The sequence below is a fragment of the Pleuronectes platessa genome, chromosome 2 (assembly GCF_947347685.1).
Source record: "Pleuronectes platessa chromosome 2, fPlePla1.1, whole genome shotgun sequence".
Classification (NCBI taxonomy): domain Eukaryota; kingdom Metazoa; phylum Chordata; class Actinopteri; order Pleuronectiformes; family Pleuronectidae; genus Pleuronectes; species Pleuronectes platessa.
Window position 1 is genome coordinate 16,408,524 of NC_070627.1, and position 144,179 is coordinate 16,552,702.

At 42.2% G+C, this 144,179-nt stretch overlaps 5 protein-coding genes across 10 annotated transcripts in view; 2 read left to right on the forward strand and 3 right to left on the reverse strand.

Annotated features, from left to right (window-relative positions):
• The window catches only part of LOC128462373 (low-density lipoprotein receptor-related protein 1-like), a 92,240-nt gene extending 41,924 nt beyond the window's left edge, over nt 1–50,316 (reverse strand). The window contains 8 exon segments of the mRNA XM_053410649.1: nt 719–941; nt 2,372–2,534; nt 11,659–11,922; nt 12,019–12,147; nt 12,845–12,964; nt 16,596–16,733; nt 31,514–31,636; nt 49,701–50,316. Coding sequence (XP_053266624.1) covers nt 719–941; nt 2,372–2,534; nt 11,659–11,922; nt 12,019–12,147; nt 12,845–12,964; nt 16,596–16,733; nt 31,514–31,636; nt 49,701–49,776 — 1,236 coding nt within the window. The 5' untranslated portion in view covers nt 49,777–50,316.
• Nucleotides 50,317–64,340: 14,024 nt separating this feature from the next.
• LOC128450086 (RNA-binding motif, single-stranded-interacting protein 2) lies at nt 64,341–95,677 on the forward strand. 2 transcript variants are annotated; one of them, XM_053433543.1, is made up of 14 exons: nt 64,341–64,493; nt 74,725–74,888; nt 81,810–81,868; nt 82,944–83,035; nt 86,346–86,503; nt 86,655–86,734; nt 86,844–86,953; nt 87,209–87,252; nt 87,453–87,546; nt 87,802–87,852; nt 88,542–88,652; nt 88,785–88,865; nt 89,557–89,644; nt 91,148–95,677. In XM_053433543.1, the coding sequence occupies exons 1-13, from the start codon at nt 64,422–64,424 to the stop codon at nt 89,635–89,637; spliced, it is 1,197 nt and encodes a 398-aa protein (XP_053289518.1). In that variant the 5' UTR covers nt 64,341–64,421; the 3' UTR covers nt 89,638–89,644; nt 91,148–95,677. The 2 variants fall into 2 exon arrangements, with proteins under 2 accessions (XP_053289518.1, XP_053289512.1); XM_053433537.1 differs by having other exon boundaries at nt 89,557–89,643; nt 91,144–95,677.
• A 1,133-nt stretch (nt 95,678–96,810) lies between these two features.
• faim2b (Fas apoptotic inhibitory molecule 2b) lies at nt 96,811–101,405 on the reverse strand. 2 transcript variants are annotated; one of them, XM_053441710.1, is made up of 12 exons: nt 101,147–101,405; nt 100,393–100,438; nt 100,058–100,125; nt 99,907–99,971; nt 99,740–99,793; nt 99,581–99,631; nt 99,447–99,486; nt 99,315–99,352; nt 99,097–99,184; nt 98,882–98,977; nt 98,598–98,651; nt 96,811–98,175 (listed from the first exon to the last, which is right to left on the reverse strand). In XM_053441710.1, exons 1-12 carry the CDS (start codon nt 101,159–101,161, stop codon nt 98,026–98,028), a joined length of 765 nt encoding a protein of 254 aa, XP_053297685.1. In that variant the 5' UTR covers nt 101,162–101,405; the 3' UTR covers nt 96,811–98,025. The 2 variants fall into 2 exon arrangements, with proteins under 2 accessions (XP_053297685.1, XP_053297677.1); XM_053441702.1 differs by having other exon boundaries at nt 100,393–100,441.
• A 3,963-nt stretch (nt 101,406–105,368) lies between these two features.
• On the reverse strand, nt 105,369–115,565 carry LOC128460075 (nuclear receptor subfamily 1 group D member 1). 2 transcript variants are annotated; one of them, XM_053445109.1, is made up of 8 exons: nt 114,859–115,565; nt 109,786–110,097; nt 109,592–109,680; nt 109,312–109,456; nt 107,402–107,946; nt 107,120–107,305; nt 106,805–107,015; nt 105,369–106,706 (listed from the first exon to the last, which is right to left on the reverse strand). In XM_053445109.1, the coding sequence occupies exons 1-8, from the start codon at nt 114,875–114,877 to the stop codon at nt 106,510–106,512; spliced, it is 1,704 nt and encodes a 567-aa protein (XP_053301084.1). In that variant the 5' UTR covers nt 114,878–115,565; the 3' UTR covers nt 105,369–106,509. The 2 variants fall into 2 exon arrangements, with proteins under 2 accessions (XP_053301084.1, XP_053301092.1); XM_053445117.1 differs by lacking the exon at nt 114,859–115,565 and adding an exon at nt 110,730–110,920.
• A 13,343-nt stretch (nt 115,566–128,908) lies between these two features.
• LOC128456851 (retinoic acid receptor gamma-A) overlaps nt 128,909–144,179 on the forward strand; it is a 35,674-nt gene continuing 20,403 nt past the window's right edge. Inside the window, exons 1-2 of one of the 3 annotated variants that reach the window (XM_053441271.1) lie at nt 128,909–129,522; nt 141,970–142,370. In XM_053441271.1, coding sequence (XP_053297246.1) covers nt 142,202–142,370 — 169 coding nt within the window. In that variant the 5' untranslated portion in view covers nt 128,909–129,522; nt 141,970–142,201. The remainder of the gene's footprint in view (nt 129,523–141,969; nt 142,371–144,179) is intronic. The other 2 variants (XM_053441235.1, XM_053441252.1) reach the window with 2 other exon arrangements.

Genomic DNA, 144,179 nt, shown 5'->3' on the forward strand with positions numbered 1-144,179 from the left:
TCTAAGTTTCCCCTGCAGCTTAAAGAGACCAGTTAGAAGGAGAGACAAATGCTGCAGATAAACCAGCCCGAAAAGCAGCATCATCAATAACCACCCTGCTTTATAACCTCTGCCTGAAGGCCTTACTGATGCCCTATTACAGGTGGACACACACACACACACACACACACACACACACACACACACACACACACACACACACACACACACACACACACACACACACACACACACACACACACACACACACACACACACACACACACACACACACACACACACACACACACACACACACACACTGAGCTGTGGAGATATTGGTTTGTGTGTGTGTCCTTAGGCTCGGTGAGTAAATAGAAGCCATTACTTCTCCACAGATCACAGTAATAGGTTTAAGAGCCACTGTGCTTCAGCAGCAGCGCAACATTAACAGCCTCGTTATTAGACACTATTCATCAGCAGCTTCAATGAAAAACCAAATGTCGAGCATCTTCCCCCCCGCTCGTAACTCACCGGCCAAGAGCACATAACAGCAGCTCACAGGAGAAACATAAGGTGCGTTATAGATATATAGGGAACTTTACAGCCCAACAGACTGTGCTTCAGAGCATTATGAAGCGCAGACAGAAGGGCCGTAAATTAAAGCCAGATTATCTCCCGGCTGATGGAAGGTGAATTGTTGGAGTGTGGCGGGTGTGCAGTACAGCTGCGTTCTCACCAGTAGGCCTTGGATGATGGTGTGTCGGTTCTTGCCTTCGTAGTCCACCACCTCGATGTAGTCCAGATAGGCATCGGCCCAGTACACGAGCCTGCTGACCAGGTCCAGCGTGATGCCGTGCGGGAACACGATCTTACTGTCCACCAGCTTGGTGCGGTTCTGACCGTCCATGTCGCAGCGCTCCACCTTCGGGATCTGACCGTAGTCGGTGAAGAACACCTTCCTGAGGAGACAAAGTGATCAGACCTGAGCCATGATGGATAGTTTGATCCTTTTGTTACAGCTGAATGACCACCCTGACACAAGGAGATCATTTTAATTTAGCTTTTCAGCAAGCAAAAGGAGAAAGGTGAGAAAAATCTCTGGCGCCTGACAGCAAGTAAGATTAATGCAATTTCTTTCAAGAAGTACGGATAATTTCTTTAGGTTTGGGTTGTTATGTCCCCCCCCCCCCCGATCTTTATTCAAAAGCAGATGAGAAATTCATGAGCATTACTCAGCTGCCTCTATACGCATAAGGAGGAGAGTCAAAGCAGGAGTGCAGGAAATCTGTCCAAGCGACAAGATCTCTGAGTGCAAGTGTACAGTTTGAGCACAAGCAGAGCAAATCTAAGAACAAGCAATGGTTATTTGGGTGCAGGATTTTGAGTAAAAGCATTACAAATAGATACCTGAGGTGTACAATAGATATCTGAGGTCTCAGATACTAATAGCATTTTCAGGGCCGAAAATCACACGATGAATATTTGCAGTTTAATATTTATAGACGAGCAACATTCTGAAAAAAACACAGTTCCTCTGTGAACCTGCAAATAGCATATCATGCTCACAGTATATATATTACTACATCTTTTTATAATTGGCTATAAAGCTTGGAAACAACAGTCTCATCACTATCCCAGTAACCAGGAGAGGAAGCCAAACAGAAATATAACAATCCTCCTCTTTGTCTTTGTTTAACTTACGGTGAACACAGAAGTGTCATTGTGTGAAGGGTTTGTGTTCACTAATTTAACAGAACTACAAAAGATGATTTTCGCTGTCATGGTGTTATCATTGCCGTTTCTCTCTCCCTGTAATGAAACTGCAGAGTACGACAAAAAAAAAAAAATTATATACAAAAAACAGCCACGTCGAATCCCTCTGACCTTGTTACTGGAAGAACCAATTACAGCAGAGAAAAATTGCCTGGAATGAAAAGGATTCATGTAGCTCAAAGCAAATGTGAGCACACGTTCTCACATTGGAGCAGTCAGGTTTTTTTTTTCCCTTTCTTTCCAAACACAGCCTTTCGAACACACACACACACACACACACACACACACACACACACACACACACACACACACACACACACACACACACACACACACACACACACACACACACACACACACACACACACACACACACACACACACACACACAATAAACAAAGGAGCCAAAAAAATGTTTACACTCTGGCCCCATGGACCTCCATTCAGCCCCCACCCCCCCGCCTCCTATTCCAATTCCAAAGTTGGGTAACAATGACAGACGACAGGAGTCTGACTTCACTTGTGAAACATTAGTTTGCACGAAGGACTTGGATCTTTATGCATTCAGTGTGTGTGTGTGTGTTTGTGTGTCAATAAGTGTGCTTTTTAAACTAACCCCATGGTGGGGTCCAGGGCGATGCCTTTAGGGTTGTACAGCTCCTGGTCCAGGAGGGTGACACATGTCTGCCCGTCCTTGTCACACACGAAGATCCTGTCGTCCACGTCATCCACAAAGTAGAAGTTTCCGGTAAGCCAGTCGATGGCCATCTGCTCCACATCTGGATGGAGGAGGTGGGGGTGGGGGAAGAGGCATGACACGGGAGGAGCAAGGGGGGGGGGGGGGGAGCAGAAACAGTGTTTTCAGTACTAGAATGGATTCATTTCGACTGGAGCAGACCTCGAGCGTGTGATGTTGTTGTGCTTGTTGCAGATGGTTGAGAGTTTAACTCATCGTCATGTGATGAAGTAAATTAGTCAGCAACACTGTGCAGCAGCTTCCTCAACAGCTTCCACACACACACACACACACACACACACACACACACACACACACACACACACACACACACACACACACACACACACACACACACACACACACACACACACACACACACACACACACACACACACACACACACACACACACACAGTAAAAACGTTTAGGTTATTCCTGACTGAAAAACTAGATGACAGCCAACTACAATAAACAAGTGTCCAGGTAATGTGTCTGTCATTCAAAGTCACTCAGACGGACAGAATATGAGACGGGCTGTTTGTTGCTTCGAGTTGTGCGACGTTGCCGTAGCTGAAACCAAGCGACGGCGAATGGCCTGTGGTTTCCGCGGGTTTATTTCTCCGAGGCTGAGCTCGCGCCAAAGGCTAGCACCCACCCCCACCCCCACCCCCCCCACCCCCCCCCCCCCCGTCGTCGCCGTCGAAAAATCAAACACCCGGACGCATGCACCTGGTACCACACAGGCACTTAGTGGAACATAAACAGCCTGCAGAAGTTCTACATAGACCAGGGCGGGGAACAAGAACAGTGGAATGCCACTGAACTAACTGTGCTGGATCTGTTGCAAGACCACATGAGGTTGGTTGGGTGGGGGGATCTGAAGGAGGAGAAAAAATTGTCAAACAGAATAACATGAGACATTAATATATCCCTCGCTCTGGTTCTCGTTTTCCCACCTCTTCCTTCCTGTCCTCAAACACCAGCTCAGCCGCACAAGTCTGAGCCAAGGACCAGAGAAAGAAAGCTATTGTGAGGGCTGAAGGAAAGAAGATGGCGGGAGATCATATGTCCAGAATTGTGAATTTTCTTTAACCACAGTCCTTGAATATAATACTGTTTCTACTTGTACTACATGTATCATTAGAGGAAATTATTTTCTTTCTATTCCATGTTATTTTCTTTGCGTACTGACATCTTAAAACTCTACAATGAGCAAATACATGATGCTGATGATGCCTGGCCATACATGCATTACTAATCAGAATATTCAACTATCCAGCATTATGTAAAAAGGTAGCAATCAGCTCCATCTTGACCAGCTACAGTTGCTATATTCTGCAATCAGAATATAGCAACTGTATTTTAACTTTTGATAATATATATATTTTTTTGCTAATAACACGATAAACCTCTAAGAAGGGATTTCTTTCTGGCCACTAGGGGGCAGTGTCAAGATATACCTTTAAGTTTTTAAGTTGTTGTTAGCAAACATATGCAACAACATATAGCAACATTAGCATTCAATCAAAGTTGCGTTTCGAGTCTACATGAAAAAATTAAGTTCAATATAAATTAATTGATTGATTCCAAAGTGAAATGTCATAAATTGCAGCTGAGACTCACGATTGGCCGAGAATGTGTTTTGACAAAACCACGCTACCATGGCTACACTACCTCATCACTACTGTGCAAGGTAGCAGCGATGGTATCTGGGATATTATTGCTTCATTTCTAGATGGTGGGAGGATTTCCATCTTTATATTCAGCCTATGGTTTCACACAGTCATCATGAGCATTACTTAAATAATAATAATTATAAATGATTTAACATTTTAAATGCAAGATTTTTACTGAATAGAGTATTTGTATTCAGCGATTTTGCTAATTTTACATATGTAAAGAATCTGAATACTGCCATATTCCAAAACGGAACATATCCCCTATAAATATTGATCTTTACATGGACAGTGAAAACTATACCTCTGTAAATGAGCTAGAGAGAGAAAGTGTGAGTGTGGAGGAGGGACGGGCCCTTCACAAACCACACGACTTGTATTTTCACAGCTGCCATGAGCTTTGCTCTGCACAGGCCTGTCCTACAACACCTCAGATAAATAGGAATAAAGTGGTGCTGCAGGAGTCCTGGATCAATGATCATGCTGTGCTCAGCGCTAAGGGTGGAGGTCTAATGTTGGGGTGTGTTTACCCGGGTGATCGGGTCACTGTGCCGATTTGGGGGAAAGCAGGGGATCGATTTCTACAGAGAGAGAAGAAAATGGGGTGAGGGAAATGACAAAGCAGATTCCTCAGAATAAGAACACAATAAAAGTGTGCATAGTGAAAGCCAAGCAGCTCTGGACCAATAAATCTGACAGTAATTCCAGAGCAGCTCTTTGTGTTTACAATAAATGACACATTTCTCTGGGGGCCAAATGGAGGGAAATGGCACACTCTCAAATATTTGGGCTTTACGTAAAAGTGAAAAGTTGAAAAATGCGACAGATGAAGAGCAAAGGAAGAAAAAGTGAGAGAAAAAGACAGAAGACACGAGAAAGACGAAGAGAGAGCGAGCGAGACACAGAGACACAGAGACACAGAGAGAGAGAGAGAGAGAGAGAGAGAGAGATGTGATTTCCACTAGGGAAACTTGGCCATTGTGCAGCCGCATTTCTGAGGTTTATGGGAATCAGGGGCCGTGTTCCCAAAGGTGCTCTTACTTTTTAACACACAGTTCTCTGTTTAAACGCTTCCAGCTGTTCAACAACACACTGGTTCACTGATTAAGCAATGGATAAACAACTGAGGGGGGGGGGGGGGGGGGGGGAGAGGAGATTGTGCAACATACAACGAGTGTGCCGAAAACCCCAGCAAAAAAGAAAAACAAATGGCCGTCCCCTTGCTCTCTGACACCTCCTGCTCTCCATTTCACTCCACTCCTGCTAAACAGAAATGCCAGAGACTTTTCTATCTCCTCCCATTCTCTTTCCCGCTCTCTCCTCCTCCGTGCATCATCCCTGCATCCCTCCCTTTTCCGTCTGCTCCCAAGAGGTGGGAAAACAGTCTGGATTCATTAACTGCAGCTCTGACTGTCTGAAACTATGCTATTAAAAAAACAAAACAACACAGAGTAATTGAAAAAACAGAAACGGCTGCCTTCTTCCATTTTCCCCCTCCTCCCCTCTCAACAACATGTTTTCTGCGTGTTTTCTTATTCCACCCTCCCTTAGCGGTTGCCTTGATTTGTTAAATGAAGCAATTCTAGGCAGAGTTTCACTCCAGTAACTATATGAAGGAGCTGAAGTGTCGGGCATACATCTTCACAGGCGCCCGCTGCTGGAACTACGCTGCTCACCCCGGGGATCGATAGTCTTGTAAAATCCCTACAATTCCTTTTAATGGAGTTAATGCAGCCCTGGTACCTCTGCACTGTCACATTACAGCTCTGTCAATTCATCATGATCAACTACTATATTAACTCTGTGTCATTATATTCATATGTCTACATTTTTTTGTTATACCTTTTGCTAGTTTTATATATGTATCCTAAGTCTTTGTAATATTGCTAACGTGTATTATTGCTAAGGTCTTCTAATGGATCTATCTTAATTCATGTCATTGATTTTATTGTAAAGCAGTTTGAGCTGCATTTTATGTATGAAAGGTGCTTAATAACTAAAATGTATTGTTATTATTATTATATTACATTTTATCGCATGTGACTTTTGCATGGTACATAATAATTTACGATTTACCACATGTATTGCTTTTAGAACATCCTGTTTTCTGTGAAAGAAGAGCTGGGTTATGTTAAACAGAGTGCACTACGAGATGTTGCTTAGTCATGAGCGATTATGTAGCCCCCCCCCCCCCCCTCTGAGCTTAACAGTTGTGATGGCGTTTGCTTCTGATGCATTAAGAACCACAAAGACGAGTTAGACTGACTGAGAATCATTTCATTCCTCACCTAAGAAAAAAACCTTCCACAACAACTACAACTGTGATTGAAGCTTTAACACATGCTCATGCACTAACCCAACCCCCACTCGCTTTCTATGCCAACACTCCCCATCTGGAGAAAGCATCACATTGGGAAACAAACAAACATGAACCTTTTGGGCTCCAAAAGTGTTTTATGTTGAGGTCGGCCCCAGCAACAGGACTACAGGAAATAAAGTGGATAAACTAGTTCAGTCTTAGACTTAAAGAAAACATGTCATTAATAGTTCAGGGTTAATGTGTGTGAGGGGTAATGAGGAGGAGGAGGAGGAGGAGGAGCGGGTTTAAAGCTGAACGAGAGCATGTGCTGGATGTAGAGACGATTTGAAAAAGTGCTGACTGGCTTGCCTTTTAACAGCACATGACCTCTTAAGTAGATTTCATGCCAGTGTCTGTGTTAAGCAGCACACTGTGCAAGCTCACTGTGCGGGGGGGGAGGGGGGGTACAGGTACTGTAGCTCTTGCAGTACAAGCAGGGAGGAAGAGGGGCTTAGTGACAGGGAGAGAGGGATCAGTCCTCTTTTGCATGTGGGGCATCAGCGTCGACTTTTCACTGAATGAAAAGTGAAGTTAAACGATTTTCCTCCCAGGGAGAGCTCTGCAGCTCAGCACCCCTACAGCAGAACTGACTTCCCCCAGGGACATATGTGTTAAAAGGTTGTTTGGTTCCTGCGTCAATAAATCATTTGTCACCACATGTTACAATGAAGCCATTTTCAGACAGGAACTCTTGAAAATCAGGACTGGACATTTCCCACAGTTTTCGTTTCTCGTATGAGGAATGCAGCAGGAGAATGTCCAGGTCAGTCGGTTCACAACAACCAGAAAATGTCTGGAACATGCAGGAGGCAGGACAAGACGTTTACATTCTATTTGCAGCCGTTATCACCAACAGCTCTCTTTCCAGATTTACATCTTCATCTATGCTTTCCTCTTTTTCATTCTGAAATATTTGTATTGTCTGTTTTTTCCGTTTTGCATATATCGCGTGTCAGAAACGTTATCAACACGCCAACTTGTCTATTGTAATTATCTTGCTGTATTGTCACATGCACTCTCTTGGACCTTCTCCGGACATTTTCCCAAGGGATTGGCAGGAAAATGTCTTTGTTGCAATTCACTTCACAAAATTCAGGGAAATGTCTTGACTTCAGTGAATGTCTGAAGGCAGCTGCAATGATGTCTGAGAAGCACAGCACAGTGAGAATGATCTGTTCTTTAAAAATAATAATGAGATTTTAAAATAAAAGCTAAAATGAGTGGATGGAAACCTAAATTACATTATTGGTATAATTAGCAACACTGAGAACCCGGCCATGTCAACGAGTGAAGGTGTCTGAATCATGAACTCTGAAAGCTGAAGCTAAGTGAGAGAGTGAGAGTGCAAGAGTGAGCGAGGGGGGGGAGCGAGACACATCTGGACAACTCATCTGTAGCATACTGAGGTCATGAGTCACCCCAACCGCACACACATCATTTCCTGTATGTTCACCACCCCTCGCCATTGGCTGCTGCCTCGCTCCCTCCATGTTGACTGTAATCATAAAGCTGCTCCTCCCATTCTGTCAAACTCACACGCCAGCAGACTGTCCAAAAAGATCAAGCCCGCTGTCTGCGTCTGGAAAGCCACTCCAGATTATGGACTGGAACAGATGTGAAAAAACTGCACTTTGAGATACATGTATAAATTTGTTTTGTGCTGACGCTCGGCATGCTGTTGGGCTTTGGCTGAGTGGTCAAAGATGCACATATTCCTGACAAATCAGAGTCCAAATAAATATGAAAATGAATCCACTGTTTACAGCATATCCAGCCCCCGTTTGACTCCAATATGGTGGTTTTTACCATAACACATTACAGGAAGTGGTGTGCCCTTTAATTGTCTCCGTTATTTCACCAATAAAGCTCAAATTCTACATGCAAATCCTGTGCTTGCTCCTAAATACTGCCGGTTCTTCTTTTTGTGTGCGTGCACAAAGATGCATCTACCAGTGTGTGTCTACGCATGAGCACCACACTGTATGTATGGGTGTGCATGTGTGTGTGTGGGGGAGCAGGCGTGGAGAACCCAGCTGAAGCTGCTGGAATTTCCTGCAAATTCTTCTGCTCCCTAAATTGCAGAGTCCAAAGTGAGCCGAGTTACAGTTGCACGATTGTATAGTCAGTGATTTTACATTACTCTCATCACACTCATTAAGCACAAATGCATGTTTCCTAAGGTGAAATATGTATATCTTTTTTGTAATTTGGAAATGGTGTTATAACGGCATGTCCCCCCCCCCCCCCCCCCCCCATCAGCCTGATTGATTAAAAGAAGTACCGTGTAATTTAACATTAACACATCTGGTGTTTTCGAGGCTTTAAATACACCGAGATGTGCATCAGGCTCCTTCGTCTTATTACCGCGAAGGATGCCAAAATGCCTCATGCATAATTTCCATTGTTCAGAGCTTGTCTGGTATCATCTGGACTGAAATGAACATATTTCCGAATGTCTGCTGCACAACATTGTGCGTGCATGCGGAAGACAGAGCCGCTCGACTGTCATCATTCGGCCTTTTCATTTTCTCTGCTGGTCTGCGTGGAAGAAGTCATTTCTGTCACGTCCATGGGAAAAAGATGCGAATGGAGACGGGCTGCTGCACATTGAGTGAATGTGTTCAGTCACAATGTCCGCAGGCAAAGAACAGATTCATTTTTTTTTATATTCGATACAATGACTGTATGTCTGCATTCATCTTGTGTAGAGATTAGAGGTTGAATTAAGTGATTTTGGTGACAAGTGGGGAAGGACAGGGCAGAAATATAATATAAAAATAAGTGAGTGCGTGAGTGCAATGCAGTTTTCATTCGAAGCAGAGTCCTTTAATTGCAGATAAGAATGATACTGCAGCGAGAACAAACCATCTGTCAAGCACTTCCCTATAAGATGGTAAAATGAAGCACCTCTGTTGACGCTGTGAGGATGAGCTTGTTGTTTCCGTTGCTGCTCTACTTCTGACTCACTGAAAACAAGCAGGCCAAACAAATCCAGCCGTGACTTGGCGAGGAGCATGCAGAGTTTGGGTGTGGCAGCTTTAAGCGTATAGGTGATCACGCATTCGCTGCAAACACATCTGCATTTAATACCACTTCCTACATCTGCACCGTCTCGCGCACTCAGCTTCATTTTTTTTGTTTTTTTCAGGACAGAAAGTGTCTTCATTTACTTCTGCAAACAAAATTTAGGTCATGGAAAATCCCAGCTGCTTTTAATGTCTTACCGTCATGTATGACTCACAGGCTCTGTATGAGCAAAGAGAAGCTAAGGACACGTCTATTCCACAGGGATTGATGGATCGGTTCTGGCCAATATTCTGGGCTTTTATTGTCCACCTGTTATCATTTAAATTTAAAACTGAAACTTATTTAAAACATCCCACAGACACATAGGAAAATAAATATGTCCATTCTAGTTAGGAGAGTTTGGCCAATTTCTGCCCTTTAGATGAATGAGGTGTATGAAGTGCAAATCTCATCCCCATCGCTTTTTAAAAGGATAGTTTGTTAAAAATGTTGAGGGAAAGCAGTTCACCTTTGTTAGTGTGACAAAGTTCATTGGGTCTTTTGGGAAGTAGATCTCCCTCAAGTGTGGGTGAAGGGTACCTCTGTGTTATGGCTTGAATTTGAATGAGTCATGGTTAGTTGAACTTGACTCATGAACTGTGATGTCAAAAAAAGGTTTGCAGCATCACTGTTGAAGTTATGCCTGTTTCTATTCCATCCATCCAGCATATTCAAAGTTAGTTCTGAATGGCAGGAGGCTAAGCAGGGTATTCCAGATGTCTATCTCCCCAGAAATGCTTTGCAACTCCCCTTGGTGAACTCCAAGGAGTTCTCGGGGCACATAGGATTTATTTAATCCCTCCAGTGAGTTTTGAACCTTCCGATTGAGGCCGCCCAGGAGGCATCCTAATCAGATACCTTGACCCTCAACTGGCGATCGATGCAATGGGGCAGCAAGTCTGCTACATCTGGATGTCCTTAATCTTCACCCCATCTTTAAGGCTGAGCAGAGCCACCCTGAGGAACCAAGTAGTCGCTTGTATTCACAAACCTTTTTCATTCGGTCACTGCCCCAGACTTGACTCAGACTTGTCACAGTTGGATGAAGCAAACAGAGACACATCGTCTGCAAAGAGCAGGAACACGATCCTGTGGTTCCCATACCAGACACGATGACCTTTGTGTGGAGGATATGGACAAGGCACAACTTCGGTCAAACAAAGATGGCTACTAACACGGGCTGTGGTTTCCTGTACCCTCGCATTTACCCACAGGGTCCCTCTGGGATACGGTCATAGCTCAAGTCCACAAAACACATGCGGACTATAACTTTCTGCAAACAGTGACTGTGATACTGGCGTAGTTTGATCGACAGGGGGTTGCACGCAAAAATGGATGAGTTATTTATGTGGCCAATATTGTTGGGCAGTTTATGCTGAATGTTTTTATATACTTGACCTTGTGGAACCCTGAGTCATCACCTTACCTCATACTACTGCCCACATTGTATTGTCTGAAATATCATATGTTGAAAACCCCCTTGGTGTGTGTAAAGTTGTCTGCAAAGCAAATGCGTAGCCAACTTATTGAAAAGTTTCAGCTCCAGCTGCTGCAGGTGTAGAGTATCTCATGATCCTGCTGTACACATCACTTCTATACTCCACTTAATCCAGAGCTGCATGAACAATAGAAGAGTGGAATATTCTTTTCTGAGTGACAAGATGTGTTACTTGCTTGTCACACACAATTCATTGTGAGTTATGTACAAATTAAAATTCAATATACGTTCTATGAAGTGGGGTGCAGGTCAGAGATGTGCACATAAACAGCCTCACAACCAGAAATTGGAGGATTCAGCCTGAAATAATGATGAGATGTTTGACATATTGCTGTGTGGCCACCAGTGATGGAGGGTGCCTCTGGCCTTTGTCCCATTAGATAATCCTGAAAACTTGTACACACAAACACACGCATGGTGTGTGTTATTATGCATTATGTGTAGAGTATTGAACTGTGTATTATTGGCCCGTGCAGATCACACATGTGCTGACTTCTGTGCTGCTGCTCACTGAATGCCGGTTGGAACATTACAGTGTGATTTAGAAACGCTATGGTGTACTCACGGTGCAGGCTGAGGGAGATGTTGATGACCCTCTCCTCTGCAAAGCTCTTCAGATTGGGGATCTTAGCACATTTGAGGTATGTGGACGAGGGGGAGTCCCCGACGTGGATCCAGCAGACTGTCTCCTGGGCATAGAGGAAATCCATGGCGGTGGTTTGTTTGGTGCTGGTGGACAGCAGGCTGTGGAGTGTGGTGCCACTCAGGGAGGTGGCTTGGATGTTCTGGGAGTTGGCAATCAACAGTACAGGCAGACGATCTACTGGTTCTAGAAAGGTGACACAAAGGACAGAGCTAAGTGTAAACACGAGGAGCATGGACAGAGATCGGTCCATCAGTCCTGCGGGTGTGTGTTGGTACTCACCATTCTTGGCCTTGCACGAGCGGTTGTCTGGCTGAGACAAGTAGCCCTCCACACAGGAGCAGGCGTAGGAGCCTTCAGTGTTCGTACAGGACTGACTGCAGGTCCCGTACACTGTGCACTCATCAAAATCTGAAGCACAAAAACCACAGATTGTGTTATTGCTCAGTCAAAATATAAAAACAAAATCAGTTCACAAAGCACAGAGGATTAATATAAAAACATAGACCTGTCCCAAATATTATATAAAAGTGTTGATAAAAAAATACTCACTCTGCTTAGCAAAGCAGAATTCTGTGTTTCATGTGTCATGTGTTTTTGCCAGGTTGAGTCTGTGATTCATTTACTGTGTGATAATTCACTGGCTTGGCTTACATAAGTATCGCTCATGGCTGCCAGTCAGTCCTCTGTGAACCCAAATGACTACTGAGATTTCAGTGTTTCTAAACAGGCTTTTGTGGTAAATGCCCCACACTCCCACGCCCCCTGAACTACCCACTGAGTGCTCTGCACGTGGCTGAGTTTCTCAAAAAACCTAAATAAACAGTGGCGCTGCAGCTTTGGGGGATGAAATAACTGCAGCACTGATGTGGAGTTACTGGACAGATAAGCGTGTAAGCCACGTAAGCTTATGTTTGCTGCTGATGCTGCACAGTGAACAACATTTAGCACATATCCAGTTGGTTTCTCATACTGTCAATGCTGCGGTTTCCTTTTCATAAATATATTTAAATAGAAAGATGAATCGTCTGGTATTTTTCTATTGCGACTTATTGATTACAGTTTATTCAAAAAGGCAAGCATCACTGAGGTGCTGACAAGAACTCACCTTTACACATCTTTCCATCTGCGTTGATCTCATAACCACCTTTACAGTAACACACGGGCCCTCCAGGAGTCACGGCACAGTGTTCCTGACATCCCATGAGCGTGCAGTTGGATATGAACTCTGAAGATAGACACAGAAGAGGGGGAGAGAGAGAGAGGATGGTGAGGCAATAAATGCAGGAACAAGGGGGGAGTGTTTATTCATGTTTCTTTCCTGTCGCCCCCATTGTATCGGCCTGCAAACACTGACGACCGCGGTTCTAAAGGGAAGTGGATTTGCGGGTAATTACGTAATAATCCATTTAACATTCCGCTATAAACCCCAAAATTATACTGTGATCTCTTAATTTTCATTCATCCCACTTGGTGCTATCTGGCAGACACAGAGCTTACGACATGCCTGTAGGTATCAGGAGCAGGTGCCGCTGAAGCTGCCATTGTTCCCTTTTTGGAGAACATTTAGAGCTCAGCTGGGAGCGGAGGTGCATTAATTGTTGACGTGTACGGCTAAATGTGAACAATGCTCCCCGCGACCTCCTCCTCCTCCCCCCCCGACACTGAGGCTCATGTTGAAATATTGGGCTCACTTACTAATCAATTTAGCATCAGAAGGGAAATGAAATGTCATCAACTGCTGTTGAATGTATCATTCAGAAACATATCATTCAGAAACTTTAGGGCTCGTAGATATAGTGTCTCAATCCGGCACAATTGACCAGAGTCCAACATTGTTGAGAGCAAATCCCTCGAGACACACAAACCCTGTCCTCCATCATCTACACTGCTTTTCCTTCGAGGGTCACGGGGGGGGGGGGGGGGCTGGAGCCAATCCAAGCTAACAATATAGGCGAGAAGTGGGAACTTCCATGGAAGGGTCAGCAGTATATGGGAGGAAGGAAATAGACTACATCCATACTATTATATGTAATTTTCAAATGGTGCTCTAAAACCACACGTATATATCCACAGTTGAGTTGTAACTGAGAAGGACCAATCAGTTAGCGAATGTGGGAGAGTTCACCATCAATTCAAATCGTTTGTTTTCGCCTGTCCAGACTATAATGCAGCACCGGAGTCTTTAAAATAAAACAGGGCCAGCAGCGTTTCCAAACTTCATTTTTATGAATCAAATCATAGAATATTAAGAATATTGTATGGACGACAAGAGTGACATGTTTTAAAATAAAGACGTAGTGTGGACGCAGCCATTTAGAGACAAACAATCGTTCACACTCACATTCACACCCAATTGACCTAAACCGCATGTCTTGGGATGGTGGGAGGAAATCATGTAAGAACATCCAAACTCAGATCAGGTTCAAACCCAGAACCTTTCTGCTGTGAGGCGTCAGTGCTAACCACTGCACCACTGTGCCTCCCAGTACAATAAATATTAGATATCTAACCCGGGAATGGAAAGCAAACAAATACTTCAGGCCTGATTTGACAATCAATAACTCCCTGCTAACCCCAACCATCTCCACTGCTACCTACTCCACATCAAACACAGGAGGGCACAAACCCAGCACGCTCAAATCACACCTTCCAGTCAGCTGAGTGACTGCGTAATGGAACCTCAGCAGAGTTTTCAGAGCTCTGCACATCCTGTGAGATACAAATAAAGACACAGTGAGTCATAGTCAAACAGACACAGCCATGTCAAACCGGCCGGAGATCTATCAGTCACCAATGATTCACTTTGCCCAGAAACGCTGGCAGACGAGTCGCACTAACACAACATCTCCGGGGAGAGAGGAATGACCCAGGATCAACAAACTCTTCCTCAAGACGCCACACCTTCAAAGGGAAACCAAAGCACAACAGTTCTGGTGCTGTACTGTACATAACTTAGAGCTACTGACCAGATGAATTTCCTATGTCAGTGATAAAGTATTATAGTGGTAATGAATATTACAGAGAGGCAGCACGTACACAAGTTTCCCATCTGCACTCCGGAGGCTTGCTGAGACAACCGCAGCTCAAATTACAGACGTGCCCGGAATTTTCCAAAACAAGTCTGAGCACCAAACAACCGAGATGTGTTTAGAAAACCAACATGGGCAACAATGTAAACAACCGACCATGACACACACCACTAAATATTTATTCTGGAGCAAAAGAAATGACCATGAATGTTCTGTTTGGGTTCAGAATGCAAACCGCTCATATCTGTCAGATGACCCCTGACTGGGGCACTTAACACCTCGCTGGAAAACAGAAGATGTCACGGATGTCACGAACTTAACCCCTAAAACCAAGTCCGAGCCTTAAAATAACTGGTCACCTCTGTGGGAGTTGCATGTTTTTCCCCAGAAAGCTGCTCAGGTCCCATATGAGGTGATCACTCACACATGCACAAAGAGAGAAGTCCATTCTGACCTCAAAGTCCAGGCAGCCTGAAAGGGCATGAAAATTTGATGCGCTTTCCAATCCCTCTCTCCATGTTTCTTTAATAAATATTTCATCCCAGCTCATCTCTTTAAACCCAAAGTGTAGAGGAGAGGATGGAAAAAGCAGGTCTCCACCTCAGTGGAGGAGAAGAATTACAGGTTGAACCCCAGGAGAGCAAGAAACGATAAGGTTTGTACTCTGATTCTTAGAAAGAAAGAAATTCAGAGTTGTGGAATAACTAATCATTAAATCTTTGGTTTTGGCTCCATGTCTTAAGCTGCTGGTATCTTTGCAGGTTGGAGATGAGAAAGAAAATCTACTATTAACACAAATCAAGGTCATCGATGTGTAGCATACACTCTAGGGTATGTATTAATGATGTAGTGCTAATGATGCCGGCTGCTCTGACATGTGTCAGGATTTAGTCTAATCTGAGACACAAAGCTGCTGGACGGACGCGTTTGATGTCTGATCGTCAGTTGTGCTCGTCTGTTAACCTTTTGACAGACGTGCCTACAAAGATAAAAAGAGGTGATCATCAGATTTTACAACTCATGCTTCAAGCTGCAGAATTAAAATCATTAAAAAATCAAGCTGTGAAACGAGTATCCCAGGATAGAGCCCGGGTAAAATGGATTTTTAAGGGCAGATGCCAATGCCAATATTAAGGAGTAACCATTTTCAGTACTAATATATCAGCCGATACATATTTTAACTGAAATATATGTATGAGCAAACTTAAAAAAATGTTTATCAGTCGATTCAATTCTGAATCTCCAGATATACAATTCTAATACAGAAACGCTGAACCTTAAATTTGCAAACAGAGGAATTTCCCTGTAGACCTCCACCCAGACCCAGTGAAGACATTTAGCTTTGTTGCTCAATAAAGGTTTTTTCTTTTTTTCTTGGGATGTGGTTTGGATCATCTGACTGGATCATAACAGCTATTAACAGCTATAACAGGGTCATCATAATTTACTTCCTGGTTTCTGGTTTGAAAATGACACTCTCTCATTTTAATGTGTATTTAACGGACGGAATTTACGACTGTCCTGCTTTATATATACACTGTAAAGATTCTTAGTGTCAACCCTCCAGCTGGTTGTGTCTCCATGTAGCGTACAGACTGTGGTTTGATGGAAAACACATACACAGCGTGTTTCAACAAAGAGCACAAGTCAATATCACATGATGTTCCTGGGACGATTTCAGGAGCGAGAACTATAAAATAGAAGGATTCCAAGACCTCCGCCTTTCACATTCACACAGGAGGCACAAGCACAATGATATCATTTTTAACCCCTTTTTACACTCATGTTTACAGAGTCTCTGAGAATGGATGTGTGGGACAGTGGTACCTCGGCAGTGAGGCCCCTCGTCCCAGCCGTCGGTGCAGTCGGGAACACCGTTGCACAGTTTGGCCATGTGGATGCAGAGCTCCGTCCCTCCACACTGGTATTCATTGGGAGGGCACCGGGACACAGTGCTGTGTGGACCTGAGAGAAAGGAAAAATACAAAACACGGTAAAATGAAACGACCAAAGTAGGAAGTTGAGTTTCATTTTATGACTAAGAGCCTAAAGTTGTGCTGTTTTCAAGTTCTCTCAATTCTTTGTTCTGTAACATTTCTTCACATGACTAATATCAGATGTGCAATTCAATGTTGTCAAAGTTTTGCCAATTCCAAATTTATGGAATTCCTGGAAACTATTGCCTCTTTTAAAGCTTCACATTAACTTTTTAGTGTAAACAGATGATCCCACTAAAACTTTGTTTGTTGTAAGAAAGATTACGCAAACACAACTGCACAGACTTCCATGAAACTTGGTGGAAGGATGGGTTATGGGTCAGGAAAAAACACTTCAACTTTTGGTGTGGATCCAGATTGTTTTCACATTCTTTAACATTGTGAGTCATTTTCTATGTTTTCCGGTTCTAACAGGGAACAATATTTGCAAAATCAATCAATCAATCAATCAATCTTTTTGGATGAATTACAATAAACATAACCAATCAATTCATTGATAAATAATTTCAGCTCTACAATAAAGCCAATTATGCAACCTAAGTAGTGCTTCTTTAGTTAAATATATTAATATTATGTGGTGTTTATTTAATGTGTATATATATCAAAATAAAGGAAGCCTTCCCAAAAATGTCCAGTGAGTTTTAGAGAGGTCTGTCTGCCCCTCTGTCGACTTAAGTTACTAAAACAATTCTTTCTGCTTGTGTTTGCAACAGGAGCATCTCTCAGCAGGTAGAGACACAAGCACAATGTCGTTGCCACATGGATAACACTGCAAACCCTTCTCCGGGAGCACAGCTCCAGCTGGGACACTCAAACACCCTGTTGCAAGCAGATTGGTTTGGAGCCATGGAGGCACATATATTACAGTACCATGTATCTGTGCGTTTTTTTTTAAAGATTGATTTTAGCCTCGGCTGTTTGTTATCTGCCTTCTCGATTTGTCTCTTTCATCTATTCTGCCCCAAGTATAAACTGCTCAGTAAAGCAGAAACACTTTAAAATCAATCTTAGTAAAATACTGCCCTTCCATTCTACCAGTGGATGACAGACCTTCTGACGACCGGGCGGCCGGTGTGTGTGGCTCACGACACATTTACCAGATTGCAACAACACAGAAATGATTTTCTACTATCTCACCAAGTGATTGCATGTCAGTGGGTGGTACTGCTGTGGTGGGTCTCGTCACGACACCCAGATACAAGACAGAGATTGACCTACAGCTGTAAACACTCTGGATAGGATTTCAATAAAAACACCAGAGATGAAGCCTGACTTGAAAATCCTTAATACTGGAGAATATGATTTAGAATATTGGGCCAACATAGTGAGGCATCCAAACTGACAGAATCATTAAACATTATCACACAAGAAATCTCAGAGCCCATTGGCAATCCTCTGATGATGAATTAGGGGCAGCGGGCAGTATTTTGGGACTTCAGATGTAGACAGCAGATCCTGGCCAAGACTCAGTCCGACTAGTTTATTCTATCACACGAGTTGAACGTTTCTCAAAACAAAACATAAACAGCGCTACTTCCTGTGGGTGTTTTTGGTCCAGATGACATTTTGGCTAATCTCTGTTACAACTATCTGCATCTGAATGAAGATTCATTCAAAAGCTGATCCTGGATTCCTTTCTGTCGATGTGTTCCATCTCTTTTGCTTTTCCCACAGACTGTTTACCTGCAGGAAACCAAAGCCTGCCCAATCATGATTGGTCATACTAAATCAGAACAGAAACCAGAGATCTTCTGGACCCCTGCTTACAGATCCGGGAGCCCACACTTATGCCCTATCTCGTTATTTTTTAAAGACAGTGAAAACTATTCCCAAATCTGCTCATCCACCCCGACATTTTAATCAGTTTCCCAAAACATTTCATGGAAATTGGTTCAGTAATCATGCTGACAAACAACAGCAATCAAAACTTCCATGGTGGAGATAATTACAGTGGCACAGCAACGAGGTCTTCCACATGGCAACAAGATGGTCCAGATAGTAAAGCCTTTCCTGATCAGCAGAGACTGGGTCTATCCTTCTCTCTCCTGTTCTAAGCACTGGTTTGTAGTTACTTTACCTCCAGCTGCAGTGAAATGAACAAGAGAACGCACAAAGGTGGAGATATCTCCACCAGCTTTCAAACAGAACTAAAATCTTTATCACTACCAAGGCTGTTGTTTCCAAGTTTACTGCTTAAACTCTCTACTCATCCTTCTCACCAAACCGTCGAAAGCCCAATTTGAACTCTTAACAAACGTTTAAAAAGCTCCAGCCCCTTCACACTTCTTTATATTGTCGTGTTTAATTCTAGTGCCCAGAGATAAAATGATGTGGTTCACTGTCTGTGACACCATAAAGTTCTGTCTAGATGTCCTACAGCCTTGTTTGAACCAACTTATTGCACTTTTACGAAGTATAACACAAACCCTTTTGCACTCTAATCCCACACAGAATCCATTTACTTAATGAGGGAATTGTTTAGACCATCACGGAGTGACAACATTGATAATGAGACAGTGTACATCAGGATCTGTGTGACTCAGTGCAGTGACTGATCAATCACATCGAACGTTCACTTTGTGCTAATTAATCAGGCCTGCCTGTCGTAATGTTGTGACAGCAGAAAACTTTCTGTAGTTTTATAAGTTGTGGAAACTGTTCTTGTGTTGCTGCCAAACCAGTTTGTTTTGTTTCTGCACGACCATGACAAGGACAAATACACCTCCAGGTATCACAGATTGTTTAGATTCAACAAATAAAATAAAAAAAATCAGCACAACGCTCGCTATTTTGTTCCTTTTCCTTGTTTCCCAATGCGTCTGCCTTTCCCCTCTCATCCATCATGGATTTTACATTATTCTTTTCCTCTTGCCAACTTAACAGGCGAAACCGCACGGCAGAAATCCAAAGAACCATTGTGGCAGCATGAGGCGGCCACGAGGGAAAACTAGCAGGAACTACAAACACATCATTATCCAAGCTGGGCCTTGCCAAATGACTACCTTCACTACATCCACAGCATACACACACAACCATCCCAGAGCCACAACACCAACAATGAGCACGCCAGTTTAGTGGCTACAGGCCTGGTGAAGTAGTGTGTGCTAAAAGAGGACTTTGGGATGCTGAGACAGAAAACATATTCATCTTGGACCGATATGACTTTGGCCTAAAACTACAGCTCCTCTGTAGCCCATTTGCCACTTGTCCAAAACCCATTAACGTTCTGCTTTTTTCTGCAATGGGAATATGATCTGCATTATCTCCCGGGTCCAATGACTCTGCAGTAGACATGGCTCCGGCTCCAATTGGCAATTAATTAAAACAAGACACCCGGGTGAACATCTTAATATCTTTTTCTTTTTTAATTTGTTTTTTCCGGCGCAACGTTATGAGTCGCATTGAACTTCCAAGCGTTGCAGCGTAGCCAGGAATGTTTGTGCACAGGGTTCTTTTCCTTCACACTGGGAAGACGGCGATGTGAGGCAGGTTCTCAGTTTCCAGCATGTTCATGATGATGAACATGACTCACTTGAAGAAACAGAACAGGAAGACTTAACTCCTGTGCAGGTGGTGGGAAAAGAGTCAATCGCCTTTTAAGCAGGTTTAAACATACACATAAAAGAATTCTGATTAAAAAAAAAACTAGAATACATATTAATTTTGATGTAAAAGAAATATAAGACATAATACAATATATAAGATATAATATAAGCTGCCACTACGTCTATCAGTGCCACTACGTCTATCAGTGATTACACAGCTTAAGTCTTTATACAAGCAAACAGGGCTTTTCTCTTTCACAACATTAAAACTGAACTCTTTTTCTTGGATGAAGTTTGCTGCCTTGTGACTCTGACTGCATTTTCATCCACAACAAAAAAAGGACTAATGACTGAGCACAAGTTTTTTCCAAACAGTCTATGTGTTGCCCACAACCCTGTGCTGCAATTTCCAACTACGAAAGGGGACACAACAATTCAGAAGACGTTAACCACAGGGACTTCTTTTAATGAGCGAATTGAGTTATTAACCAGAATTTATCATGAAACATTCAATATTTGTTGCGAGCGTTTGATTAACAGCAGACGATGGAATGGCACAAAGGAAAAAGAACTTAAAACCAGTGGTTGTCTTCTTCTTTTCATGAGCTGGAAATTAATATAAACAAGATGCAGCATAATGCAAACCGTTTTCGTCTTCTCTCTCTCTTTTTGTTTTTGTTTGACGCATGAACTTCATTTGAAACCGATCGCTCTGCCACTTATTCTGCCTTCCTGTGGAAAGTCAAACTGTTGCTTGCCCCAACTCCTACTCACTGCCTCTCCTTCTTTATCTCTTCCCAGCATTTTCCTCCAACATCTGTTGACCCATTTACGGTAATTGTGTAAGAGTGAGGGCAAGATGTGGATAATGAAAACTGTAAAAGACTAAGAGAGGGAGAGCGAGAGAGAGAGACATAGAAGACCAAGAGGGACACCTCGTCGACAGGAAGTGGACAGAGCCCCACAAGGCTTCATTCTTGTGCGAGTTGGCAGCCAATCCACAGTGGAAAAAGGCATCACTAATGTGAATTAAACAGGTTCCTTTATTCCACATTCCTCCACTGTGAGGGAGCTGGGTTAACTGTTTGAGAAGTTGCTATTTCCTCTACGCTGTTAGTTGTCTCCGTCATCGACCCATGCAAGCTATCCTCGTGACTGCGCCAGCGGCCGACAACTGACGCTGGAGATGTGACTGTTCTTTTCCTACGGAGAACCTGAGGTTGTTCCAAGGTATAATTTCTCTGCTACAGGCGTCACAGAGACGTCAGCAGGTATCAGGATAGATTTCCCTTCTTCCATAGGTCTGTGTGACTCAACAATTTGCCTTAAGATGAACAAAGTACGACTTCAACCTTACTTTGGTTATAACATTTAATAAATTTAGTTATGTTTTGTTTTTTCCTATCTTAATTCAAGAGCATGGTTTCAGTTTGAGTGCAGGACTTATTGATTTCACATACAGATATTGTCATGGTTTAACAGAAAACCCTGTGCTCGCACTCAAATAGTCCCAGCTTGTGCTTAGATTTGCTCTGCTTGTGCTCAAAATGAGCAGTGGCATATTTTGTTGCTTGGGGATTCAGCTCGCTCTCCCTCTGTGCTTGCGTAAAACGTGCTTTAAGATTCCTCCTCTGCTCTTGGAATTTTTCCTCCGCACTTACATTTTTTTGAGCAACAAGTCCGTCAAAATTCCCTAACCATTAGAATGCCAGGTTTAGTGTTGGCAAATTAAATTGTCTTGTCCTCGTTGTGGGGGGATTCGCTTCCAACAGTAGCCAGGTGGGATTTAAGAAAAATTGGAGGGCAACAACCCAGTTAAAGTGACCACCTGAAAAGGACTTTAAAAGAAGTGAAAATAAATTCGAGAAGCTGTGTGAGCATGAGGAGAAGAGCTAAAGTTGGAGCGAAGGAGATAGTTCAAGCAAAAAAATATCTTAGAGCAAGTGTAACAGGCTATTTGAGCACAGATGAATAGGTTTATTTAGTCCAAGTCACCGGTGAACCCAAACAAAGCCTTTCTTCGTCGAGGATCTATCAAAACAAGATTGCAGCACACTGGATTTCAGACACCTTGCACGAGTGGAGCCTTTCACACAGAGGCGGATCACATGCAGACTACCTCACGGTCCAAAGTAGCAAGGGAAGAGGGGGGTGCCGGGGCAAGATAACTAATGCCATTGTTTAGATCACACAAATCGGCTGTGTCCCCCTATAAAGCGGACTGAGCCGCAGTGCTGTAAGAAGCGTCACATGCAAATGCCTGATCTGAAGTGTGGCACGGCCACATGGAGGGAGAGCTGTGGCAGGGTGAGGACCACGGGGGCACAATGATGAAAGGGGGAGGCTGGCACGTTCTCATTATGTGCCGTTCCAGGATTAATATTTCAAGCCACACTCTCCCTTGGTCTATTTATCCGCTGTCAGATTTCTCAATACTTTTCGTAATCTTGGGCCTTTTGTTTCATAAGCAACATTTTTGCAGAATTATTCATCGTGGAAACTGTCTTTTCATCTGTGTTTCCTCTCCTGTAGTAGAAAGAGGCCCAGGCCAGCTGAGGGAGAAAGAGTCAGAATCTGGGTTTGGATCAGGCTGAGCCCAGAGCTGGTTCGGGATGTGGGGATTTTCCATTCACTAGTTCGTGCTTTCCCCTCCATATGCTGGTCAGCACAATGCTTCTTCAACCAATAGCAAACACACAAACAAATAACAACATGCTGCCAGTACTTGAGCAAAAACATGAAAGGGACTTTATGTGAGCCAGAATGAGGGCAACTGTCGAGGCTGCACACTGCCTCCAGCTTCATTTCCAATACCACAGAAGCTTTGACATATGAAACAATAGTCGCAGCTCATTCTCCTGACAATTATTAGATCACCAGAATCAACCAGATACTTCTCACACACATCAACCATCCAGGGAAAGATGAATAATTGAAAATGTTGATCCATAAATACGCCTCATGAATAATAACCGTTGCACTACTTTATCGCCAGCTGCTCATAATGACAAACTAATGTTGGGTTCCTCTGACCGCTGATGACCATGTCCTCGCAGATTGGCTGGGCCCTTTCTCCGATGCTCTTGGCCCGCATGATACATTCTTGGACGGAGCACCCAAACCCTGACCCAGCAGCCCCCCCCCCCCTCGTCTGCCCTGCCAAAGCAAGAAAAGTCCAAAACAACTAGGACACGGCTCTGAAAACACGAGGCAACACAACAGCACCAGAGCTTCATTCCGGCTGAAGGTGGACAGAGTGCCTAATCTTTCCAGTTTGTGTTTTTGATGCTGCTAAATCAACACGGACTTGTCAAAAAAGCTCGCAGGAAGCCGGCGCAGCCACGGCTAACAGCAGAATGCCGCGGATAACAGCGCCTGCACCACACTGTTTATTCCTGACAGCTCTCCTATGAACACTTCAACCTGCAGGGGGAAAACAACACATTACCCCGCCACTCCAACTGCATCTGTGGGTGCCTCACCGACGCCAGGTCTGGTTTGTTCTCAGCTACCTGAGTTTCCTTTTGTCCAGGATATCACATCTCAGTATAAATGTACCACCACATAAATAAGGGCCATGAGCTATAAAATAACATCAATAATTTTCACAATGTATAATGTGATTTGCATCAATGGTCTGCCGTGACCCATTGGGAGGTTTATTTATTTCCTCATTCTTGGGTTGAGGTGTGGCGCTAGGTGTAGAGTGAGACACTCCACACGGGGGGGGGGGGGCGACCAGCGCAGCAGCAGCTGACGACCCAACACACCTCCAGTCGAGACACGACTCTAAAGCCCAGAATCCTCCATCGCAAACCTTTTTTGCCTAAAAGGCTAACTTGATGTGTTTTCAATGAATCTTGTGTAGCTTTATCATATAAATTCAATGTAGATGGTCAGACTTAAAGAAGAGTTTCCTATCTTGTTTTCTGCCATGAAATAAAGTCATGATTAGGCATACATTTTACGTGTAGCACGGGCCTGCTGGTGAAAGACGATGGAAAGTTCTTCTGAGATGCGGGAGTGATCCATAACCTCCCTCGCCCGCACACACGTAAGTGAGACATTTGATTCAGGTAAACTGTGCACACCACAGGGACTGGATCAAATTTAACCAGGTGAACATGATGGATAGTAGCAAGCCAATTCAGTCTCATAAAAATAACAACATAGCATGAGCCCACTATATATCAATATATTCAAAATGGAAAACTAATTGAAATCGACTTGTAATTTTTGGCCACATCTTCCAGCCGACAGATAAGTGCAGTTTATTGTGACCATGTCTGGCTTTAACCCCGGTTGCAGACTATCTGTCCTCTCTGCACTCTGCACTTGACTGTTGGATCTTTGGTCTGTTGGCTCTCTGCTAACCCTTTTCCTTCCAAGATATCAACACCACATTTTCATTCCTTCCTGGGGGGGCTTCTGGGGTGGCTGGCAGGGTGACAAGCAAAGCAGGAAGGCTAAATCCAGCTCTCGAAAGCACAACAAACTGAGCCTTCTCCAAACACAGCAGCATTACGGCTCCTCTGGGCAGAGAAACCTCAAGGCAAACACTCCTATCAGCAAAGTAAATTGAAAGAGTCATATATCTGGGATTTATGTCAGCTTTATATCAGTTATCGGTTAAAAAAGAGGAAATGAAAACGGATGAAACAAATGAAATCAGTGGTGAAATATCAAGACGTTTAAGCCAATCATCCCGCACACACCTGCTTCCTTAAGCTTGTGCATAAAAGGACAGATGACAACGGTTGTAAGTGCACAACTCTCTTACACACATGGAAAGCACAAGCACAAACACACACACACACACACACACACACACACACACGCACCGTCTCTGCATTGTCTATGGAACACACAGAGGAAAGAAGAAAAACACACTTATTACCTCGTGAAAAAAGGCTTTTAAGTGTTGATTATTTCTGAGAATCTAATTATTTGTTTCATTCGCCCATTATTTCCTCACAATGGGCTGAGCCTAAAACTATAAGAACTGTGCAGGGTATTTTTTAGAAGAAGAGAGAAGGAGCCGTACAGCTGCCATAGAATGACTTAATATGTGAAAGGCACTTAATGTAGTCTGTTTTGGCTGAGACGTCTTATCCAGAAAGCCAGAGGGTAACTTTAATCATCACAAATTAAGCACCCAGACCCTCACCAGACAGTAATTTCTATTTGTTATGTCGAGCATTAGAAAAGTAATTCAAAGGACAGATAACTAATTATCGCACAGAAAAATAGCTCCGCAGACGACAGGAAAGGCCCAAGGGGGGTCGCGGAGCAGGATGAGCGCGATCGTCGTTATAAGGAGACCAAAGTTAAACAACCGACACAGGAGACAAGCTGTGTCTTCACTAATGCACTCGCACATTCAGGATGCAGTCACGTTATTTCTGCTACTAATCTCACACCAGGTGGTTTATCGTAAAGAGAGAGAGAGAGAGAAACGGGCCGAGAGGCGAAGACAGGTGTTCAACATCTGTGCGCCTGTACCCGAGGTGCAGGGTGGGGGCTGTGTAGCTTCAATTTTCATACACCCTCATCCTCTTGCAATATATACACCACTCAGTCTCTCCTCTTGTCCCAGGCCTGCTCCTACAGTCTCCCCTACGGGGGCCTCTGGCCTGCTCCCCCCCCCCCCCCGCCCCCACTCCCCGTGGGGAGCACTGCTGAGATTACATAATAACTTTTTTTTAATTTAAACCCCTGACACACTTTTCTTGTCTGTTTACAGACTGGGCTCTGCTGTCCTGCTTCAGAGGCCAGCGTTACCCTCTCGTCTGCCCCAGCCTCAAATCCTCATCCAAACAGAAACAGCCAACTGAAGGACGCCATCTGGCTCACCACAGCCTTAAATAGAGCATGTACATTAAATATATAAATAGAGCCTTTATATATAAAATAAATGTATAAAAAGAGCATATACATTAAATATATAAATAGCCCATATGCATTAAATATATAAATGGAGCCGGTACAGCATGCATATATTGCAGACAGTCTAGTTGGCCATTTTATTTATTGCATATTTTATGCTGACCAGTGCTGAAGAGCTCCTTGAAGGTTTTTTCATTGTTCTATCTATCTATCTATCTATCTATCTATATACATTGAATGTATACAGAGCATGTGTTTATTAGAGCTGTTGGTTTATGTGTTAGCCATACCTATTTTATAAGCTATATCAGAGTTGTGTTACAGCTGTATCTGCATAATAATATAATCTGAGTTTAAGGTTTTCAAATGTTTTCAAGTATTCTGGTTTCATTTCTTTTAATTAAATAAAATTCAATAACCATACAATGGAAAGCATAACCTTTACTGCATATTCTGTGACCACTTTACTGCCAAAATAGATGGCATCCATGTGTATGAACTGACAAGTTTCAAAGCACTAAACAGCTGTTGGTGTTGTATGTAATGCTCAGATTGATATTTGTCTTTATACCTGTGTCTTAGAGACTGCTGTGGAATACCACTTTGTTCTTAAAAGGTGGAACACTATTGTGTCATCTGAGGGGAGACATCAGTCTGACATCTCTGTGTGTGCACACTCACACCTGCTGCAGCTTCCTGCAGGAACAAGATGCTTCTTTTATGCTTAGCAAAGGTAGTTTTCCCTGACATGTTGATGGTTAGTTAAACTGGGTGGTGGCTGCTTTTAGGAAGCAGGATCAGAAACATCCTCTTCCATATCTGCTCTGTATAACCACTAGTTTGGGTCAAATATCTGGTAAATGAAACTACTGATCTAATGTGCACCAATAACAATAAACTCCCTCTGGGCTCATTACAACAGCTGTGGGTTTAATAAAGCAGATTTTATTTTCCTTTGGAAGCAGTCTTTCATTTTATCGACAGGAGTCAGTGAGATGCCAATTACATCATGAAAGATTATGTTTTCCACTCTGAAAGTGGCTGTTACAAAAGTGCTTCATCTCCTAAAGAGCTAATTGCAGCCTAGGTGGGAACTGTCTGTAAAGCTGCCTTTATTACAGGGTAGGGGACATCATTGTTGTGTTACACACTTCCTGTGTTTCCAGGGCACACTCACTAGACGTGGGAATATTTTAGGACCTTAATAAAGTCTAAAGCTCAGAGAGATGAGCCTGCACACTCTGTGACAGTTAAGTACCAGGCATATACCCTGATAGCATGGCTTTCAAATGTTCATTGATTAAAAATGCACATCAAAGCCCTACATGAAAGGCATATGCCCGCACAACCATTGTTTTTGTTTTACTTTTTCAGCATCCCTCTATGCCAGTGTGGCCCAGCACGCCAGGGTACAAAGAACAGCATTGTGGGGGTTACACAGCAGCTGCACTGGACAGTGGCTGACTTCACTGGCAATAGCCAACCCCCCAACAAAGGCCACTGTGAATCCCCATCCACATGAGTGAATAAATAAACCTCTCTTATGCATCTTTCAACTAGAAGCATCCGCCAAAGCGCTTTTATCACAACAATCAATCTATGAGTATAACTCATTATATGGGTGGTGCACATACAGTTTGTAAAATAAGTTTGTATTTTACTTTTCCATTCTCGTGACTTTGTTACAGCTCAGAAAAGTTGATTTCCAGTTTTTCAGAATATCACATCCATATGATGAGATCCAAAAATTCAAGCACATTGAGCTTAGCTGAGATTCTGCAATAAACATCACAATTGTGCTAAGCTGTTAATCAAATGGCATTTTGTTTCCATTGGACAATGTCCAGTAGAGAGCAAAAGGAAACACGTGGATACTTTTGAGACAGAGTTTGGAATTGATTCCCCCTAGAGTCTCAACCGGGATGCCAGCAAAACCTGTGCACTGTTGTAGGAGTAAAACAAAAATCTACATCAAACAGGAGATTTGGTGCAGGAGTAACTATTTACTGCAGTAGTATCTCAGTATTTTGGACAAACTGAAAATAAACTACAGTTCCATCAAGAAATGTTCTAATACCAGCATCAGAAATTCCTCCAAAACTGCTGGAAATGCCTGGTAGGGCATTGGTGAGTATGCAAATATATGTAATGGTCTAATACAACATCTTTAAAGAAATCACTTCTTCACCACTGCAAATCAGCAGTTGTGCTGTACTGTCACTAGCGAGGGCTGTTTTTACAGGGCGAAGAATCAATAATTTACGGTAGCGTAGCGTTAGCCAGAGCTAGCAAAAACACCAGCAATTAGAGACTTAAGTTTTGAGGGGTTACAACAATTGCATAGAGGTTTGTGGCAAAGTTTAATTTAATTGTTTTAATGTAATGTAATGTAAAAGAGGAATAAGCATCATCGGGTTTAGGCTACTCAGGTGATAGTTGTTGATTGATTCACAAGATTTATTTACAAAAAATAACAGATTATCTAAAACATCAATTTAAGTGATGCACAACTCTCAAATTGTAACTTACAGTTCTAATTGAAACCCCCCATTACAGTAGTGGAGGGGGGAATTTGATTCTGTTAAGTATCGCGATATTTTGCGCACGCAATTATATCGATACAGTAGCACAAAGTATCGCAATATATATATATATATATATATTGAATACTTTATTTACAATTGTTGCAATACTTAATTATATATGTAACAACCCCTTGCTGGCAAAGCATGACGAGGAGAGTTTCAGAGTTTAAAAGATACCTGAGCATTCCAGGCACTAGTGTGTCTGCTGAAAGCGTGTCCTTCACTGCAGGAGGTACAGTAACGGCCCAGAGGAGCACTTTAACATCTGAGCATGTTGACCAACTCCTTTTTTCTGAACAAGAATGCCAATATTCCCAAATGAATTTAACATTTTGGTTCATGACCTTGCAGCCAACTGGACTGGACTCTAGCAGTACACATTATTGTTTGTTTTTCATCAATTTGATTGAAGCTCTAAGTTACTCTTATTTATATGATTATTCTCAGGCTTATGTTACTCTATTATGTCTGCTTTATGTTACTGTAATGTTCAAGGACAAAGTTTTTGCAATACCCTTTCTTAGTTTTTGCACTTCAGTTAATGTGTAGACAATGTTGTTCACAGAATTAAATGTGATATTTGAAGTGAGTTGAGCAGTCTTATTTTCCTCATATTTTGTAATGGCTTTGAATAATATGGGGGACATGAATCGCAATGCTTGCTGTATCGCAATTTGTTAAGAATCCTAGTAATATTGAATCTTGGCCCATATATCGCAAAACTAATGAATAGTCACATTTTTGCCAATTCCCACCCCTACATTACAGAATATCTAACCTCTTGCACTGTGCCTGCACACAGGTCATATGCTCTCAATTCCTAGATAAGAGTGTTTACTCCAAACCTTGTAATTAACTTGGTATCATTTCTCAGTAACACAGTCTTATCTTCTACAAAAACAAGTAATCCTAGGAAGGCTAAGATAAAATGGGTATTTGTTTGTCTCTCTGACTCACTTCTCTGGTTTTGTGTGTTGACCCTGTGTGAAGTCGGGGCCTTCCAGAGCACAGGTCTCATAACCTTTTTTAATTTTTTTTAAGCATATGGCACAAGCTAGAGGGAGTCGCGTGACGCAGGGGATGGGGGCACGTTGTTTCCGTTCCAGATACAGACACGGAAGGAGGCCGTCCCGCAGATGAGAAGAGGGGAAAGAGCAGGTTGTGAAAAACAGCAGGTTTCTCCATTGCTCTGGGGCGAGTCTCTAATGGCTTCCAGACCTGCACTCATACAGTCTCTATGTCTAGACTGCAGCTATAGCACTGGTCTCATACACACACACTGTGCCCCCCACTCTCCCCCCCCCCCCCCCCCCCCCCCACTCAACCACCCGAGCCCCCTGCCCTCTGAGGAAACTACAGGTGTTTCAGTCTACGAGGGCGACCAAACACACACTGCTGCCTTATTCACTTCCGAGGGATTCAGCCTGAAAGCATCTTAACTCTAATGAGGACTTTAAAACCACGACAGCTGTCTTCTTGTTTGTTTTGTTCAGTTCTACTTTCGGATTGGTTCTGTCTCGCGACTGCATCCTCAGTGTCTCTGAATGCACAAGCAAATCACATCTATCAAAGAAAGACAAACTTTGTAAATCTCCTAATTGGGCATGACAGCACAGTTCGAAGCCAAATGACCCCTCTCGCTCCCAGATAGAACATCCCGTTGTTGTCTCCGGCACGGCTGTGGTTAGCCAAATAAATCTAATAGCCCATCAGTCTCAGTCTGTTAGTCGAAGACTGCTTTCAGGGAACTGCTTGCAGGGATCAAACGCTAAGCTAACTTATTAGCATACCCTTGAGATTGCTAAAAAAAAGTGAAACCACAGTAGGTGTCTGATCCCTGAGGCAGTTTCGAAGATCTGTACCAGTTGAATATTGTTCAAGTCAAATCAATCTATATACATCAGACATTGATATATAGAATATTTTCTGCAGATTAACAGAAGCTGTTACTAGCTAGAGTTTGCATTTATTGTGATGAATATAATCAAAGGCTAGTGTTTAAATGTATACAATAGTTTCACATCCTAATCTGCCTTTAACACTTCCTGTATAATATCAGAATCAGAGAAGCAGCACGAGCTTGTTTCCTCTAAATTCACAGACTTGAATGAATCTAAATCGTGATGTGAAAAAAAAACACCCTTCTGGGGATGCTTTACATTAGAGCCTGACAGATTTCTGGGGGGTTGATACCGATTATATTATATTATATATATTTATATATAATATAATATATTATATGATCGATATTGATATTTTACAGTTCAACCATAAATTCAACCTATAAAATAAAAATATATATTACATGTAATATATAGGCAATGGTCTGCAGCTCTAACTACTCATTACAGTTGATATTTTAATACTATATAGATATTTTTCATATCGTTATATTATTTTTTTATTATTGTAACGTTGGGCTAGATGTGGCTCGAGGTAAATGTTAATGCATATCTTTTCTGCATTGTTTGTTCTGTATAATAAAAGTTTACATATGGGCATTTATCAACCTAGGGTAATATAACGGTCTGGCTCTGCTTTAGATTATATGATGTGCAAATCCAGACATTCAAATCCACATAAACTGACTAGCCTTTCTCTCCAGGCTTCACTTATCTACCCTGAATGGAGACCAAATGTCATTCTGTTGTGGAGGCAGATGTAGCAGAATCGTACAAACAGTCAGCATCTGGATACAATACACTGGAGCATCTCAACTCAGGGAGACTTACAGACATCAGGCTCCTCATCAGAGCCGTCGGGGCAGTCTTTCTCCCGATCGCATCGCCATCCCTTCGAGATGCATGTCACCCCGTCTTTACACACAAATTGCTTTGGGCTGCAGGTCTTTGGGGCTGAAAAGAGACAAAGACAAAATGTAATTAATGAAAAGATTTCTGGAAAAAGAAAACGGCCCCTTTTGTGTTGGAAATCTTTAGTCCTGTGGTCTCATTAGTAAGCAGGGTCTGTTGTGTTCTGAGTCAATAGTGTCCCTCAATGGCCCTAATTATGTTCTGGAAAGTAGCTACAAGATGGAGAGGAAAGAGATGGATACACAAAAACTGAAACACACACACTCATGGAGGGCTGGTAAGGCTTGGCATAAACTCACTGCACCTAAATATCCAGGTCAGTGTTCCCAGGCCATTTTGCAGTGATGCTACACGTTTGGAAGATATTGAAGACCATCTTGTTTAGTGAGCTGCCCCCCTATCGTCCACTTTCCCTTCAATCAACCTTCCAGAGAGGGAAAAAAAATGCTCACTCCATACATAGCCAAATGAGTATTCAAACCCACAAACTCATGTCCCCTCAGACCTGCACATAAACACACACAAGCAACAAGGCTGAGTCATTCAGGGGAGGCTCTCTGTGAGCACAGTTGGACACAACAACTTACTGCTGAGTGGTGACTAGTCTTACCTAACGTTTTTCATCAGGGGGGGAAATAATGATGAAAATGTATAATCTTGGTATGTTCAGAATTTACTTGAGTAGTTTATTGTCCACTCGGTACTTAAGGTTGTACAAAGTCAAGTGGAAATCCCCAAATCCTATTCAGCAGGTATAGAAAAGTAAAGAAAAGTAAAAGGAATGATAATTACACCTAGACGACCCTGTCCCTGTTCTCAATGTCCTGGTTTCATAAACAACCACTTGTAGGCATTCAATGATATAACATGTTAATTAATAGAGTGTAAATTACAGAGACGTATTCATTCATCATCAACAGAAGAAGTTATAGCACCATTACATAGGATAGTACTTTCAAGGAGTTTGTGATTCTTTTTACATTTCTTGCGGCTTAACTCAAAGTCAGACTAAAGTTGGGAGGTAGTGTTTTCTGTTCAACTGGGCTCAGTGGCGGATATCAAATTTGTCTTAATCGGGGGCCATAAAGGTCCCATCATTTACACAAAATGGCCATTTATATGTTCCACATTCATTCACAATTCCTGACTACGGTTCACATCCAAGTCATTCCTTCAGGTTTGAGTCGTACATCTTTTATCCATATTCCATTGTGTACTTAAAAATGAAAATAAAAATTATTAACAAATGTAATTGTTAGTTTTGTTAGTAAGGGACTGTTTTTTCTTATTGACAGGACAGGGGGCCTTCAGGGGCCAGATTTCACCTTTGACCAGTGCCCAATGGCCCTGCCTCTGTATCCGCCCCTAACTGGTCTACTTAAAAATGAATTTGGATACCTATACTTACTAACTAAAGAGCTCGATTCGGTTTTACCAACCTAGTTTCAGCAACTCAAGATTTTCACTGCATAAGGTGAAAGGGAAAGGTGCCTGCAGATGTTTGTAGTCCTGTTAATCAACCTGGTCACGTTAGAGTGAGTTTTTACAGTACTCGTGACTGGTATGACTAGTCTCACATAGCCAAACCTCCACAGTCCTGTGTCATTTCAGCTAACTCGGAGGTTGCCCTTTTCCGTAGGGAAGACATATTGAAAACTGTACGAGGCTGGAAGCAGCGAGGGAGAAGAACGCTGTCTGAAATCCAATGGCAGCTTAAACCCACAGTCTACCTCCAGTGAGCTGAAAATGCAATGTAACATGTTGCTCTGTATTTTTACCGCCAAGCAAAGATTATTACAAAAGCACTTTAGCTCTCAGGCAAGTTATAGAAAAATGGCATCTGGTTAAATAGGGAGGTTAATACAAGATTTAGCTGAAAATTACAAAAATGTGGACATTACAGTGAAAATCCCAAACTATAACTGCAATTTATAATAAAAGGTATGTTAAATGTCTGATTTTAATATATATTATTGAAGCTATGTTTTTATATCAACTGAGTTCATGTTCTCTCTTTGCCTTATGTTTCTTTTACAAAAATGTCTTTCTATACAAACTCCACATCCATCACTGTTATTACGTTAAATATCAGTGGTTATTGGCAAAAGCTTCCCCTCCCTGAATCATTCCACTGACCTCAGCCTTCTGATACAACTGATAATTTCCATTTTAAAGTGTCACACGCAGACCGTGTCGAAACCTCTTGTGTACAGTGAGTCTTTTACGGTCAGAATACAAGGCCCCCGTTGGAGATTAAGATGTTATTGTAACCTCTCGACCAAGTGGGCATATAACAGGAGGAACGGGGCAAGAGGAAGCAATGGGACAGAGCAGGGCTGGATGATGGGATGAAGCAGGATAAACAGGATGAGTGTATTTACATTTGAAGCTGGCTTCCAACTCCAGTGGTGAAGGGAATCTTGAAATGGAGCTCAACCTAAATACCATGAATTCAAGCTGACATATTGCTGTGCTCTTTCACACATTCCCCACTTGCAACGGTGTGTGTGTGTGTGCGCGTGTGTATACTGTGTGTGTGTGTATGTGTGCATAGGGGCATCGTTTTTTCGCAGGAGTTACAAGCTTTTGAATTATTCATGCAGTGGAACCAGGTTTGTGTTAGAGCGTTTCCTCTTTGCTCTTCATCATTCGTCTTTGGTGCGTGCTCGCGTTTGTTTGTTTGTTTGTTTGTTTGGAGGTTTAAACACCAGCCGCAGTCCGCAGCGAGTCTTGGCGCATCTGTCTGTTGTCTCACGGTTGTTCAGATGCTGACGTGCTCTGCCTCAACATGCTGTTAACTCTTCCTCCACTAATGGCTGTGGGAGGAGTGCACATCTGCCTCAGACTCATCTGCAAGATGCTCCTGACAGGAACAGATCAGGGAGCAGGAAGAAGGTCAGGAGGTTAGTGAGCATGCAACAGTAAAGGCTACTGTACCAGCGCCACGTCAGCCAGCTGTGATAGGTAGAGGGAAGCAGGGGGAGTGGAGACAAAGGCTGTGCTCGAACCTGTCATTAGAGTCAGTCTCAAGTCATCCAATCACAACAAGACTTGTATATATACTGTGCAAAGTATACAGCAGTAAAGAGCATAAATGCATTTATGTTTAACCTTGTGGATACTGTTTTAAATTATAGGCATCTCCTTTCGGTCCCTTTTGCACGACCTGTACATTTCCATAGCTTTTTGTCCTTTGTCTGATTTCTACATTACAAATGAATAAAACTGAATTACAGGAAGCACGAACCACAGTGGTGGTCAGGGAGGCAAGTTAGAGAGTATGGGTGCATCTCAGCTCCCTTAATTGCCTCCACATTTCTCTGACTTACATCCTTCACTCACATCTTTTTGTCTGGAGACATGAGCAGAGACATGCGGAAAAGAAGCGAGGAAGGAAGAATGGAGGAAACCCATTCGGAGAGAAATGAGATACATCCTTCATTCGTCATTGTCCGGTGGGGACGGCACTACCCCTGGATAGCCCTTCAGTCTATTTGCACACATGGACTGTCCAATTAATACGTTTCTTCTCTGTTGTCGACACCTGCATAACAAAACTGTGTTCTAGACAGTCTGTTAGTGGACTTTGCAGTTCAGACACGTAATCTATGGTTTTAGAAATTACTTATGTTTTTGTATCTGGATTAATTCATATTCCGTTGCATGATTTTACAATCCTCTACCAGAAAGTCCCCTTTTCTAACTGACATTAATGTTATACTAAAGGTTAACGGAGTGAATTAGCCTGGATGCCAGACGAACTTAGCCCCGCCCACAACATTTTGGTCGGGCAGTTCGGTCTGGAGTCGCTCCATTGGGAAAAAATTATGGGGCGTGTTTCAACTGACCAGGAAGTAAAATTCCTCTTCGCTCAATTGGATAGACCTACAACCAATCAGAGCAACGTAGTATGTGACGTATGCTAAGCAACGCATTGTGAGTTATTTACTAACGCCGGGTTCACACCGGACGCTTCAGCGCAGCGCCAAGCCTTAAATAACAGCTGGCTCCCATCCACTCCCATGTTAAAACTTTGTGCCGGTCACACCGGAGGCTGAAGCACCGCGAGGCAGCCTTGGCGCAGCGCGGTGCTTCAGCCTCCGGTGTGACTGGCACAAAGCCGTGCAGCGATCTACTGGATCAACGGGTGATATTATTAGCGCTGCCCGGCGGTTCAGCGTCGCTTCAGTGTCCGTTGTGAACAGCCAAGCGCCGGGGCGATAGGGATTAGCGCGGTGCTTTGGCGTCGCCTCCACGTTCTGTGTTCCTCTTTCAAAATGAATGCGCTGTCGATATCTTCTAAAACAGACTCAATGGCAGCATCTACACATCTCAGCTCGCCAGCGGCAGGCATGTTTGTTGAAAACGAATTCAACCCGAGGGCACTGTGATGACGAGGTTGATTACGTTACCGTTGATCATCTGTCAATCATCGTATAAAGCCCGCCCTGACAATCTGATTGGCCCGGTCCGGCCATAATTTTTTCCCAATGGAGCGACCCCAGACCGAACTGCCCGACCAAATCTGTTGTGGGCGGGGCTAAGTTCGTCTGGCATCCAGGCTAGGAGTGAATGGCAGATCCTGAAAATACAAATTATAAAAGACGATAGTGGGTCATGGTCACTGTGACGGCCTGCTGGCCTGTACCTTTCCATGACAGGTGTCTAACCCTCTGTTTGTGTCCCTGGTCTCCGTGTGCAGTGCTGCTGATTGGGGATAACGAGCCGTAACTGGGTGCACCTGGTACGCAGGTGTACCGGACTCCTTGAAAGCTCTGGCTCCTCCTCCTCCGAGGGGCTCGACCTGCAGCAGACACAGGCTGAGCGGCTGGGCTTGGCCAGCATCGGGGGGTCGTGCTGAGCATTCGTTTTGTCTTGTGGATTGTTTTGTTTGAATATCTGCACCTCTGAGATTCTACAATAAACCCATCCTGGAACATCGTAAAACTACCGTCCGCTCTGTCGTGTCATTCATACGCTGGGTGTGACAGTCACCAACAATTTTCTCAGATTCAATCATTTCAACTAGATCTGAAATATATATATATATAATATCCAAAACTTAAGAGTATTGAATAAAAACATTTTATCACTTACTTTTCTCTTTAGGCAAACCTAATGTAGCAGATAAACTACTTTTTGGTCAAAGATCTTGAACAGATAAACTTGCCTATGAGAGGTTAGCTTATCACTTGGGTTTGAAATATTGCAGGTGGTTTATTTATCTGGTTTAAAACACAATATCCAGGTTAAAAAAAAACAACTATAATAACTGCTTGAGCAAAACGTACTTGTGGCTGTGGAGGTCTTTTGTTCGGCTGCAAAGTGCTACTGGTCTCTTACTTAATTGTCTTTTGTTTGTAAAGGAAGCGATACAGTGAGAAAGAGGTTGAAAGAAAGAAAAGGGGGTAAACAGATGGATGCGGCACAGGATGACATAACAGAGTAGAAACTAGATGACCTGGAGCAGTGAGAGCAAATGGAGAGATGTGTGCGTACGTCAACTCAAAGGTGGGGCCGGGCCCTCACAGCCGGGTGGAGGCCTGAGGATCTGAGAGCAAACTGGGCTGGGCTGGGACACTGTGAAGGGATGGAGGAATGTCACACATGCTATCAATGAGCTGCCTGTGTGTTTACCCAAGTGGAGGCTGCATGAAAACGCTTTGGGTCATCGCCATTTGTGCCCCATTGCAAAACCACTGCCCCTCTAGTCCTAGCTCCTGGATGAGCTCAGTCTGGTTGGGAGGAAGAGTCCTCTCCTAAGGCAAACACACGCCTTGTCCCCAGCCACAGCCCCATTTCCTCCAACACCCACACCAGAGCTATAAATAAGTTGGACGTCTGCCCTCAAAGATCAACCAGGGCACTACAAAGCTGCAGCAGACAGTGAGACTACCGCCTCATCACACAGCACTCAGCAGCAGTGGAGCTGAAGCTGGACTAAAAGTACTGTCAACCGTGGTGCTGAGAGGAGGCCCGTGCAGTATGGAAAGCAGTCTGCAAAGCCGCCTGCATTAGGTGTCACACGGGGAGACGTACAGTCTGCGCCGGTTGTAGATCTCCTGTTCTGTAACTTACAAACTGCCCAGACATTACAAAAGATGCCCTTCAGAGACTAGAACGTCCCTTCAGTGATCATATCTGCAAACCATCAGTCAGCTCCAGGATAACAAGACTGAATGTCTACAATCATGCTAGCAGCTGGCACTTTGAGGCAATGATGCTTTGAGCTGAAAGCTACTATCGGCATGCTAACCTTCTAAAAGGGATTAGGCTATCATAGAATGAACATAGAGAAGGACGACAAGACAGCTCCTCAAAAGTGAAGCCATCGTCTGACCAAAACAATGGCAGCTTTCATATCTGTATTATCTGGGATGAATATTTAGACAGTGGATTGAAGTGGAGACGGATCTTTATATACAGTCTATGAGGTTTACCATGTTCACCATCACAGTTTAGCATGCTAGTATGTTAGCTGCAGCTAATAAACACACAAAAGAAAGTTATTGTTTCTATGACAAATCAAAGTTTCCCTGGGATGCTGCTGATCTATGAAAAGTCAGAGGGTCAAAAATAGTATTACACTTCATCCTGACGGGGCATACATTAATGTAGAAAATGCTATCACAGTCCAGGCATGATTGTTGAGATATTTCAGTCTGGACCAAAGTGGTGGACAAATCAACAAACAGACAGACTTTACCTTCTCTAGGTCAAGGTTTTCTAAGCTAGCTGAGCAAAGAAGTCTAGCTGAGTGTGTTTACGTGGATATTACATTGTTTTCTTTTCCAGGGAGACTTTCCCTTAAATATTCTAAACTTAAGTCACTCATAGGCACACTTTGCATATAACAGCATGACTATCAGTGACCAAGAAGTACGGAGGAGGAGAAATACAACAATAAACATTGTCATACAAATGTATTTTGTGTATGCACACATGAAAGCGGCTTCTTTCCCCTACTACACACAGACCGAGAAAACTTCCTCAGGCTACGTCCGCTCGGATCTGAGGAGGTGCATCCTCTCCAGCTTCTGCAGCATTGTAACCGCTGCTGATTCATCCAGAGCTATGAGACAAAGTTGGCAGGCCCACACAATAGCAGCAGGTGGGTGTGTTGGCTGAAGTAAGTGCACAGCGAATTGTGCAAAATGCTCACAGAGGCTATTGCAATGTCTGCTGAAAAAGAAAAAAGGAAACATCGTGTTTAGTCTACTGAAGATTGGATGTACTCGCACTAATATAACACACCGTCAGTTTCTCAAGGGGAGACGGTGGTCCTGCTATCACTCATGTGTTTCGCTGCTGGAAATGATAAAGGTTCATTATGTTTTCAAATTTTCAAGAAGAGGGAGGTTTATTTTAGGACATGATGAAATTGTATAGATTTAAACTTGACATTGACACAAGCCTTGATACACACTATCTTAACTGAGAGCCACAGACAGGGAAAGTAATGAAACACAACAAGTCACACTGACTCGACCTGCAGGCGAAGAATCTTTGAGATATGCAACAGAACAGAACATCGATGATAGGCACGTCGAGGCGGTTAGGACAAATCTAAAGAGAGAAATACATTTTTATGTTCAGAATATTCTCCTATTATCAGCCTCTTAGATTTAGACGACACAAGACCGAGTCCGGCAAGTAATGAGACAGCAAATAGCCACAAAAGCTAAAAGGGAAATGGGAAAACATATTAGAGAGACAGGGCAGTCAAGAAGAAAGAGAGAGGGGCAGGGGTCAATTCTCCTGACCTCTACATGTAAATGGGTTGAGGGGGGGAGTTGTGTAAAGGGCAAAAAAATGAGGAGAGAGTCTTCATCAGCTGGGCTGGCTGTGGTCTGCCACCTCCTCATCCTCCTCCACAGCAGGATTTTGTAATGGAAGAGAGTGAGAGGAGAGAAGAAGGAGGGGGAGGGGGAGTTTTCCAATTTGTCATATAAAAAAAAACTGAAAAAAAAACATCCCCAGCTGTGCCTCTTTTAAATAAACCTTTCTGGCAGAGTTTGAAGGAGCTGTGGAAATGTATCCACCAGTGAATGAGAGGTGATATAAGAAAACAAAGATTCAGACAGAATCTGGACATATTCACAGAGACATGACAAAACATATTCATGTTTTCATCATACTTGTCTACAGTGAATGAAGGTCAGAGGGTGATTTTGTCCCTACAGGCGCTCCACGGTTCACCTTTCTGAACAAATGCGTGAGTCAGTCTTATTTTTAGGAGACGTTTTGTCAGATTCTAAGAAAGCGTCTGCATGTGTGTGTCTGCATAAGTGTGTGTTATGCATAAACTAAATTAACATGAGGAATGTGCTCATGTCTAGAGATAGCTGCCAAGTAAAATGAAAGTCCGTCATGCAGGACAACACAGTCTCGCCTGCGATTGTTTGGATTTCACAGGTCACACTCCACACAAGGCTCTGCGGCATCGAGAGGGAGAACCTCCAGAGCGGGGCAGAGTAATCAGATGTGAACTTAATTAAGAGCTGTTTGGAAGTCTGGCTGAGATCTCACCAGGTCTCAACCCCAGAGTGGTAATCAACCATGACTGCTATTTTTACAGGACTCAGTGTTGTAGAGCTCGGAGAGGGGAGACTATGACCTCCTTCACTTCCAAATAAAAAGATCTATTGAAATTCAGCTGCTGAGGGGGATGAAGCAAAAAAAAAAAAAAAAAAAAAAGCAAGAAAAAAAAAACACAAGGTGTGATCCACTATTATCAAGTTAGTCAGTTTAGACAAATCCCTTTGCCACACCACCCCCAGAGCACACGCTGTACATAGCTGCACCGGGAGGAAAATGACAATTAAGCCTTCTTAGCATGCTGCTGAGGGAGACGTATTAAAGAAGATTATATGAAATTCTTTAGTGCCTTTTCATAAGACCAGTACAAGTTCCAAGTCTCAGTGTGACGCACGAGTTCAATGAAACCAGAATAGAATCGCCAGGATAGTCTTTCACATTTACCAATCATGAGCTGAAGCAACCATAGCACCTTTAACTGCCAAAAGTGCCTAAAGATAAAACCAAATTCTTGATTTTGTGATGTTGAACAAGACATTTCATAAATGAGACCGTAAATCCAGATCACTGATTTTGTACATAATGTTTAGACTGTATCTCTGAATCTGACATTTCTGCCATTAAAGATATGGTGCACAACATTTTTCAAACAAGTCTCAGAGACAGTTCAGGGTACTTTCAATTAAATGTGATGAATTGCCATTCCGGGAAAATAGGCCTATTCACTTTCTGGTAGAAAGGAAGATGAGAAGATCAATACCATTGTCTGTTGAACATAAGGAAGGTTGAATACAGGCACAAAGACAAAGGGAAACAGCGAGCCTGGCTCTTTATTTCAACCGCTCACAAAACATGCCAGCTTGCCAATAACCACCTTTTACCAATTTTTTTAATATGTACAAAAAATTTAGAGTGCCTTTAAGTCTCCATAAAAAAGTATACAAACAACTACGGTACTCAGTAGTGTACATACCTCCCCCAAGGCCCAACATTCACTAGATCTGAATGTTTATTTGGATCTAAACCTAATTGACCAAACCTATAAATATCAGTTCCCCTAAAATGCATATTTCTTTTCTCAAGATCCATGATTTATTATGAAATTAAAAGTAATGTTGGAAAATGCCTCACGATCTCACAACAAAAATCCTGAATCTGACCCCCTGGTCCAGATCTGCATCGAAATCTATTGGGTTCTTCCTCTGACCTATACTTCACCCAAGTTTCATTGCAATCCGTCCTGAAGTTTTTCAGTACATTTCTTACAACAAACAAAAAAACAACGATGGAAGAGAACATAAATTCCTGTAACAAAGTGTGATCATTGGAGAGCTTGTATTTGGGCTTTCTTGCTGTTTGATAACAGTTAAACTCCTTTTCCAGTCTTGGTGCTAAGCTAAGCTAAGCAGTGGCTCTATGTAGCCTTATAACTAACAGCTGTGAACGGGAATCAATCGTCTCATCCGACCCTGCCAGACAGAAAATAAGCATTTCCTCAAATCATCAGTTCAGCTAATTTAACATCCAGGTAAACATCCACGCAATCTCTATTCTACAAATTACGACAAAAATAATGTTGATGACTAGTAGATTTAGTTTTAGTGTGTGGAGGCTAATAATAGTGAAAGTTCTCTTCCCAGAACTACACAATACGCATTAAGCTGCCTACACACATTGTGGGAAATCCTCCACACTAAATGCCTGAAAATGATTCATACGGGCTATATGAATGTGGTATCACCTGTAAATGTTTATCAAGTACTGGCCCACAAACACCTCTCATTTCAGTTGTTTTTTGCTCAGGCTGAAGGCAGAAAGAGGGACTTTGGGTCCACTAAAGGCCATGTGAGGAGACTTTTGCTCCGAAGTGAAGGGTGAATGCCTGCTTGAGGGATTAGTGTTGCAGCTAGGGCTTATGTTAAGGTTAGGGTTGGGTACTTTGTGTAAAGGATTATAAGTTTGCAAATAAATCTACACCGACGTCCTTGCATGAATAGTGACCCTGGTTTCAAAGTCTGAAAAAAAGCCAAGATGAATTTGCGGGGACTAGGAGAGACGAGTTGTGAAGGTTATACACAGTACACACTGTACTTTATCAGGAAGTACTGCCGGGGAGAATGAGGTCTGTTTGTTTGCTTCAATTTTCTACAGGGAATTGATTCCCAATGAAACCACAATGGGTTCAAATCTTCTCCATAACACTTTTGTCCCTGAAAAAACTAAAAGGATGTCAGCTTAAAAAAACTCGGATGTGAATGAATGTCTCTGCTGGGTGGACTGATGCTGAAAATAAAAATTATTTCATATGATGGCGCAACAACTATTGGCAACAATCTTAGAATTTAGACTAGCTAGAGTTTGGACTCCACAATGTTTGCGACAGGCGAATGATGTTTGGGCTTAATCCAGTACATTACTCATCTGAATAGATTCACGGAAATGGATTCAATCACACGCAGGAACAAAAGGTCACACAGCCTCCATTGTGCAACACGTAACAGCAACCTGGCAAATGAGGGTCACAACTTGCTTTCTGCACAACAGTCCTTTCACGCTGACACTGTGTGACACCGGGTTTAACTCCTGTTTGTGGTCGGTGTGACGACCAGACCCTGACACTGCCTTGCTTCAGCCTGGCTTCAGCATGAATGAGTGAACATGGATCCCTGTTACTTAAATCCGGAACAGAGCTAGGTTGGTTATATAAATTAAAGAAGTGCAATAAAGTTGCACAACCTTTGAATACAGCAGTGCTGTGTAGAGATCTGAAGCTGCTAACTCGAGCCCTGTGTAAACGTGGCAGTGCAGGTTTTGAATTATGACTATAGGGTTGTTATGAATGCTCAAACAGGCTGAATGAGAGCTAATTGTCCTGTGTCATCCAGAGGGTTTGGCCCCGTTCAGACCTGGCATCATCATCAGTCTTAGGTGATCCTACTAGCTTAAGTGTGGACACCCGACCCAAACCCATCTGGACAAACTGCCATTCGGGTTGAATCTACTTCACTTTTATGCTCCACATGCATGTAATGGGGGGAAAACATCAGGCTCAGGTCGGGTTTGGGTCGCTTTCCCTTAGGCTCGCTCAAGTTTGGACAGAAAATGAACTCTAGTGTGAAGATTCATTAAAGATCTGATCATTTGGACCACATGAGAAGGCGATCTGAGACGCATGTGGCCCCATTCCTTAAGGAGTGTGAACAGAGAAGCAACAAGGGGACCCGCTCCTCAGCTGACATCCTCTGACCTGCTACAGTTTCATAAGGAGCTGTAAATATCTTTACACTTCTCAGTGTTTCTCGTACATTGATTTGTTTGTAGCCAAAACTACATCATCAAAATCGATTGCCACGTATTGATTTACTATTTCTTTTTTAAACTATTTCAAATGAGTATCTTATATCATATTAGAGCTGCACACAGAGCATTGATTTACTTGCCACCCCCTGTCCTGCTTTCTCTCTATCCCTATCACAATGACCCCCATACACACATACACTCACACACACCCACACATACACACACACACACAAACAACAGACCTATATGCAGAGTCAGACTGGCTATTAACATAATTTGGTCTTAATGATAAATAGTGGCGTACGTGTTTGTTCCCATAAAGAGCAGGGACGTGAGGTAGGATCACGAGTGGTCACATGTGGAGCCACATTCTAATGCCAGGTGTGAAGTGATGCACTTAGAGTTGTCCACTTGGGACGGGATCACATCACAGAAGATGGATGTCAGTACCGGGTCTGGGCCAGGCACCACCCTCCTCCTCAGCTCTGATCCCCCCGACCACCATGGCCAGTGCATGGTGAAGGACTGCTGTTCTAAGTAGCAGCTTCAACACTTGTGTGGTTTCATAAGAGACATACAGTGCAGCTTACTTTCTCTTTCTCGCACACACCCTTACTCATACAAACAAATGTATCAGCTGCATTATCTGGGGAGTACAACGTCTTAAATAGATAATTCCCAGACTGATAATAGCAGTTGCTGCTGTAAAAGTGAAATACTGGCTGTTTCCTTTGTGAACAATATATCAACGGAAATTTACAGATTCACTACTCAAGTTTTATTCACATTTAGATGGATAAAGCTATGATAATAAAACCAAAGTAATGGATTTCTTCACACAACCATATTTCTAACCAAAGCAGCTACTCTGGACAGATTTAAAGCTGCTATGACCTTTATTTTAATATTGACAATGGATCACGTGTCTTGTATGTGAAGAGGTCAATCAAACTGATGAACCCACAGGGAACGATCACACGAGTGTGCAGCTTTACAATGTCTTTCAGCTCATTGTTTCACTTTCTGCCACACACATTTACTGTTGTGGTTCATTCTCACCTCTATGACAGGGATTTTTTATAAAACTTTACACGCCCACTCTGCTAAATTCATCAGGTGGCCATTAATATCACTCAAAATGAATACTAATGTCACTCTGCATCTGCTTGATGTGTTAACAATCTGTTAGTCAATTTACACTCACTTTATTCAATGTATAGCCCGATATAAGTAGTAGATAGTATATAGCCAATTTCATACCAAGATAACAAAGCATCTCAAATCTTTGAAAGAAAAATCAATGAATAATTGACCAAATAAAAGTAAACTATTCATTATCACATTAAAAAAATATATATTTGACAAATAAAGATACTTCTATCAAAAAGATGATGTCCTTTTATGTTGAACAGCACCTCTGTGCAAATCTTTAATAAAGCCTCATATATACAAAGTACATAGAAATATAGTTACAAATGGAAAAATGATATAGGCCTACAGTATGAAAATGGAAATGAAACATGTACTGTAAAACTCTAACAGCAAAAGACGCTCCATCTGTCAGGTTTTCTGAATCACCCCTTTAGGACAAAAACCCTGCATGCATCTGTTCCATGCGGAGGAACAAAGTGTTGTTGACGACCCAACCACACAAACACTGCTCTCATATCAAAGATTGTACATAGCTCTATTTTCAAAACATTTGTTTCTAGGCACCACGGTGTAAAAAAAAAAAAAAGGAGTGGAAATTGGCTTCCCCCCTCCATGAGTAATGTTAAACCTTTGGTCATCATGCAGGAAGGATTTCTGTCACTTTGACCCACGAAAATAAATAACACGTTAATAAGACAGAATCTCCAGCCAAGGCAGCCTCCACCTCAGCATTTGGTCTAAGCTACAAATCAAGACTCGTGGCACAGAGGGCATAGTATTTTTCGCAGCCTGCTTCTTTTTATATACTTACCTTCAGACAGTGTTATGAGTTACTGGCTAATGTATTGTGAATATTTATTGAGTGTGTTCATGATTCCCTCTGAAGGTTTCTGCTCATATTCTTTCTGAGGGCCTCCTGAGCCTGTTCAATCCTCCCTCCCTTAAATAGCCCCATCTAGATAGTGTATCTCCATCAATGTGTCACAACACCAAAGTGGGTCAGGGGCTGTTCTGACAAGCTCGCTCACATAGACATAAGTGCACTTTGGCTAAAATAGATGTCAGCTTTTAAAAGACTTCTGCAGTGTTTTCAGGCAATTATGAAAAATGTCTCTTATCTCAGCATTGTTATTGTCTCTTTGAAGATTAAAGATAATTTTAAGATAAAAAATAAATATGGGGAGCAGTTTATGTTGTTTTCCAGAAAAAGGAAATTATGTTTGACCTTAGTGTCTCACTGTGACCATGGACTAATATTTCACACCAGGTAGGTGGATGTTGCACTGTCAGAAGCGTTATCTAAAGTAACACTTTGTGAGTGCAGAGTTTCATTATAAATGCTCAACAGCATCAATCATCAAGTTGTCTTTAGTCTAGAAAAGCTGTTGACCAAAGTCCTGGATGGTTTTCTTCTGCTCAGTGAGGTGGCCATGTCTGGTTTCAGGCCTTCGGGTATTTAAGCAGCTAGCAACTAAAGAACTGCTCTCAAACCACATATTTATAGCTGAGTTAAATATACTCTTCATCTGCTATTGACATTAACTGTTTTTCCTACATGTTGCTTGGGGGACATAAGGTCAGCAGCAGACCCGGACCTAACAGATGTACTTTGTTTACCACATTGCCCTCGGCTGTAAAATAGAGACACAGTGGTAACCTTTTGGCCATTGTGATGTTGGTACCACCACAAAAACAGCCATACTGCTGGGCCAGTTCTAAGACCTTCACCACCAAATGTTCCAGCACAGACGACCATGGGGGGAAAGCTGTCAGGAGAGAATGACTGGTGACTTAATTAACAAAGAAGGAGCCTGTGCTGCTTTCAGTAAGAAGGATATGGTTTCTATGAAGAAGTTAAAAGTTTAAGGGAGGAAGCATAAGAGGACACAAAATGCAGAACTAGGTATTTTAGATGGCTTAAAAATAAAAAAGGAGATCCCTGCATAAAAATATTGAAATTATTTAAGTTGAAATGCTTCCAGCTGCCTTCAATGTCCAGATCTCAAGCACACGTCTCCATTTCTTTTTTTCTATGGAAGGTGTTTGCTCTAGCCTGAGGTAAAATCACCATTTCCGAGGACTTGTTTTTTTTTGTCAATGCCATCACTTTTATGGAGTGAAACAATGCGAGCACTTTCATTGGGGCCTTTTCCACCAGTCCCCCAATTAGCAGCACTTTCTGAACAATTTGAGACTGTTCGTGGAGGTACCCTCCGGGAAACAAAGCAGCAGTTTAGACCCAATTAAACTTGGGGGTTTGTTGGTGGCCCGGGGACTGGCTACAGCACAGACACAGTGACAGGAAATCTTTAGAGGTCTAGAAACTGGAAAAAGAAGTTGAAGGCAAGTTGGAAAACAACTTTACTAGTAGCACATGTGGTTCAAAGGGCTCGAAAAAAAAAATCAAAGGGGATAAGAGGTTAAAATAAATTAAGCTATTCTTGGATGAGGGTAACATAGCTAACTACAAAATGCAACAAATTACATATTGACCAATGTCTGTTAAGGTTGGCATCAAGGTTTGTTCGTAAGTTACAAGCTTATCTAGTATATCACATTCAGTATATCGTACGAATGTGTGGGCCATTATAAAATAATTGTCAGGATATTTCCCTTAGAGGCTCTGTCATGTACAAAAAGAAATAATATTGCGATGAGTTTAACAGATATTGCAATGAGTTGCAATTTTTGAGGGAATGGGCATTTTGGCAGTTTATTTTGAATAAAATCGTATGAACTAGAATTGCACTCAGTAGAACACATTCCTCTGCCAAGGCCCAACAACACCCCCAATTCAATTAAAACAAGCCTCATAGCTAAGACCACATCACGTTTGTCAGCTGCACATTGGTGGTAGTACGGGGGGTTTCAAGCTCTGTTGGTTACTGTAAAGCAGCTGAAGAAAGCAGAGACCCCAATTAAACCACATTTAAATCCACTAAATCCAGATTTTCATTTGGATCCACCTGAAATTACTGACACCGATACCAAGTACCTCAATATATACTTGAACTATTTTTCATCAAGATTCACAAATAATTCTCTTAGAAATCAGTAAAAAGAAAGTAATCCTGTTAACTAGCAAACTTGATTAAAAAAAAAGAGCTAAAGATGATGGTAATGTGATTTTGGTTGGGGTCTAACAAGCGTTTTCCCTTACAGCTGAAGAATATGATTTATACTTTTGACTCTTAATTCTTCATTTACAGAAGGCAGGCTATGCAATGATACCTTTTACCTTCATCAAATAGCTTCAGCTCCTGCAATGTGAATATCTTCACCTTGTGGCAAAACCTACAGCACGGTAACGTTTTTAGTAAGCTGTGGTGGTCTCCTCTGGTGCACAGCCCAAAGCTGACACATCAAATCAAGGCACAAAGACTCAGAGTAAGGACATTTTCACTAAAACAATACCAGCACATCGAGGCAGGGACTGTTTGTTTTGGAGGCTGGGTTTCTCGGCTATGAGGGGGGGGGGGGGGGGGGGGGCTGCAGGTAAGTACGCGCTCTGTGAGTCGATCAGTTAGGTGGTAATTTATGTGGATTCTGCTTCCCTAAGAAGCTCACAGCACTGGATTGCCAAGTGCAATGAGTTGACTTCAAAAGGCAGGGGGAGGCATTTATGGCTCGACTATGAATCTCAGCAAGTGTGGCTCCTGGTTTTAATCAGTCCCACCGATTTTAATGAAATGTCAAATTCAGAAACCAGATTAGCTGTACGGCAAATAGTGCACCTTCTCAGTGAACGTCATCTTAGAATGCTCCTGAGAAGCTTATGGACCCAGTCACAGGTCAGACATTCCCTGGATGAATGTGAAGCATTATATCTTTGAAAAAAATAAACCCACATTCTCTTCTTTTTCGCCTGCAACAAATGTAAGAAATTTGACCCTTTTTTTCCCCTTTCTTACCAAACAGTGGAGTGTGTGAGTGGCGCTGTGAGGCTTAATAGTTTCCAGAAGTGGTTCCAGCGAGGCTCCGAAGGTGTGTGTTAGTAGGGGGAGCTGTTTCTGAACCGTTTTCATCTGCCTGCAAATCACAATATGACTACTGCTGGGAGCGAAGGAGACCTATAGCCTGTACAGTCCAGGAGATAAAGTAAACAAGCATACTGAAACCCCATGTGTGAACAGTAAGAATTCAGTTTCCTTTTATGAAAAACACTGACTCTAAAATCTTCACTGCAGATAAACCAGGTAGGATGAACACACCGTTTTCTAACTTGGGTTCATTAAAACCTCTGCACACAACGTTCAGCAGACAAACAGTGAAAAAGTGACAGTATCTTGTAGAACTGTTTGAAGAAGGCTGACTCATGACAAGGAATAATCCTGAAGCAGCTCGAGAGCATGAACACAGGCCAAGGAACAGACAAGTTTAAAACAGGCACTGCACTGATTCAAAGCAATGACACACTGCTCCAATATATGGCCGAGTTGACGGCAGCACTAAATATCTGAGCTCAGAGATGAGGAAGACTAACTGTAATGGGTTCATGGATTATCCACAGCGTAAATCTAAACTGCAGCTGAGAAATAAGACATAAAACCCACTGATCGAACCCAGTGGAGCGGGGGAAATATGACAGTGTTTATTTGCCACACAGTAAAAAACTGTTGAACCAGACTCAACTGTTCTATCACAGCTGCACATCAGACATTTGTCCTCGTCTCTGTCACTGAAGAAATTAAAAACTATCGTGTGTGTGTGTGTGTGTGTGTGTGTGTGTGTGTGTGTGTGTGTGTGTGTGCTGCCTCCACATTTAAACCAACGTATCGACCTGGAAACAAGTGGTTTGAGGAGAGCACTGAGGCCTGTGCTGCCTTCACATCGCTGCATGTCGGTGTACATGTGTGAAAGAGAGTGAATCTAGAGGAGACGATGTGCGCTCACTGCTGTGACAGTGCACATTTGCACATGTGGCACCGGGAGACAGAAACAAAAGAGCGCTTTAATTGCCTCGGTGTCATCCCTCCACGTTGCTGCGCTCATTCCTTCTCATCTTATTCTCAAACACACCAACACAACGAAACCCTGCTTCGATCTCCTGCACGCACACACTCGGTGTGGCGCTTCTACGCGTTTTTACGCAACACTCGGGTTTTCCTCTGCTTACCATCAATAGCCCCCGCTGGAGTGGTTACTTCCAAACTGTGCAACAATCCCAGGAAGAGCAACCCCGCTGCCAGCATGTTGGCCGCGGTGCGCAACGCCGAGTCTTATCCAGAAAGAAAATCAGTCATCAATCGGCGTCTTGGTGCTGTCAGGCTGGAGGTGGCAGACAGGCGGCGACGTGGAAAACCGTGCCCGGGTTGTGATGCTCCTCACTGGGGATCCGCTCTCTGCGTGCGCAACGCGGCTGCCGCTGTTTGCCCGCACTCGGAGGGTGATTTCTGCAGACTGTCAAGTAGAGAGAAGGGGGCTTCTTCTCCCCCGAGCCCCGCGGTGCTTCTCAGGGTCTCCCTGGATGCATTGACAGCCCTGTCACCCGCACACACACACAAAGGCTAGCGGGCTGAAGTGAGCATCAAGCTAGCCTGGCTCGCAGTCGAGATGAAGACGGAGAGCTGACCCGCCTCTGCTCATGCAGTTGCCCCGTCTTTTGTGTCTCCCGGCCCCCGGTGAGGAAGAAGCCCGCAGGAGGAGCTGAAGGAGTGGATGAGACGAGCTGCTCTGCTGCCCGACACCACCTCTGCTGCTGCTGGCCGCAGATTGAGCCTGGAGCCCCGAGCCCAGTCACTCACTCACTCCGCCAGAAAGCGGTGACGTCGCAGCCTGGCCCTCCCCTCTCCCCAACACCCGACCTGCACCCCTTCATCCATCCATCCATCCATCCACCCCTCCTTCCATCCATCCCTCCTTCCATCCATCCACCCATACACTCATCCATCCATCCTTCCATTCACCCCTCCATCCATCAATTCATCCACCCATACACTCATCCATTCATCCATCCATTCATCCATTCATCCATCCATCCACCCATACACTCATCCATTCATCCATGAATCCATTCATCCATCCATCCATCCACCCCTCCATACATTCATCCACCCCTTCATCCATACAACCACCCATTCACCCCTCGATCAATACACTCATCCATCCATCCACCCATACACTCATCCATTCATCGATCCATCCACCCCTCCATTCATACTTCCATCCATACACTCATCCATCAATACACTCATTCATCGATCCATCGACCCATATACACTCATCCATTCATCCATCCATCCACCCCTCCGTTCATCCATCCATCTATACATTCATCCATACTCTCATCCATCCATCCATCTATCCATACATTGCTCCATACATACATACATAAAATCACACATCATGTCAATATGTCAACTGACTGCCACTGAGCTCTGCGTGGATCCTGCCTTTGAACATTTACTGACATGTAGCCTTTCATTCCTTCATTCTCTCTTTCCTACTCATTGTTTTTTCCGTTTATATTTAAATGATTTAAAATCAGATTGAAATGTTTCATCAATCTTTCAATAAAGTAAGGTAAATATTTATTGCTCCCTCCGGTTAAAAAGAAAATGCATGTACTTTTACTGTCTGCTGTGCCCCTAACTTAAAAATGTTTATTCCCCCATAATACAATACATATATTTAGAAGAAGAAAAAGAAGAAGAAGAAGAAGAAGAAGAAGAAGAAGAAGAAGAAGAAGAAGAAGAAGAAGAAGATGACAAAGAAGAAGCAGAATTAAGGGTTATCAAGTTTTTTGATAGAATAACTGAGACTTGATTCTGTATCTAATAAACACGTATTAATATGCTCCTCAAGAAGAAGACACTCGCAATATCACTGGGGTGATACAGATTTAGAAATGAAATACAAAATCCTGTGATTAAAAGTAATCCAACAACAACCTTTTAAATTAAAAGGTACATGTTTAATTCAGTATGCATTTTGCTACAGTCGAACCACCTGGCTCCCCCATTTACTTTTCCATTTGCCGGTCACATTGTAGGTGGTGGTGGATCAGTTTAATGATTTATTAGCTATTCACACTTGAAGCAGAAACCTGGATTCATCACTCCCACATCAGCAGCTGTCTCCTATAACAAGGATCCTGCAGAAAGCTATCTGTCTGTGGGCCTCCTCCCAGAATGAGATGAAATGTCCACAGAGGATTCACACTGCATCCATGGCAAGATCCCACCCTCAATTTCAGGAGTACCAGTGTCCAGCCGGCAAATGAATTGTGGAGTAGCGATGACCACTAAAAGTTTCACATTTTGGCATTTGCATTTAGTGACATTTGGAGCCGACCCTGGAATAGCTTTGTCTACCAATTAATTAGGTTTAGCAGAGAAATGTCATCCTCAGAAAAATGATCCTGTACGGTAGTGGTGCCTGTGCTATAATGAGGACTGGAAACTGATACGTGCTTTTTGCCTTCAGTACCCATGGAATCCCTTCTGATTATAATACTAAAGAATTAATCAATTTGTCACATTGTATTTTACTTGCCATTAATACATATGGTCAAATATCAACATTCAGACTATTTATAATATGGACAATTCATTTTGTCCACATTATCCACATTTGTTTGTGAGTTGACCTGACCAACCTGCAGGGGTCATCAGTCACACGAACCCTTCGTGGCCTCCCACCAATGTACACTACTAATTGGGTTTTTTAAGATGTATGATCAAGCTTGAGGTGCCACTAAAGACTATTATGGTTGGGCAATTTTTTTGGCAACTGCAATATATGAAAAAAAAAAAACCTCAGAATCAGATTGTTTTTGACTTGAGTGCTGCATCAGACATTTAAGCCTACCACACCGTCCTCACCGCCTAAAATAAATTTATAATGTTGACTTGACATTTTTATTTGGTAGAAATTATATTCTTATGGAATATATTTCTACTCCTCTATGCTGATGACACCCAGTTATACCTTTAAACTAACAACGTGGCTCTGCCCTATCCAATATCCTTACATTTTAATATGTTTAACTTCATTTAATAACTGTGGCTCAATGGGCCATCAATTAAATGTGGGATAATTTGATTCCTCTCTCCCCTCCCTCACTCAACTACTCCACAAAATGTAATTTTGAATGGATAAAAGAATCTTCCAAACATGTTTTAGAGTTGACTCTAACTTGCCTAAAGGGAATCAAAGCAAAAGCGAGGGGTCTTATGATCAAAGAGTTGGATTAGGAAACATACAATTTAGCTAAATAATTCTACTTACAAATGATATTTTCATATTCTGACAGATGTAATCCTACTCTAGGAAATGTGTAAACTAAGACATATAAGGCTACTTCTAAATGTATAATGGAACCTTGACTAACTGCTTGTCAGAAAAGAGAGTTATCGCAATCCTTGGTACACTTTATCATTTTGACATGTTATATAAAGAGACTGTGTCATAATCAAACCAGCTGTCTGAAAGTAGACTGTTATAAATGAGCCTGGAAATGGAGAAAGTGCTTTCAATTTTTCTTTTGTTTTATGTAAATCATGAATCATCAATACATCTTTTTTTTTTTTTTTACAGAAAGTCGTTTTTTATGAATATAATAAAATAAACCCATCAAATTAATGGGAGAGTAATCAAATCAACATAAGGTTACATAAAAAGCAAATGCTCAAAATTTACACATTCCAATATCTTTTTAGAAAGACACTTAAAGTAAACGATTACCAAGTTTATTTTATTACCAATTACCCAGGAAATGAGATTTGGGCTGATAACAAAACAAAACAGTATGTCATAACAAAAACAAAAAGGCCTTTCTCATTAAAAGACAGTTTATTTACTCTCAGACTAACCCAGACCCTCTGTCGTTGAACAGTTGAACTGCTCTGAGTATTTCTCTGGTTTCGCCAAGACTCTTCTACTCTGGGCTTTTGGAGAATAACAGGAGTCATTCGAGGCTAAAGTCCAAGGGAAGTCACAAGTTAATGGAGTTAAAGTGGAGATGGAAAACATTTCTTCTTCTTCTTCTTCTGTTTAGTTTTTTTTTCAGATATAAAGACACATATGAGTGTGTAAATTCTCAACCTCCAGAAAAGGACACTGAGTCTTTACATCTCCCCATTGTCATGGTTAGTTTTCACATTTTCTACAATTTGAATTAGGAAACATGTGGAACAAACTCTTGTGAAACCGAAGAATGTCGTGGGTCTCAAGTGGTTTAAGTAAACTGTAATTTTAGTCATATCACTGTTGTATCTTAAATATACTGAAAACTACACCGTGCTAAGTAATCCTTAGCATACAACTTTTCTTTTATTTTGCTGTATTATTATAATGAAATATCCGTTTTGATATAGACTCCTTTAAGACTACAGGGCACTCCAATATGATAACCACCTGGATCTGTCTGCTTTATGCTGTGCAGCACTGACACCTAGTGGGTCTACGCTGTGAGGTTAAATCCAAAGAACAAAGGATCTTTTGTGTGAAAAGGGAAAAAAGGAAAACCGGCTTTAACATACTGTCAAGACGGCCGTTTGGTCTGAAGTGTTGTTCTCTGTCTCACGCGCCTGGCTGCCTCTCTTTTACAGATCATTTTGACGGTGAGCACAAACACAAAGAGAAATTATATTAAATTAAATGTGTCCCACACTGTGATTGTTGTGAGGCGTCAGAAGCCAAGGTTAGAAACTACTGGGTTATTCTCTAACAATAGGTTTTTAAAGCATGTTAAATCATCCAGTATCTAAAATCCAAAAATATAAAATTAACTTTTAAGTAAGGCTGTCAAATATATGTAGCAAAGTAGAAAATACAAGAAGGTTGGGGGCTCGATCCCCACTCTTCCCCATCTGCATGCCGAAGTGTCCATGGCAAGATATTAAACCCCTATATTTGGCAGAACTTCAACCACCTTTTCATTGCACAATATCTTAAACTATGTAAATCTAAAAACTGGAGGTGCGCAGTCCACTTCTGCGCAGGAGGTATATAAAAAAAGAACTTAAATGAATAAAAATTAAAAAAAATTCTGCACATTTTGGTAAGATTTTGAGCATGTTGAGCCAAAAAGCCAATTAATTTGCCTGAAAAAAATTATTAATAAAGAGGGGCCATTTGGTTTGCAAACAGTAATCACACACAACCCATACACATCATAACAAAACATAAAAAGAGTTGAGAATTACAAGCTTTACAAAGCCCTTTGGACAAAAGTGAATGACACTGCCACTTGTCTCTGCAATCTCAGTAATCTTCTATTGATTTCAGGGCCCCACCAGCATTACACTCACATTCTGCTGGAAGCCAGAGGAGGAAGTGCTCTTTTGATGAATCTGCTTCATTTTGGGAAATGAGCATCAAAGAGGCCACCGCGTCCAACTTTGTTCAGTGTTATTTCAATCAGGATTCTCTGTTATATTCCCTCTTTCTCTCCTCACCCACTTTTATATGCACTCTGGTGTTTTGGCAAGAGTTGCAGGACTTACTTTAGTGCTTGCAGCAAGGCGTACATAGCAACAGTAACACAACACTAATTCTCAAACCTATGAAATGTTGTGTTCCAGGCCAGAATCTCATCATACCAAAAGCTTTTGTGCAAATCCTGACCTAACTAAAACCAGACGTGCAGTCGTGAAAAGGCAGAGAGAGACACACAGGATACAAGATGCAGATCCTTTTCACAGTCTTAGTAATCATCAGAGACACCCACACCCACCCACACACACACACACACACACACACACACACACACACACACACACAGACGTTTTACATAGTTCTATGTCTGTTTCCCAATTTCTACGATACTTTGTGTGAGTCTGTTTCTTCTTTGGCTTTATTTTCAGCCAGGAATCTCACATTTATATCACATCAAGCCTTCATACCTGAACAAGCAGAAATAGATAGCAGTCAGTGAACGAAAAAGATGATGTAAAGTAAAGATCAAATAAATGCTCTTTATTTAAAGCGGTGTATTGACTCCCACAAGGGCTTATGAGATGAATCCCAGGGGTTTCAGAAGGACTTTGAATGAATATAAATCCCTTTATCCATCCGTTATCTATTCCACTTGAAGGGTTGTGTGGCTGGAGCCAATCCCAGCTGGGACTGCTCGAGAAGCGGGTTCACCCTAAACATATCATATGAAAATTCTGCCAGTTTGAAAATCTAATCTGGAGATTTCCTCCCACTTTAAGTTCCCAACAATAACAAAACAAAACAAAACCGGAGACTGGAAACCACTGGGATGATGTGCTTACAGCTCATAGATCTGCCGTCTGCGTCAAAGGGTCACAAGTGGTAATGTATTATGTAAGGGGTCAGGAGAAAAGAAAACATGTGTCTGAAACCCTTGTGAGACAGAGAACACATATAAATACTGAGGTCTTCCTAGGAACGCTGTTGTTTTTCCAAACACATCTTGGCTCTTTGTGTGTGGTGGTGTTTGACTCAAGCTACCAGCAGATGGAAGCACAGCACATATGAACGACATCCTGTCAGAGAACGAGACACATATGCCTCCTTTGAACTTTTATTTTAATCTCAAGTTAAAAGGTCATACCTTAATCTCTCCGACATATTAAAAACAGTCAGTAGAAAAGAGTTGAGTTTGCACTTTCTATATTAAGGTCTTATTGTTTTAGTAAAACTGTGAAAAAAAGGAAATAATTTCCTGCATCTGCATTTATCTTAATGGTATGAAGACCCATCACTATGTCACCCAGTGGAGTTTATACCTCTGCCACAGCCCAGTAGTCTCCTTTTTTAATACAGCTGCACCAAATTGCACATACTCATACATAGCAGTTAGTGAAAATTTCAAAAAAGTCGCAAAAACTATTCCTGATCAGCACCAAAATTCAACAAATTCTTCGCTTACCCATACCAGGCCTTTCCACCCAGTTGCATGGCCATCTGATCAATTGTGTTTGAATATTATGCTTAAGAACAAATCAATCAGCAAATAAGTAAGACCTTAAATTATGGTCATATTTCCATCGGTTTCTAATCATAATCCTCTCTAAGGTGTAGAAAGCCTGACAGCTACTTCACATCCATCATCTGCTCTATCTCCCGTGTTACACTTCAGACTTCTTCACCTCCCAGGATCACCATTTCTTTTTTTTCCCCATCTGATCTTTTCTCCTCCACTGAGGAGGGTGAATGTGACGTGTGCAATCATCAGTGATCGGTGGGATCAGTGAGATCAGCTTTAATGACTCGTGCTGATATTTGACCCTGCAGTCATTAGAAAGTGACTCACATGCACATCTCTCATTATTCTGACAATTTGCGCAGCATTAACGCTTCACCTCAAACGTCCCCACACAGTTCTCTTTTCTATCTGCAGCTCGTGTTGCAGCGTCATACTTCACATGATGAATGACTCACTCTGTACTTGTGATAGATTCAAATAGACTCTTTTGGATAAAAGTCATTGCCTTAATTGCCTGTCAAGTCCCTATAGTCTGAATTACTTGATATTTTTAATTTCATTTTAGCCTTCAAATTATAATGTTACACTAAATGAAAATATATATATATAAAAGTCAGCATTTGACCATTTTCTATTTCAGATAAAGCTGTGATATCAGCTGCAAGATGTTAGTAGTTCTTGATGTACCATTTTAAGATGTCACGTGTTAAAGTATCATGGAGGGAAAGTGTGAAATGGTCGAAATGAACCAGGAGTAAAGACGTCACTCACTTCCTCTTCTCCGTATGAAACTTTCACAGAAGGTCGACACTGATCAAGTTATTTTTTCCTCCTTGTGAGATTGTTTTTTACGTCATCGGCCTGAACCATCTGAGAGAACTGCTGGTAACACGTCTCCTGCTAGAGGACCTCTACTCTCCTCTCCTGTGTTTCTTTCCAGGGCGAATTTTTATTGTCGCTGTAAGTGAAAACACCATTCATCTGGTTTGTGTCATGACTGGAGCAAGTATTTCATGCGTCATTCTTTCATCCACAGCTAAGGGCCCATGATGCACCTCCGCCCAGTTCACTGCAGCTGTGATGGAAGCCAGGTTGAAGTCCAGGGAGGAGAAACAGGTTGGTGCTGGTTTAGACACAGTGCTGCTCTCAAGACAAACCGACAACCCAGCTAACATCTGGTATTTACAGCTGACCAGAGATTAAACTTGTCTGATGCACACACACACACACACACACACACACACACACACACACACAACTGCACACATGCATAAATCTCTGAGACGCATCATAATTTGGACCTACATCATCACTCATCCTCCACACTCCCTTTCTCCCTCCCTTCGCTGCTGCTCTCTCCCTCCCCTCCCTCGCTTCGGAGCCAGATAGATGACCTCATCAATCTAAGTTCCTAGTATCACATCCTGTGTGTGTGTGTGTAAAGCAGTGAGCCTCTATTCAGTGGGAGTTTAGTACGAGGTACTCACTACAGACATTTTGTGAAGTGGGGGGAAAAAAAGAAACTTCGAGTAATTACTCAATCATACCCCTCTATTCGTCGGCTCATTCTGAAGACGTCACACAGACGCCTGCCTCTTTAATGCTGTTTGAGAATGTTATATTATCAAAAACGTCAGGGGGTCTCCTTTGGATTGACACACTGTCAATGTCAGTAAACCCATATAGCTGCTATAAAGTAGAAGGTAAATGTAATTGAGGTGAAAAAGAACAAAAGTAATCTTTAACATCAAGTGACAGGAAGGCTCTGATAATTGTTCAGAATTCGATTTCAAGCCACAGAAGACTATAATAGTGTGTATAACAGTTTTGTGTGAATGTGTATATTACAGTTCGAATACTAATTATTTCATATGTTGATTAAGTGATTAATACTTAAGTTTCTCCCTCGTTAAAAGGGACTTTTTTTAGTCGTTCTAATGGTTTTTCCTGTTGAGGGAACTGTTGGGTTAAAATTTGATTGAATTGAATGAATACACAGTTTATAGATCACAACATCAACATATGAAATACTTTCAGTATAATCCCCATCCTTCCACTGCCACTTAATACACCCCCAACCCCCCAACATCTTCCCTGGATGACCAAAACAACCAGCACAGACATGTAACTTCAGTTCGATGGACACAAACAAAAACGGATTATTTTTGTATAATAATTTGAAGTCCATAGAAATATGTTAATAAATTGAAATTTTCAATATGTGTATTGTTTATAATAGATTTAATAAGTTGGTCAAAAGTGGCAGCCCCTCTCCTAACTTCAGAAAGGAAGCTGTCGTACGATCTGTATGTTTTTTCCTCCTCGAAAGGAACAATTATGGAGCGGGCAATGCTGATAACACCTAAGGAATTTGAGGCATGCACAAACAGCCCTTCCCCCCATCCGCTCAGCTCTCCGTCCCCTTCCCCCTGCCCTCAGCCCCTTCTCTCCTTTCCTCCCACTCCATCATCAGGCACTCTTTCTGCCTCTTTACGCTCAAATCTGAAGCGCTGATTACTCCCAGCTGCGATGTATGGGAAACGGCTCGCTCAAGGAACTCCTGAAGACTAATTTCACAAAAACAAATATTAAGAATAGCATGAAATGTAGGTGGAGACGTGTGGGTGTTTCCTTTCAGTTTCTGCTGAACTTGAAAGGGTTGTGAAGTTGTTCCAGAGCAGGCTTTAGGGCCTGGACTTTTATACCTTTCATCAACAAATACAACATCTCTGAGACAACCTCTTAATAATCACTTACTTGGATAGTTATTGGACTCAATGTTAGAAACAAACCTGTTCAAAAACATCTCATTTGTTGTGGAATCTTCAACGACTACACACAAAAAATTCGAATAAACTCTTCAATTTGTTTTTTTAAGGGAAGATGTAAAATTTAAATGTTTAAAAAATAATTGTGTTTATCGGATTCTTTATGAAATCCTTCCTGTAAAGAAAAATGTAATATTTGAGTGTGCAAATTTTTTAAGAGAACAAAAACTTTGCTTTAAAAAAACCAGCTCAAAGTGTCTGTTCCTGATGCGACTGAATGTGGAGGAAGTCCTTGAGTAGGTTTGGCCCCACTGTGAAGGTAAGGAGGGATGTGGGGGGGGGGGGGGAGCCTGGATGAGAAGGAGACAGAAGACACAGACAGACACTTTTCTGGCTTAAACAATTTTGAAAAATAGACTGCTCATTTGCATTAAATTAAATCTCACTTTTAAACACAAATCACATTCTCTTGTGAGTTGAAAAATTGTCTGACACTCACATGAATAAACATATATTTACATTTGTTGAAGAAAACCCAAGAAAGCTTCATCCATGTGCATGTATATAAACATTTGTAAAGACATTTTTAACGCTTCCTCTCAACCTTTCCTTAACAAAACTTCCTCTCCGCACACACCCTCAAAAACACATTCCAACCACAGGGAACGCTTCAATGATTGTTTGAGAGAGAGAGAGAGAGAGAGAGAGAGAGAGAGAGAGAGAGAGAGAGAGAGAGTGTGTGTGTGTGGTCTGCTCAGCAGACGTGTAAAATAACTGCTCTCACGTGAAGCAAGCAGTCACATCCATCTGCGTGTCTGTGTGTTGTACTCACATTAATTTAATGTTTGTAGCACGAAACAGCTCTTGTGTGCTCTTTGTCGACTCCCCTGTCGAGAAGACACAAAATTACAAGAGTGCAAATGTAGTTCGTAAAATTTAAAAACGTGTCTCATTAAAACTCCATGAGTAAATGTTGGTTTGTTTTTATGAGTTTAATATGTGATATTGGAATTTAACTGCACAAGTTCATTATTTTGAAAATATGAATATTCTTGTCATTGTTTTACACACCAGGCAAATGCTGCTGCTACTGGATGAATAGGTTATGTATAATGATAACTAATATGAATAAACATAAATAAAAACTTCATTGTTTAACTTGAGCGACGTCTTTGCGAGAGAATCCTTCTCGAGTCAGTTCAGAGTTAACTGTTTTGATATGTGAAGGTCAAAAGCAGCGAAAAAGGCTAATATAAATAAAATAAAATAAAATACAGGATCTTAGTAAAGAGTTTTTATTGTGCACTACTATTTAGTGCAATTCACAGATGACTAGGTTTTGTGTTAGTCCGAAGTCAAATGTAGCCAAGACTTAAAAAATTCAAAAATAAATCTTTACAGGAAGGATTTCATAAAGAATCCTATAAACACAATTATTTTCAACAGAATTTCCATTTATTTGTAAAATCTTTCCCATGTTGATGCGAAACAATCCCCTAGTAAAAAGTTGATTAATTCACAACCTTCCGCCATGTCTCTAAATGAAAGCTGTTCATTTTTGATCTTTTGAATGCACTTCCATTGATGTGGACCCCTGCCGCCTCCCCCCCTGTTAGCCATTCTAACCTTGAACCCCACACTGAGCGACAGTGTGAGTGACCGAGCCCCTCTCTCACAAATGAACTCCCTGAACCTTTCCGCACCATTCATATCCACTTTCCTCCTCACACACAGACTCCCCTTCCTCCCAAACAACAGCTCACTTTGATGGTAGAGGTCCACCCCCACTGCACTGACTCTGCTCTGTCTGTGTCTGTGTCTGTGGGTGTGTGTGTGTGTCTGTGTGTGTGTCTGTGTGTAAGTGTGTGTGTGTGTGTGTTGGACACAATACAGGCAAAGGGTGGCCCTCACCATGTGCTTTTGTCTGTCAATAGGTTGTATTTTGGTTGTGGCTGTTTTGTTGTGCTTTCTGCTGAAGTTGCAAAGGGAGATTGACTTTTATGTCGGCTCAGATTAAGATTTATACAGCCTTTAGATAAGAACTGAAAATGGACCAGGCAATTGATTTTATGGAAGAACCTTTGACTTGTGTTTTGAAACAATTGAATGTTAGGGTTCATTCCCCACACAGAGGGCATAATAAATTAAACTGAAAACATATAGAATTCCCCATCTCTTCTATTCGATACACACACACACACACACACACCCTGCTTCGCTACCCACAGAGGTAATAAGTATAGATTTGCATGCCAGAAACACTTGGGATGGAGGGGGCCGGGTTACCTAGCAACAAGCCTGTTGATGTCCAAACAATGTCGACGTCGTCAAAGTGGCCGCTTGTGCAAGACTGAGGTTCTGCTGAGTACAACAATGTTTCTGGTGTGTTCCTAAATGCAAACGGAGGGACGGCCCACGGACGAGCTGAATGAAACGGAGACCATCGCACGCCGAAGTGCTCAGAGCGCTTATTCAAATAAATACAGTTGCCGCTGCTGTATTTGATATTATTTGTCTGCGTAGTTTCAGGATCAGTGGGCAGCGTGTGGCGAAATCTGCCAAGTCAGCAACTTGATCTTTTATAAAAGCTGTGTGAGGGATGGTGTGCAAAATTATACTGGAAGAAGCAATTTGTGATTTCAAAAAATTATGCATATTTTTTCAAAGTAACCTTACAATAATAGACAAAAGATGTGTTTCAATCTCAGTTATTTGAGTGATACTGTGATTTGCTTTTTTCCCTCAGAACCAATTACGGGCGAACTTCACAGGCAAATTTCAGGTCAGAGGATGTGCGGCGTTGTGCAGCTCAGCTCCCTCATTTGAATAACAGACACACACTCTGGGCGGAAGTCGGTTTTGCTCACCAGTTGAAAGAATCAAAGTGTGTTCAGCCGTCCAACAGACTGCTCATGCACTCTAAAGCCACCTCTGTGTTTTGCTCATGTGCAAACTGGGAAATATAAACATATTTAGTCTTGTAGGATTGTTTGCAGACAGTCCCAGGCAAAAAAAATTTACATTAGTTCCTGGAAACCTTTAAATATATGTACAAAGAGCGGCCAATGACACATAGATAGAGCACATGACTGGTACATTGCATAACTGCAGGACACCTCAAGAGATTGGGCGAAGCTTTGTTGGGCTTTGAACCATTAATACCCAGTTGCTTTGTAGTGTAACCGGTTCCCATTATAACGAATGCCGCTGCATTTTAAGCATCAGGTTTCCGCTGCCATCTGTGTTGGGATGTATCTCCCGGCCAATCGCTGGCAACAGGAGAAAGTGAAAAGGCTTTTAAATATAGCAGAAGTAGATAAGAAGCCAGAGTCGGTGCCCATACAGGCAGCCATGGATCAGACGTGGAAGGTTACTTCAGGACACTGCTCATTCACACTCGCCCGGCAAATGTTTAGGTTTAGTGCCCGGCATGTGTGCGTCTGCTGTTTAACAGCCGTCGTCTGTGACCTTCAGAAGGAAACTGCAGGAAATTGTTAGTGCAGGAACCAGATAAAGTCAACATGCAATACCCCAAGACCAGTCCACATCTTCATGGGTCAGGCAGATGAAAACATTTTAATAAAATAAAAAGTATGAGAATGACGCAGGGGTGGCACAGATATGAAGTGGACCGTGTGTTCCACAACAGTTAGTATAATTTTAAAGTTACATGGCGAGGTACTGAGTGCAATGGAAAAGGCAGAGTTGAAGAAAAACACCTTAGTACTGACAAAACGTCACTAGTGTGAAGACCGCTTTCAGGCAGACTTTATTATTCTATTATTGAGGTTATTTCTTACTGATAGTCATCATGGAAAAGAATGAAATGTGTATTTTTCGGGAACTTTATGATTCGTACACTGACAAGTAAGTTACAGTTTACCACACATTTCCTTTATTTGTGTCTATTAAAGACTATGTGTAGGAAAAATTACACAGTTAAGTCATGCAATGATTCAAGCTTTCCTGCGGAATTGATGATGAATGTTGTGTAGAATAATGTATATATAGGGACACGCAAGATATAAGAAAACTGGTTGAATCCAATTTTTCTGGCATAAACCTTTCCGTCTGTTTAAAGGTCGTAGTTTTATATGTTGGTTTAAACCTTGAGCAAGAGGAAAATTCCACAGTTTACATTTCTTGTCTCTGAAAGATTTTCCAAGATCGCCTCATCAAGCTCAGCTGTTATTTTAATCCACACAACCATACATAGGCCTAGCATATGCAAAACTGCTCTTATGGATGCTTTTAAAGGGTTAGTTCACACAAAAATGAATTTTCTGCTCACCACCGTGTCCACAAAAAATGTTTGATGTTTCAGGGGTATACAGAGTTGCAGCCAAAACCAATGCAAAATGTAAAAACACACAAAATGCATCCATACTGCTCCTGTGGTGTCTTCCAAGTGACCAAAAGCCCCAACAATCAAATTCGACTCGAAACAGCTTCATTTACGCCCAAAGCCAAAATGTCCTCGCTGATCCATGCGTGAACACAGCTCTGGCTAACGTGGTGTAAATGAAGCCTTTTTTCCGAAGATAATGAGTGAAGTTCCATTTTTGGGTGAACTATCCCTTTCACTTTCATGAATTTTCTGGATAGTTGTGGTCAAGGGTAAGATAGGACATCGTCGAACAATAGCCAAAGAATAGGATATCTATATAATGTAGGATCATTTACACATGTCTGAAGGTTTTGATGTGGTATTAGAACTCCGATAAAATGGATTATGAGACTTCTGAACAATGAATATCTTGGAGGACAGACTAGGATGACCAGAAACTAGGCCAGAGAGTGAAATAAGGACCCGGATGGACTATAATCTGATTTTACAGGCGTTTTGTCCCAAGAGGCTCGATTTTGAGAAACTATACTGGACCCATTCTTCCACTTTCTCCCCCAGTGAGCAAGACAACGGTAGGCGGTGGATGAAGATGAACTAATCCCCTCTTCTCTCTCTCTGTGTGTGTGGACCCCATCCGGAGCTGCGGGATGGACCCCTGAAGGCGCCCGGGGGCCCCCCTCCACCCTGCCTCCCTCCCGCAGCAGCAGCAGCAGCACCACTCGCAGTCAGGCAGCGGGACTCCAGGCTCTCACTTCCCCAGCTGCTGACGTCAGCTGGCAGCCTGGGCTGTGCTCGCCGCTCCGCTCACAGCGCCGAGGAAAAATGCTGCTCTCCGTTCCGCCAAGGGCAGGAATCAACCCGTACAGCGGCTACAACAGCAGAAACAGCAAAAAGGTGAGGAAAGAAAAGACGCCTTCGGGCCTCCTGCTTGTGCCGAACATTTCCCCGGGCTTGTTCGCTCCCTTTGCAGGACAACGCGTCTGTGTGAGCCGCGGAGGGAAAGAGGAGAAAACACGGTGACAGTGCGAGCTGCAGTGTCCTTGAGAATTTAACTTCACACTTCACGGAGTGAGGCGGAGGAGAGGAGCCGCGGAGTTTTTTTCGTGGGGGAAAGTGTCCGCCGCTCGGTCCTGTCATGTTGTACGACCGCTGTTTTATTGGCTAGTGCTTGTGTGCGTTTATGTGTGTGTGTTTGTGTGGGCGCGAGTGAGTGAGTGCGTGCGTGCGTGTGCTTCCTACTACGGTAAGGATGTCGGCTCCTGTTCACACTCACGGCGACAAAAAGACAAGTCAATGCCGGAGAGAGCAACTTTTTTTTACGGGGAAGTGTGGCGGACCGTGTCGGGACGGCAGCGCGTCTGATCCGGGTAGTGTTTGGTGGAAGTGGGGGTAGGGAGAGAATGGGGGGGTATCTGTGGCTAACATGTTACAAATGAACTCTTCTTCCTCCGTCACATCGCATCTCGTGTAAAACCTGCTTCTTCTTCATTGTCTCCCGCCGCCGTGTAAGTTTGCAAAGTTTTTTTTTTTTTTCCTTCCCTTCTCTTCTCCTCCTGGTTTCCCATTTGAAAGCGCAGTTTGCCCCACCCCTCGAAAACCCCTCCACACCATGATGACTACTTTCCCAGAAATATGAATCGAGCTCTCTCTCTCTCTCTCTCTCTCTCTCTCTCTCTCTCTCTCTCTCTCTCTTTTCCATCCAAAAGGTGAAGGAAGGACACTCCTATGTAAATGCATTGAAATAGAGGCGATACAAAAGAGCATTGATTTTTTTTAATTGCCTCATCCTTTGTGTCTGCTGGCTTTTTTACACAGTTTTTTTCACTGTGACTTTGCCAAAAATGTAATCAATAGAGACATTTTCATTTAAATCGATATGGAATATTATCATGATAAAAATACATTACTGTTTCTTTTAAGGATAAAGACAGATTTATGGTCCTGAGTCAATCCACCAATCAAATTGTACTTGACACAAGTGGCCTCATAGGGTTCAACAAGGTGCCCTGTCCTCTGCCCTGAACCTGCAACAAGAGGAAGGAAAAACCACCAACAAAGTGAAGGTTGTGGTTTAAAACTCTTCCTTATGAGCAGAGAATGACAAAGGGCTGATAAACAGCGAGACCTCCTACATGTCTGAAGTAGATTAATCGTGTGTTCTACCTCCTCAGTGTGTTTACACATTGTATCCTCGTAAAATTATATTTCAGTCATTTAAAATGTATTCTCGAGCTGTCTCATGGTTTGCAGTCACTGCTGACTCTGTCCCTTTTTTAACCAATGGGTGAGGGAAGGACACTCCTATGCAAATGCATTGAAACAGGGACCAACAAGAAAACATGGATTAAAAATATTTAGACGCAAATAAACTTTCTTTATGAGGAGAGATTGACAAACACATAAAAAGTAGAACATTTTATAAATCGTGTTTCTACAATGCATAATCATCATATTGATATACATTGGACCTTTGTTATATTGCTACTGATGAAAGTTACATTATGATAATTATTGATACAGTTTTATTGAGCTCTCTTGGTGGCTGACATTGTTACCTATTTTAACCAATAGGTGAAGAAAGGACACTAATGCAAATACAGGAAAAAACCTTTAATGTTGATTAGAACGATCACAACTGATAAATATGACAAATGTTTACTGTCATTGCTTGGCAGATCTGTTTTTTAAATAGGTTTCAAGAAAAGTTGTAGGCTTCACTTCCCTTTTCCTGAATAGTTTGTTTGGATTTGCTCATGCTATATATGACGTGACTTCTCTCTATGGACAATGAAGGCTTATTAGTGATGGTAAAAGCTCCTCCATTATCTGTGAAATGAAATATATATACATGGTACCTCCTTGTTCTCCTCTGCTCTGTCTGCTCAGTGTGTGTGCGCGTGCGCGTGTGTGTGCCTGCTCCTGAAAGGCATTTTGAAAATGTTTATTGACGTATTGTCTGTCTGTGATCTTGGGCACCGCCTGGCTGCTCATCCTCCCAGATCTGATGTCAACACTTGAAAGGCTTGTCTGAAGAAAACAGCATTGTCTATGAATTGTTTGTCACACACACACACACACACACACACACACACACACACACACACATATGCATACACCTCACGTTAGATGTTTACTGTGTTCACATTTCAATGCTGTCATTTACTTGAGCTAGAAGTAGCTTGGACCAAATCTGCACTGTTCAAAAGGAAGATGACACTGTATGGGAAATGGAGGTGCCAGCACTCATATTTGTATGATACTATATAGATAAAGTTGCCAGTTTAAAGCAACACTTACATTTGACTCTTGCACTGAGGGCTTAAAAGATTAGTCGATATAATTGATTAGATAGACAGAAAAATAATCAGCAACTGTTTATAGATTAATGGCGTCAACATTATCTGTTTCCAGCTTCTAACATGTGAGGATTTGCCTCTTTTCTTTGTCATTTATCATCATAAGTGGAATATCTTTGAGTTTTGGACTCAAAGACAAACGAAACAAGACATTTCTAAGATGTGGCCGTAGGCTCTGAAAAGATGCCATTGATTTAACAATAAACCAATAAGATAAACTGCTAACAATCTTCTCGTAAGCTCCTCTATTCTGGCAGCTAAAGTTCGTACAGAGGTCAAGTTCCAGTGTTGTGATTCTTAGCATTCCCCCCCCCCTCAACCTCCTTCTCATTCTTTCTATCTCTTGCGCACATTCTGCCATACCTGAGCTGTAAAAGTACCCAAAATACAAGCGTGAATGCAAATACAAACACGTCAGGAGGTGAGACAAGCGCTCTTTGTGCGTTCAAAGTGGTTGCAGAGGGTGACAGCTAAAAAAGTGTTGGGTCTCTGTTGTGCTTAAAGCAGCTGCTCCTCCCCTGACTCAGCACCTCATTTCCTCCCTCAAGTAAATAGAATTAATGTTCTCAAATCAAATTTGGCCGGTTTCTGTGTAAAGCTTCCTGGATGGAAAAATAACAGGAGGTGGCTTGTCACTGCTCAAGGTATCATGCGTCTCGTTCGGGGGCCTCATCAAAAGGCTTTTTTTTGTTCCCTTATAGGCCAGAGTTCTTCTCAATGAATGTCAACTTACTGCTGTGATTTCAATGCTCCGGATCCTTCAAAACGTCTGTTTGATCAAAACACAACTTGAGAGAAATATGAAAGGAAATGAAAGAAACACATTAACTGTAGCATCAAAATTGTAACACATCTGCAAAGGGTTTGACTTGAAATGACTATTCATATAGATGAGGGTAAGTTTACAATGCTTGTTTATATCAGTGATTTCACCTTTTCACTTGTAAGGAGATGGTGTGGTTTCCTAATTCTTAGCCTTTGTTAAACTATGCTGATTTGAAGCATATATTTAACATGTATGACATTTGGCTTTGACAATGCTCAGAACTTGACTGCCCTATGTGACAGAAGTAGAATTTTAGGGATAAATGATAATGCTTCTGAATAAAAGACATTGGTTAAAAACCTCAAACCTGGACACACAAACAATTAAAACATATAAGAAAGATACATTTGACTTTATAACATAGAAATCTTTGTTTGAAAGATCAGTAACTAACTAAAATGTTGTGTTAAAGCAACCCTAATATGATTTTATGTTGACAGACATTTGTTACAATGTCAGATGGCCAGCAGTGTGTTTGACTTGAGGGCACTATTGTGTTTGCTCACTAAAATGAACACAGTGGTAAACTTTGAATATAGTAATTGGTGACCAGTTTACTTTACAGTCGTACTAACACATGACACCAAAGTAGATATTTGACACTAGCAACACTGAGACTTGACAGATGGCATCCTGCTTCAGAATGTTTTCTGAAGCAGGATGGTGGTTTTGCGAGAAGATTGGTTGCTCACAGTATATTTTTTAATCACACTGAAATGACCTGAAACAAACCTATGATTGGTAGTAAATAGGTGAACGCATGAAAACCCACTTGTATTATATACAGATCTCCTTAACCTTTTTCCGACAACCACAGGAAGCTGTTTTCAGCAAACGAGCCGTGACAAAGCCACAGTTCATGACCTGCAAAGCAGGAAACTGCGTTAAAGACAAAGAAAATATCAGCCCCGTGGAATGACTGAACTATCAGTTGTAGCTTTGTTAATCTTTAATAATTGTAAATGAACATAAAAAGGTAGCATTTTCATCATTTTAAAAAGAATGTACCTAATTAATTGACATAATGAAAAAAGGCCATTCTGACATGCACTGAAGTCCGGTCATGTTCCAGAGGCGCTGTATGTGGGAACTCATGTCAGAGTAAATTGCTCTGCACATTTTAAGAACTTTTCCTGTTGGCCCCTGAGTAGAGTGTCTGAATGAGCCCAGGTTAGAATACAGCTGGAAAATGCATGAAAAACACAGAGTGATTTGAATGGGCATGTTGGTGACGTTTTTTGCATTTGAGGAACATAAACTGTAAGAATACAAATATCTCGGGATGAAAAGAGTAGCTATTCACGTAGACGACTTAGACGAAGATGTCACCGAGATTCCAGAGCTCTCCAGATGTAACATTTTCCGGATTTCGTGTCTGAAAATAGCTCCAGATATTGGTGAAAATATTTAGAATTTAAAATGTCATGCTTGGTGTGTATGTTCACAAATACAAGACAATCATTTAAGCTTCAGTGATTTCCTCCTCGCTGAACTCTCCTGTAAAGTCACCTTTGTCCTTTTGGCCTCGTACCAGGTGTATGTTTATCTAAGTCTTGTTTAATGTGTCAGATGTTCTGGACTGGTCCCCTGCTTCTGTGCCAACTGCACGAACCAGCCAAGGTGAACAGGTACGCGGGGAGATGGAGCTCATGGAGAAAGCACAGCTGTCAGAAATCCGATGCCAAGTGCTTCAGTGATGCCAGACACTCTGTGTGCCTCAGATTTTGTTTGATCTCGAGCTGAGCTGAGGGCCAATGTCTGGAGGCATCTGTTTCCAAGTTTCTCCAGCTCTTGTCACCTGACCTGTCTTTAAAGCCATGCATGCTTGCCTGTGCATTTGCGCTGTGCATGTGCATCAAGGTGTGATTAGCAAGATTTGGAAGATTTATAGGTGCTCATGGAAAGACAAAGGGAAGGGGTGGGTTCCAGACGGAAAGGAAGGAGGATTCAGGAGCGAGTCTGGACGTGATTTTGGTGTCCCTGTCACCTGGTTGGAATGCAGAGCTCTTCATTCAAATGGCTGTGTGATAAGATCAGTAACAGAGACAGAGGATTTCCTGCCTTCTGCCATACACTAGAACACACAGTCCTCCCCTAACTTGGCTAATATTTGAATAGATCCCTATCTTGTGGTAATATCGCTATCACCGTGGCATTTTCTTTCATGTACAACTGTTAATGACAGAGTTTGAAGAATTTGTTAAGATGTAGTATCACAAATTAATCAATAAGTGTATGATGTCTGTATCAGAATGCTAATGACAGGAAATTATATGATCGAAGACACAAAAAGAGTTTCTGAAATTCTTGATGTTGCAACATCATTCCCATGAATCATTTACCCAGTTGGTCTTAAAGCAAAGCGGCAGCTCTGCACTGTAATTCTGTACAAGCTGGAAGCTTCGTCACCATTCAGCCCAGCTATAAATCCGTGCATTAGCATGTAAGTCGGTCAGATGGTCCGACACTCATAGCTCTTTTCTGCCTGAGGAGAAAACAGCCCCTCCAGAGGGGAGCAGACAGGACATGGGAGGGCGCACAGACCCCCCAAGAGCCAGGAAATCCATGGAATTCCATGGGTCAACCTGGGGTCAACTGGAGAAGCCCCACAGGGAGAGATGGAGTTAGAACAGAGATGGACTAAGTCTAAGAAGAGAGCTGGTCCTAGTCATGTCCGTAAAGACATACAGTGTAGCAAGCGTTTTAAGTGATATTTTGAATGATCATAATTTAAATACTTAAAACAATGATTCTCTGTGCTTATTTAGAGATTAAAGTCAGTCAGTACCAGCAACATGATGTATTTGAGACAGACGCTTCCTGTCTTGATCTAAAGTTACATCAAGATGAGAAGAAACTGTTTTATTTATAGAAATGTTCTTGATTCCTACCCTTACTTTGGTACTAAAAATATCCAGTGATATTTTTGAGTTTTTGTGTAAAAGGCTTCTTACGACTGCAACTTAGGAAAGTGACCTTTTGTTACACAACTGTACCACTGATGTTTTTAATTTTGAGCTAATTCAATCTTTTGTGGAAGGATGGGTAGTAGTACAGTTCCTAGTGTAAGGATTAGTTCTTTCCTTATTTTGTGTGTTTCCCCTTCTTCTGACTAAAAGCCATATGATTTCCTTGAGGTCACGTCATTAGGGGGAGAACGTTGAACTCACATGTATGTGCTGCGTTAACGCTTTACAGTGGGTGCGCCTGAAACCATCAGTACAATTCAGAAGCACAAAGATGAACACACACACCAGGTTGACGGCGGCCTCCTCATTTGCATTAACGTATTCAGATAGGACATTTCAAGATAAAAATCTAAGAGACTGTTGAGGTGCAGTTTTTTGGGAATAGAGCAAAGTGTATGTGATCCGCTGCAGTTTGCCTAGAATTAGATTAATCTATATTAATCAGGGCTCCTGGACCATTTGACAGCTGATGAGAAGACTGATTGAGTAAATGATGGCCTTGTCTGTTACATTGGGCCAGTTGACTGGATAAGTAGTAAATTACTCATTATTATTAATAAGCTTTTGACAAAAAGTCATACATTTTATAAAAAAAACTTAATGTTAAACTAGTTAATAGATAATCAGCAAACAGTGAAATTTATATTTATTTGCCTCAGACTGAACAAGCTGAGCATCTTCAAATGGAAATGAAAACATAAAACATGTAAATCCAACACGCATTGATGTAAAGTAAAACAGAGTGAAAGTTAATCACTGACCATGCATATTATTTCATGGTTATATATTGATGAGTTAAGTTTTTCGGGAAGCTGCTGCAGCTCAAATCAAATATCATACTGGGACCTACTACTTCAGTTGGAATGTCACCAATTATTATTTACCTTCTACTTCTACTTTAAGGATAGTGAACCGAGTCAGCACTTATTCAAACATGTAGCACTGAATTCAGTGTTTAAAACACCCAGGGAGTCTAATGAAGGCAATTTTCCTTTAAGAGCATTTCCTCTGCACCCATTTGTGCTTCACTTAAAGTGAGCTTTGATGTTTGTGTAATTACTGACTGATTACTTTACAATGACATCAGTGTAATCTGTTATTAGATTAACAGATTACCTGCTCAGATCACAGCCAAACGAACAATTTCAAAAGAACAGCATAATAAAGGTCACTAATATTAGACCTGTAATGCAGTTAAATAACCATGATGTAACTGTAAACAGTGTGTGTGTGTGTGTGTGTGTGTGTGTGTGTGTGTGTGTGTGTGTGTGTGTGTGTGTGTGTGTGTGTGTGTGTGTGTGTGTGTGTGTGTGTGTGTGTGTGTGTGTGTGTGTAACACGATGTGCTCCTGCTACAGTCTGGAGTTTGAATTGGCACTCTGTTAAAAAGAGGGTGTGAATGAGATTAAAGGTCTCTGCTCTACTGTTCTTTCATTCACAAAATTAGCAGCCTCCAAAACGTATTAATCATGAATTACAATGTGAGATAAACTCCTTCAGGATTGTGCTGTATTCGCTCTACAGAATGTCCACTGGCTGAAAAGTTTGGAGACTCACATAAATGAATGTGACCTTTTAAAAAACATTAAGAAATTAATGATGTATTTATATATTATTCAAATTTACAGGGGGTGGACAGTTGCTAGATTAAACATGAGTGTCTCTTTTATGTCCAAGCTTGTTAAACTGTTGCTGGGAAGTAAGCGCAAAATCTCCTTCTGGAGTTTTCTCATTTCAAGAAGGAATGAAAACACCATTTCGCCATTAAAAAGTAAAGTAAACACACATAGCTACTTTATCCCTGTTTTTAGATTTTAGGAAGTAGAGAAAGGTGTCAAATATTTATATACGTTGAATGTTCATATTGTACACACCATTACAATAAAGATGCCATGAATTTGAAGTCCTGTCTCGTCGTATGCACTGTCCACTCTGTTGTTTCCTGCCTCGTTACTCTGGAGAGGATGGTGGAAATATTTCTGGAATGAAAGAGTTGAAAGAAAAGAAAACAAAGCCTCCTCTCTTTCGGTTTTACTTTAAGCAGGTTGTGTCTCTATTTTACCTCAGTGAGCAAACGCATGCAAACGTTTCAGGGTAGTTTCAGCGATAGAGGAAGAGAGGATTATCCTCAGAGGAATGAATCCGATGTTGTTTAGGTGGCTGCTGCCACGCTGCGGGCGAAATAGAGGTCACAGAGGCTGTCCTGAAGGGGCTCCCTGGCTTATGGATGACGACTAATTATCCGGATTGGTTGATGTTGCTGGTGGTCCTGGTGTGACCGTGACTTCCTGCTGGGCTTTTCCCCCAAACACCGGTGGATCAGTGACCCCGTCCTCCATCCTGAAATTAACCCATTGTCCTCTTCTGCACTCAGGGGACCCTGCTCAGTTCCTTCAGAAATCATGTTTCTTCTCATTCCTTCATATGTAACATGTGGCTGTTAAATCAATATGATTAAAGTCACCCTGCTCACAGTAAATAAACACAGCATTTGACTGGGTCTGGGCTTCATCTAGTGTTAGGTGTTGATATTTATTGCCTCGATCTTATTTGGAGAACAGCCAGTATATTTGTTCCTGGGGTTCCTGATGGTGAAAGTGATAACGAAACCAAATGTAACCCAATGAAATATGTTAACATTTTTATTATGTAGAGTCTTTGGTTAGACACACACATGATAACACATCACATAGTTAAGTTGCCCAAATCTATTTTGCTCAGTAATAAATCATCAGTTGTGGAATTAGCGATAAAAAGGATCCACATGCACAACATGAGGAGGCTGCGGATTTCACGTGATTGTCTTCGCAACAAACAGACACAGACATCTGCTCTTATCACAACAAACTCTCTTGACATCACCGTCACTGTCTTCTACGTGTATGACACCACTCTTTCAGTGGGAGGTATTTGTTTTCTTTTTCCGTTTTTTTAATTTTGCCTCCGAGCCTCTCACTCTGACATTTACGTTCACTAAAGAGCATCTCATGGAGTTCAGTGCATGTCTGAAAGCAGCTTAATATGTTGAGTGTGGAAAGAGTTTTCGAGTGCAAGACTGAAGACAGACTGTACGCGTGTGTGTGTGTGTATGACAGAGAGGGATAGAATAATTATGAAATGATTTCAGTGTGTGAATAACCATTTTTTTTAACACTTTCACCTTATTTTATTTATACAGCTATAATACTGGTAACTGCGCAAATTTTGTTCTCTACAGTTATGACCTCATATTTTCGCTCCGTTTCATCTGTAGACGTCTTAATAAATTCCTGCTGCGCTGTGTTTATTCATCTACTTGAATTCTCCTTCATTTTCATAAACAGACTTTGTATGTCATGTGGACTGAGCTGAACTCTGTTACTGCATCTCAGGCTCTTGTTAACTGTTAACCATACACACCGGTGTGAGAGGGAAATGTCAGATTACTGTGTTGAACCTAAGAGATAGCTTGTAAAGAGGAAAATACAGGGTTGAACAGAAGTAATTTGTTTATCCGTAGTATCACCTATATTATCAGAAGAAGAACAATCAGAGAAAGAAATGCATTATAGGATTTGTCAACATCTAGTCTTTGATCGAATTCTGAGACTTTTGGTTTTTGATATGAACCACAAGATTACTGAGCAGTTCTCAAAGTAACAAAGAAGTTACCCAACATGGAGAAATCATAGAGGCCCCTTTTCCCTATATGGAGTAGACTGCCAAGAGGCCCCATATTCCCCTCAGAATGCAGTATTGGTGAGTGCTGACATGAGGGCTGTATGATATCATTTTCTGCAGCACCCACATAATCATCCGTCTTTCGCAGGATTGCTTTCCATCTCTAAACATTTTTGCAGTATTCCTTTGAGGTTTCCTTGCTTTGAGTAGTAAAACTAACTACACACACAGGAATTGTCAAGTATTAACTGATATTTGAGGGTTTGAAAAAGTAATTTTTTTGTGTATTCTAATGTCTCTTTCTCATGCCATTAGGCCTATGTGTCCTCCGGCCACCAGATGGCGCCCCCCAGTCCCAACAACAACAGTAGCAGCAACAGCAGCAGCGGGGGAGGGGAACAGCTGAGTAAAACAAACCTGTATATCCGCGGCCTCCACCCGGGGACCATGGACCAAGACCTGGTCAAACTCTGCCAGCCGTGAGTGATTCATTCAACTTAAACTTTTTTCCCCACAAACTATTGCCGGAATATAGACGGGGACACATTAACAAATATTTCTCTTTGGGAGAAGCACGGCAACGAGAAATTATTATTTTTGGAGGTGCACCTTTTCACGTTCTCGCGAAGTTCGATGAGATGACTGTCACCACTTTACCACTTCATGTCTGTCAAATAATATGAAGCTACCATCATTAGCAGGCTAATTTGGTTTAGCATAAATAGCGGAAGCAAAGTGAAACAGCTAGCAAGACTTTGTCAAAATTCAAAAATACATCGACCAACAACTCTCAACAATTGTCTGTTAACAGGTTAGTTTGAACTAGGCATGGGCGTTCCATTAAATTGTCTTCGTCGATCGTCGGGAGAGTTAATGACGAATTTTCGATTAATCATTAATATTTTCAAGTTAAAAAATTCACTATTTATAAGCTACATTAAAATGCAGTGAAAAACAAAGCGTGTTTCCTCATTGAGGAAACACCATTGAAACTTGGACTATGGGCAGAGAAGGTCTCTGGTTCAACTCCACGGAGAGACAACAAAAGACGAACCTGGATTGACCTGTCCAAAAATCCAAGAGTCTCCCTACCCTGTCTAGTGCCCCTGAGCAAGGCACCTTACTCCCCCAACATCTGCTCCCCGAGCGCCGTACGCGGCTGCTCACTGCTCTGTGTGTACTGCACAAGATGGGTCAAAAGCAGAGATTAAACTTCCCTACCTGCATGAGTGTGCCTTTGCATGACTGTGCATGTGTTTGGGACGAATAAATGCATCTTATCTTATCTTATTACAAGATGAACAAAATATGCGCTGCCGTAATCTTAAGCAGCGGAGCCGACAGCTAGAAGCCGGTGCTACTAAACACAATTGACCCTCGTTTTTTTTCCCTCCAAAGTAAAATAATAATAATTTAAAAAAACATAATGTTAACAACAACTGCAAATATATAATACTTAGGTCTGACAGGTTTTGCCAAATGTAACTCAAAACTATCAAACAAGGTACCGAGTCGAGAAAGCTTCATAAAAATAACCAGTAACTCACATACAACTTCAGCACCAGCCTACGGATTTGTGTTGAGAAAGATGAGCATGTTAAACTGCTCTGGGGTCAGACGCGAACGCAGCCTGGTGACCGTCAGTCCAGCCGCCGAAAAACCCGCTCTGAGGGGACTGACGTCGCCGTGATACACAGGTAGCTCCGTGCTAACTTGGCTAGCCTGGCCGCGGCTCCGGTGTTTGCGCTCCCCTCGTCCGTGTCAGACAACGCAGGCTCTTTGTCTCCCCCAGTCTCTGGGATAGCTTCGCAGTGTTGGCAGTGAACCAAGTCATTTTTTAACTCAAAATGGTCCCATGCAACACTTCGCCCTGACCTCTTCATGTTTACTTTGGAAGTAAATCGCAGCTAACTGAGTAGGACTGTGGCGTTTTTTTCAAACACTGCCCCCCGTGGTCAAATGTGTAATTAGCGAATTTCTCGATGAAAAAATAATTTCATCGACGAAATTCTTAATGATCAATTAATCGATCGTCGATTAATTATGCCCATCCCTAGTTTGAACCATGATTTTTTTCAACCTGTAGACATGTTTGGCAGATGGATAAATAGTTGTTTTGTCAACAAATAGTTTCTCCTTGAGTTTCTGTTTGTGTGTGGATACATGCACAACATGATAGTTAGTGAACTGTTGGAAGGTGAGTAGTGTTTGGAGCAGAGCCAGGTTAGTTGTTTCCCCCTGCCTCCAGTCTTAAGGCTAAGCTAAGCTAATGTTAAGCTAAGCTTACTGGCTCTAAATCATACAATGATCATTCAATAATGTATAAGCTTTGCAGATGTGTTGGCTAAATATGGTCGGTCGATATCCCTTTTTTGATACTCTAAAACTTTTTCCCTGCAGTATATGGTGTTGTTAGCTGATCAAAAAGAACATGGCTTTGAGTGAACCATTAATGGTTGCAATTATAACATGTTGATAATCTCCAAACTTGAGCCAGCCCATGGTCTTCTTTGGTTGCCTATTTGTACCATTGTAAACTGTCAGATCTTATCGTGCAACTTAACCGGCATCAGTGTCTAAATCCCATGTTGCCCTCAGCTATGAACAGGCACCATATCCTAAACTAGATGGATGTGAATGTCTCAGTCACCTCTTTTCATTCCTTCCTGCTTTTATTGGTTTTGAGTTGCTTTGTTTCGGGACCTTGTGACATGCAGATAACTGTGGCTGTACAGACATGAGTGAAACATGTTCCCTTGGTTGCTTCCTTTTAAGGTGGTCAAATAGACTTATCATATTACCTCCGGATGGGCCTACCCCAACAAAGTTCATAGATAACATTGCTTATCTGAGCGTGCATAACCGAACCATTTCCACCCTTTTCTGTCTTTTCTTTGGCAACAGCTTCTCATCACCCATACTGTTGGTGCACGTATGTCTATATTTGATAATCATTCTGCTAGTGTGTGAAGCTACTGTGGAATCAACTCTATAATGCACCTTAGAAGTAGATCATAGATTCATAATATGAAGTCATTGAATCACCAATGATTACTCCAGATGATAAATGTAATGTATTTATGTATTGTATGGGTTTATGGTAAAGCTATTGTGCGTTGCTTTATTGTGTGTTGATTGGGCAAATTGCAGAAAGAGTCATGTTAAAACTAACCTCTTGGGAGCATGTAACATCTGTCCTGTCTGCAGCGTTGCTCCTCATCGGTTGGACGCATTCAATTAAAATGTTTAAAGCCATAATTTGATGTTTGGGGAAAAAAACAGCTGGTAAGGCAGGAAGGGGAAGAAAGGCAGTTTGTAAATAGGAATGCTGATTTACTTAAACTATTGTCAGTTTCATTAAATCTAGACAATTATTGGAACAAAACATTGTCGGCAAAAGGCTGAAGCCTACGACGGAAACAGAGGAATGTGAGAGTGCAGAGAATCAGGATAAAGATGAGACCGGCCGGGGTAAAGACGGAGAGAAGGGGCCAGAGAAGGGTACAGCATGTTGCCTTCTCATGTCCTGATATAACCTTCCCCTTTTTTAGTGAGGCTGAATGGGCTCAAAGGCAGTGAACTAGTCTTAATCACCCCCAGATAAATAGCCCAGCCTCTATAGTATGTACACAAAAAGACACGCATACACACACTCACACACACACTGAGCGAGAGAGATAAAACGTAGTAATAAAGCAGCCAAACTGGTTCTGGCTGCTGCGGGTCAGGGCCACGCTGTATGCCACAGATATGATTTGTGAACTTCTGCCGTGCATCTATAATTCCCACAGATCACGTCTCCCTGAACACGCTTTGAACACAACTAATAAAACCTGACTTGTTAATACTCTGACCAATACCGCAGCTGCTTTCCCTCTAACATTTGTGTTTGGTTCTCCATTTGAACCATTCTGACCCGGCATGAGGAAGCCTAACATAAAGCAACATAAAGTCTTCCCAGAGTAAGCGTGCACAGTTTGTATCTGGTAATCATGTTCATGTTGGAGAGCATGTTCATGTTGGAGAGCAGGTCTGAGTTGCACACGCATTTTCAAAGCTCGAACAATAAAGTGAAAACCTGAAATCTGTGGTTGGTCTTTGAAACACAGTGGAAGACTAACAGAGAAGTCATTGTGAAGCGTTGTGGAGAAGTGGAGAGGTGGGAGGCTTCAGGGGTGGCTGGGAGGTCTCCCCTTGAAGGGGAAACTTAAATGAGTGGGAAAAGAGTAGCATGGCCTGCTGGGAAAGAATGTCAGACGTCTGTATATGGGTCAGAGCCGGCTTTTAAGTCCCTGTTGCCTGCATAGTGTGGTGGGCTGCTCGTTCTGCTGCAGAGGGGCTGAGGTAACCCGAGGGTCACACAGTCACTGCCTTCAGACCTTTGAACTGTCACTGTGTCTCTGTTACAGACAACATGAAAACATGAAACACTGCTTTGGTTTTTCTTGGTCATGCTCCTGATGAAAGTCAAGCCGATCAAATGACTTTTTCATTCTGCATGAGCTTGAAACCAGGTAATTCAGAGGCAGAGTTAATGAGAGAGACTGATGTCGTTATAATCATAATAATAACATAAACGAAGGCCCTTTGTTTTTAGTTTACAGCCCCTTCATTAAGTTTATGGTGATATAAACAAGGTTTTATTATTATGTCGTGCATATTACTTTGCCCAGACTGCATGGGCTTAAAAGACACCACAAGTTTGATTAAAGCCACATGCAGAACACTGACAAAACATTTCCATTTAAAAATCTGAATTTAAAGTTATTAGATAAGACTTCTGTGCTTCTTTTCCAGGTATTAAACAATGAAAGTCTGTACATATCAATATTTCGGCATTTTTGTACTGTACAAATAAATAAAAAAAGCGGCGTTTTCTCTCCATCTCTCCAAAGTCACATATTATGCTAAATCTGTTTTCATCCTAGGTATTTATTTTGAATCTGCCAACCTCAATGGCCAGAGGAAGAATACCAGTTTTCATCTGTGCAACAAAACCATCGCTGGCTTCAAGATAAGCAAGATGTAACACATGGTTTTTGTTTTGTTCCCCATTTTGCTTTGGGGATGTCTTTTTCAAACCATTTGTACTGTTATTTTGTAAATGGAACTGTTAAAAATAGAAAAGCACAAAATAATAATTAAATACATTCCACACAAAGCATTTGCCGATTTAGTCGCACAGCCTATATTAATGGAAATTGTGACTTATACACCTTTTGACACCTTTAATATTGTGTATGACTTGTGTTTGTGATATTTTAATTAGGGTCAGACACAATATAAGTCTAACATTAAAGACACATTAGGCACAAATTCCCTGACATATTGGTATTGAATTATGAACTTTTGCCGAGCTGTGTATGTTTGTGTGTGTTTGTGTGTGTATTGGCACTATTTTATCTCTTTTTTTGATTATTAGATATTTTCTTATGAGACACAATTTTAGACAGGAGTCAAAGAGGATCACTCAAAAATGGAAGAAAACATCTTAAATCCCTTTTCAGCAGGCGACATGTATATGTCTACAAGTTATTTTTTTAATCAAGTTTCTGAGGCTTAATACCAGTGAAAAGAAATTGCTCCTGAAAATGCACTTCTATTAAATTAAACTACTGGAGTTGTGCAAGTCAGTTCCAGTTTTATTCCTAGTATTAGGGAAGAGGAACTTGTGTTGGTTCATCAATTAAGGCCTCACATCTGCGAGAACAAAACAGCTTTGTTTTAAATTCTGTAACTTTGGACATTTTCTATCGTCTCCTTTGCAGTTATACATACCTAATCTCTATAAACAGTGTAAACGGTAGAGATTATCTCAAATGGACCTAAAATACCTACAAAAAGTAGTCTGTAAACAGTGTATAGAGAAAAGAAGACAGAGTCTTGGCCTGGATATCTGCTGTCTACACCAGAAGCCCCAAAGTATTGGCCATTGCCCCCAGAGGCTAATGTATTGTCAGACCTATATTCAGTCTATGGGTCAGACAATAGACCATGGTATATCCAAGATTGTAAGAAGCTTGTACATGTGATTGAGTCTGAAAATCCGTGTCCATATTCTTGCCTCTGTCAGTGCAGTCTTTAAATGACAGTGGGAAACTATAAACATATGCAATGGAAAGGTCATGAGGCTATTTAGAAATGGATAATGAATGATTTATGTCCTCGGTGATTAGATTTCCTTTACCATATATCTATTTTTATGTCAAAGTTCACAATAATTACAGTCAATGACTCCTGCACTTGTTTTATCAGCATACAATTGAGATTATGCAGTTTGAGCCTATTGTTGTAGCTGGAGTGAGGAAATAAACCTAGATTTGTGTTTCATAGAAAGATCCATGGTCCAGATAGAACATAACAGAAACCTAGGAGAGGACAAGGCCTCAGCATTTTAGCAAAAAAACAGCCCTTGATTTCAACTCTGTGTTTTTACTCTGGAGTCAGTTGTGACTCAGGTCTTGACTGTGACCGTCCAGTCAGAACTGAGTCATTCGGGCAAACGTCCACTGAGACTAGGCCGGAGCGTAGGACCCAGCGGTGCACTGCGACGCCAGAGTGGAAAAACAGAGAGAGGGAGGGGGACGTGGTGGGAAGCGAGGCAAACCGTAGGGGTGAAGCATCAGGTTACAGTGTACATTCCGCCCAGACGCCATGTCGCCCAAACAGAGGAACACCAGCCTCCCTCGCTGGCTTAATGCACCAGACAAGGGCAGGTCTTATACTGTAGTGCTGATGCACCATCTTATAACATTGCATTCCATTAGTCTCCACGTCTTACATAACACGTCTAATTTACGGCTTTTAAGGTGATTTTCATGCGCTGAATATTTTATGATACAGCATTACTGCATTAATTGATTCTCCTTGTCTCTGACATGTTTTCCTCTCCATATCTGTAGACTGAAAATCCAGGTTAGGTCTCTGGCTTATGTTTCACTCCCCATATTACTTCTTCTGTGTGGAGTTAAATGGATCAAACGTGCAGTTGGCACTCCTGCTAACGATACTTTTTGACTTTTAAAAATAATCCGTAAGCAGGGTTGCATGTAGGGGTGAGGTGTGCGTTTGTGTGAGAATCTGTGTTTGTCTAATAAAGACAGGCCTTGAACAAATTGTTTCTGGCCCTGAGGTGCTGTCTCCTGTCTGTCAAAAACAACACCGGGGTAACAACATCCAGCGGAAGGGTGGAGGCATGACAAAGTTTTCAGTGACACTTAAGATCACATTAAAAAAAACAGTTGATTGAGTAAGTGTTAATGTTTACACCTGTAGCAAGGTAGTCTGCAGAAGTGAGGGAAGGACTGGTATGCATGTAGTAGATGCAGATTCCTCTCTTACCCCACATTCACCTCATGTGCCACTGATCCTCTTCTCTCTGTTGTTGTGTCTCCCTGAAGGTATGGCAAGATTGTGTCAACCAAGGCCATCTTGGATAAAACCACCAACAAATGTAAAGGTGAGTAAGTGTTGCTTTCATTTGTGCTGTGGAGTTCTGGCTGCTTATTTAAAGAATACTTCTACATGTTGGAAATGTGTTCATTCTCTCATGCTCTCTTATTTGTGTATGTTGAATATGAAGCTATAGCCAGAAGAAAGGGCAACTCAGCCAAAAAACTGCTCTGTCTAAAGTTTAAAAAATTCCCCTGCCAGCACATCTAAAACTCACAAATTAAGATCCCACGTCTTGTTATGTATTTTATCTTAATTTAGGAAAAACCTCTGAGCACAGTCAGGCTGGCTGTTCCCCACAGCTTCCAGCCTTGACACTACATGAAGCTTAACACTAAGTTAAGCTTAAAATGGAAAAAATAAATGCGTATCTTTTTTGCATTATTTATTTAGTAAAATAAAAGTTTTCATATCTGTGCATATCTTCAAGTATAAACGCAAATACCCACATGTTTGTGAAAGGCTCACATCAGCTGCTTTTATGGACCAACCAATAAATTGTCAGGCACCAGTTTGAAGTACACTCACAGAGGCGTAGAAGCCCATCTGTGAACTAGTATTATAGTGGTGTAATTGTAAAGTGACAGCCAAAATAAAGAAATGGTTCAAACTGATTGATGGTAAGACTATCATGACCAACAAGACCAATAAGACCAACTCAGACATTGTGACCACAATTTAAGAAGAAAGAGATTGTGCTGTGTGTTTTCCGCGGAGATGATTCCGTATTTTGGTCAAATAAAACTGAAAAGAGATGCTGTAGTCCGCCATTGTTGATGTTTCGCTTGAAATCAAGGCGCATGTGTTGCTGGGTGATAAGAAGAGATGCATAAAGTGACCTGTACAGTGGTACATGATGTGGCTCTATGGTGGCTCAAGCCTGTGGAAAAGCAAAGTGGTTCTTAAAAGGTTTGAAAGGTGAACCAACTCCATCCAGCCAACAGACACAATAGCACACAACAGCATAGACCACCCCCACCCATAGGATTTGGTGAAAGATCTTAAATGATTATATGCAAAAGTATAAACCACAACAAAACATAACAGCGGCATAAACAGAAATATGTATTTTCTTTTTACAGGTTATGGCTTTGTAGACTTTGACAGTCCAGCAGCAGCACAGAAAGCTGTTACAGCTCTGAAGTCCAGCGGGGTCCAGGCTCAGATGGCCAAAGTAAGAACCAGCTATCTCTTCATACGACCAGCTCTACTTTCACCTGCAAATCTTACCCGCCACATTCAGGTCAACAATCCGATCTTATCTGACCTTTCTCTAAAACGTATTGATCTGTGACAAGCCTTCAGCTGAACTTTGACCCTCGAGTCAAAGGCTCTTTCCCCTGGCACACGTTTGTTCTCTCTGTCATGTAACAGTTACACTGTTACATGCTGTGCCCTGATTCCCAGTTAGTTTCCTGTTGGAAAGGGGACAAGATAAACTCTGTTTTGAAGGGAGGCGTGTGTTCCATCATACTTCATTGGATGAACCTGGGCCAATGCAGCTGCACCTACCAGTCCTCTTTGACTTTCTCTTCGTTCCCATTTTGACTTCATGGCTTTCCTCTCCCCTCACACTCTGGTCTCTGTGCCTGTGTATGTTGCTAACCTGCTCCTGTTGTAGCGCTTGTTCAGAGCTCTTTGTCCGAGCGTCTGCAGTCAAAGCAACTCTTGTCGGCCCATTAAGCTGATCCCTCTGGCTCTCAGGCTCCCCATTGAGGGAACCTAGGGGAGGGTGCCACTACACCCACCGTCAATGGGACAGGCACAATAGGCTGGCATTGTCCGTCGTCTGGGCCCGGGCCTGGGGCTGACACCAGCACTTAATACGCTCCACCCTACTGTGCCCGCCCACTCCCTCTGTACCTCATCCAAACAGACCCACTGCAATGTAACACCAGGGTCTCCCTCAGCCCAGCCCTGGAAGACTGTAACAGATCCACGCAGCCAGTTGATCTGAACCGGTCCAAGTGCAACTAAATCCTGAGTCTAAGTTCACTGTACCTCCTCTGTAAGAGTGCCACACAGTCCTGTGTATTTCAATACCTGGCAAGTGCAACCGGACACCAAACCTCGACTCACCCAGACAGCATGTGCTCACTCAGAGGTGTTGATAACAACTATAAAAACTTAAATATACACAGCTGCCTCCATGTCAGGGGGTTATCTCATGTCACAGAAAACAGTCTAAAAATAGTGTAAAAAATCAGTTTATTATCAAACTCTAGAGTGCAGCCTCACCTGTTTGCACTCTCACCATGGCTGCTGCAGTGTTGTTCACAAACACAACGGGCCACACCTCACTCCCTCTGTCCTCAAGAGTGCGCTCCGTCCCTGAGCTGGGCCACCCCACCCTCCAGGCCGCGGACCCAGGGGAGCCGTGTGCGCAGCGGCAGGGGAACAATGGCAGAGATAAAAATAGAACCCCTCCGACGTCCCAGCACCTCTCTGTTGCAACTCGGCTTGCACGAGCCACTCAACACGCAAAGCAGGCAACTCCTCCAAACACACAGAGACACACCTCAACACACAAGGGTTCACCTAGGGCCTGGCACAAAAAAATGCATTGAACACACAGCAGCATTTTCAGTGTGAATGTGAACAGGGATATTGTGTTTACCAGCCAAGGCAAAGAATAAACATAAAGAAGAAAAGGGAGGGAGATTTGTTTCCATTTATTCCTTTGTCATAAATCCTCGAACATTAGTCTTGTGTGGCTAATGACCTCTTGCAGAGTGCCACTGCCTTACATAATGGTTGTACTGCCGCACCCAGAATGACGCCAATCACAGATCTCCTTGCCAGGTGGATTCATATAAAGCATATACATATAACTGGGTTCAAGACAGCTGTTTAAGTACCATAATTGCTTTTATGAATCCTGCATAGTCAGATCAACACGCCTGTTAAATTTGGCTGAACTCTTGTGCCACCCTCTACCAGCATCTGGACACTGACTGTCTAACATGTTAAACGCTTGGATCAGTCTATCTCAACTTATTATATCTCGAATTGTTCCACTTACATCAAGCAGTTTTTTGTGCATGTAAAAAAGATAATTATTGTGGTTTGCAGAGCGATCACAGTGTCAGGAAGAAAAGGGAAAATGATACTCATAAAAGATACTTTGATTAAAGAGAAGTGCCTCTTAATCAGCGCACCCTCATCTATCCTCTTCCTTTTTTACTCTTTTCATCCTCCTCTTTCATTACCCATATTATTTGAGACCCTTTCACTGCCTATCCGGTCAGTTCCCAGCCCCTGTACAAAACACCAGCTCTTTAAGCCGCTCACTTCTCCCACCTTTCCTCTGCTCTGTCTCTTCCTTCACTCTCTGTTTTCCCCTCTCCTGTTTTAAGCCCGGCCTCTTCCCTCCTGGTTGCCAGGCTCCTGTTGCTCTGTGAACTCTTTAACTTCATGCCTGGCTTCCTGTCTGCTGCTGCACAGTCGCACACAAACTTCCACTGTCGATGTAGTGCCATAAAATTAGTCTGAATCCTTTCTTTGATTCACTTTTTATTTACTTGAAATTATCCAGATCTCTTAGTTCCTCCAAGATGTGTGACTTAATCCAGCTGGCAGACAAATTAACATTCACAATGTGTCAGTGTATTAAAGTGGGCATGTGGATTTGTAAAGAGACAGTGCCATGGCATGGGTAGCAAATTATTCAAGGTTTCAGTCTATTTTAAAAGCACTAACAGCATAAAAATGATTTTATCTGTACTGTACAATGATGCTTGACATTAATATTATGAAGGATTCATGTTCATTAAAGACTGATGGTAAGCTTCCTACAGAGAAATCTCAGCTACATGATTTTTTTTAAGATACAAGAAACGTTCCATCAGTAAATATAGTGAAAGAGCAGAGTTGTCTTTAAAGTCAGTAGAAGGACTTTTGGTTCATATCCTCGACTCACAAACAGCACTGAGAGGAGAGAAATAGCTGCTTATAGATACTTGTATTGCAATGAAACAAAAAGTAACCCACTAAAAGGTGAGCTAGCAATTTTCCTCCCCTGCGGAGGCTTGAGTCTTTGTTTTTTTTTGTTTGTGAAAGCAGGACTTATTGATTAATGAATCACCTTTTGTAATCCCTCACTCAAATCCCTGCGCACACACTCAAATATACCCTGCTTGGGCTTAGATTTCTTGCACGTGCTGTAACGTAAAAATTCCCAAACTGATCAAATTCCCGGTGAAGTGATCATGATTGAAATTTCTCCGCCCCGCAAAAGAGACTCAAAGACAACTCTATGGAATAAAGAGAAGAAAAAACCTCATATGACTCCTGCAGTGGCCGCAGGTTCCGCTCCAGATCTTTGTTGCATGCCTTCCCCATTTCACTCTTGAGCTGTCATTAAATGCTCAGAAATATCTGAATACATTTTAAAAAGCTCGGGTAATATGACGTCTCTTCATTTATATATATATAAAAAAAGAGGTGTGTTTATGAACCAACTTCTATGTCCACTTCCTGCACAGCAACAGGAACAGGATCCCACCAACCTTTACATCTCCAACCTGCCCGTGTCTATGGATGAGCAGGAGCTGGAGAGCATGCTCAAGTCCTTTGGCCAAGTCATTTCCACACGTATCCTGAGAGACGCCATCGGGACCAGCCGCGGCGTTGGATTTGCCAGGTTGAGTCTATAGCATCCAGACATAATATACTACATCATAATGGCCCATAATGATCTGAGCACGAAGCTTGAGTGCAATTCTGGCTCGTCCAAACCCAATGTAAACAGCATTCCACAAGAAGGATTAAATTTGACTGGGGTTTTGTTTCAGGATGGAGTCTACGGAGAAGTGTGAGGCCATAATTCAGCATTTCAATGGGAAGTTCATCAAGACTCCTCCAGGAGTGCCTGGTGCGTGGAATGTATTGTAGGAATCTGATCTTGTTGCTGTTGGTGCCAGAGCGCCATTTTTTTAGTTCTGTGTATTTACTCGCTGTTGTTTGATCTGTTGCTTTCACAGTGCCCTCAGAGCCCATATTATGTAAGTTTGCAGATGGAGGTCAGAAGAAGAGGCAGAACCAGGGGAAGTACCTCCAGAACGGACGGCCCTGGGCTAGAGACGGAGACACGGTACCATGAATGATCTTTTAGCTTCCTGTCTTTATATGTTAAGATTTCCTGTTAGAAATTATTAAAGCAGGAACGTGTTTAAAAGTTTTCCGGTTGATCTCTATGTGTGTGTGTGTGTGTCTGTGTGTGTGTGTGTGTGTGTGTGTGTGTGTGTGTGTGTGTGTGTTTGTGTGCTCGCTGACCATGTGAGTACAGAGACTGCGCTGGTGTGTGCATGATCTCACTGGTTCTGAATCCTGTGTATTGTTTTCCCAGGGAGGAATGGCGCTTGCGTATGACCCTACAGCCTTACAAAATGGGTGAGTGGTATGCGCCGACTGACTGAAAACAGTCCCAGCCCTACAGGAAAATAAGTGCTGAACTCAAACTCTGATACTGTCCTGCCCCCTGCTGGGCATCAGGGGAACATATCATTTTTTTTTTATGTATTTAGAGGCATAGGTCAGATTGTTGACATGGTGAAGATACCTCATGCTTTCTGTGCTTCTCTGTTTGGTAGATTTTACTCCTCACCCTACAGTCTGGCTCCAAACCGAATGATCGCCCAGACATCCCTCTCACCCTACATGCATTCTCCTGTGTCATCCTACCAGGTTGGACATTTCCCTATACTCATAATTCACTTTTTTTTCTTGCCTGACTGAAATTCATTTTCTGTTGCTTTTAATGTGCGGAACTCTTAAAATCCATATTATATAATTTAACAAAGCACTCATAGTATTAACCTAGGTTCCTTCTTATTATTTTTAATAAACATAGTCTGGAAACTTACACAGGAGGTATGATTGACATGTTGAATCAGCAGATCAAATATAAGAGGATTTCATGTTGTGTTCCCTGCTCCACAGGTGCACAGCCCATCCTGGATGCACCATCAGTCATACCTCATGCAGCCAGCTGTGAGTATCACTCCCTAATCCCCCAGATCCTGTCTTCATACTTCATCTCTGTCCACTATTAACAGTCAATAAGTTCAACTGTAATTTACTTTATACACCCCCTTCGCAACTTAAGATGTTCTCTTACAGATACTAGCAACAGAAATGCCTCCAATACTGTCGAAAATGCCAGGTCGGGTATCTGCGAATATGCAAATCTATGTACGGAGTAAAGTCAATTAGTGTAACCCAGACAAAATTCAAAAACCTCAGTTGTGCTTTACTGGCCCACCGGCAAGTACTGTTTCAAGAGCGACGAAGAAGAAGTGATTTCTGGTAGTTGAACAGCGACATTCACTGTTTGCAAGAGGAGTGGCAGTGCTGCCAGTGACAACAAAAGCATTAGGCCATCCAACAATGACAGCAAATATTACTCCTGTACAGGGTTAGTATCTTACAGCTGTTAAAATTCGTTACACACTATAAGTTACTTTTTTACATGCACTGATATTATTGGATCGGTACTCTGTATCAACTTTTGACTTTTTAAAATAGGAGGAGTTTCAATTTTCCATTATTATTAAGACGGATCGATGTGTGTTTGGCTCACTGCGACTGATGCGACAGATTTTCCGCACATTTGGTATTCGATGAATAATATAATTCAGACTGTGACATTCATATTTGTGTTTGTTTCTGTGTATTCACAGGGTACAGTTCTTACCCCAACAATGGATCATGCTATGTCCATTCAGCCCACGTCCATGATGGGACCTCTCGCCCAGCAGCTAAGCCACCTGTCAATGGGCAGCACAGGCACAGTCAGTACCAATCGCACACACCTATACCCGCTAAAACACAATTATGATTGTCTTGTCTAAATTTGCTCAAGTTTAGTTCTTAATGTTGATTATCACACACCATTTGTTTTTTTCTCTCTGCCTTCTCTACAGTATATTCCGACCAACACAACTATGCAGGGGACCTACATCCCGCAGTATACCCCAGTGCCTCCCTCCAGTGTCCAAGTAGAGGTATGACGCCGGCCTCAACCTCAGCTGCTTATATCTGAACTTTTATATTTCCAATAAGTTGATGCCCAGTTATTATATTTCCTAGAGGGATTTATTTACTACAAAAGAAGCTGCTGCTTTTAGTGTGCTAGCTCTCATTCATATTTATTTTAGGGAGTGGCAGCCCTAGAGGACGTTCATGTGAGGACTAGAGCTGTTTAATAACAGGTAGAAGCAGGTGTTGTGGCTTTGGCAATGCCTTCAATGCAGTGTAATTATATTCCATGAGAGTTTTTAAAATCTTTTTCACATACCAGATGTGGATTTATTGTAAAAAAACAAACAGTTTTCATTCGTCTCCAGGTTTCATGTTTTTCCTCCTTTTTCCTTTGTTGGTTTTGTAGATTTGTTTCATTTTAGTTTTATCAGTAATTTTTTGTCTTTAGTCTTTATACCTGAAATGGGGAACTGAACCTGCTGCTGCTGTCGGAGGACTCAACCCTCGTGTGTGCATCAACAAGCACAAACAAGCACATTAAAACATACTTATCATGTCTGGGAAGATCTTTGAGAAAAAATATAGTTATACTGACAGTGCAGCTAAGTGCGCTTTATAGCTGTGAACAAACAGCCATCATCATTGCATCTTTGATCAAATCTATTGTACTGGCACATGGTCATGAATCATCAATATTTTTAACCTGTGTTTCAGGAGAATGGCGGTCAACAGCAACAGGTTGCCATGGAGAATCCCGTGGAACACACAAACTACTCATACCAACACACCAAGTGAAGCTAAGGTAGGACAGGGACATTGACCTGTAGGGGTTTGTCATATTACTGCTGGAGCCGACTGTGATGTCAGAGGATGTCTGTTGTTTCAGAAACAAATCAGTACCCTTTGTATTCTGATTGGGAGAAACCTAGAGGAACGTTGCCTCTCATTAGCTGATTGATAGAAATGTAATATGATCTGAGGGGAGGACCATATTTTTAAATGTAGTCCAACCCACGCAAAGCTGTTTTTATGCATAATCAAATAAGTAAAGCTTGAAAACTTGAATAGATGAGAAATAGGAAACCACACCAGCAAAAAATTTCGTTAGTAGATCAAATGTCTGAGTGTAATGTGAAAGAGGTGACTAGTAGTGACGGCCCCCCAGAATTTAAATCAGAATTAAATCCAAATAGTTGCATTTACTGAGGCGTTCAGTGTTGTTCAGCTCATCATTTTGAGTTTAAAGCTGCAACAGCAGCAGGTAGTTGTCTTTAATGACAATACTCCGATAAACCTAAACATAGGGTTAGGGTTATTAACCTACTGATACTCTGTGTCTGTACAATGTGTAAAGAAGCCAGTGTTTGCTATGAGGCACGATGATGTTTTATGGTATTATTATGTAATTTTTGATTTTCAGATGTTCCTCTGCTCTCAAGTGGCCAAACAATCAGTTCATGCAGATGAACAGGAATATCATCAGTGTTAGATTCAATTTGGAAGTACTGTTAATATTTTCTATGCCAATTGTTGGCCCCATGTTAAGGTTACTGATGGTTAAAAACCTGGAAACATTGGTGTTTAGTGGATATCTGATCAAACTTTGAGTCTAAAGAGTCAAACCTGCCTTCACTAGTTTATTGTGAAGCAGATTCTGTGAAATGGTTCCTTTACTTGACAGTGAGAGATAATCTTTCAGTCGAGACGTTATTAGTCCAGTATATTAACCAATGTTATATTTAATTGCAGGGTCCTATTTGTATAATTGCTGTGAGAAACACAATTCATTCAGCAAGTTTGTCATTTGACAATTGAGAAAGATTATTTATTACATTGCACCTCAGCATAACCAGGAGCAGGGCATTGTTTTCACCCCCGTCTGTGTGTGTGTACATAATAACTCAAATATGGATGGAAACTTGGAGCGAATATTACTTGGGATTGTATCTCCAGGTGATTAACTTTTGTTGTGTGTTTGTGAGAGACAGCGACACTTGGGCAAAGAGCGCTGCAAAGAGCAAAGAGCCCTGCACACAGCTCTACGTCAGAGAGCATTGGTGCTGTCTGAGAAACTGTGGCAGGACAAATATACAGGAGACTTTATAGTGTGTATATAGGCTATAATATATATATATATATAATGTTTGTGCAGTGTCTTATTGCTCCTCATTACAATATATGCATTGCTTAGTGCTCTGGTGTGTGTGTAGCAGATTGATTGCTGTTGCCTGACTCTGATGAATTGTTATCTAAAAGCTCTGTGTCTTGGCAGCGCATTGATACTGTGTTGTGTGTTCTCCTGCAGGGTGGGGCCGAGGGCACAACATGAATCCAACCAAACAGGATTCAGCTGGAAGAGATCTGTGCTCCAAGCCATCACCAAGAACCTGGACTTGAACATGGATAACAAAAGGAACATGTGTGTGCTTGTTTGCTATGAGTGTGCGTGTGTGTGTGTGTGTGTCTGTGTGTTTGCTATGAGTTTGTGTGTGTGTGTGTGTGTGTGTGTGTGTGTGTGTGTGTCTGTATTTTTTTTTTTTTTTGAAAAAACACAACACTTACTTCATTGAAGTTTTCTGCCGACATCCTCAAGAGTTGATCAACCAAAGGTGGGAATCTTCTTCATATAAGCTTAGATCTATTTTGATAACTGACAAAAGGAACATAACAAGAAGTTTAAAGAAAAAAAAACACAGAAAAAATACTTAAGAGAGGAGGAAAAGACACAGAGCATTATTTTTGTGCAAGTAATATAACAAAATTCTTATTTTTAGAAAAGCATTCTGTATGTTTCAGAGTGATTCAAGGAATAGTTGAAACACAATGTGTCTTTTATTTTTTTGTAAAATATGCAAACTTTTTATTTCCTTATGTCTGTTGTTGGACATTCTACTTGCAGCAGCGGGGGGGGGGGGGGGGGACGACTATTTGTACAGATTGAAACTCTTACAAACACTTTTGCTGGTCTGGTGTGATGAGTCATCGGCAAACCGCGGGAGGCAAACCGTTTAAAGCTACTTCTTCCTTTAACTGCTGCAGAGATTTCTATTCAAGCACAGATGATAAATAAACACTGTTTATAGTTTAGACAAATGTATTCCTAAACACAAATTTAAACCATCCTTTCATAAGTTAACAAAAGACAATCAATCAATTCTATATATATTTGAAATATAGTTCTATTTCTTAAGGTTTTTAGATCATGGAAACACATTTATAGAAATAAAGTTATTTAATACTGTAGTCGCTTGAGACGAGACGACACAGACTTTACTGGTGAGCTCTAATATTTGGCTCCTAAACATTACACTAATGTGTGATGGTTTGATGAATTTTATTTCAATTTAAAGTCATCGCGCCATCAACAGTCTCCATGGAAAGACACCTGTTCATTCAGTAGTCGTCCTGCTTTATTGTGATGTAGCTCCATATTACATCCGAACCCGTGGGAAGTGGTTTTAAGCGGTTTTGTTGTGGCAAACCTTCAGGTGTCATCCCATTCATCCTGTGTGGAAGGGATGAAGTGAACATGCTTAGACCCGAGTAGTTAAAGGAGATTTACTGTATTTTTCAACTGGGTTCTACATTTATAAACAAGGGTGTGTGAATGAATGATAATCATATAAACATCTGGAATCGCTCCAGTAGACTGCCTCCTGCCGGCAGAGGCTACAATGTGATCTTATGGGGCAACTGTGACAGTCCATGAAATATTCACTGTAAATGTTTATTTCACTGTTAAAAGACTTTGCTAAGAGTCTGGCAACATTACACATCTCCCTTACGGTTCCATTGTAGCCACTGTCCCTGTGTCACAGGAGGTTGTGGCATGTACCTTTCATTTACACACCAACTTTTAAAAACTTAAGGCCCAGGTTGAAAATTCTCGATTCCCCTATAAGATTACTGAAACATTTTGTGTAAAAAAGAACAATGCAGTTACTAAATTATAGAGGAAATCAAATGGCAGACTAACAAGATCCCTGAGAATAATTTGTCTGAAAGATAAGGGAGTTGTAAGTCTTTATTTTTTGTTTTCAATGCTGCTGTTGTCACCTGAGTTTGATTCTCTGTCAGAGATTTATTTTTAGTTTGTTTCAATGTTTTCTGTTTTTATTTTCTCGTCTGTCACTTGAAAACCTTTTGTGCTAATTTGCCTTAATTTTTTGATGACTTTATCTTTGAAGTATATACAATTTTAGCCATAGATTTTAGCTTCTCCTAGAGAGTAGATGTTAGCTTTTCTCAGCGTAGGGAACGATGCTGTTTTCTCGTGCACATCAGGTTTTTGTTTTACGCTTGAGTTTTCCGTTCCCATCCTCGTGTCGTCTGTCCTGCTACTGTCAGGCCTGTTTGTAGAGAGCTGAACCAAACTACGACTTCATGTCGCGCTGATCCTCAAGACTCATACCAATGCTCCATCAGCGTCTGTGGCTCTCAAAGGTTTCGTGCAAAACAAGCCCGGGTATGTTTCCATCGGCATTTTGAGTGAAGCTCATGTCACCACATTCAGTACATCCAAATATGTTGAACTTTAATTTATACAGACATCAAAACTGTAGATATGTAGATAATAGAAATAATGGTTTTACCAAGGACTGCTCACTAGACCATGGAAGTGCCATTAAAGATGATTCTTACAGCCTTTAGTGAGACGGCGAGTATAAATGAATTCGTGAGTGATCCAAAATTCTGCAAAAACTGTTTTTAGCTCAGCCTTAATGTTGTTTCTCTGGATCAACTGCCTGATCTTTCATAGGATTGACACTAAGTTGTATATAGTAAGTGGAGACAGGCCTGTTTGAATGCCACCGAGTCATGTCAGTCGAGTTAGCTGTAGGACTTCAAGCTTTTTAATTCCCGCTCTTCAACCGTTCATGTGTGAATCCACTGAAGAGACACAGTGTGATCGCGTTTCTGACGCAGTTTGATGATTCTGTTTCTGTCTTTGTATTGTGTTTTTTCACGTGTCATCTTTTTGCTGTGTGTTTCTCTGTTGTTCACCTCTGCAACCAAAGATGTTGTAGCCACACTTTCTTTAGCTCTCTTTTTTTAGCCACAGATGAACCGCTCTCATCCGCAGGCGACCAGCCTGTCGTCTGCCGCTGGATCAAATGCCTTCTTTCACTTCTGATGGATTCAGAAAGAGAAAGATTGCAGAAAGAGTGTTTACATGCACTCAATACGACATGTGGTGTTTTATTATTGTATTGTTTTCACCATGTGAGTCTTTGTGGGTTTGTCATCATGGTGGTCCTGGACACATCCACTGTAGGGGCCAGCTGTGGCTCAGGAGAGAGAGCGGGTTGTCCACTAATCAGCCGGTTGGTGGTTCGATCTCTAGCTCCTTCAGTGTGTAACACTAAAAAGCACTAATTAAATCTAGTACGTTCCTGTTACTGTAGCAGGAACTACACTACATTTACATTTAGCTGACGCTACCATCTAAGCCATCACGGTGAAAACAATGCCAGCCATCCTGTGGCAGCTGAGGATAATTTAGTAAAAGTGACTGAGGACTCATGTCGTGGAACTTCCCCCAGCGGCTGTGATGGTACACAGTTCATATTAAGACAGCTGGAGCTTTTGTCTAAACTTTTTTGGGCTCCAACATATCAACATCTTTCAATTTTTTTTTCTGAAATGAACAACTCAATAAATGATCTGGTTCTGTTTACATGTATAAATAGAATCGTGAGTTGTCAATGTTGCAGTGCATGTAAACAGACTCACTATGAACTTCTACAGAGCGCAGCTTTTATCAGATTCCTGACAACAGAGCTCATTTTGTAAATAGTCTTTTTTTTTTCTCTTGACACCATTCTGTTTGATTCTTCTTGTGTGTTCTCTTGATTTTTTTTTTTTTATCATTTAAAAACCTGTCCAGATAACAGTGACGAGCAAGTTTTCAGATTCAGTGCACCATGAAGGAAAATGTCATGGATATTGTTTATATGTTCAAAGAAATTATATTCCATGTATTAGCCATCACATTTAATACAAAAACAGGATTTTGGAACTATGAAATGACCACTTGTTACAATACAGTGTTTATTTATTTTATGTTATTTTTTTTACAAACTTACAAACAAAAGGAAACCGCGATGCTTCAAAAAGAGTTAGCATCATGAAAATGAACCTTAAGTTACATGTAGATTGTAGTTTTACTATGATCAGTGTACTGTATAGACAGTACAAGATATTTGAAAAGGAAGATTTCCTTGCACTTATTATTCTTGGTCCACACCAATTTTAAATGTTTTTTTTTTTTTTTTGTAGATTTGACGGCTTATTTCATAGCTTCAAAATGTTTTGCTGCTAAAACAGGATTTCCAAGCAGGTGGTTGGATGTTGCCATGTCTGGATTTTTAAAATGTCTCCTTTCATTTTGATAGAGTTGATACTAGTTGCCCCTTTTACTATTTCACATCTTCATTATACTGATAGCTAGAAATAGTTCACTGTTATCATGCTATAGGGCAGTTGAAAAACGTGTTCTCTTGTTGCTCAACACTGTATGAACCAGTTTTGTGTGAATAACCGACGTTTCGAAAATGCGACAGGCTCATCCCACTTCCTGCTTGTGAACAGTTTTCTTATTTATACAAGAACTCATTTTGTACAGTTTTGTTAGAGGATAGAGGTTTTGATATTTGGTTATTTGGCAAAGCCACTTAGCTTCTTTTGTCTTCCTGTGCCAGAGTTGCTAAAATTGTCAGTAACTTGTGTTTTTTTATTGATTGAGATAAGATTTTCCTTCTTTGTTGGTTTTCTCTTTGAATTTGAATATGTCTGTTTCATTTCTTTCTTTTTTTTAATAAAAGTCTTGTTTCAACGCTCGGGTGAAGTGTGTTTTTCATCACTCTTACTCTGGAGGGGCTGCATTATCGACAGCAGCTGGGTTGTTATCTTTTGGTGTAGTTGTGGATTAAGATGCTCTTGGTGGAGTGTCACTCCGTAGAGCTCATACCTCGGCCAAGACCAAACAGTCTTCTTACATCCAAGCTGAGACCAAACAGTCTCCTTACATTCTAGCTGCAACAAAATTCACAGTTATAGATATCATTTCTAAATATGCCTGATTTTTTATTTGCATTATTTCCGGGAGACTTACAATCAAAGGAGTGGAGAGGAGTGTAAATACCCTAAAAAATAAAGAGTTCATATGACCTGTAGAGGGCGACATCTAATTGAGCTACTGATCGTTGGGTTACTGATGGGTATCTTTATTACTTGACCTCTGATCCAAAGTAAATCACAACTGAGGAACAGGACGAGAGCTTCAGTCCAATAGGAGAACTCTGTATAGTCTTTATTGCTCTGTAGGTAAATATGAATGATCATATCCAGCCAATTGTCCATTTCCTGAATCCTCATTTTGTTGGAGGTAATTCCACTGGAGATGGAGAAGGACTTATTCCCCTTTTCAAAATCTGTAAGAAAGACTATAAACTCCTCCTGGTGCATTCTTGTTAGTGCAATATCTCAGACCTGCCTCAGGGGAATTCGTTGAAATTTGGCGTAAATATTTACATGGATTCATGGATTAGTTTCTTGGTTAAAGGTAAAAGTTCATGGTCACTGTGACTGGACAAATTATATTTTTGGCCTCTTGAACGCAATTTTTCAAGACGGGAATGGGGGAATTTCTTCATTTTTCGCACAAATGTTCTCTTAGATTCGAACATGTCATGATGCTAATATCCTGGTCAGGGTCACTGCGACCTCAAGACAAATGTTTTGGCTTTTGTTGGGAACATGAAAACTAGACTGTGGAAAGAATAATACAAACTCTACTGAGAGAGGCCTGTAGAGACGAGTGGATTCAAAGCCGGTCCTTCTTGTTGTGATGCAATAAACTAAAATCTGCCCTTGGCTTCCCATCTGTACCGTAACTCTAAAAGTTATTCATTGTATGTCACACTACAGAAATACATTAATTATCATTTCACATGCAGGCCAGAAACATTACTGTTTAATAATCTCTTTTATTTTTATAATCACAGTATTAAATGTTCACAGCTCATTGTCCTTATAAAAATATTTTCATATATCCAGGTAAATTCACTATACAGGTAAAACTTGTTCTAACATTTAAATTCTGATCCTCAGTAACAGCCACAGTAACATGACGGAGGAATGGCAACTGATCATTAAAGGTGAGGTTGGTCATTTGTTTTCTGAAACAAATTTATATCTGTTGAAATCCTCTTCACATCCCGATCACGTTCATCAACACATACACATACACTACAGAGTACATAATAAACATGACCAATCATTTAATGTGGACTGAAGGAAATGATTGGCTGGTGTACCTGTCCGTCTAGAGAGACATACGCTGCTGAAGCAGAGATGATAGTCAGGCTTCTGGCAGTTGTCAGTGCACATTCATATGTTTTGGGGGCGTAGTGTTGACGAGAGTTCGGATGGGAGCGGCTGGGATATATCGGTTTCATATTTTCCAAATGTAGCCTGTTTTTGCTAACTTTTCCAAGATTACCAACCTTAGCTTTAATGACTAAGACTATTGTATGCTAAGACAAACACATTTTCCCTTTGTGGTTGATTGTGTAAGCTGGAAGTTAGAATGTAAATATCTCTCTCTCTCTCTCTCTCACGCACACACACACACACACACCTTTTAAATCACACAAATTCTGTGATACTGTGCATAAAAAACAAGTATAAAACAAACCTCATCTACGCAGCTTGTGAAACTTTGTTTTATCGAAGAAACTCAACCCTGCTGAGCTTCAAATTGCAGATTTCCTGAATCTTCATTTTTTGGCTTAGTAGCAGAGATAAACAGAGAGATGCAGCCAAGGAAACAGATCTTACTCAACTCTGCTTCTAAACCAAAGCAAACCAGATAACAGGAATGGACAGCAGGAGTACAGTGAACCACTAGTGAGGTGCGATGTGGATAATGTCGGGACAGAACCAGCAGCAGGATAGTACAGACGAGATTACGCAGCCAAAAGCAAGGAACCAACAGATTACTCTCACTCCTTTCAGCTTTAACGCATGCATAAACAAATAGAAATGATGACTCGTGAGTAATACACCTGACATCATGTTAAGCATGAGAGTAACAGATCCTTGCTCGCCTGACAGTTTTGTGACAGTTTGAAATAGTTCAGCCGACCAATAGATGTGTAGCAGGACAGCGGATGAGGTTCCTCACTGGCGGCCGTTTCCCATGATCTGCAGCAGGAAGCTGAACAGGTAGATGATGTCCAGGTAGAGGCTGAGGGTGGCGAAAACATATTCCTCTGGACTGATGGAATAACGCTTGTTCCCCAACAGCATCTGAGTGTCAAACGCCAGGAACTGTCCCAGAAAGAGGAGGAGACAGCAATTAATACTATGACTTTAGCCAAGGAGGTTATGTTTTCACCCCTGTCCTTAATGGTTTCCTTGTTTAATTGTGAACAGGATAACCCAAAAAACTATAGAACAGATAACCACGGAACTTGGTGGAAGGATTTAGCGTGAGCCAGGGAAAAACCCATTTAATTTTGGTTTAGATTCATCTTTACTTTCTTCAATTTCTTAAACATTGTGATTTAGGGAGTTTTTTCAAATTTTCCTTGATTTCTCTCAGAATAATTCATGGATCTTGATGAATAAAAAACAGGCATGTTTAGGGGACAGATATATATGAGTCCGCAATTTGGTGCAGATCCAGATCCGGTACTGTTGTCAGATGTATGCACTCTAGTTTCTATATTGATGAAGTATGTGACTCTCACCAGAGTGAAGAGGATGGCTCCTATCACAGCATAAAGAGCGTGCAGCCAGGGAACCTGTCCAATGAGAACAAAAAGCATTTCCAAAAGTGCGTTAGGAGGGATAGCAGGGAGCTAATTTAAGAAACAGCAACATGCTTTTCAAGATAATCTTCAGGAATAATCTGTTTACGCCCCCACAGCCAAACACAGCCAGCACCTGAGGCATTAACCTGCTACTGTTGCTCAACACAAGTTGTTAATCACTGCTATTTTAGAATTCTTCCAGATCCTACTGCTGGACTTACATATCCGAAGGGGATCACAATGGACATGGCGATGGCGCAGAGAAGCATGACCATGCACAAAGAAAAGAGGACGCCCTGACACGATGTGACGTCAATCTGCAACAAAAGCAAAACCGTGTGATGGATTTGTCTCCCGCTGACGACATCTCCATGTAGCTTGAAAGCAGTTTGAAGTTGTAATTAATCATTGACAATTAATGAAGGGATCTTCTCACCTTGCTCTGGAAGCTGAAGATGGTGACAGAGAGACACACCAGAGCCGTGATTCCCAGACACAGCATCACTGATTTGGTGTTGTAAAAGCTAAAGGGAGAACATATATCATTCAATTTAATTTATCTCTCATCCACCTTTGATGATTGAAAATCAGTGTGTCACACAGACACTTTGGGATAAAATCATATATCCTATAATTTAGTATATATATATTTACCTTGACACAAAACCCATCATGAAAGAAATGCTCAAAGTCTGTGAGGAAGAGAAAGAAGAAAGCCATCATTAGCTGTATGCAGAGTAAAGACCAGACTGTAATGTTCCATATTTCATACTGTGAGATACTCACGAAGATAACTAGCAGGATGATGTTCGTGGGAAACTGCCGCCTGTTTAGGTAGGAGACAAAATCTAAATTATATCCGAGCAGCGTCCTGTGTTTCATTTTGTTGTGTGGTTATTTATAATGCACAGAAGAGTTACCTCAGGTTTCCACAGCAGGAGAGTGCAATGTATGTGAACAAGAACATCATACTGAAAGGTCGAGAGAAGTAAAAACAAAAATATGTGAATAAAAGGTCGAGAACATGTAATGTGTCATGTACTGTGAGGTAAGATAGGATGATTTGTGTTTGCACTTACTAAGATGCCATGTACAAGCCAGGATGAGTCTGAATATAATACCTCACAGGGGCGCTGCAGACATAAGAAATCAAACAAATTCAATAAGTACTAGTTGCTCTGGTTAGAGTGATACATTTAAAAAAGACTTGTAAATTATATTTCAGATAATCATAGGAAAGTGTTACCAAAATGTGAAGAGACTAACAATGGCCACGGACACAAAAAGCTGAACCATGAGAATGGCGTAAACCTGCAGGAGGAGATAAAGGATGTCAGAGTAATGGATCTTTTCTGTGTTTGTGTCATTTCTGTTATTAAATCATTTTTTGCCAGTACCTTCCTGATGAAGGTTCGCCTGATGTTCTTGTCATCAAAGGTGAACTGAGCCTGCATCTCCTCATATCCTGAAAGAAGACGTGGGAAGGACATGAGTCAATTCTTTAATGTTTGCAGAAACTGAGAATATGTTTGTAAATGTGCAAATTTTCACAACACAGCTTGTAAACTTTAATATTGTGCTCTATTACAGCAAGTAATAATGATAACAACTTATTTTGTTTCACCCTCTATTTCAACATGTTTATCTGGTTAAACTAGAAAAAAGATGGTCAGTGTTGGTACATTCGTGACTAGTAGAACGTGTACTAGTACTACAAGGACCTTGTTTTTACCTGCTGTGGCCTCCTGGTAAGTGGGGGGTTCATTTTCTTCACTGACCTGCTGGGATATAGTTAGGGTTAACTAGGTCATTACAGTTTTTATTAATGAGCTCTCTTTACTTTCTCTCCACAGTGTAAATACATGTTGACTCTTGTGCACTGGAAGCAGCACAGTAACAGATTCGTATATAAACAGCCTCCATGTTGGATGAGTTCACAGGATTAGGATAGATGTGATGAGACTCCATGTTGGAGTAACCAGCTCCGACTATAGACTTTACTTCAGGTCCATTACAGAGAAAACTAAGTTCACTCAAGGAATAATTTCACTGTGATTATTGATTGATTTTTACCTATTGGGTTTTGAACTTGTAATACGAGGATACCATTAAAAGAGTTTCCTCTCAGAAACAGAAGGAAAGTAAAAACAGTAGTCAAATTTCTAGCATCGCTTTATAATGTGTAATTTGTGACCCCGGGGAAATTTTAAATGATTGTTATTGATCACAAATCAAATGACAAATCAAAGAAATTTAAATATAGAATGGAATAGAATAGATTAGAATAGAATAGAATAGAAATAGTTTATTGTTATTGTACAAGAGAAAGCAGAATAACAAAATCCGATGTGCTACTTCTGAAAACAGTGCAAATTTATACTAAAAACAATATCTAGGATATTAAATAATCAGTTAACACAGTTGTATTGTTTACAGTGGCTGTAAAGTTTATAGTGTAACTATAAGGAAGAAAGTTAAAAACATACCTTTTCCTTTTTCATGATTGTTCCCTCTTTCCTCCTTTATGTTTCTGATGTTGATAAAGATTAATCTGCACTCACTACTAAATCTGAAATGTCTGCTCTTGTTTTCGAGTCAGTGTTTGATCCTAAACACTGCGAGTTACCAGTAAAGCGTTTGTGGAGCAGTTGTTGCTCTGATTCTGTCTGCAGCGTGAGGATTACACTCAAGCTTTATAGTTCTCCATGTGGTTAATCTCCCTCTAACCCTGATCCCTCGCCACCCCCGTCCCCGGCCCAATGAGGTCGCTCGAGAAGTGTCCAGGTATATTTCCACCACACTGACATAAAGTCAGACTCTACCACCGCTGCTGCTGAACAGGGGTGTCATTGATGTGTGTGTTTGCTGGCACCGACCCTCTCGACAGTGTTCCAGGCAGATAATCATCCTAGAGCTTACCAAAGAGACTCACGGGTCTGACATGTCTAAATAACACACGCATTGCATAAGTATTCTGCTCCAGTTTGAAGGGAAGAGACACAGTTATACGGATATTCAAAAATTACCACATTTTATGTATGTTTATAGTTTGTGTTAGACTATATTATTGAAGCAAAAACGACAACTTCCAAAATTGAATTTGTTCTTAGTGAATGTCTTTTGGAACTAAACTTTTTATCTATGCTACTTGATGTATAAACTAGAGCTAATACAGATTGTTGAGTATTTGTTTGTTTCTCTAGTTTCTAGAAATATTTTCATTAATTAAATGGTTCTAACGAGCTTCTGACATCATCCTTTTGTGTAACAGACAGGTTTAGTAAGAGTTACTCCAGACTAATGAGATGGACGTTAAGAACTTCATGGAGCACAACACGTTACGGTTACAATCAGTGGTAATGAGATTGAGTTGATCTACATTTTCTTCTTGTAAAAGTAGAACTACAACTGGCACTAATCTTCATTTTACTGTTCACTGCTTTCACAAGAACACAATTAGAAACAACATGGTTTTAGAGAAATGTGATATTTTCATAATAGATTTTGTCTCCATCATAAAGTAAGGATGCACACAATGCTAAAGTTGTGCAATTAGCTGTACAGTTTACGACTGATGATTTACACTATTATAATGTTTGTCATAAACAATGAGCTGAGACTGGCTACACAGATTCATTAAAGGTTCAGTGTTTAGAAACTAGTGACACCTAGTGGTGAAGTTGCATGCTGCAGTTGAATACCCGCACCTCTACCTCCTCTTCCAGTATGAAGGAGAACCTGTGGTAGCCTTCAGTTGTCATAAAAACTCAAAAGGTGTTTAGTTTGTCCAGTCTGGGCTACTGTAAAAAAAAACGTGGCGGCCTCCATGGAGAAGCCATGATGCTCCCGATGTAAATATGGAGCATAAATATAAATATAAACAGCCCATTCTAAGGTACAGAAAACTATTTGTACAATTTAGATGAAAAACACTAGTCCTAACATATACAGTTACTTCCCATAGATTCCTTACACCTAAATCTTACACACTGAAGCTTTAAGTGAGTGGGAGCAGCTGATTCAAGTTATAATATAAGGTCCATAACTATTAGTGAGCAAGTTCAGATGTCAAATTATTTTCTTGTGTGTTCATTGTTACATTGGCATCATTAAAATATGTTTTTTTTTCATATTGTCTTCAAACCCAAGACTCTTCTTAAAGGTTATGTAGCGTCCAGATTAAACTTTAATTTAATTTTGCTCTATGAAACTCTGTTGTCCTTCTCTCTTGTGGCCACTAGATGTCACCAGATGACAGTGAAATAATCATTATGTGGTGACAGTGTGTCAGACACACAGTAATGTGTTTTATACTTTACTGCCGTTGTTGTTTGCCTCTTTGCTCAGTGAAGTGACACGAATCAAAAGATTGAAAACTCATGATGCGTTTTTTTCCTTTTAATTTTAATCATGTGAGTGAGATTATATTTGATGTCAACACATAATCCACAGTCGTGGCTCAGTCCCAACCCTCTTGTCCAATAACTTTTTATAAGGTTAATACAATGAATGGTAAATGGTAATGGTTTCGTATTTATATATTGCTTTTCTAGTGTTGATGACCATCAAAGCTCTTTGCAGTACAGTTTTACAGTCATCCATTTACACACACATTCATACAGTGCATCTGTTCACAGCACTTTGATATTCTATGGGGGGGCCATTCAGGGTTCAGCATCTTGCCCATGGACACTTCGGCATGCAGATGGGTCAGACTGGGGATCGAACTGCCGACCTTCAGGTTGGAGGACGACCACTCTACCCCACAGCCACAGCCGAAAGGGAGCGTTTTAAATGTTTGATAGGCACTAAATCGAAAACCAACAGCAATAGAGTAACAACTTGTGGGAAACACCATTTTGAACTTAACCTTAAAGATTATTATTACCAAGAAAATAACAAAAATTGTTTTCACAGTTTAGGCTGAAAACTAAAGTAACAGTAAGAACATTTAAATAAGCAGGTATGTTTGTTTTTTAAATCACACGGAGAGCACATTTATGAAGGCCTGTATTATATATGTTATAGTAATTTGGAAAATATTTTCTATATATTTACCCAAGTTACAGGACAGAAGCTAAGAAATGAAACTGTTTCATGTGAGATCACATCACCCCGAGGTGTTTATAGTGGAGAAGTGGTCATGTACTTTCACAAAATGTTTAGCCCTTAGCGGAGTTGTAAAGGTTAACATCTGCAATGTGTTGATATATATGTATAGTAAGACTCTGTTGTGGCATCGGCCATCTTCTTTAGAATAGTATGCAGGGACAGCAGCATTTCACCTGCTGACAGGAAGGGACTGGATAGACCAGCTCCCTCCTGGGATATCCCGTTGACCCAGTGCTGGTGGTGGGACAGAGGGAGATGATGGTGAAACTGTCTTCTCTGATGGACAACCAGTCGCAACCCCTGCAGGACACCATCGCAGCACTGGGCAGCTCCTTCAGCGACAAACGGATCCACCCTAAGTGTCTGAAGGAGAGGTATCACAGGTCGTTCCTACCTGTAGTAATACGACTGTACAACCAGCTCTGCTCCCAGTAGGCCACACACACCTTAAATGGACTTCTGCACTTTACACAAGGTTCAATTGTGCAATAATCGTTTCTTTCTCTGAAATTCAATGGCTATTTTGCAATCCATTTCACTGCACATGTTGTCATGGGGAAATGTGTGTTTTTAACTGTACAGGAACCCTTTCAAATATAATAAACAAATTAATAAACATCATGGGTGGGGTTTAAAGTGAAAGAAACAATGTAAAAGAAATAGTATGAGGAAAATAATTAAAGTTAAAAGCTATTACTCAATTGAACTCCAACCACTACTCCCACTGTCTAAACATGGTCATTGCCAAAATGTTGTCCCTGGTCTTACGGTCCTGTCCAGTAGGTGGCGTATGAAGCCCTCAACATGATGAATGGAAATGGCAGAGACAGTGCAGAGGGACTTTCTGCATTATTTTCTGGTGCCGCATTGAGAATAAAAGTTTTGCTGTGTTTTCACTGAAGGAGGAAAGAGGGCAGCTTTTAGTTCGTCAGGATGTCAACCATTATTACCTGTAAAGGAATTCAAATCTGTGCTATTTTGTTGTATAGAAAAAGGACATGTTAGTCTGATATCAGCAGTATTTAAATGACCTACATGCAAAGGGTGTATCTGTCCATTTGATTTCTACACCCGGCTTGTGACGGTTACAGCTACTGTTTAAGGAAAATGTTCCCAAACATTGATCCTAATTAGATTTTCCCAGGCCTTCTCTGGTGATAGCAGTGGTGAGAACTCCTCGTTCTGTCTGGGGCCCTGAGTATTCTCCTCCAGTGACGTTGCATGCGCAGGTCCCGAACACACCCACTGAACAGCTTGTCTTTTCAGTGTCATATTTACATATATCTCTGAACAGAAACCAGTTCAGTTCCTAACCTCCCTCCCTGCGGGCACTCGCCACCTCTGCTCCTCAAAAGCTCCCTGTGACCGTCACCTCATTTATATTGAAGCAGGCCAGTCTTGGAAATCTCATTTACTTATTACCACACACTCAAACATCAAGTGACGTATCTTGTTAGTAATAAAGCCCCTAATGGCTCTCAGAATCCGACGCGTGATTGGCTGATTGCCTCTGTTGCTAGGCTACGGCCCCGCAGTGGCTGACTCTGGTTGACTCTTCTACTTTAAGGAGGAAAATGAAGAAAGATGAGCACAAGGAAGGATGCTATAGAACGTTATTTTAATAATGGTACTCTATGTTTAACCATAAAACATTTACAAAATATTCACAAGGTGATGCAGTCAGTTGACAATACGTATATATTTCATTTATATATCTTCAAATAAAAAGCTTATACTCAGAACACATGGTTCAAAGGCTGCCGTCTCTGCAGCCTGTAGAGCAACTCTATTATGTGTGACATCATACAATATTTTCAATACTAACTTTAATTTACATATCAGAGAATCTGCAAACTAGTGTGGGTATGCACCAAGAATAAAGGTTATATACAAAATATACAACAGAACACCTCAACCTTTTTATCAGACACTTTGGTCGGAAATGACCAAAAACTTCTCCCTGATTACCGCTTACAAATATACAACGCAAATCATTTCTTAAAAATGTCTTATTATTTCTCAGTCACAGATGAGTTATTTTTTATATACAAAGATTTCCCACATGGTGACACATTGTGAAAATAGCTTAGATCCTTTGAGCAGGGCAAACACAAACCATCCTCCTAACTGTGATAGACATTTCTATTGCTATGATATATAGTAATGCAAGAGGTTTCTCAATGTATGGAAAGTGCATTATGACACTTGTAGCATGAATGTACAGTACGAAATCATCGTTGGTGAATGTTTGCATGTGTGTTTTTTTTTCTGGGAAAGAGTATGAGCTTCCCTCCCTCGAGCTTCATGAGCGTCGACGGGAGGACACAGTCTGGTGAGGGACAGAAAGCCCTCTTTTCTTTTTGGTCTTTAGAGGTGAAACTGTCTCGGACAAAACTCCAGGGGGGAGAGGTAATGACTTGGTGGTTGGATGTTGACTCGAAGAACATGAGGAAGAACACAGACTTTGTTTTAACAGTTTTTTTTTTTTTTTTAAGCAACCCTGGAAGCAACTGGAGAAGAGATCAGTTTGAGTTCAGGAGCTTCCACCTCCTACTGTGCATCTGTCCTTGGCTGAGTCCACTCTGTCACAGCAGCTCTGTTGGCACAGCTCCCACAACAGCTACCATCAAGCAGGGACCACTGTACTGAATGTGGCAGGCCTGGCTTGCATGGGGAGCCCGGGTGGCTGTTTCCCCCCCAAGGCAGAGACCTCGGTAGGCTGCGGGGCTGTATGAGCTCAAGGGTCGATGCGGAAGGCCAGGAGCTTGTCAGAGTGCTGGTTGTTGAGCGTGCGCAGGTCTGGCAGACGGAGCAGCAGCTTAGGGAAGAGGGTGCTGTCGTCCGGGCGGCGACTGGTGATGAGAGAGCGCAGCGCTTTTATTAGATTCTCCTGCAGGAGCTCCACTGCTCCCATGTCCACTATACCAGAGCGGTCTGCAGAAAAGGAGAAGGAGAAAAGTGCAGGTTAGACAAGAGGAAACGTGACATTCATATAGCACGTGCATGTGTGCATATTGGCGTAAGAGTCTTACCGGCTGACACGAGCACGACGGCCATGAAAAGAGCCATCTCATCCGGCTCCAGACCCAGATATCCGAGCTTCTCGCTGAAATCGAACATGGCGTCCAGTAAGGAGCCCATGCCGAGGGCCCTCAGTGACGCCAGGGAGTAGGTCTGTCCGTTGAGGAAGGTTACTGTCCTCTCCTTGGGGTCAAACAGTGAGCAGAACCTCACCATCAGAACCTGTGGACAGAAGCAGACCAGTTAGAAATAAATCGTTGAAAAACAAGAGAAGTAAAGATTAAAATGTCAAATTCCAACAACAAATTTAGTTTAAGTGAACGTACCTGGAAGGTGCCAGATTTGAGCAGCATGACCTGATCGTGCTGGCTGAGAGTCTGGAAGCCGGGGATGCTCTTTGCAAACTCCACTACTTCTTTGACAGCGGGGGTGAAGCACTGGGAGAAGGACTCCCACACCTCCTGACTGGAGCGACTGGCTGGAGCCACAGGACACGAATTGAGTGGACACGCCTGGAGGGGACGAGAGGAAGAGGAGGAGCGTTAGGGACTTTTTATCGACATTCATTTTATAGATATTATTTGTGTATCAATGGAAAAAATGCTCACCAGCACTTTGGCGCCTCCGTTCAGCTTCCAGGGGCAGGCGTTTTGGTTCTGGGAATCACTGGCTGGAAAACTGTTCTGATTGGCTGAGAAGGACTGATGTGATAGGTGGCCACTAACGGGGCACTGATTCTGATTGGAGGAGTATGTGTACTTGGCATTGTCCATGTTAGTGTTGGTGGAGTTCTCATTGTTGGTGGAGGCACTGGGGCAGTTTGTGGGGACGTGGTAGCTCGACGTCCGGTTCGCCTGAACCGTGTGCTGGGAGGTCTGGTGCGACAGGGCGGGCTCCTGCACCGAGCCGTTCTGATAGGACGGGCAGACGTTGCTGTTGTGGGAAGCCATCTTGAGAGGTTTCTCGTCGACGTTCGTCAAGCCGACCTGGTAAGACTGTGACACGGGGCCTTCGTTGGCCGTGGCGAGGGCGTCGCCGGGAGGCGACACCTCCATTTCCATGGAAGCCGATTCATTGAGGCTGTTCATGTAGCTCTGCATCTCGTCCAATAGTCTCTGCTTCTCCCGCTTGGGAATACGCCCGAAACGCACAGCTGAGGAAAACAGAAGCAGGAGAGAGAATCCTCGGTTAGAGATCACCGATGTAGAGCATCCTCATCACTGCCAGCTTCTAACTGGCAGCACTTACACTCGTCCATAACACAGTTACAATCATTTTCACTTCACAGCACTTGCTCTCGCTCTGATATGAATTCAACATCTAATCTCAAAGACCGCTCTGACGCAGTCTGTCTCCATCCCAGCTGTTTCACCACAACACGGACTCTAAAGCCTTCATCTAGTGCGCCCGCCTCGTCTTCCTCTTCATCCCTTCACAATCCTCCCTTCCCCCTTTTTTCAATAGCGCACCTCCACTGACAGCCCTATTTATAGAGCTCTGTATGCTACACTACCTCCCCCTCATCTCTCTCCCTTTCTGCTTTTCAGTTGAGCACACTGTTCTCTCTGTTCCTGTGGAACTAGGTCACTGGGTCAACAGCGCTGAACATGATGTCATTAGTAAAGTGACAGAGTGAGTGAGTGGTTGAAAGGTCAATAAAGACAAGATGGGCAGGTAGGAAAGGTCGAGAGACGGAGGGATGAAGGTGGGGAGGAAAAAAGGAGAAAAAAAAGGAGTATAAACGTATGACTGTGGGATTGGGTAGAACCAATAACCAACATTCAATTATTCTGTTTTATTAATTAATTTGAGAATATAAAGCCTGTGACATAAGGTCACTCATAAAGTGTCCCTGTTGTAATATGATATGATGTAATATTTTTGAACTCCCAAGTTCTGGCTTTTTTTTTGGGTCAACTAAAAATGTTTGCTCCAGAAACACCATGATTTATCATCACCTAGTTAAGCCCCATCCCTGGAGAGCAGACCCCTGCGGTGAAAGAAGGCAGTGGAGCAATTTAGCTGCAGTAATATCATTTTAATCATGAGTGCTGGTTTCATGAATAACATTAGTGTGTTTGTAAATGTCAGTGTTGCAGGGAAAGAAAGAAAAAGCAGCAGCAGGTAAGACCGTGTGTCTCGGTGAACACTGGGGGTAATCAAGTACTTTGTGCCCCAATTTCCCAAAATAAACTACATCTGTCACAGTTTCTGTTTGACTGATGACGACTGGGACTCTGCAGCTCCTCTCGCCATAAATCAGACAGCGGGGGCAAGGAGAGAGGGAGGCAGAAGGGAACAAGAGACAAACGGAGGAGAGAGGAGGAAGAGGAAAGGATGATGAGGAAAGAAACCTGCTTCTGACCCTTTTTACTTCCACAGGAATTCATTTGGACATTTTCACATTTTGAAACCGTGCTACCTATCAATGAAATCCTCTGCTCTTTACCGAGAGAAGTGAAAATGTATTTGGTTTTATTCATGTCTAATGGTCTGTGTAAAGCACATTAACACTCACCATCTCTGGACATGCCCACGGACAGACACTTCTTAAAGCGGCAGTGTTGGCACCGGTTTCGGTTCATGCGCATGATGAGGCAGTTTTCATTCTTCACACACATCTTGTAGTGGATGTTCTGCTGAATGCTGCGTCTGAAGAAACCCTGGAGAAAACACAGGAGGAAGAAAGACTTTAAAGCATGTCTGCTCTGACAGGACGTGTGTGTGCGTGTGTGTGTGTTGTGTGTGTGTGTGTGCACCTGCTGATAAATAAAATGTCTAACAAGATGCTGTCTCACCTTGCAGCCCTCGCAGGCGTGCACACCGTAGTGGAACCCGGATGCGATGTCTCCACACACCTTACACAGAAGCACCATTCCTCCAGTTTCTATGAAAGAAACATACATCCATTATCAGAGAGGAAAATACAAAGACCAAGACGTAAACATGGAGGAGGAGAGCAGGAAGGATGGATGTGAGTGGATATACTCACTGGTGAACGTGCCAGTGAAACCACAAGGTCTTTTGGCCACCGTGGGTTGGCTGTAGGTCGCCGATGATACCGTCGTAACTTGGGCAACTGGAGCATTGTTTACTTCGGGAAACTGGAAGACCATTTTCGGGGAAGGGGTTCCTGCCCCCTGTTCGCCTCTCTGCCTCTGGGCCCCAATCTCCTGAAAGAAGATACTCTCTGGGGACGAGGGCTGCGAGTGGGAGGAGGGCGACTGGGTCTGGTATCCGCTGGATGGGCTGCCAGGACTCGGGCTGGCACTGCCAGATGAGCCGGCGTATAAGATGACACCACCTGGAGGAACAGACGCAGGAAGTCAGAACACTGAACCTCATCTGGCTTTTCTGTTCACATGCACAATAGATATGCAAGTGCTGAGCAATCCTCTTCTTTTGATTCAGTGTGCGTAGTTGGCAGACGTCCACAAACACGCCCACACGAAAACCCCGATCATTTTGAACAACAGAAATGTGAACTGGGAGTGTTCACTGGTTTAGATGGTAAAGAAGTAAAGGTCGTTTAGAAATAAAGCTAGAGTAACAGCAACTCTGATCTGGTTATGTGAGCAAACTTTCTAATCTGGCCCACAATCAAATAAAAAAGTCACTGGGTCGTGCCAACTCTGAAACAGAAACCGTGAAAACAAGCTGCATGTTGCTTTAAGGGATTGATGACACAGTAATATATTGTTGTAAGTAAAAAAACGTTAAATAAGCAATAACCAGGAATGATACCAACATATTTCTGTTGGTTTAACCAACACCCACATACGGCAAACAGCCGCAGCACGTGACTTGGTTGAAAAGCATTATGGATTAGTTGATCTCATAAGGCAGACACGTGTCTGATTTACAATCACTGTATTATCACCTAATACAGTAAACCCTAATCAGACAATGTATGGGGAATAGGAAACAGCATCAGACCTGCATCAGTAGGTATCAGTGTCACAAGCAGGTCTTTGTCTGGGGACGTCACATCCAATCGGAAATGCCCTATTACCCCTCACCACATCACCCATCCACCCCCCTCCCTTGTTTTGCAGACAATGTTCTTCCCTGCGAGATGAAAGACAGCCCCTCACGTGCAGCCAGCTCCCTCCCTCCCCGCCTTCAGCACTGAGTCTTTTCTCCTCTCTCTCCTCCCACTCCTCCCTCCCTCCTTCCCTATCCCCCTCCTCCCCTCCCACTCCTCCCTCTCTCCCTCCCCTATTTGGCTCCGAGCCTGCAGACCCATCTATTCGCCAGCCACCTGACCGAGAGCTCACATGGACTCTTGACACAGTTCCCGCCCGGCTCACAAGGCTCTTTGCGCAGTCCCGTGTAGACGGCAGCAGCAGCAGCACAATAACAAGCGTTCGGGCAGATCACGTTTGGAATAGAGAGGGAGAGGGAGAGGGCTTTAATGCTGTGACTACAGACGTGGGGGGGGGGGGGGGGGAGCAGGGCACATATGCCTTCGGTTGATGCATTTCTCCTCAGAGTCACTAGAAAGTGTGCAGAAGGCAGCAGTCACGTTGTCACTGTTTTGACACATTGTAATGATTTGCTGGGGGGGGGGGGTTCAATCACATGATAAGGTCTCATGGTGCATTTGGATCACAGGTGTTAAAGCGTAGGAGTGAGACAAACCCACCAAGATTCATTCACCAGTTTTAAGACTGGCATCATTCTTTTATTCATTTCATTTTCTTTCACAATTTTAGACGACTTTGTATATTTGTGCTAACATCTCTGAACCGTGTGATGATGATGATGATGATGATGATGATGATGATGATGATGATGATGATGATGTGATGATGAAGCCGGTTTCCTGCTCAAAGTTTGCCCTCCTTTAGTATTTGCAATTAGATCACTTTGTCAGGTGTCTAATTACTTTAGAATAAAAACCTGCCAACCGGAGCATTTCCCACGTGCAGCAGTGGCATGATTTAGATGCTCCACTCAGGATCGGTATCAATCACACCATCCTCACCACGAACGCACAATGTGGGTCACTAGCAGACAAGGATTCCTGGTGAGAACCCTCTTTCATATCAGATGTTTACTCTGCTCTGTCCCTGCCCTGGCTTGTTGAACTGTAGTGAACGTGTTATTGACGGCGTCTCTGCATATTTCCTCTCAAGGACTTTGAGTCATCAAGGAGGAAAAAAAAAGAAGCCCTGCCCTTCTTATGCACTTTCTCTCCTTGAGAAAACACGTGCTGCATTTCTGTTTAGCTCTAAGTGCCTCCTTAATTCCACGGCTCACACGTGTCACCACTGAGTGCGAGGGGCTGCGGCCTTGAGAGCATGTGTGCGGTGGCGGCTCCAGTGTCAGCCGGCCTTTGACTTCACCTCGCGCACACAAACGCTAGATTGTGCGTGTGGCGGCCTCCCAGTGTGTCTGTTGTGTAAGAAGGGTAGAAACTTTATGGCCATGTGTGTCACCTGCGGAGGGAAGCGGCAACACCCGACATGTGACCCACAAGCTATTTGCTTTCGCAGTCAAACATCCCCACCCTTCCTGCTATCAAAGCATAACCATGTTCTGGCTCGTCGTACCCATTTCCAGGAACCGGGTTCGACCGGGTGCTCTGAGAATATAACCGCTGCCAGGCACAGGTTACAACATGTGACCTGTGGGCCCACGTATGGCCGTAACAACTACATTACAAACACAACGCTCCACTGCCTCTCCTTTTTCCAGTACCCTGTGACTTCCACTCTCATGTGATCCCATCCCCTGTACATGCATGCACGCCACCATGTACACTCGGTTGGATCATATCACGGGGGGGGGGGGGGGGGGGGAGTGGAACACATGTTCCCTCTCGGTCTGTCCTCTTTCAGGAGAACATTTACAAATGCACATGGCCTCACTCCACGTGAAACAGCTGGCCTCATGACAGATGCCTGTTGAGCACTGGGGATACGCTGATGATTCACGCATTTATAAAAGACTTAGTAATGTATTTGTTCTCCACTCGACTGCTATAAAAATAGGCATGTACACAATGTATATGGCCGGATAGGAAGAGGCAGGAAACGCCCTCTGCCCTCCCTTTTGATTACCAATGACCTAGTAGGGGCCTTTAATAGTATGGTAGGAGTCTATAACTTCCATTTCATCAAAATGAACATGTTAACAAATAAACGTTCAAATACAAATCTTTTTTTTAATTCAGTCCTGAAGGTAAATCATGTCCCGTTATAAGTGTATACTGCACATAACAGCATGAAACACAATCTGTGTCCTGTCTCTGATAGCAGTAGGACACGTTCATTGTGGTGATTGTTCCTTGTGGCTAAGTGCTCTCGCTGCAGCTGCCACTTAGATGAAGGGTGGTTTGCCAAACCCCGGGTTAGACCCTATACAGTCTATGGTTAATCCCCGCCTGGTGGTGGGTGGTGTGTCCGCCAACACTATGCGAGACCAGTGCGTCTTCTAACCATTGCCCAACCAGTTACACTAACCAGGGGGCTGGTGATCCTCTGTGACCCACTGACCAAGCAACAGGAGGAGGAATCCCCGCTGCAGAGAGAGCGGGGCTGAGAGAGAGAGAGAGAGAGAGATGGAGAGAGAGACAGGGAGAGGGAGAGGGAGGGGGAATCACGCGCGGCACGTTGATACAGAGGCTGTGTACACGTGCTGGCAGCTCGAGGCGGGGTGGCTGCGTGATTCAGAAAAAAAAAAAAGAAAAAGAAAGACAGAAAAAAAGAGAAAGCCGAAGCAGAGGAATGAGGCGCGTGACTCACAACCCAACCAGGACTGTGCGTCTGTGGGCGGAGGAGAACACACGACACGCGGCGGACATGTTCTCTCTGTGGGCTTCGACCAGGTTCCATCTACGTACTGGCGTATTAGTGGTGACGTCACTGCCGTTATGATTCATTTGCCTCGGGCACTGAGGCGTCTACCGGGTTTAGCCCACATATCCAAATGTTGGCCTATATCTCATCTATAGTCACATCTACCACTTCCTCATCAAGAGACTTAATCGCTTAAGAGTTAAGGTTTGGTTTCAAATAGGTACGCGGAGCCATTGGTCAACCGCCATCATCATATCATTTCAGAATTCATCCCCTTGCAGAATGAGTCATGGCCGGTTCATGGAAACACAGTTGGCACCAGTCACTTGTTCCTGCCCGCTGCTTGACACTTAGCCCACATTCACATGTGTCATAGAGAGAGAATGCAGAATCTATAACGAATTTCATCCAAGTGGCCTATTAACACAGATCGCCCTCTATACAGGCACAGTTCCCACTCTCTCCAGCTACCCCTAAACGCATCAGTAGTTACAGTAGTTCCGGGTATTTTTAGGAAACAGAAAGCAGCAGCTGTGTGACAGGATGAGTGTGTGATGGTAGATTTGAAGATAACATCATTGGGAGTGAAAGAGAGAAAGAGATGCTGCTGCTGCTGCGGAACCAACGTGCCCGGTGGTCGGAGGAGGGGGGGGGGGGGGGGCGTCTTGGGTCACGCTTCACGTGAGTGTGTGGGTGGGTGGGTGTGTGTGTGTGTGTGTGTGTGTGTGTGTGTGTCTTTACAGGAGAATCGGAAGTCCGCGGCTTAGATTTGACGACAGAGCCCCTCCCTCCACTCTCCACTGTCCGCAGCACCAGGCAGGAACCCACATGTTATACATGCATGTGCTTTTAACTCTCACCGTGCACGTGGCCGCGACAGTTAAAGATTTAAGACGCAGGTGGGTTTATGTGGTTATATCAGTGTAGTGTCAGTGCTGCAGGGTCAGAGCTCAGATGCATGCCGGGATCCACAGTTATTACACAACTTATGTCAGGTGTACTGGAATAAATGATCCTTTTACGCATACACTCATCCAACTATATAAGCAGATATTGACCCTTGGAATTATACACAAGTTGACAAATAGTCTATAAAGATATATCTTGCAAAACCCTTCTGACAATAATATTAAAGTGCTGTGGCATCTTCCCCATTAAACATCCTTATTAATCCCGTCACAAATTCCTGTTTCTGGCACTGAAATAAAAGTCTCCACTGGTTTTACGCACAAAAACTAAAGTGCAATGTGAGGGCAACTTACCACCAGGGCTGTTCTCCATGTTCTCCGCTCGGTCGATGCTGCTCTCCGGTTCCGTGGCGTTAAATCGTGAGCTGGCTTTAATGCTGGACCGACTGCTGCTGCTGCTTGCCACCACCGAGGAGTTTCGTTGACACAGGTGAAAGGGTCATGAACTGCCAAGGCATAGAGCGCGTATCCAAAATCTCAGAGAATCGGGGTTGCGCAAAGGGCAGTGGGGGGTGAAGACCCGGGAAAAGACTCCAAAAAGAGCAAAGTAGAAGAAACGTGTGTTTGCAAAAAAAGAAATGTTGAAAATGATCTGTTAATGCCTCAGATCGTCTCCAAAGGGTGAAGGGATGCTCGGCTCTGCGTCCGCACACCTTCTGCTGCTGCCAGGCTGTGGGGAGAGGGATCACTGTGGAACTTGTCTGAATCACAGAGGGTCCCGGAGCTCTCAGCTGCTTGACACGTACAGTCACAATCAAAACATGACCGGAGTGGAAGTGGTATAAGCTTCTCTCTCTCTCTCTCTCTCTCTCTCTCTCTCTCTCTCTCTCTCTCTCTCTCTCTCTCTCTCTCGCTCTCTCTCTACACACACACACTCATCAATGAGCAACACGCGTCCTAAAATAACCAGCACGTTTTCAGGTGTCTGAGAAATGTGACCAATTTTTTTCCCCTCCTCCCTCCCTCCCTCTCTCTTTCTCTCCTCTCTCTCTTCTCTTTTCGTGCGCCCGTTTGTTGACGCGTAGCTATCAGGGATGTCTCTCCCCCCTCCCTCCCTCTCACTGTCACGCTCTCTGAAAACATCTCACCCTCCTCCCCCTTCACGCCCCCGCTAATTTTATTTTTTTCTCTTTCTGGCTTTTTCATTGGCCGAGAGCCCCCCTCGTGGACACGGCACATTGGGTTCGTTCGACGCAGGAATGCTGGTTAAAGCTCTCCAGCATGTGCGCATGGCATGTGAGCTGGCGCTGCCCTACTGACACACATTTTATGCTAATGAGCTGCCGAGGCTCGGCCATAACAGGGGGCGAGAGCATTCAGAGATGGGCGGAGGAGGAGAGAGGTCTCACTCCTCCACTACGTTTCCAAGACTTCTCTCTCACAGGTTTGCTTCTACAGTGAAATAATACAACTTAAATCCCAGGCAAAATGGCATTAAAAGCCGTTTCCAAACGGTGCAAGTCTTATCTTCTGAGTTTAGGAATTCCAGAGCCTTAAAAACCTGTATTCCTGTTTTACACCAAAATTAGGAGTTATATGCAGTTTAATTAAGCAAGGTGCTGAGTAGCACGTTCACCTGGGTGCCTCGTTTCCATCACTGCTTTGCTTAGATATTATACCAGCGAATGTTAGTTGGAGGACCTAATAGATTACGACCTGGAGAATAATGAGTTATAGTAGCTCCATAATATAACTGTAAGCTTTCAAAGTTATTAAAGCAATCTTATATCAATCCTGAATTTAACAAGCAACCAATGAAAGGAGGTAAGAATAGTTGAGATATGGGTGCTGTTGTTGAGTAAAGGACAGCTGATCGCCAACCGGAGAAAGACGGCAACTTTCATGGGGCCAGAAAAGATCCAGGACTATAATATCAAGAGCTGTGAAGGGACCTCCAACTTACATTATGTGTTCTTGAATACTACAGCTGTGGCCAAAAGCTTTGAGAATTATTCAAGTATTGGTTTTCACAAAGTGTGCTGCTTCAGTGTTTAGATCTTTTTGTCAGATGTTACTATGGTATACTGAAGTATAATTACAAGCATTTCATAAGTGTCAAAGGATTTTATTGACAATTACATTAAGTTTATGCAAATAGTCAATATTTGCAGTGTTGACCCTTCTTTTTCAAGACCTCTGCAATTCGCCCTGGCATGCTGTCAATTAACGTCTGGGCCACATCCTGACTGATGGCAGCTCATTCTTGCATAATCAATGCATGGAGTTTGTGGGTTTTTTGTTTGTCCACCACTTTTGCATTATGGCAAGGCATTGTTAGTCACCAAACTGTTCTTGGATGGTTGGGAGAAGTTGCGCTTGCGGGATTTTCTTGGGCGCCCTGAAGCCTTCTTCACAACAATTGAAACTCTCTCCTTGAAGTTCTTGATGATCAGATAAATGGTAGATTTAAGTGCAATTTTACTAGCAGCAATATCCTGGCCTGTGAAGCCCTTTTTGTGCCAAGCAATGATGACTGCACATGTTTCCTTGCAGGTAACCATGGTTAACAGAGGAAGAACAATGATTTCAAGCACCACCCTCCTTTTAAAGCTTCCAGTCTGCTATTTTGTCTCTATCAGCATTACAGAGTGATCTCCAATCTTTTCCTCGTCGACACTCTCCCCTGTGTTAAGCACTGACATGATGTCATCTGGTCCTTCTTTGTCAGGGCTGAAATGCAGTGGAAATGTTTTTTTGGGATAAGTTCATTTTCGTGGCAAAGAGGAACTTTGCAACTAATTGCAATTCATCTGATCACTCTTCATAACATTCTGGAGTATATGCAAAATGCCATCATAAAAACTGTGGCAGCAGACTTTGTGAAAATTGATTTTGTGCCATTCTCAAAACTTTTGGCCACGGCTGTACTTTTAAGTCCCTCACAAGAGCTTATTCGTCATAAAGAAAGGGATCATTTTTGAATAGGCCCTTTCTTAAAACTTTAAAGGTAATTAGGTAATATAATTTAAATTGTATTTAAGAGACTGCAGAAACAGGGATCTGTAGAAGAGATCAGAGAGGGAGGTTGGCTGACAGGTAAACAGGAAAAAAAACGTCTACAAGAAGCAATTAAATCAAAGTTAGAATGCTGTTTTAAATCCTGCACCCTAAGTTTTGGCTGACGTACCTTGGAAGTTGAAAAAATGCCTTTACAATGCGGTGTTTGGGGGCGGAGCTAGGACACGCCTTACCCCCTCCTTTGTGTGTGTCAGTGTGTTATGTGACTGTGTCGACTGCTCGTCATGGGGCTCTGAACTGGGGAACTCAGTGATCAGGAGAGAAACAGTATTCTTTTTAAAATCCTCTCCACCGCTCTGAGAAATGAGAGCTTGAGGACACATTAAATCACAGAGGAAGTTTTTATTGCACCTTACTCCCCCAACATCTGCTCCCCGAGCGCCATACATGGCTGCTCACTGCTCTGTGTGTCCTGCACCAGATGGGTCAAAAGCAGAGATTAAATTTCCCTACCTGCATGAGTGTGCCTTTGCATGACTGTGCATGTGTTTGGGACGAATAAATGCATCTTATTTTATAATAAGGTAATAAGATAATAATATATATATAAATATAGAATCAGATTTAATTGATAGCCCATCACAATCCTTAACCCTGGAGTGAGGAAAACTCTTAGATTATATTGAATTGTATTTATGATTTTATTATTAATATAGTCAATTTAGCTATTACAGTTTATGCTATATATTTCTATATTTTAACTTTTTTGTATCGTCATTATACAAGTAAATACATCTCTCTATCTATCTATCTATCTATCTATCATTACAAGTATATGATATGATTATGAAATCTAATAAGTCAGAAAAATAAATCCTAGGTGAATGTACTTATAAGAGCCTGTCCACGTGCCTGTCTAGATGAATAAACATGTATGTGGAGTGCGCATGCGTGTCGGCCAACGCCACCTTCTCAGTATGACTCGTGTGTATGTGCGCGCGTGTCTGTGATCATCTGTTCAAACATAGACGATCTTCGGTTGAGGGAGAGGGCACGTGCGGAAGGGGCGGTGCTCACCGTGACTCCTACCGCCCCCCTCTCCTCCCCTCCTCTGCCATCACGTTTTTACCTCTATCCCTCTCTCGCTCTCTTTCTCTCTCTCTCTCTCCACAGATTGTTGATATTTTTGCCCAAATATCGGCGGATATTGGCCGCGACGCAGTGGATGTAGGTCAGAATCTGCTTGTGCACACACGGTCATCATTAAATAGCCCAAAAGTGCCTGTCCTTTTAGGAAGCAGAGTAACAGCGGCCTGTAGCTGGTAGCCATGTAACAGTGGAGTCAATGTAGGTCACGTTGCCCACCCTCCCAGAGGCTGCTGCTGGTGGTGCTGCTGGTGGTGTTGGTGGTGCTGGTGGAATGTTTTCTACTCCACAACTTATTCCAGACAGGTGTTGGTGCTGAGTGATACAAAAAAAACAACTAAACATCCTCACTGCAGCTTTCCAACTTGTGGGGAACTAGGCTAATAGGTCACATGTAAACTCTCTAGAATTCAATAGCAGCTGCTTGTATCAGGTCCACATACAGGGATCAAATGATGCAGAACTTGTTTTTGCCTTGAATCTCCAACGATATGTTTGTTTGAATATTTTCTTTCCTCGAAACATTCATCGAAAGTCGTGATCCGACATGTTTCTTCACCGGTAAACAGGAATGATGTTGTGATCCAGGGCATAAAACAGGTTTATAAAACATGAGCCAACATGACTGTGGTGAAAGTGGGGCAGTGAGTTAATAACATGGGACATTCAGAGGTGGAAAGTTAATGTAGTCGGTCTACTCCTCTACATTCATTTACTTAGCTATAGTTACAGTTTCATTTAGTTTCAATGATTTACATTAAGAACATGTGACTTGCTTGTAAAAGATGATTCATCATAACAGATGGAACTAAACGGTATCGGAGGCAGACAAGCTCCACATCAGCCAGCCACAGCGTCTTGATTCAAATGATCCAATTATATCATTTGACACTGACCACTGACTACTTTTATTTTGTAAATGCAGGACCTGCTTGTACATGTTTGTTTTCTCTTTTAACCTTTACTTGCATCATTATCTATTTTTCTTGGCATCAAATGTCTAATACAGAGGCACGGCAGGTCTAGCAGGTTCCTTAGCAACCCTGAAGTCATATCATGTTTTTACAAAAACATTGTTGTTGTGTCTTCATAGCAATAACGCCTCAAACTATTTGTGAACAACTTTTTGTAACTAGTTTAAACTACTAAATGCCTAAATACAAGTTAAAGTTAATCCTCGACATCACATTCATCGGAGATTTAATCGATAATTCAATTTTCCTCAGCACGAGGCCCAGGAAACAGCTGATAGAAGAGCAGACTCCTTAATTATTTTTCATTCAATTGAACTAAATGAAATGATTTAAGTTTACTCTCTTTGAGAATCTTAAAAAAGTACCATTCTCTAAACTGTCCAATTTGGTTAAGTTATATGGGGGTATTCAAAAAATAACTTCAAAAATACATTATTGATGATCAGCTTTTACTAACATTTATTTTGAATAATTAAACAATAACAATACAAATATTAATTAATTATTTAGGCAAACAACAGCATATAAAAATAGTAGTTTAAAACTATTAACTTTCCAAATGGAAATGATATGTTCAAGCATGTGGGGAAATCACATGCAGTTTTTATAACATAAGTATATATATAAAGTAAATATAATTCTGTAACACTTGAGATTAGTTTAATTATATCTTTCCTTGCACTCATATATATATATATACATGTGTTTTGTTTAGACACACTAAGAACAGTAGTTTTTTTTTTTTTTTTTTTAATATTAACTTGGGTTTGTTTTCAGGTAACAAGTTTAAAACTCCATTTCTTATAGTTTTTTTCCGAGTGTTCATTTCTTAGTTTTAAACAGCGTCCACCTCTCTTCCTCCCCTCGTTCTAGTTGCTTCTCTAACCCCTCAGGAGCTGCATCTCCCCACCAGTCCTGAATCCCACTCTATTCATCACAGATGTAATAAGTAAATGAGCACTGCCTCTCTGTGGTTAAACATAAGCTGTGCAGCTCAGTCCCGGTGGTGAAGACAGACGTGTCTATTGTTGGTGACACTGCACCCAACAAAAAATCAGGTCTGGACATGAAGACATATTTGGGACGTGTGGTTTGTGCTGTTGACTGTTTTTGACGGATTCCTTCATATGTAAAACTTGTGTCCAGGAAAATTAAGCTGTTTAATTATGGGGAAAAAAGTAGATTTCCTTTTTTAAAGAAAACGTTTGGTTGGAGTGTTCATTCATCTGGGTCATCTCACTGTCACTGACTAATAAAGCAACATTAAAAGTTTACCAGGACCATTTGATTACAGATTTAAGAGGCTGGTCTATTTGTTTGCCTCAAGGTGGCAGTGCTAGCATTAGTAAATGTATGTAAAGGCTCACTTGCAAGTAGCTCTGCTGGTTTTAAAGGTTGCAATGGTTGAAATCCAGTGTCGTGTTAGGCTTTAAAGTCTCTGTCATCACTGCTCTTCAGTATATACGTGTTTGATGTTTACGTTTATTTCAGAGATGCAGGGAAGACGAAATGAGATGTACTGCACATTAGCACTGCCACTCTAATTTGAGTTATATGGAGGGCCATAAAAACATGAAGCCTCAATAACTCCTCAGCTAACTCTGCAGCTGTGCCTGCATTGTGCTGACTCCATGTATTTAAGTGGTTGTCAAAACATAACCTGACTTGTGGAAATGACATTTTTACAACTCATATTGTCTTACTGCTGCTGCATTGTTACCGCTCCAAGTGGCACTTGGGAGAATGAATCCATCTGTGCCCGGGGCGATCACCCATCACCCGCCCTCTCCTCCATGACAGACTCACTACCGACCGCTACGTTAACAGTATGTTGACTGTGTCCTATTGTTGTAATATTCTGTAGGGAATTTAAAGTCAGCAGGATACCCTGTTCTCTCGCTGGTTTCACCTTATAATGTGGGAAGTTTTCCAGAATAAGTGACTTCATCATTTTTGACCCTGTACAGTAACTGTGCTGTTGCACTTGTTGTCGGCTGATGTTTCTTTGTGTTTTGTATAGAACTGTGAATACACATGTTACAGAGTCAAGGAGTAAATCCTGCTCTCTCCACTTGCACTGTTTGTTTCAGTTATATGCAACCTGCAGGTATAAATCCAAAACCTGGATTAAAAAACAGCGTGGCGTAAATTCATGCCACCCTCTTGATGCTGCAGCAAATAAAATGCACTATAGTCTCGCAGATTCGAATGGGACAAGATGAGTATTAGACAATTAGTTCAGACTAGGCCCAACAGTCCCTTTAATGTCAATCAAGCTGCACCAAAAGGTTGCTTTCAAACAGTCAAACAGGCAAGGGTGAAATCATAACTTCCATAGGATACAGGTTATGTCAACAGAACAAGGCTCAAAATGTGTTGTACATAACATTTAATGATATATGCTATTTTAAGAACTATATAATTTGATCCAAAACAACACAAAATGCTCAGTTAGTAAATTTGTGTTGTTATCTAGTCATGTAGCAACACTAGCAAACCAGTAAACTGAGTAAAAATGAATCAAATGAAATAGTGCTTTTATTTTGACAGAGTTGAGCAACCCACTGGAAATCCCCTCTCTGATGTAATGCTCATAAACAGTCATCAGTTTTTTGTCCCCGTACACCGGAGTGATTTTTTTCTAAACCTTTCTTTGTATGAGTGTGCAAAAACATCACATATGTGGGGAATAGTCAGAATAAAACAGAAAGAACCAACATGTGTGCAGAGCTGTGTTACCTGGGGACGTTGCTCTGGAGCCATCAAGGTTTATAGGTCATTAGGACACGCTGAGCAGCATTCAGAGACTATATTGGTCTCCTGCAGCAAAACAAAACGATGTGTATATGACTAATACTCGCCGCTGTACACCCTCCGGAGGGCATTTACATTTTCTGACAGGCAGACAGCCAAGACGTGCTGAGATCTGCTGACAGGCGGCCTCCTGTGAAGAGGTGCCAGATTATCCTGAGGGCGGCAGCTCCCTCCTACCTGTATCCAAACAGTTTACTGCATTGACTCTTGTTTCACAGTGGACAGTGGAGGCAGGGTGAGGGGAAAACACTGGTTAGTGACAATAGGGGTGTGTTTGTGTAGCCTTCGGTGCCATGTGTGTTAATCAGTCTGAAAAGGAAAAGCTACTTATCCCAATATGAGTGAACTGTTAATCCATATCTGTGTGTTTTTCATAATGTCTAAAGATCTCTCCCCCTGGTTTGGTGAATCCATGCCATCTTGACTTTGTCGTGTTGTTGCCGAGGGTGACACTTTTTTCTGCATCTAAATTTGATTTCTACAACTTCCTGGGTTGAGTCAATAACACAACTTTGGTTTAGGTCTGTAAAACATTGTGGTTATGATCACTGACGTCAACACTGACAATTGTTTGCTGGGACAAAATACAAATCTGCAGTCTCCTCGGTGCTAAATAATGTTTTGGTTTGGTGAGAGCAGTTTCAAGAGCAGTGCAGATAAATGTTTTCTCTTCTGTCCGTGTTTGTTGGTGTGTAAGCAGGACTACACAAAAACAACTTGTTCCCTGAAACTCGGTGGAAGGATGTGGTATGAGTCCAGGAAGAAGTAATCCACTTTTGGTGCAGATCTGGATCGGTGGGGGGGCAGGACTCCCAGTGTATACACGGATGAGGTGTTGATCACAGTGGGTTAGAGAACGATTGTATAGGAATACAAGGTGATAATACAGTGACGTCTCACCATTGGCCTTGTTCTGTTTGCTACATGATCTACATGTGGTGAAATGCCACAGCTTGTAGTGTAACCCAGAGGAACATGGAACACGCCTCGGTTTAGAGGAGTAGCTCAGTGTCTCTAAAAGTTAGAAGAGAAGATCATTTAAACAAGGGGCTGGAGCCTGTAGCCGCTTCACTTAGCTTAGCATAGAGACTGAATAACCTGGCTCTGTTTGTGCCTCTAAAGCTCATTAATTGACATGTTCAATCTTGTTTATTTAATCTGTGTGAAATCCGTTTACTGGAGGTAATGTGCTGATTCCTGGGTGTTTCGTCTGGGACCAGCTGAGACTCCAGGGCGTTACTGGAAATAGTCTGGCCCATACTATACATCTAGTTGTGAAATTGTGAGTTGCTGTTGTTACATTTCAGTTTTTGAACTAACTAAACAAACAAGATGTTATCCATCTAAGGTAGGGTTGGGAATTTGTTCCAGAAACACCTTTTATCTTGTTTATTCAAGTCCTGATAGCCATCACTGTGTAATGGTACAAAAGAAAAGTAAAAGAAGTTGTTGTCTGTGGCACTGGCAGGACTGGAATATATACAACCGATCGTTTCATTCGGACAGAATCAAGAACGTTGGATTATTAATTCTGAGGAGGCTGCAGCTCCCCCTATTCCAAGAGGTGTAACTGCTAGGAATAAAAATGTTTTCTTTTAAAGTTTTCTTTTAAAACATTTTAAGATCAACAGTTTGAGAACCTCTAGTGTATTTTCTGCGTAGCCTGTCTGGTGCACAAGTGTAAAACGTGATGTAAGCCAGATAGGATAGATAGATTGATAGATAAATAGATAGATGTGTATTCCTGCACAAAACTTATACTGTTTATATAGCTCTCGCCTACTTTTTATTTTCAGCTGCAAATCCCAATTTTTATATTTTATTACAAGTTATATATTATCTATATCTATATATTTCAAACAGCAGAGTCAGAATTCTACCATGTACATTTATGTTGTTTTTACACTTGCTTTGGCAATGTGAACATCTGTATCCCATGCCAATAAAGCTCTTTTGAATTGAATTGAATTGAGTAGAATAGATAGACAGGTAAATAGATAGCTAGGTAGATAGCTAGCCAGATAAATAGATACATAGATTTGATGAGAGCGCTGATTATAAGAGGTTGGATATATCGATTGCATCTTGTGTGATCACCGCCCTTAATGAATGAACTTTAAAGGTGCTGCTAGATGGATTTTTGTGATCTTTGGACTGAGTCAGACTAACTTGTCCAGGCTCCAGATACAAAGAAAGCTAACTCGGCCTCATCTGGGGATGAGGTGCAGGCTGAAGCTGGCCCTCTCTGAATGAGCTGATTGGACGGCGGTCCCTAGATTGGGACTAAAGCCTGCGTCCCAGGCTGAGGAGAAAGAAAAAAGGGAGATGGTTGTGGAGCCATGATGACACTTCTCTCTCTACCAACTACCTGTCTTCATCCCTCCCCTCTGGTATCCACTCCTCTCATGTTGGTGTAGCTGTGCGCCCTCCAATCACCATCTGTCCTGCAGGCAGTAACACTTATACATATCTGCCGTAATTAGACAATGGCTTCCACATGTGGATCAAACTCTTTCAACCACTCAACCCCTACCTCACCCTCCCATCCGCCCACTGTCTCCTTTTTCCTCCCTCTGTTTTTCTTATCCCCCCCCCCCCAGTCTAACACTCCACTACCCTCCTTGTGCCCCTTTTTTTTCGGTTTCTCCCCTCCTCTTCTCCCCTCCCTTTCTGATTGAATTACCATAAGTGCAGGTCTAGGCCAAAATATGCCAGCTTGTTCTGATTAAAACTGTCCTCGTTATACCAGAGACTTTCCAAATGGCTGTGAGCGCTTAGTGTGTGTTTTGGGGGGGTTGGGTTATGAGGTGTGTGTGAATGTGTGTTTGTAACTGTGTGTGTGTGTTGTGTGTCGTATCGAACAAGAAAAATGCAGCCAGACAACACTGTGTGGCAAAGAGATGGAGTGGAGGCCCGGGACGGAGGTGGGGAGGCAGCGGGGTGAAGCGCTGGAGAGAGCGCACGGTGGAACAGTAATGGTAGTTGACAGAGTTGAGTTCACAACAGGTTCACGGTGACATCATGGTTGAATTTTGGGGAACATTTATAAAGGAAAAACTATTCACTGTTCATTGGATGCACATGTACAGCCCCCCCCCCCCCCTTCGAACCTCCTCTTTTCTTTTCCATCTTCTTTTCTTTCTCCTTCTCTTCACTTGCCTAGCAAACACCAACAGTCGCAAACACCAACAAAACCCAACGTGAAAATCTGCCTCGGCTCGTTTTAATAAATGAAGATTTGGTTGTGGTGCTGCGTACACACACACACACACACACACACACATATGGTTTAACACAACCTCCCAAGTTTCTCAGCTCATGCGTTAAAGTTTTATAACCCCGAACTGAACTGCTACCTTGAGTGTCACCCCTTTCCCTTTCTCTCCCTCCTCGTCCTCCCCTGTATAGTCCTCATTTTCTCTCCTCCTTTTACTCCTTCTTTTTTTTTCCGCCTGCTAGTCTAGCCAACCCTCACCACTGGTACAGTATGTTCTTTGTGTGTAGGCATGTTTCGCTGTTTGAGAGACAGAAAAGACATAATGGAGCCCTGGGACCTGAAATGTGTTTATGGTGTATGTGTGGGTGTGATTATATTTGTGTCAGCTCTTTCCCTCGCTTGGAGAAAATTAACAGCAGGGTGTTGTGGGCGCGTTGGAGGTTCTTTGTGTCTTTCCTGTGTGTGCCCGTGTTTATGAGTTAATGGGTATTGGCCAGCCTTATAATAAGTGTGACTCTTTGTCCTCTACCTTTCTACGTGCACGCTCCTGTGTTTGTGTGTGCGCGAGCTTGTCATGCATGCCTGTCGTCCTCGGCATGCCTCTCTGTGCACCGCAGAGCTTCACATGACATCAATCTGAGAGCAGTGGGATAGTGATCTCATTACCAACAGCCTGTTGCTGATTAAAACCTGCCGTCTGGGCCGTACTCCTTCACCCTTTTCTTTTCTTCTCCCTCCCCTCTGCTCTCTCTTTCTCTCTCTCTCTCTCTCTCTCTCACTCTCCTGCTTCCCCGTCCTTTGACTTGCCCCCACCACCGCCGCCATCCCCCCCCTTCTTCTGCCTCCTCCACCCCTCAATTCCAGAGTCGCACCATTCTGCGGTTTCTCCACTGCTCGCTGCCAAAAAGGGCCCCATTTCGAGCTCTGCAGAAAGTTATGAGCTCCCCTCTTCTTTTTTTTCCCTCCTCAGTTTTCCTCCATTTCTTTGTTCTTTCTTTCTTTTGTGCCTCTTTATCGCAGACACAGCCTCCGACGAAACTTAACCCGCCACTCTCGTGTCCCTAATCTGCTCCCCGTGTCCATGTGTTTTGACTTTGGTCGAGGCAAAACAAAAACAAAAGCAGGGGAGAATGCCTGTCCGTGTGTGTGACTGTGTGTGAGTGTGTGTGTGTGTGTGGGGGGGTGACTGCGTCGACGTGTGGACGCATGTGCAAGAGAGGATGCTTATTATCGTCCGTCCGATATACAGTCAGAAATACACAAATGCCTCTTTCACACTCAGCCAGATGTCACACTCGCCTCCCTCCTCTTTGTGCATTTCCCTGACACAGAAACACAAACAGCGCTGACCTTTCACCCCTCGCGCTGACACTGTTGCTGCAACTGTGGCTCTGACCCAGATGCTCACAGCGTCATGCAGGACATGTGATGTGACACATCTCACATTTGTATATTGTTGCCAAAGTGATCAACAAGTGTGATCGGAGTCCTGATGACAACAACGGCAGCAACGTGTGTTTTTATGCGCTCAATTGTTTAGTTACAGTCATCATTCTGAAATAGTGTATTAGTTAAATATGACAGTCTGTGTATTAAATGAAGAGAGTGAGGAAGTAAGAAGAGAAAAATACCACCCTCATATTTATACATGAAGTCCCATCCTGACCATTTCCTTTGTTCTTCTATTAAAAACACATGTTACATCACTGAAGAGTTATTTATTTATTCATTTGTTTGTTTGCAAAAGATCAGAAGGCCTGTGTACAGTTTGGTTTTATTTCAATTATTCAAGTGAATATATAAATATGAAAGTGTTCAATTTCCAAGCATTTTTACCTCCGCTAGGAAGACGATCTTTTCACCCCTGTCAGTTTGTTGGTTGGTTGTTTTGTTTGTGTGTTTGTGAGCAAGATTAAACAAAAACATGCAACAGATCCATCCCAGCCCCCCCCCGTCGGTCCTCGGTAACTGCTGGTAGACGACTTTTTTCCGTGACTCTCTTGCTTGTCTGTCGTCTCTGCGTCAGTGGTGTTTGTCTGTCCAGCTGAAGACTTCACTCATGCACAGTGGGAGCACAGGCAGGCAGGTTGGAAAGTGACAGACGGGTAAACCAACCAATCATTTGGTTGGGTTTATTACACTCCTACGAGGGCCACAGACAAAGGCTTTCCATCAGACAACTTTATTTACTGACGGCTTCAAGTAGGTGAAGAGGGTTTCAACAATAACAAGAAAAGTGTTTCAGAATCAAATGCAAAGAAAAGGCTTTTGTGTTGGCTCTTGCTTTGGAAGGTGACCTGTACTGACTGTAGCTGTCGTCACTCGACCCGTACGCTGGTCAGATTTGCCACTGAGGCCGTCAGTGAGACAGCCGCAGACAGTTTCCTCTCTGACGTGAAGCGGCAGGTACCTCGGCCCCTCGGGGGGGGGGGGCGACCGGCCAGGTTGGATCTCATCACGGATCAAATGCATCTCCATTAAATACTTCCTTACTAGAAAACCGCTGGGTTGATTTGCTTAGGAAAATCCTGGAGGAGGAAGAAAAGTCCACATGAACTGATTTAAAGGTGCTGGGTGAAAGGCTCTTTGTATTTCTCAGGCTACAGGCAAGATGGAAAACAGCTCATGGTCATTTACATTTCGGAGAGTTAATGTGGTCACCTAACATATATACCAGGCTGGGTGATTTTCCCAGAGTATATCTGTACTGTCGATTTGGATATACTTCATAAATCTGATTCTTTAATTTGATTGTTTATTCGTATTCTTAATAATAATCTTAATCTTTAGTCATCTGTAGCATTTCCTATTATTGATCTCACTATTTACATTTGCTTCATTGCTTTATTAAATCATAATATTTGTACATATGAAATGTTGCAGTTCCACTGTTGAAGTTCTTGTTTGTATCATCTTGGGTCGTTCGGACACTGATGCAGAGAAGGTTTCTTTCTTTCCCATCAGTCAAATGAAGTCACAGTGAAGCATTGAGGGCCCCTGATTGGCCCCAGGCCCCTGGACTCCCACATGGGTTTGGCCCCAGTCCAAATGTCGAGGCATTATAAACACGGAGCGAAAGCCAAGACATGACACTGATATCCCCAAAGGTGTGCAGCCCTCTGCAGCATGTGTGTGTTTGTGTATGCGAGTTAATGGCTGTTTCATTAGTGCAGTTGTGTGTGTGTGTGTGTGTGTGTGTGTGTGTGTGTGTGTGTGTGTGTGTTTGTGTTTTTGCATGCACCATTTACCTGTGTGAGGTTGGTGTGTGTGTGTGTAAGTGTAGGCCTATCTTTGGACGGTGAGTGGAGGAGAAGCATATTTAGAAATTCAAAACAAACAGTCGCAGAGTTGAAATCCAACAAAGGAGCGTTGACTGACGGTACAGTGTGGAAGTGCGGAGGTGAAGAGAGAGACTGTGAGACAAAGAAAGAGAGAGGGAGAAAGAGAGGGAAAGAGAGAGGGAAAGAGAGGGGGTGGGCAGCAAGTTGAAACCTAAGCTTTCTGGACCCTGTTTTCCCTTCCTTCGGGCATTCTGTGGCTGGTAAAAAATGTGCTGTATATTTGAAGTGTTGGACCACGTGACAGAGGCAGGGTTTGTGAATCAAAGTACACATGATTTCAGGAGAGAGAGAGAGAGAGAGAGAGAGAGAGAGAGAGAGAGAGAGAGAGAGAGAGAGAGAGAGAGAGAGACTGGAAAAGGAGAGGGAGGCGGAATGCAACAGGCTGAGCTCCCTCGTCACTGGGAGAGGGACTTCTGACTGACAAACACAGCTACTACTCTCAGCTCACTTCTCCTCTCCACCACCCTCGCTCAGCAGCACCCAGGGCGTCCGTCACATCCCAGCTCTGGTAAGTTGTGCTCGTCCAGAACCCTTTTGGTTTATTGAGATCTTCTTTTTCCTATAACTTCAGAGTGTTGGCAATGCGTGTGTATGTGTGAGAAAGAAGCAGACGGACAGAGGACATGTCAGAGCTTGAGTGAGACGTGTGTGTGTGTGAGTGTGTGTGTGTGTGTGTGTGTGTGTGTCTTCTCTCTCTCTCTCCCCCCTTATGTGTGTGTGTGTGTGTTTTTTTTCTCTTTTTTCTGGGAAGCATGAGTGGAGAGATTGAGTTTCCTGAGGACAGCTTTAATTGAGAACAGAGATTTTGAGCGAGGGAGAAAGAACAACAGAAACAGCAAAGGGAATGGAATGAAAGCGGATCGGCACATACTCTGGGGCTGCTCCATGTGAGGAGATGAAGGCTCCTGCTGGTGTGTGTGTGTGTGTGAGTGTGTGAGTGTGTGTGAGTGTGTGTGTGTGTGTGTCCTCATTTCTTTCTGCCCATCCATCCATGTGCCTCCATCAGACTCATCTCTGTGTTTATCCATGACTTCATTACCTCTGATTTGCTGAATGGCTGAAACCAGTTAAAAATGGATGTTGGAATCCCCCAGATTACAAAGAATGTCATCTATAAGAGGGGACGTCACTATTCAACCCGTTGAAAACTACTTTAGATTCTCGCTCACATCTGTGTGTGTCGGCTGCTGCCAGCGTCTCAGGCCGTTTTCCAGCAAGAGACAAAGTCGCAGCTGGCTGTCGAACTTGATGGATCGCTCAATCGAATGGCCGAGTGGGTCTGGTATACCTGAGTGTGTACACACTCACTCCCTCATCTGCTTCAACCTTATGTAAACAGGTCTCCATCCACACAATGACATTAGTGTGATGGAAACGTTGAAATAGGGTTACTCCGGATATCGGAAGACAATCTGCTGTGTGTCTCATCACTGCCGCTTTGCAGTGTGAGTGTGTTCAAGTTATTGCACATGTTGTGGGGACCTGTGTTCCTTATGGGGACAACAAAGAAGTACCCATAATGCAAATGGTTGTGTGTGTGTGTGTGCGTGTGTGTGTGTGTGTGTGTGTCTGTGTGTGTGTGTGTGTGTGTGTCTCTGTGTGTGTGATCCATCTGATCCAGTGGAGCTGAAAGGTTGGAAACAATTTTGATTGGAACACTCTAATGAAGAAACGCACCAGGGAAACTGTCCTTGGATTAATTGAGAGGTACTGTGAAACTTTTCTGGAAAGATGTGATGCTGCTAAATAGTTTGAAAAACACTGTGAGCTCCATTCACAAACTTTTATCCATTCAAGAAATGTATTAAAGAAATCAAAAAAAAAATCTAAAACAGGTCAGATCAGACAAGGTCGACCCTTTGAGATGGAAGTTTATTCTTGCCAAGTGTGTGGGTGTGTGTGTGTGTTTGTGTGTGTGTGAATAAACTTACTGACCCCAATCATATTGAAACACAGGCTCCTTTTATACACGTGTGAATCACTTCCCTTCGCTGCGTGATGGATTTTGATTAAGATGCTATTCATCTGCAGCATCCCGAGCTGACCCGAGCTGAGCTGCCTGCGTCCACCCGCTGACACCACACCGCCCAGCGGCCGCACCACTCCACCCTGTGCAGTGGGAGCGTTTCTAACAGACTCATGTCAAGTCTATTTCAGATCAATTTTCCTTTATGTCTCGCAGAGTGTTTATGAACGCGTCCGCAGGAACACATAGCAAAGCAAAGCATAAACAGCTGGGTGTAAACAATGCATACTATGTCAGAGATCACATTCTGAGGAGAGTGGTATACTCGCTAAATATAACTTCTTCTCCTCCGATTGGACGGCTATTTATCACTTTGTTGTCAGTGGACGGTGAGTGAGCTCTTTTTTATTTCAGCTTTTAAAATCGGAACGTTTAGGGTGGATGCATCTGCTCTTAGTTAAATCCTACTTTACCCCTTTTTGGTTTCGTCATTCCGTGAAGAGACTTCCAGAAACGTTTGCGTGTGCTTGCATGTGCATGTGTTTGGGTGTGTTGGACAAAAACTCCTCTAACCGCTCTGCAGTCTCATCTTTGTTCTCAACACTTTTAAAGAATGACAGCCCCTCAGGCTGAGGAGGATGTCTGGCTCCACTCTCTCTCCCTCTCTTTCCCCTCTTTCTTGCTGACGTCTTTTTTTTTTTATTTCCTCTGTATGTATATATATTTTTAAAAAAACTCCACCTTCTTTTCTGGCCCTCGTCAGCTGAGTTTGATTTTGTTACGGGGGCTGTTCTCCTGCTCGCCACATATAAATGGAAACAGGGAACTTCCGAAACAAAGAAGCGTTTTCTTACTTTGAGAGCAGAGGACACAAATCTTTTCTTGTTCTGCAGAGTTACATATTGTCCTCCGAGTTATTTAGAGAAAGTTTGGTGAGAGCCGTGCACTGGCTGCGGTTTGGACCCAATGTGCCCAATTGGCTTCAGAGAATTGGACGTGACTTGTAACATTCGATGTTGCTTTCACTGCACTTTTTAGAAAACTGCAGGCTGAATGTGTCTCAGTGTGTCCAAAGAGCTTCTCAGTGTGTTTAATCGAGGCCCGGGGCTGCTCTTCAGCGAAGGCTAAAAGTCCTTTAAACACACTACTAATCCTCTGTGTGGAGCAGATTGAGTGTGTGTGTGTGTGTGTGTGTGTGTGTGTGTATGTGTGTGTGTGTGTGTGTGTGTGTGTGTGTGTGTGTATGTGTGTGTGTGTGTGTGTGTGTGTGGTTGGAGGGGGGGTTTCGTTACACTCTCTTTTTCACTTTAATACTAAATGAAAAGCTGCCTACCAAAATGCCTCAATTAGGCCTGACCCTTGTCCAGGTCGCTGAGCCTGCAGCGACAGGGGCTGACCCCTGGCTCCAACCTGTGGACCCTCGGCAGCCCACAGGGTCGGCTCCGCATAATGACAACACTGTGTGTTTTATGAAACATTACCATCGTCAACATCATCCCCTTTAGCACTGCTCACACAGAAATCACACTGTGTTATTCCAAGTATCGTTGGTAGCTCAAATCTGTACACAAAACTTAATGGATCTGTGAGATAGAGGAGTGCCCGTGACATCTTAGTCAGATAAGTGGTCTATAAGAAAAAAATGTTAATCCTCATCTGATATGTTCACATTGTTTGTTAATCTAATGATACCTAATTATTAAATAAAAAAATATTCACAAGAAGTCAAATGAAAACGGTGAATTCTTTGCTTTTTTGCTCAAAGGTTCATTGTGTAAGATTTAGGTGGAAAGGATCTATTGGTGGAAATTGAACATAAAATAACCTTACTGATGTTTTCATCCGTGTGTATCATCAAAATTATTATTATTGTTGTTTTTTTTACTCTAGAATGGTGTTTTTTATTTAAATACTTTATATTTACAACTGGAGCAGGTCCTCTCACCGAGGCCAGCATGTTTTTTACGGTGGTCAAAACTGGACAAACTAAACACCTTTTGAGTTTTTATGACAACTGAAGGCTACCACAGGTTCTCTTAAATGTTTGGAAGGGGAGGGGGAGGTGAGGGGTGTTCAGATGCAACATGACACTTCACCACTAAATTCTACACACTGCACCTTTAAATAATGAGTCAAATGATTAAATGGTTACTAAAATCAGATAATTGATTAATGGAATAACTGTTTCAAGTCTTTATTTTGACATAATCAATTCACATGACAAAAACTCATAAAATTAGTTCATAGCTATTATGAAACTCAGTAGAATGCCCAACTGTCCCCTCATGAAACAACATTTAAATTATTTCTTGAGTCATGCCCCATCCCTCCACAAAATTAAATGGAAAGCAGTGTAGTAGTTTTGGCCTAATCCTGCTTACTAATAAACAAAGAAGGCCCAACATTCCCCTTATGAAACAACATTTATTTTCACTACACCCACATTTTGGATTTGCACTTAATTCCAACACTCATTAAGATCAGTCTCTTAAACACGCTTGACTTCATTTTTTTCTCAAGAATTATTCCCTTGAGAAAATAATGAAAATGTTGAAAAAAAAAAAAATCTCACAATAAAGTGAAATCGAAATTCCAGATCCAACCCCCGATCCAGATCCACATCAAAATGTAATAGATTATTTATTTTGTCATGCCCCTCCCCTCCTTAAAATTAAATGGAAATCGTTTCTGTAGTTTTGGCATAATCCTGCTAACAAAGAAGGTCTAACAGTCCGGCCTCCGATGAAACAACATTTAGATTCACTACATTTTCATCTGGAAATGCACCAAAGACAAATTCATGATCCAACCCCTGATATGGATCCACACCAAAATCGAATGGGTTCTTCCTTGACCTACGTCCCAGCCCTCCACAAAATTTCACGGAAAATCAGTTGAGTAGCTTTTGCGTAATTCTGCTGAAAAACAAACAAGTGCAGAGAAAAACACAACCTCCTTGGTAACAAGACCACATCACATATCATGGTTTAAACATGTGTAAAGGTCAAATTGTACAAGATCTTTCTCATCAGATCCTCACGTCTTTATAAACCGTTTGATTCAGACTAATTTTTTTTATCTTAAAAAAAGAATGCTGTTATAGTTGAACACATGGTTCCCCTTGTAATTTTCTTTTCTGGAAACAGTGATTGAGTCCATAAACTTTTCTAAGCGAGCGGATGTACTGTAATTCTATTTTACGAGTTGTGCTGTGGCCTGAAGTGAACAATGAAGACTGAAGTTCAATTTCAAGTTCTACACTCAAATTAAAGTCGTCGTCAGAGATATTTAGAGATATGCTTATTCGATTGTGAGAGTTAGATGAGGACATCGATAACACGCTTGTGTCTGTATGGTAGATAATAATGACTTTAGCATAAGGAGCTGCACAGACACAAAAGTGACGTCAATCATCTCATCCAAGCGAAATAAAGCGAATAAGTGTATTTCCCAAAATGCCGAGTATTTGTCTTCAGGTGGAGATGGCTGAGATCATCAACTTTGTTCTCCAGATGCTGTTTACTGTAAATTAATTTAAATTTGATCAATTTCTGGCATCTCTGAGTACATCCTTGACTAAGCCGGCGACTTAATTGCGTGCATTAATTGGACATATGTGTTTACCACAGCCAGAAAGATTTTTGCGGCCTATAAGATATCTGTCAGACGCTGGTACTTTGTGGCGCCAATAAAATTCGTGCTCCTCAAAAGACGTTTAGTCTGACATGAAATATAGGATGGTCATTTGTTGGAAAATCTAATTATGTTGTTTGTGTGTCTGTGTCTTTTTTACTCCTCACTAGTGGTTTCTGTGTGTCAGAATGTGTATTTTCTGCTCTGTGTGTTCAGCACAGCTCATCCCCTGGCTGCATTCTCTGAATAAGGCCGATTCGATTGTGGGTTTTATGGTTTACAACAACTTCATGGACAGTCCCGGCTGAAGTCATGGTTTTACTTGCTTTCGGCTGTTTTTAGTTCGTAGCCTTCATCTCCACTCAGACTCCGGCTTTGTAGTCTACTCTGCGGCTCCATAGGCGTCATGAAATGCAGACGTTGTATTTAAGTTTTTCGTCTTGGCTTCTTTCCCACTATCACTCATTAATGGGTCTGCATGTTCAAGCAGAACGAAACCGTAACCCGTCATCTGCTCTGCAACTCAAGCATGACACAAACTTGATTCATTGCTTCATGTTGATTTTAAAATGATGAATAGATTTTCAGAGAGATGAGAAAGAATTGCAGATTAATTCACGAGAGACAGATTTTTATTTGGTTCCACACCGAATTGCACACACCTCTTTTAACTCAGTCCCCTAATCAGGCCAGATTCTTCATTCAACAAGATCCATGAGTTATTCTCAAAGAAACCGATGAAAATGTTGCATAACGCTGTTTCTCACAATGTTAAAGAAAGAAAGAAAATAATCTCGATCCGCCGCTGACCCGGATCTGCACCAAAATGCAATGAGATCTTTCCCGACCCATACCACATCCTTCACCAAAAATGTCTGGTAATGTGTTTGGTAGTTTTTTTGTCATACTGTTCACAAACACACAAACCAACAAACACAAAGACAGGGGTGAAAACATAACCCTCTTGGCTGAGGTATAAAAAGAAAACCCATATCCACAAAGATCAACAGCTCTATTAATGGGTACCTAGTTTCCAGCTGACTCACTCCACTCTGGATGAAACATACTTATGTATGAAACAGAAACACGACCAAATATTTGGACGAGAAAACCCCCCCCCCACCTTTTTTAAATTTCTATCAACACAGAGAAACAGGACAGAATAATTAAAGTGCAGATGTTTTCTGTTCATGTGGCCTGTTCTCGCTCCAAAGGATCAAAGTGTGTTTAACATCAAATAAACACTCTTTGTTTTTCGTCTTAGTTAAGTGTTCACACTCTAACTGGGCTAAGACAAAAAAATACACTTTTTAGGACAGAAAAACCTCATCATGTCATCCATCTGAAATGCTAACACCGCTAGCACTGTGCTCACTCATCAACCACATGTTCCCACAAAATAAAGGGTGTTATTATGTGATGTGGAGCCCAGTGGTCATACCCTCCTGTTACAGTTTGTAGTAACAGGAGTTCCTCCAATCATCACGGAGCTCTGTGGCCCCTCTCTGTACCGCCGGCTCCACCCTGACCTACTCTGTGTTACTGGAAAGTGTTCATATGTCTTAAACCCTTCATCTTTTTTTTTTTTCCATAGATCAATTTACGTCTGTATTAAAAATGTTTCAAACTAAATTCCTGAAGTCGGGTATAATAAAAAAAGTTTCCATGATGCAATAGATCTAATAGTTTTGACCTCTGCTAGCAAGCAATTAATCAACCAATCATGTGTTAACCATCATCTGCTGGTGATTACAGATTGGTCTATTGGGTACAAGCATGGGCCGTATATAAAGATGGATGATATGACATAAATATCTGGATCACACCCTGGCTGCCGGCTGCAGCGCAGGTCGTAAACCCCTGACCCGTGTTAGTGACTGGGACACGGACCAAACTACAAAGTCAAACTACATGTGACATTTTCTCAAAGATGGTTTCTTCCATTGTCACAGTGACCCCCTCTGGGGTCTATCTTCACATAAAGTTTTGTTTTCATCGGTTATTTTCATGATACAAAAATGTGGTGAAACTAACTGAGACCAATTTGTGATCGGCCGAGAGCGTTTTTCGACGAGACCTCGCTACTGCCAGCTGCAATCCCCCCCCCCCCCCCCCCCCCCCCCCCCAGTCCGCTATTGGCTGGCTCAGATTGCGCAAGCGTTCGTATGCAGGATCTTTCAAACTCATTTTTTGATATTGGGAGGAAGGGGAGACGCGCTGTCCATCTACATTATACAGTATGAGGTTATAGCAGTGAAAGAGAGAGGAAACTATCATTTCATCATCATGTTAAGATGTGTGGTATACTTCATGACAGGGTTTACGTGATGTTTCTACTGAGAAACACAAAGTAAGGTCATAAACTTTTGGGCAAACCCAGATCAGAATATATGAGAATTTGACCTAAATAAATAGTTCAGCTGAAGGCCTCTGTTTCATGCCTCCACCTGCAGTCAATCTGATTCCAAATCATTCACACAAGGAGAAATCGACTTCACTAATTTATTTGTCCTTTTATTGCGAGGCACCATGTGCACTGCTGACGGCAGCTGTGCAGGAGGAGGCCACAGGCTGTGGTTGTTTTCCTTGTTGCTGTAGTAAATCCTGTTTATTAATTACTCGCTGTGACATGAATAAACCTGTGTGTAAATAGTCATTATGCACGATTTGATCTGGATGACCTTTACATCACACAACGGCAGAAGTGTTCCCGATTCTGTACGCATCAATTACTTGTCATAATTAAGTCTAACACGGTCAAATAGCCAGTTAACATTCAAGGAAAGTGATGAGGGCTAAACAGTAAGTTTCACAGATCTTACTGGAGACATAAATGAATAAGCGGTTTATATGTAGATACAATCTGGATATGAGATGCATAGCGATAACGGGCGTCAATGGAATCAGGGTGTCCAACTTCTGACAAATGGTTAAAACAGGAAAAAGAAAAAACGATTTTGCTTATTGTTTCCTTATGCATTCGATTCGATAAACAATGTATTTATATAATACCTTTCTAGACTTGATGACCACTGAAGGCGATCTACAGTACAGTTATGCTATTCACCCATTCACAGACATATGCAGGGCATCTACAGTGTGTGCAGCACTTTTCTTCATTAAACATCAGGGTTAGGACACTTTGGCACGCTGAATGGAGAGGCAGGGGCTCAGACCACCGACCTTCTGGTTAGTGGATGATCCGTTCTGTCCCAGAAAATCCTGTAAAAAAGATCTTAATGAAAAAACAAATGTTTTTATGTATTTATTTAATGGTAGCAGCATCACATTTCACAGACCTCGGTCTCTTACAAGCTACATATAACATTTGGCGCGTCCTACTCGTGTACTCATGCATGTGTCACAAGTACGCTGTGTGATTAAGTAAAACGTGTCAAAGTGGCCGAGAGGAAATCTGAGCTTCATATTGTACATTTGGAGTTGTGGTCTCCTAAAATACTGGACACAGGTCGAGTTCACATGAACGACCTTGTGAAAATGAACCAGCACAGTGTGAAGGTCCTACTCTCTCTCTCTCTCTCTCTCTCTCTCTCTCTCTCTCTCTCTCTCTCTCTCTCTCTCTCTCTCTCTCTCTCTCTCTTTTTCTTTGTCTGTCTAAGTGTGTGTGTATGTGTGTGTGTGTGTGTGTGTGTGTGTCTGTGTGTGTCCTTTCATAACTGTAACCTCAAGCTGATTTGGGTTGGAAAAACCATAAAGTTCACATTTACACCCAGCCTAACTCAATCCAGATGATGCTCCTAACAAGCACTTGAAGCATGTTATTCAAAAAGAAGAAAACATTATTTTTCTCCATTTTTACAGCTGCTGCGACAATGCGTCAAACACGGTGAAGCAGTTGCTTAAACTGTTGTTGGTTGTGATTTGTGTGAAAAGGAGAAAAGTTGACAGCGTGTCGTGGTTTGTTGGAAAACACAGGGAGATGGAAAGCCCCGGTCGTTTTTACACCGAAGCTGTTTTTAATCGGCCTACTCTGGAAAGAAAAAAAAAACAGGGCATTGGTTATGTGTGTGTTGGTGTGTTGGTGCGTTCGTGTGTCAGCAGGACCAGCACCGGGTGACCCAGTCTGACCTCACCCAGCCAGGTCTCATAAAAGCAGCATTGAGGCTTGGAGGCCCAGAGACACAGCGCAGCTTTTGTTGCCCTGCCCAAGGTGTATTCCCCCTGGAGGGAGAGCGAGGGGTTGGGGCGGGTTAGGGGGGGGGGGGGGGTTACTCATTAGAGAGAAAGAAACCATTCCTTGGCTCGGGCGCACATTATTTCATAGTTTATCAGTGGATATAAAACTGTGTCCTTATTTTTATGTATGTTTTTTCCAAGCGTTCGGCCTGTTTCTTCGCTGCCTCCTCCCACGCTGCCTCACCACACTCAGTTCTTTCTCTTATTAATCCAGTTTCCAGTATGGATCTAATTAATAGGTCTATGCACTTCTTACACATGGTCCGCCAGATGCTCCAAACTCCCTCCCGGGCTCTTTCCCTCGCTTTCTCTCCCCTTACATCTTTTTCCATCGACTTTTTTCAGCTTTCGACACTTTCTTATTTTTTTTCTTTCTCCATCCCGCGTCCTTTTTATACATCTGGCTTGCATACCAGTGATTTTGGTCGTTTGGATTTGATTGGTTTTAAATCTAACTCAATCGCGGCCTCTGTGGAAGGATCCTCAGTCCTGTATTTACTCCTTTCATTCTTCAAGGTCAATTGCAGCTTTCACTGGAGCTTCAGCGTGTGTGACCGACGCTGCGTGTTCTCTGCTGATTACTCGCCCATGAACATGATTAAAGTCACGGAACATCTGCGTGCGTTTACTCCTGCGGCCTGCATGTCCGTGCGTGTGTGTACCTGTGTTCTGATTGGAGGGAAGCGTATGTAAGCATATGTGTGTTTTAATAGGGACCAGTCCACACCAGACCAGTGGTAGACTTCTCTTTTTAAACGCCACCCGAGTTCTTTGAGGTCACAGTTGCAGGGACTCTCCACGACTGGCCGTCGCAGTGAAGGGAAACCACAGCAGAGCCAAGCAATTAGAGACAATATGTCAATATGAGAAATGTGGCTTTAAAAACAACACTCGCTGACTGTGTGGCTTTGTGTTTGAGTGTGTAATATGTGTGAGGGAAAGAAACATCCACTGTAACCAGAGTATGTAGAACAGCTCAGCTCTAATAATAGCAGCAAAAAATGTCAGATTTTTTTTTCACCCTGACTTTCCCACTAAGGATAAACTGAATATTAGAAACAGACGTCATTAAAACTGTGTTCAATTCAACCGCAGCACAAAGTTAAAGGTCCAGTGTGTAAGATTGAGGTGAACGGGATCTATTGGCTGAAACTGAACAGAAAAAAATTCTTGTGATGTTTTTCTAGTGTTTCACAAGTGTTTAATATGAATTGTCCGATTTGTTGTTTTATTTACCTTTGAACTGGCCTTTTATATTTAAATACTTTATGTCTACATTGGGACCGGGTTCTCTCTACGGAGGCCGCCATGTTTTTTACAGTAGTCCAGACTGGACAAACTAAACACCTTTTGAGTTTGGATGACAACTGAAGGCTGTCATAATTTGGAAGGGCAGTTTGAGGTGACGGCTGAGCAGCTGCAACAGGCTTCACCAATAGATTTCACTAATTCCTACGCACTGAACCTTTAAACCTCTACATGACTCATGTCTAAATAGTGTCAACTAAAATAAACAACATTTCACTTTCGTTAAAATAAGAATTATTGCAGGACTTATATTAGACACATTTTATGGTAAACATAGAGATATGTTAGTATGCTGTATATATGTAAACCACTTAATAGTCTCAATAGTAAGACATTTTGTTGTGATTATATAATAAATTTTGGTTTGAAGCTTATTCAAATGAGATAAAAGAGTTTTCTTAGAATCTGTACTGAGGTTTGAAGCGACGGATGTGGTTTAAGCTTTGAGTTAACCTTCTCACATAAAGCATGCATTTCAAATCCTGTGTTATTATCCATCTGATCCAGGGGGAGGGGGGGGTGAAAGATTGGAAACATTTTAATCTGACATATTTAGGGGACTGATATTTATGAGTGTACGTCATTTGGTGCAGATACAAATAAAGATACAGATCAAATACATTTTAAATGTGGTTTTATGAGCGGCTTGTTGAGGTATACCTTCTAATGAGTGTCATTCTAGCTTAAATATTGTTTTAAAAAACTCAATATTTACAAACTTGTATCCATGTAAGAAATCACAAGAACTAAAACCAGACTCTCCACGAGACAAGAGGTCGACCCTTTTATATTGAAGATGGAGTTTATTCTTGCTAAATTAGTGTGTGTGTGTGTGTGTGTGTGTGTGTGTGTGTGTGTGTGTGTGTGTATGTGTGTGTGTGTGTGTGTGTGTGTGTGTGTGTGTGTGTGTGTGTGTGTGTGTGTGGTGTGTGTGTTTTTACCTCCACATGTGGAACAGTTTATTTTAAAGCAGGTACAGAGTGATCCTTTGCAGCAGCAGCGTTGTAATTGACAGAGTTCTGTATCAGTTACAGCAGCATACCTTTCTTTGTTTGTGTACCTGCACTATTCATTCTGTGCGACACAAATACCACTCCTCCATAAAGTAGAGAGAATTAATTATGTGTTCCTGGAGATCTGGTTTAAATTCATATTTCCAATCAATCCGTCTCTCACCCACCCCGGGTGTTTGATTCCCATGCCGGAGCAGGCCCAAAACAACAAGACATTCTTTGGCCGGGCTGTATGTACCACAGCTCCACCACAGATAGTTAAGCTCCACCCTCTCATGGAGTCAGTGAAGGGGACGAGAGACCTGGCGAAACAAGAGGGGAGAGCGAGCCATCATGTCACTTATTGACAAGGTCACAGAGGCACAACGTGAGCTCTGACAGAGGGAGAAGGTGCAAAAAAGGAGGTGGCCATCAGAGGAAGAGTGAGTTGTGTGTGTCTGTTGTTGGAAAGGGTTAATTGTACCAATGTTGTGGCTGGCTGTTCTCTGGCAGACTGGCTAGAGTCAGGCTGGCAGAGGGAACAGAGGGGCCCTTTATAATACAGTTCTGCTGATTGAAATCATATGGCATTGCCTGAAATCATTGAACTACTTGGAAGAAAGACAAAAAGCAAGAGGGAAGTGTGGAGCCCCTCTGCTTCTCTGCAGTTCGTTAACACTCTTTATGTCCCACATCTTCATCGTTCTTTGTTTCTCGTCTGGACTTTGATTTTGAGGTATTTCAACTTTTGTTTTATGAACGAATGGTCTTTCGGGGAGTCTTTGAACCATTGTGCTTCGACCAGACTTTGTTTCCAGTCTCTAACCACTGCTGTTTTCTCATCCCTCCTTCTCCACAGAGTCTGGATCTGCTCCGTTCTCGGCCACTCGGCTCCTGGTGTCTTTCTGGCTTCTCCTCTCTCAGCATCATCCCTCTCACCTCTTCGAGGCCCTGACGGAAGAGACGCCAGCAGCTGAGAGGGGCTGAATGGCACCAGCTCCTTTCAGACTCACCACAAGGCCCTTGACTGAGACATAGGAAGAGCCAGACAGCGAGACGAGTCACCTAAAGCATCACCAGCAGTTGGCACCATGGCAACCAATAGGGAGCATCAAGTGCGTCACATGACCGGCTTCCCCCGTTCTATGTACCCGTTCACCTTCAACTCCATGAGGAGCCACTCCCCCTTTGACCTGCTGGCCAGTAGCCACCTCTTTGGCCGGTTCGGCGCCGACCTGCCCAAAGAGATGGCCGCTTTGTGTGAGTACCACAGTTCATTTGTTCTGCCCTCACACGACCTACACAAACAGCCTCAGAGGAGTGTCATACTCCTCTGCACTGAGTATTTCTCCATGAGATTTTCCATCTGGCGCCTTACGTGAAAAAGGAGGGTGTTTCTTTCACAGCAACACATCTGACAGAATCTCATTATATCCAGAGCCACAATGAGCTTAATTCAGATTCCAGCAATTGTGGAAAAATGTTTTATATCATCATGAGGCCTGAAACTCATCCAAGGTTCAATTAGGAGGCAAAACATCCTGATCCCACACCCCTGCACATGACAAGATAGTGTCCTCGTCCCCACCACTGTGTTTTATGTACAACAGCACAGAGACGTCAGGAGGGGAGATTATATTCATGAGTCAAATAATTACATGTAAAGATATAGAAACAGAAATGTAAAGCAGAATGAGGACTTTGTGAGATGAGATGGTTTTTCATTTCAACTTGCAAAAGCAGTGTGTATGGATAGAGACACACAGAGTTCCCATTTTGAGTCACAGGGGGCGCTACTCCCCTTCGATGGGAAGAGAGACACTATAGAGGGAGTCATGTGTTAATGTTTCTTTTTAAGGTTGATTTTAATATTAAAGGACACTTTCTCTTCTGCTCTAATGAACTATGTTTTATTGTTATTTTATCTGTGTGGATAAAATACAATACATACAATTTATATCCTTTTTACTTTCTCTTTTATTTCTCTGCATTAATCTGCGTTCAGTTACACTAGTGCTTCCCTGTAATGTGAGCCTTGTAGCAGTTTCAAGTTATGCAAACTACAGTTGTATTTAGTACATTCATATAAGAGAGAGACATTATCCACAGTTAGCTGCAGTCACTGTACTGAATGTTCAACGAGGGCCAACCTTAAAGCATTGTACACTGGTTTTTGTTGGTGCGTGGCTTGTTTGCTCTCCTCACTTCAAAGAAATTCTGGATCCATTCAGCATCAGCTCTGAGAGCAGAACGAGAACAAATGAAACTTTGTGGTGATTCATGTTTCCTCTTGTCCATCCATCCAAGGGTCACTGAGGGAGAGGGCTGGAGCCAATCCCAGCGGACGTTGTGTTGGAGGCGGGGGTCACCCTGAATTTTTCCTCTCATAACCCTTGATCATTTTTCCCTTTGAATTAATGTTTTTGTCATTAGTTGGCAATTTGACATATGGACTTTTTTTACTCTTATACACTGAAACCTTTGCATTTTCAGAACAAACACTTAACCTTTAGTGTTATTAAGTGAACACTAGTGTCCTCAGGCTAAGTTTTCTATATTCAACCTTGTGTGTGTTGAGTTATGTCCCAAACTATCGAGCTGCAGTATCTTGTACCCATATTAATCCCTATATTGATCAATGTTTATAATCAGACTCTGTACTCAGGGTACTGTTTGTTCACTACAAGACTAAAATCAGTTGTAGAAATACCTGCTTAACTCTCTGAAAGTGTGCATGTGAGTATGAGTGCACAGCCACTGTGTTCACTGAGCAGCAGTTATCTGAGGATCTCCAGTTGTACGTGGAGTCACGGGGCCGACGGGAGTAGGTTCAGCGAGCTGGTAGCGCTCAGTACACGATAACATCTCTGACATGTTGCCTCTGGGGGTTTTGATTACGTATTTATATATGTATAGACGGAGAGAGAAAGATAGGATGGCAATAAAGTTGGTCAGTGCCTGTGACAGAACAAGGCTTTTAAAGTTAATGTAAATCAGTCACATGGATCTTTTTTTTTTATGTATTTCACCTTTTTTAACCAGGAAGATCCTGTAACAATATGATATCTA

Bases quoted from the DNA above. Each gene is read 5' to 3' on its own strand.
- faim2b (XM_053441702.1), bottom strand. The intron at 99,972-100,057 runs GTACTGGCAAAA...CTCCTCCTGCAG, and splicing joins GGCGAACCTTCATCAGGAAG to GTTTACGCCATTCTCATGGT. The intron at 99,487-99,580 runs GTAACTCTTCTG...CTACCTAAACAG, and splicing joins TCCTGCTGTGGAAACCTGAG to GCGGCAGTTTCCCACGAACA.
- LOC128450086 (XM_053433543.1), top strand. From the start codon at position 64,422: ATGCTGCTCTCCGTTCCGCCAAGGGCAGGAATCAACCCGTACAGCGGC. The intron at 87,253-87,452 runs GTGAGTGGTATG...TCTGTTTGGTAG, and splicing joins CCTACAGCCTTACAAAATGG to ATTTTACTCCTCACCCTACA. The intron at 88,866-89,556 runs GTATGACGCCGG...CCTGTGTTTCAG, and splicing joins CCTCCAGTGTCCAAGTAGAG to GAGAATGGCGGTCAACAGCA.
- LOC128460075 (XM_053445109.1), bottom strand. The intron at 109,681-109,785 runs GTGAGTATATCC...TTTCTTTCATAG, and splicing joins TTTCACTGGCACGTTCACCA to AAACTGGAGGAATGGTGCTT. The intron at 107,306-107,401 runs GTGAGCATTTTT...CGTCCCCTCCAG, and splicing joins ACGGAGGCGCCAAAGTGCTG to GCGTGTCCACTCAATTCGTG.